At 37.5% G+C, this 144,179-nt stretch overlaps 7 protein-coding genes across 12 annotated transcripts in view; 2 read left to right on the forward strand and 5 right to left on the reverse strand.

The window, feature by feature from the left end:
* Window positions 1–1,266: 1,266 nt before the first annotated feature.
* Window positions 1,267–21,181, reverse strand: kcnk3a (potassium channel, subfamily K, member 3a). Its single transcript, XM_077511447.1, has 2 exons — window positions 20,815–21,181; window positions 1,267–3,880 (listed from the first exon to the last, which is right to left on the reverse strand). Exons 1-2 carry the CDS (start codon window positions 21,095–21,097, stop codon window positions 2,961–2,963), a joined length of 1,203 nt encoding a protein of 400 aa, XP_077367573.1. The 5' UTR covers window positions 21,098–21,181; the 3' UTR covers window positions 1,267–2,960.
* Window positions 21,182–28,755: 7,574 nt separating this feature from the next.
* Window positions 28,756–42,493, forward strand: LOC144010925 (ectonucleotide pyrophosphatase/phosphodiesterase family member 1-like). Its single transcript, XM_077511448.1, has 14 exons — window positions 28,756–29,393; window positions 33,194–33,260; window positions 35,806–35,872; window positions 36,788–36,885; window positions 36,965–37,044; window positions 38,603–38,722; window positions 39,114–39,223; window positions 39,471–39,536; window positions 39,645–39,717; window positions 40,658–40,766; window positions 41,842–41,973; window positions 42,057–42,088; window positions 42,220–42,342; window positions 42,424–42,493. Exons 1-13 carry the CDS (start codon window positions 29,274–29,276, stop codon window positions 42,250–42,252), a joined length of 1,107 nt encoding a protein of 368 aa, XP_077367574.1. The 5' UTR covers window positions 28,756–29,273; the 3' UTR covers window positions 42,253–42,342; window positions 42,424–42,493.
* Window positions 42,494–56,181: 13,688 nt separating this feature from the next.
* rars2 (arginyl-tRNA synthetase 2, mitochondrial) lies at window positions 56,182–74,338 on the reverse strand. Of its 4 annotated transcripts, XM_077511443.1 has the most exons (22): window positions 74,167–74,338; window positions 73,970–74,043; window positions 73,778–73,880; window positions 73,463–73,546; window positions 73,228–73,384; window positions 73,067–73,150; window positions 72,835–72,911; window positions 71,599–71,757; window positions 71,420–71,526; window positions 71,235–71,327; window positions 71,098–71,158; window positions 70,938–71,014; window positions 67,775–67,899; window positions 67,605–67,672; window positions 67,420–67,529; window positions 67,265–67,360; window positions 67,106–67,180; window positions 66,957–67,020; window positions 61,696–61,731; window positions 61,068–61,094; window positions 58,862–59,106; window positions 56,182–56,739 (listed from the first exon to the last, which is right to left on the reverse strand). In XM_077511443.1, exons 1-22 carry the CDS (start codon window positions 74,269–74,271, stop codon window positions 56,688–56,690), a joined length of 2,079 nt encoding a protein of 692 aa, XP_077367569.1. In that variant the 5' UTR covers window positions 74,272–74,338; the 3' UTR covers window positions 56,182–56,687. The 4 variants fall into 4 exon arrangements, with proteins under 4 accessions (XP_077367569.1, XP_077367570.1, XP_077367571.1 ...); XM_077511444.1 differs by lacking the exon at window positions 74,167–74,338 and having other exon boundaries at window positions 73,970–74,160; XM_077511445.1 differs by lacking the exons at window positions 56,182–56,739; window positions 58,862–59,106 and adding an exon at window positions 59,972–60,525 and having other exon boundaries at window positions 74,167–74,336.
* slc35a1 (solute carrier family 35 member A1) lies at window positions 63,102–66,578 on the forward strand. Its single transcript, XM_077511449.1, has 8 exons — window positions 63,102–63,473; window positions 63,690–63,873; window positions 63,956–64,115; window positions 64,351–64,503; window positions 64,694–64,760; window positions 64,832–65,008; window positions 65,083–65,217; window positions 65,558–66,578. Exons 1-8 carry the CDS (start codon window positions 63,464–63,466, stop codon window positions 65,689–65,691), a joined length of 1,020 nt encoding a protein of 339 aa, XP_077367575.1. The 5' UTR covers window positions 63,102–63,463; the 3' UTR covers window positions 65,692–66,578.
* A 1,068-nt stretch (window positions 74,339–75,406) lies between the features above and the next one.
* Window positions 75,407–77,492, reverse strand: akirin2 (akirin 2). Its single transcript, XM_077511203.1, has 5 exons — window positions 76,946–77,492; window positions 76,567–76,698; window positions 76,264–76,413; window positions 76,089–76,160; window positions 75,407–76,010 (listed from the first exon to the last, which is right to left on the reverse strand). The coding sequence occupies exons 1-5, from the start codon at window positions 77,115–77,117 to the stop codon at window positions 76,000–76,002; spliced, it is 537 nt and encodes a 178-aa protein (XP_077367329.1). The 5' UTR covers window positions 77,118–77,492; the 3' UTR covers window positions 75,407–75,999.
* Window positions 77,493–78,207: 715 nt separating this feature from the next.
* On the reverse strand, window positions 78,208–84,053 carry LOC144010681 (cannabinoid receptor type 1A). 2 transcript variants are annotated; one of them, XM_077511107.1, is made up of 2 exons: window positions 83,545–84,053; window positions 78,208–82,175 (listed from the first exon to the last, which is right to left on the reverse strand). In XM_077511107.1, the coding sequence occupies exon 2, from the start codon at window positions 82,133–82,135 to the stop codon at window positions 80,732–80,734; it is 1,404 nt and encodes a 467-aa protein (XP_077367233.1). In that variant the 5' UTR covers window positions 82,136–82,175; window positions 83,545–84,053; the 3' UTR covers window positions 78,208–80,731. The 2 variants fall into 2 exon arrangements, with proteins under 2 accessions (XP_077367233.1, XP_077367232.1); XM_077511106.1 differs by having other exon boundaries at window positions 83,540–84,048.
* A 31,652-nt stretch (window positions 84,054–115,705) lies between these two features.
* The window catches only part of rngtt (RNA guanylyltransferase and 5'-phosphatase), a 97,126-nt gene continuing 68,652 nt past the window's right edge, over window positions 115,706–144,179 (reverse strand). For both annotated transcript variants that reach the window (XM_077510147.1, XM_077510146.1), the window contains 4 exons: window positions 136,660–136,760; window positions 129,431–129,497; window positions 117,869–117,992; window positions 115,706–116,084 (listed from right to left, as the gene is read on the reverse strand). In XM_077510147.1, coding sequence (XP_077366273.1) covers window positions 115,918–116,084; window positions 117,869–117,992; window positions 129,431–129,497; window positions 136,660–136,760 — 459 coding nt within the window. In that variant the 3' untranslated portion in view covers window positions 115,706–115,917. The remainder of the gene's footprint in view (window positions 116,085–117,868; window positions 117,993–129,430; window positions 129,498–136,659; window positions 136,761–144,179) is intronic.

Consider the following 144,179-nt stretch of genomic DNA (forward strand, 5'->3'; position numbering starts at 1 on the left):
GAAAATGTTATTCCGACGTCTCTTTCAACACACGAGGTGACATTTCCTCTCCATGTGATTAAGAGAGTGTGGCGGGCCTTAATGGCATTCACTGCATGAGAAGATAACGACAGCCAGGCTTTTTCTTAGGTTTCCTGTGAAAAATGAGTTGGCCTAAGCCAACCGAATGGAACACTAGCCACTTTGTATGCAAAAGTAACGGTGCTGAAAGAAAACGGAGGAAGGTCTTCACACACCAAATCCTCATTGGCTCATTTACCGCTCTAAAAGTACTCAACCAAATGCAGTTTAGCGAATGATGACAATTGATTGTGAGTGGTGTTGCACCTTCGTGAGGGTGACACTTTAAATATAATCTTGAGACGTGAGCTCTGATTAGCCCCCTCAATACCTTCAACTGGTTTTGTGTTGATTAACAAGTGTTTACCACTAGAAAACACCACGTTTAATTTATGGCAGCAATACGTCATTCACACAAAACTAATCGAAAGAAGTACTTAACGAATCATGTGGGGAGAATCTGATCCCGTCATTTGTGTACTTTAAACCTTCAGTGGTGATTACCAGTGTGACATCACTGACTGTAACTTTAGCACCAGTCATTAAAAAAATAAGTCATAAATGTGACAGTATAGTACACTAGTTCTGACATTTCATGTCAACTTGCATCATGTAATCTGTTGCACACGGACAGTTCTAGTATCAGCGGTTTAAGGGGTGCTGAGTTCTCAGGCAAGCAAGATCAATTTAACCATTTTGTATATTTTAATGTAATTTCAATCACACTTGTCAGTCACACCTCATCAACTAACTCCTGCCTCACAACATAATTGCTGTCAGTTTGTGAAAATGTTACGTTTCAACAAAGTACTATATGTTAACATAATTCTCTAGCTTAAAGGACAATCATTAAAAAAAAAATACATCAAATAATGTTTTAAATTTTAGGGGGGCTGCAATTCAATTTAGGGGTGATTGAGAACCCACAAAAAAGGCCTAGAAACACCCATGCTTTAACATCAATCATCAATTGAACATCAATTGTTAAAAAAAGCCACTAGCAATTATTCACTGTATGCATTATTGGAGACTTCTGAAAGCATCTTTATAAGCTTAACATGCAATATAATAAAAAAATGTTACAACTATTTTGTATTTTCCCTAATTCAGTTCTCAGACAACTTCAAGCAGTAATGAAGTCAGAAGGACACAATACAGACCACTTGAACGCATTAAGTACTGTTTTAAACCAAAATATGTTTTATTAGGAATAAACTAAACCCATCCTGTTAATGTTTCACCACAGACATTGTTGACTGCAAGTCAGGTACAACTATCTGCAAGTAGAAAAATAGATGTCAGAAATAAATGTCCACATGTTTCGTGGTAACATTGTAAAGCCAAATATTGCGATTAATTAAAAAAAAATCAAAAAAAAATCACAGGGCTGAAGGGTAAAAGGACACTGCATTGAACGCCTGAAATAGTCTGATGTGCATGAGGTTCAAACTCTGAGGCCATATATGAGGCATAATGCCAATAATCTCAGTCATCGACACTAAAACATTTGTGTTTTAAATTAAAAACAAACACACGTAATATGGTTTCTATACAACAAGAAACAAATGTGCACGGACTTCCAGTGTCCTAATTAAAGCATACAACAATCATCTAAGGTGCAGCAGTGAATTAGATATGATTTTCTAGAATGTACAAAGTGAGTTTTAACATGCAAGAATTGTGATAGAAGAAAACATATTGACAGGTCAACACAAGTCAGATGAAGAAGAAGAAACACAAAAGATGGAATCATTTCATTTGTATAAAACTTTGAGGTCTGATTGGAGGGCGTCACTAGTGTCCCATACCTCCGCGTTTGATTGTGAACAATCATTCTTAACTTTAACATAAAGTATCTCAGAGAAACAAATGACAAAGCCTATTGAAACATTTGGCTTGAATATGACAAATGAAAAGACACTGACACTGTTTAGTACGTTTACCGCGGGGGTGGGGTGGGTGGTGGGGGGAATCCCTCAATAATGTCAGTTTTCAAATATATACAATTTTTTTTTCTTTCAAATTTGTAGAACATATACAGTCTTTTAATTTAAGAAAGGTGATATTTACACGTAATATCTCCTGTTCCCTTTGTCCCTTTTTGACTAATCCTGCATTGCATTACCAGAAAATCACAATGTCCAACTGAAAGCACAGGTGTGCAACAAACTAACTTTTATTATCGTGAACATTGTTTCATTTTCAGTTGTCAGAATTGTGTTAACAAAAAAGGGGGTATTTTGAAATCAAAAGATGGGTAAGGTTTACACTTTAGTTAGCTTAGCAATTAGCATGGCTTCTCTGTCTTCTATCGTCATCGATACGATACTTGTCAGAATTGCTAATCACCACCATTAGGAGACGATGATTACGGACTCTGCGACGTGTTTTGTTTAGCCACACTATCTAACCATCTGAAGTTTGTTGCTAGCTAGTTGGTGCGGCATAAGTAGCACTGAGCTTGCCTTAGCCGCGACTGAGTTCATTGCTCCTTGTTCATACGCACGCGTACATCCTAGCGAAGCTTTTGTCGGAAAAACTTTAAAATCTGTAATTCTCAGTTTGGATGAGGCACAAAATGCGAATCTCGAGCTTTGGATGCATGTTTTTTGACGTTGGACGGCAGAACATGCAAACTCTACATCGGATGGCTAAAACCAGGATTCAAACCGCCAACCTCAGAACTGTGAGGCAGACGGGATAAGCTACTGTCCATTTGCACAGAGGTATGCACTGTTATTGTCAATGACTTGTGCTTAACAGCTAAACTGAACAACAGACGCAAACACCGGTCGTCTCTTCAGGACTGAAGTTGTCAACCCTTGATGTCCAGAGCTACCATGTTTGCTTTACCACATGGCAAATTCAAGTGGGCTTAAGCTTGTGCCTTCCTCAGCTGGTTAGATGGAGCTCCTTCGTTTATTGAGTCTCCTGTACGCGCTGATGCTGTGCAGACCAGTGGACACTGAGCTGATGCCTGAGTGGGGCTGAAGACTGCACATGCATCCGTTGGAGTGAAGGGGGTTGGAGAAGGCTTCTCCCTGCTCCATGTAGCTGTCCGAGTTGGAGAGGTCACGTGGGATGATCATCGGGATGGAGTATTGCAGCTTCTCTCTGCTCTTGTACCAAAGGCAAGAGCACATGGACTGGAAGTGCAGCACCTCGGCATAAACGTTACGCAGTCCCCGGCTCGCCGCTCCTCCCCCGCCGCCTCCGATCGCGCTTCCTCCAGCGCACCCCGACGCCGTGGAGGAAGGGGACGCTTGGTCTGTCGAGCACAGCCCGTGTCTGCCGACCTGGCCGTTATGGGCGAGTAGGGCCCTCTGCTCGGCGTCCCTTTTCTCATCCTCGGCGTTCATGGTCATGAAGCGGAGGACGACCAAGTTGAGGAAGGCTCCGATCACAGCAAGGCCGGTCAAGATGTAGATGAAGCTGAAGGCCACGTAGTCCAGCTTGGACTGCAGGTCGCCGTCGTTTTGCAGCGCCACGTAGTCGCCGAAGCCGATGGTGGTGAGGGTGATGAAGCAGTAGTAGAAGGCGTGCAAGAAGCTCCAGCCCTCAAAGTGGGTGAACGCAAACGCCCCCACACACAGGGTGCTCATGCACGATATAAAACCCACCGTCACCATGTTGAACATGGAGACCTCGGTCCGCCTCATGCCGAGGCACTTCTTCAGGCGATGAAGAAGAAACCGAACAAAGGTGTTGATGCGTTCGCCAACGCTCTGGAACATGACCAAGGTAAGAGGGATGCCTAGGAGGGCATAGATCATGCAGAACACCTTCCCTCCATCTGTGCTGGGGGCGGCGTGGCCATATCCTGCGGGACGGGGACAAAGAGAGACGGTTACTGGGGCAGAACTAATGAAATCTACTGTCCGCGACAACGAGGCTGTGAGGGAGGCAAGCAGGCGGGAAGAGAGTCAAACCTGGTGGAAGCTGATTTGTACTCTTTAGGCACGTCTTCTGATAAATTCAAAAATGTACAGCAGAATGAAATTGCAGATGAGAATGCGCAGCAGTGTAGCGGGAATTGTCGACTGTATCGGTGTACAGAAGGGAGGGCTTAAATAATTCATTGACAGTCTCTGCAGAGTGGCCTCACCTAATCAGTGTTTTGCATCTAATTAGCCCTTTGCATCTTTTTGCGGCTCAAATGAAAAGGACACCATAGGGTGTATTGCTAGGATTTTGTTTTGAAGAGCGAGAGCGCAATTTGGACTATGATAACTGTGTTATTTATTAGAATCAGCCATCCTTGTTTCCATTCACCTCGAACGCTTAAGAGGTCAGAATGGGACAATCCAGGCGGTATAAATCCAACTTCCCACTTTCCTTGAATTTAGCATTTGGCTAGCTAGTCCAACGCTAGCTGCAATAAACTACAGTGTGAGCATAATCAAGATAAGCGCTGTAATAAATAAATAAATAAATAAATAACGAAACTAATGGTCATTGTTAATTCAGACAATCAATTGTCAACCAATTGTTTTTTTAATATACATGTATAATATATCTGATACTAATCTAAAATTGACATGTACGAGACTGCAAATACAATATTTTCTTTAAAACAAAAAGCCACCCAAGTGAATGACTTTTCTTTCAATAAAGATCGAAGAGCACAGCCCGTTCAAGTGTGGCTCAGCTGTCAGGAGATATCGGCAGTGCTGCGTCACCTGATTGACAGCGATACTCTTCAACAGCAGGAGCTGGAGGCGACAAGCCCCAGCAGTCCCACTGCTGTGTGTAAAATTTGAAGAGGTCCGGATCTTGCCTTCTCACCCCCTCCTGTAGCCTGTGCCACTCTGCCAGCAGTGAGAAAGTTCTCAAGAGACGGAACGTCTCAAAGGCATCTAGATTAAAGCCACCGGAGCTGCTCCATGTTGGAGGATCCAAGTGTGTGTAGTTGGAAAGTGTGAAGTGATTTGTGAAGTGATAATAGGGTTTGATTCAATAAATGTCCTTTGGCCTTTTGGAAAGACGTACATTAATGTTGAGGCAGCACTAGTGGTTAGCATATCTATATTGCCACTTTGAGGTTCATGGTTCGGATTTGTTTAATAATATTTGAATGTCACAATATTGTTTATTTATTTATTTATAAATAGCAAGTATCAATACCTCTAGTTGAATATTTAGGCACACGCAGGAGTAGCTAGCTGGCTAGCATGAAAGCTAGCAGCTGCATGACAGAAGATACCAATCGAGCTTTGTTTCATTTACCAGAAACAAAAACGGAACAATTATTTGCCCAAGTTTCATGGAAAACAAAGATTTTATAGACTTGAAAAAATAATTTCTTCATTAAAAATTATGAATTTTCTCGATTAAAAACAGTCCATCACTCTGCCTCAACCTGAGGCTGAAGCTTAATTGTCTCTTAACCTATATTCTGTAATCATCATGTGAATGGCCACATGGAAAACCGCATTTGTGATAAGAGCCTTAAAAAAATTTATTATGCAAAACTAACAAGCAGGAGAGGCTTATAAATGTCAGTGGAGCACAGGTGCACCCGAGTCACCACTCTGCTGCTTCTCATTAGTACTTGTGGTCATTGAAGAGGACCTTTTAAGCTAAAGCCTCGAGATAGACTTCATTAAAGACCCTTATAGTGCCTCATTTTCAGAGAAAGGGTAAAAAAATATTTATATTTAAATTTGAAGATTTTTTTTTTACCCTCTAGTTTTTAATCCTCCCACATTTATTTTAACAGATGTACCGCTTTGGTTAGCACGTGCCACATTAACACTCAGACTAATTGATAATGTAATCATGAGCGCTGGGTTCATCTTTCTGGTCTTGTCAGTGCTTGTTTGTCACATAGATAAACGCTACCCAGGGTACTTGAAGACAAAACTCAACCCACTGCACCCCCGCGTCTTTATTACACTCATTAATTAGGCGCCTCCAAGTGTGTGCTTTCAAACGACATCAAAAGAATGGCACGACATCAATTGTCCTGTTGGTTCAAGCGCACGTGTCATTCTATTGTATTCCCGTTGAGCACTTGAGGCCTGGTTTGTTGTTGACATCAAAACACAGTCCAGAATTAATTTGTCATGTAGAACATTTCTCAGGACCATCACTGTACCAAATTTTATCTTTTAAAAAATATGTGCCTTTGTTGAATGAAGGTTAGATACACAAAATTCATGCACAAGAACACCAAAGTAGTATCTCATAATGTCTTCAGAAGTGGAAGTTGACCAAGCATTGCACTGCCATGTTGTTTAATGCAACCACAAGTGTGCATACCGCATTGATCCACTTGAGACAGGGAGGCAAAGGTGGAAACCGGAGCCCTCTGGATATTGTTGTCTTTGTATAATTGCAGCAGCGTAATTAAAGGATAGAGCGTCTCATGTGACTGATTGAGTTAAACGCTGTGTGCTCTAGTGAAGGAGGAGTTAGGGAGCTTAAACAGCACAGAAACTTTTGAATTATAATGCTATATATATATATATATATATTTTTTTTTTTTTTGAGCTACATATATCAGCCTGTGACAAATGGGAAGCTTAAGTCTTTTTCTTTTGAATTTGTTTCAATGCAATGAACTAATCATGACACAAATTGTTGATTTCCTCTTTTTTTCTTTTCCATTATAATTACTGTGTATTTTTTTTTACAAAGTACAATATTTTACAGTTCTATTTTCCTTACTTAAAGCACAATTCAAACATTTTTGTTGTTTCTTAGGGGTTGCTGGAACGGATTAATGGCATTTCCATTCATTTCAATAGGGTAAGATGATTTGAGAGTGAGGTAACAGAAGAAAATCAATTTATCTCAAGGGACTACTGTATTAATATAGGTGATTCTTTAAAAAGTCTTAAAAAATAAAAATCAATTCAGTTCTTTACAAAATAGGGATATGAGTGTCAACCTTTCATGCTAGGTATTACTGTAGTCCCGAAGCCAGGGGTCTCCAAGTTCGGTCCTCGAGAGCCCCTATCCAGCCTGTTTTCCATGTCTCCGTCCTTCAGCACAGCTGAATCTAATGATCAGCTAATCGGCAAGCTTTGCAGAAGCCTGATAACGATCCCAATCATGAATCAGGTGTGTTAGTGGAGAGAAACATGGAAAACAGGCTGGATAGGGGCTCTCGAGGACCGAACTTGGAGACCCCTGCCCTAAGCCCTGTCGATAGCATGTGTTTATGCATAATACGTATAAACAAGGTAGTGCATGTAAATAGTCCCTGGTTTGTGATTACACCTGCGAATGAGTTGATCATATAGCGTTCATTTTATTTATTGTATGTAAAGTCGTTGTTCCTGTTCATCCATAAATATAAAAACATAACAATGGCAATGTTATTGATGAATTGCAGTCATTTGCAGGACTGCATTCTGAACATACAGGTGGTCTGAACAGTGTGACGTCACCCTTATCTACGTTTACAGCGCACTTTTAAGAGGCCGCACACATCAGGGAATGTTCCGCACGACTGCAAATAAACACGGATTGTGTTCATATCACTTTGGAACAGGCTGTCTTCGAGCAGGGGCCCGCTCGCTTTCCCGGGATGTTTTTTTTTCTTTTTTCCTCTCTCCACGGTTTGCTTTCATCTCCAGCTGTGGCGGGCCAAAGACATCAGCATCCTGACCCTTCAGACTGTAACTGACCACAAAACGACGCCAGTGCAAAAGTTGACCGCGGTAGCAGATTTTCCCACATTTGGACCCACAGACAGACTTCGTCTCTTAATCGCAGACACCTCCAACTCCACGCGACCCCGTCGTGTGTTTACTTTGGCACTTGAACACAGCTTTGGTCCCCTGGATCTCACTCCATTACGTATGTGACTTTTGACCTTCTTGGCAGCTGCTGCGAAAAAGAGCATGTGAGCAAAGCAGTGAGTTCGAGGAATTTCAGGACAAGAATAACGACCGTTGCTTTATTTTTAATAATGCACCAAAAAATAACGAAAACGTTTATTAATCATGGCAGTCTGAGTTGACTTCTCTCTTTAACGCTGCAAAAAAAAGTATCGGTATTTGGACCTGTGCGAGATCTTGTCCTACAAAAACAACACAAATATTCATCGATTCGTCTTTGCGCGTCCGACCATTTAAGCTTCTGTTTTCGCTCTCACCGCAAAAATAAAACAAGGTCCGATTCCGTGCGTACTCCTCAGGTTCCTTTTTAGGGGATATGAAAAGAAAACTTGGCAGACGTGAAGTTTTCCATGAGCTCAGTAAGCAAGCTATTCCAAGTGGAGTGTGAGATCTCTACGAGGGGCTGACTAATTAAATAAATCACGTGATTTATGGAACTGATACACGCTGGATGCAAACTTGTTTTAAAAGTCACAACACAGCTGGACTGAAAGGCGGTTCGCGTCATCGGATGTGGGGGCGGACACGTCGGATGGGGATGGGACTAGTAAAGGTCATTGAGGATGGGAAAGATGAATAAATGAGAGGTTTAGGAAGCATGGAAAAAAAATCCACAAAAGAGTTTTCTGTCATTGTCATGGCAACTCCATATTTTGGTGGTTTATTACGATGGTGGACCAGCCAGGACTCCATTTGTATTGCTCACAATTGTACACGGTGTGATAACTCATCACACGCTATGACGCTAACTTGATCATATATTTCACGTTGTAATAATCAACACTGTTTGAGTGCAGCAATAGCAAAACAAACAAAATGCAATTTTAAGGTCCATTCAGGCCAAAGCAAATATTTGAGTCACGGGCTTTTAAGAGGTCATCTCAAAGAACTGGCGGATGTGTTTCAAGCGCTCCATTTGGGCTTTCAAAGTGCGCCCGTGTGGGCAGACGAGAGAGGAAAAAGTGAAGAGCAAGAACACATGTTGTATAATGAGATACTGGAATTTCAAATAGTTGCTTTTGTAACACTGCCAACACATACAGTACATGCAATGAAAATACAATATACTCAATCACGAGATCGTTTCTGTGGTCCATGTGATCATTCCTGAGAAATGAAATTAAAAAAGGACCCCAAGACTGGACAACACAGAAAACTGATTGTGAAAATTTGCCTAAAAATTAGCGATGTACTTGCACTATATAGACAGAAGTATTCAGACATATTTCTTAATCAATAAATAAATGAATTACAGTTTTAATTGCTGGTTTGTTTTCTAACCGAATCATTAGGTAGCTGCTAATTTGCAGCAGGCATGGCAACCATGTCCTGTTGTCTGATGAGACCAAGATACACTTTTAGGTTCACATGGTGTCAAATGTGTGTGGCCACACAAAATATTGACACTTTTGGTGTTTTCATTTAGGGGTGTACTCACTTTTGTTGCCAAGGGTTTTGCTATTATCGATCTCATGTCGTTATTAACTATATGGAAGAAATAAGTTTATCTTGGTCTCATCAGACCACACAATATTTAGCTATTAATGACTGTATTTTGAGTTGTTCTGGCAACCAATATCTTGGTAGCTTCATCACTATGGGTAGTTTTTCCCGCTCCTTTTTACATTACACTTGACTCCGATTCAGAACAGGTTTGATTTTTACCATATGGCAGTCATGCTTCTAACATAAAAACATGTATAATACACTCATGTCATTAACTCATTCACTGCCATTGACGGAAAAAGACGTCAAATGATGCATTTTTTTTGCTGGCCTGGCATTGAATGTGTTAATAAACAGCAGCACTTGACCTAAAAAAGCAGCAAAACCTCCGAGCCAAGCCTACTGTCATCTAACACTGTAATTTCACGCCTTATGTTTTATGGAAATTTGGTGTGCAAAAATAGCTTCTTCCACTTTTGGCTCATTTCTCCGACGTTTTCTCACTTGACTTATATTCAGACATCTCCCACCTCCGTCACCCTTCCTGTCTGTGTGCTCTCTTGTTTTGTAAGGTGCTCACCTGCTGCTGCCACCTGATTCCAACGACATGTGCCAACGCTTGGGCAGAAAACCGGTACGGTGGCTTTTTAAGGGAGCAGATGCTGTCCTAAATTGACATGCGCTGGCAATGTAGGTGGCCACATGACACGCCGATCACTTTACTTAGTGAAAGCGTTAATGCAATATGGAAAAAGGCTGGATTAAAAAGGGACACCGAGAGTCCCGCTGATAAACATCAAAGCCCGGCGGCACAAATTACATTGTGTGCATTAAGCGGCAAGCATTACGTGTCCATGAGTTGATCTTTTCGTGTACTGTTACAAAAGCACTTACTGTCTTAAGTAAACATTATGGAGTTGTAATTCTAAAGTCCTGAATGGTGCAACCGAAGATATTTTAAAATGTGTAAAACATTTGTCTGTTTTGGCAAACTACTTAAGAAGTACTGTGTTCAATTATTGACTGTCAGCAGTACAATCTAATCAGAATCAGATTTATTGGCCAAGTATGTTAACCAGAAGTCTCCAAACTACGGCCCGGGGGCCATTTGTGGCCTGCCGTCCATTTTTTAGTGGCCCGCGACATATGCTAAAAATGGCATTTGACTCAGTTCAAATAAAATAAAAACAAAAATGTTTGGAGATGGTCAAAGTAAGAATGTTAGGTAAGAGGGTGTCGAAAAACACAGGTGCTATTAAAGGTTTAGGTTTAGTTCACTAAAACTAACGAAATAACTAAAACTAAAATTCAAAAATCAATTTTGTTAACGAAATAAAAACGAAAATGCTTTTTAAAAAACGTCAACTAAAATTACATTTTATGTTTACAAAACTAACTAAAACTATAATTATAGCAAAAATGTTGTTCGTTTTAGTCTTTGGTGTGATTTTTTAGTAATTTATTTTGATATCAACCAGAATAATGACGTTTGAAAGTATGTCACACAGAAGTGACGTCATCCAGCAGCAGCCAATAGAAAAGCACCTTCAGATGACGTCGCTGCAATTGTGTTTTTTAAATATTGCGCACAAGTAATACATTTTTTTTTTTAAACAAAAAAACTAATACTAATACTGAAACTAAAACTAAACTAAAACTAAACATTTATTAAAGGACTAAAACGAATGGAAAAACAGAACCACCCTGAAAAATAATAAAAACTAACTAAAATGAAAAATTCCATAACTATAATAACCCGACTGCCATATTACAAATAAATTGGTTTATACACTGTAGCATTTTTCTAAATATGCAAAAGCACAAATAAATTATTTGTACAATTTTTAGGACTAAAAAAAGTTTGGACACCCCTGATGTAAACTCACACAAGAAATTTGTCTTCAGTCACAACTTGTCTGAGAAACCCCAAAAATTACAATCACCAGCAGATGGAGACAGAGCAGGAAGCCTGGCGGTTCGCTAAGTAGCGCTCTGAGTTTCTTAATAGTTTTAGGAGAAAAAGTCAGATATGTACGAGTGTAGTTTTAACTGAGTGTCAGGTCGTCTTGACACCCATTTGTGGGACGACCACTGCTTTGGGTGAACCAGATGGTGAATGCTGGCAGATGGGGATTGGAGTTACTCCACCTCCGCTCAGTCTGCATTCACCTTACCACACCGGGTCACACAGGCACTGAATATCCATCTGTGGCAAGACTTGATATACATGACAGATGGGACGTCTCTTATACATCATTAATGTTATATTGTGGCTGATGAGAGAGTCATGCAAAGACTATTCTGTTTCAGGATCAGTTCTATATTAGTTATTAACTTTTGGTGTAGTTTTGCAAATTAAAAAAGTAACTCATATTCAAACAATGCTCAAACTGCACTCGTGTAGCTTTAGCATAGCAACACTGGATTATTTATTTGTCTGTTGGCCAGTATACAAAATGCAAGCTTATCTTTACTTTCCAGCCCTAGAGTCTCTCCACATTTTAGAATACATTTACATTTGAAATGGTTTTTCAGCAATTATTGTAAAACCCACTTGTGGTTATTGCCAACCACACTTGTCACAATTTGCCCCGGTAGCCTGCAGACGGGAAGCCGAAGAGCCATCCCTTGTGACGGTTGTGATATTGACATTACTTGAGAAAGAGAAAGGCTCACAGTCTGTTGTTTTAGCCCAAGGTTATTAAATTGTCTGTATTTCAATTTTCCTGCCTACTTAATGTGTACTCATAAAGTTGCAGTACGATGGCGGCCCTCAAGGGTAAACACAACTCACCTGTGACTGTTATTGTTATCATTTGTGTGTGCAGTCATTCAGGTTGGATTGTTGAGATATTAGGCAGATGCTGAAGACATATTGGGAAAACAAATTACCCTCGGAGATGGTCCATAAGCGGGCGAGTTGCTTGCCGCTGTCGGATCAAATCACTCCGCTGCTGTGAGCAACTTGGAGTGGACATGATGTCGTTTTCTAGTTATTATCCATTGGGAGGAAATGTCGTTTATTTACATAGACCTGTAAATTTGACTCATGTACTCTTTATTGACTCACTCACTGGACATGCCCAACACATATATTAGTATCTGTACAGAATGGAATTGCATGGCAAGATCATTTGATTTGATTTGATTTTTTTATTTAGTATTTATAATTTTTATATATTTTATAAACAGATTCCTGAAGAAATATCAGCCACACTGGGCAATATTTCTTTTGTAGTCCTGCTCACTTGAATGTTGACACTGTGCAATATCTCTGCACTATAAAGTACTGCAAAAGTCACAATTACATTTTTTTAAAAGTTTGCTGTTTGAAAAGTGTGCCAGGTTGTCACCAATGGGATGACAATAAACTCCAGAAAAACAAACTGACTGTCTATATACGTCTATGGTACACACTAGAGTGCAGAACACCCCCAAGGCCAATCTGACACATGTTGGTCTGAGTATGAACATTGTATCAATACATATACCAATGCCTAATATCTTCTTATTAATCCTGCTTAAAAATTGTAATATCGCCATATCAAAGTAGACCACCTTGAATAGATTTCATGATATCAGAATCGTCTTAACTGGCCAAGCTAAATCTCTGCTTCTTTAAAGGGAGGCACAGTATGAACCTGGAAAAAACAAAGTTTTTTTTTTTTTTTTTAAGAATTAAAAAAAACATATATACAAAAAATGGCAAATTTGAGGAGTTTCAGCTAAATAGAGGAGATTGGCAAAATAATTAGAAATCTGGAAAGTCCTCATCAAGACATTTCATTTGTGGTATGACTCAATGTAGTCATGACAAGATGCTAAATAATAAAATGTTTTTTTGAGTGGCGAGACAGAAAATCTCCAGTAACCGTAGCTCTCCTATCATTGGAAATGCTTTGGAGACCGCACTCAGCGCTTCGGGCGGCATATCAAAACACAGTTGGCTGATATGAAAGCCCCCTGCAAGAAATGTGTGTGTGTGAGAGCGGCATTTCATGATACTGCGCCTTCCCCCAAGGAGGAATTCTCTCCGTTAGGTCGTGCGACTGCATGTTTGCTTTTTATGTCACACAGAAAGTCGTTTTATTTTGCGTTTTAAGCCTACGGTTGTATAGGAGACATTAATGTGCTCCAGAATGCAATTTTGGAATTAGAGCAATTTATTATGTTTAATGTTTATTTGTATGCAGTTATATTGGTGTATAAAAACGTTTCATTCACAGAAGAATTTTGAAACAGTAATCTATACCTTTGTTACATCCCAGCTGGATTACTGTACTGCATTCGACTTTGGAGTCAGCCAGCCCTTCCTCAAATGTCTTTAAAGTGCAAAATCCTACAACTTGCCTCTAAAAAAAAACAAAAACAAACTTATTTTTATCATTCCTCGGCTTTCACACTTTCAATTTCACACACTTGTGTTGATATTCTGCATGTTCAATTGTTTTATTTTTCTATCAAATTTTATGTGCATGTGTACGAATTATGTAAAGGCAAATGTGACGTTCCCATTCATATTTCCACATTCTAACAATCTAACTCTCATACATGGGTGTCCAAAGTATGGCCCAGGGGGGGCCATATTGGCATATTCTATAAATAGGTCTAATTTTATGAGAAACAATAGAAATGTTGAATGATTAATCATAATAATAACAATAATCATAATAATGCACCTGAAAACTACTGTTTGACACTAAGTTGAGAAGTAGTTTTTTTTTTTATAGGCTTTTTTTTTCTTTTTTTTTCCCCCCTATCTTGACCTACAGCACATTATTACTTCTGTACATAACCCTTGGTGGAAAAGTTTGCAAACCTCTGAACTACTTTACTTATTCATAAAATAAATATTAAGTATGACTGCTTTGACCAGGAATGAGAGGAGGGAGGAGGAATGTGTTATTGCGTGAATGGTGACTTTTGGTTTGAATGTACAGTGTTCCCCCGTTTTCCACTGGGGCTTGGTTCCAAAAAATAAAATACCCGCAATAAATGAAATCCGCGAAGTAGTTAAGTAAGACATTCATTTATTTTGAATGTTTGCTCTAAAACCCCTCCATACACAGTTTATACACTTTTCTCATCGAGACATTCACATTTAAACATTCTCAATGTTCAAACCTTCATACATTTTATAAAATAGATACATTTCTCCAAAAAAAAAAAAAAATGCATGAAAAATTGCATTACACAAATCTGTGAAACAGGGAGACCGCGAAAAGTGAACTGCGTTATAGCGAGGGAAAAATGTACACACATAAACACAGCCTGCTTCAAATGGCCTCATTTGTTAAATTCATTGGCAGGTTTGTTTGTTCTATGGCGCTAACAACTCATTCCATTTCAATCTATGAGCAAATGTCTTTTGTTATTGTTTTACAAGCGCATCCACATTTACATCCTGTGCTTTTAAAGGCTCCTTAACACAAATTCCTCCGCATTTCCTGTCTCTTATCATTTCCAACTTTATGTCTTTCATCTTGGAATATGTATAAAATATTTCCCCTGCAAATTTTCCACAGCGAGTGCGAACAAAATGTTTCTATGAACCCTGATCTTTTCTTGTAAACGTTCTCTTACGGCAAGCAGGAACTGCAGCTTTAATCCAATCATTGTTCTGGGAATCATAACCAAAGTGTCGACACAACTCACGTTCCCAATACCTTTCCTTTTCGGGCCTCGAGAGGAGAAACGGGGAGACGGACAGTCATGTCAACTCAGAGGGAGGCTTCTACGCACATAGCTTCATGTTAAGTCCCTGGAGTGATGAGTTTCTTTTTGGGAGGGATTTGGGATATGGGGAAAAATTAGACAGAATTATGATGAAAGGAAATAACCAGTTTTAATTCTGATATTATGACTACACGACATTTTTGCTGAAGTGGTGTTACTCCTTTAAGTTGGGGACAATACACTCTTATTTCTTTGTTGTGAGATGGGGGATAGCCAATTCTCACAACAACAAAACTTAAAATATTTAGAAGAAGAAATTTTGACAATAACTAGAGCTGCAATAAGCTATAAAGGGCCCTTACAATCCTGGCCACATTGGGGTACTTGCAAAAATGCTAAAATATAAATATTTTTGCTAGGCCTTATGTGTGTGCAAAGTGTCATGAGTTTCACTTAATTTTCATTTGCAAACAGCACGTCGCCACAGCAACAGTGTGAGACAAAATAAAAAGCATACAGTAACTTTTAACTTCTTAATTAAACGACTTTAGATGAAACACCCAATGTATGAAGATGATCGGATACATTTTTTAAGAGGAGTTTGTTAAAATATGACCTCTATAAAAGGGCAAAAATACTTTCAAATTTCAAAATCAAAACAAAATGGTGGACTTCATGTTTGGTTTACGGTATGCTTTGGCATGACCATACCATTGCACTTTTTTTTTTTTTTTGTTGCTATGATGAAATGCCTTTGTAATTAATTTTAAATGCCCACTGGCAGGATTTCAATTAAATTTCATTCAATCTAAAATCTCATGGTTGCATGGAGCTACACAAGTCATATTCCAGGGCATGAGATTCTAAGTATCCTTCTTTTCACATGAACAAAAAAGATGAGAGTTCAGCGAAGCGAGTTAGAGTAAAGCTTATTCTTCATGTCCGTCATGAGGTGTATATTTATAACCCGGAATAAGGTCAGAAGGGAGCTTCAAGTTAAACATACTCAGCTCTCACTACCGTGCACTATTTGGTTTGGTTGAACTCCAATCGCGACAATCCGGCTGGACTGTGCGTGGAGTCTAATAAATACAAATGTTTTGTTTAGCGAGTCAGGCAACTTTCCATTGAGGCTGCGGAGCATAAAGGAGACAAGCGAGAGGCCACTCGTGAGTCACGTGAAGTGAGCAGGAGCAGCAGCAAGGAGAGTCACTCCCATCAACATTATCGGCTTTGATATACAGTACCTATGATTCACAACACAAGAGTAAGAATTTCCATTACGTCAAATTTTCCGTGTGAAGACATTGAAGGTAAAAAGTCCATAGAAGTTGGATGCAAAATGAGTTTTGGATGAACAATGCTTTGAAAAAACACTTGAACAATATCAAAACAAAACAGCAACATACCAACTTAGCTACAAACAAGAATATAAGCATGTGTCAAAATCTTAAATGTTAGAGTGCATTTAAGGTGACTGAATTCCTACAAAATTACCACAAGGACATGTTGAGCTACAACAATGCTCGCAGGTGTTGCCCCAAATCTATTTATCAACAAAGCAGCCCCAGCCTGCCAACCTCGCTCATTGTCTCTCCCTATTGACCACATGAATAAACATCATGATCTGGCCAAACACATGACAATGAGATATGAATCTCATAAACCAAGAGAGATGTGCAGCTTTGTTCTTAAATATTAATATAAAATTCTATCTGAATTAATGGCAGTGATGGGAAGTTTTGGGATAAAAAAAAAATATATAATAATGACAGTAATGATAATGTGTTCAATGAGTTGATTTTTACAATGATTAAAAGGATTTTTGAATGAAATATGATGATATACACCCCACGGAGCTTAGAATCTGTCTGCCAGTAGTTTGATCAAAGTCAACAAAATTGCAGCAAAATAGCGTTTTACCTTGCGCCAAAACTTAGACATGGTCTGACGTAAGATTTGCTGTTTAAGAAATAGAGCTATAGCTGAATTTATTTATTTATTTTTTTATTGTACCAAGTAATCAAAGTGAGTATTATTTAAAAGTGGCAGTAATTATTTCTGTGTATTTAACTACATTTCAGAATCTACGAGTCCAATAGGTACTCAAGTATGTACTTAACTTGATACATATTACTATTAACTCAGACTTACTATAAAAACAACATCATTGGTGTGGCAGAAAAATTACCATTGTCTGAAAATCAGAAGTGGGAACATTTATTATTATTATTATTCTCTAAAGCTGTTAAATGCCGCTAATAATGACCATATATGGCTGATCTGCGGATCTGTATGTGGGGTTTGCTCTTCTTGGACCTGGTTCAGTGGAAATCGGTGAATACTTGACCAGACAAGCTAAGTGCTATTCCATCCACTAAATCTCTCTTAGTTTCCTCTTTCCACTCTGTTTGTGGACACTCTCAACCTTGCACCACTGAAACTTCACCCACTTGACTCATGCTACATTCAAACACCAATGAATGAAAATGACAGCTATTCTATTGGACATTTTAAGCTATCTTTGCTTTTTAAACTGCATTCGAGCTCACGTAAAATGCAGTGTTAGTCATTTAGTGGCACCTCCAAGACATAAGTGACTCAGAAACGCTGAGGCCATTTATTCATTAATGGCACAGTTCAATGTCATCCCATCAAGGTCCATTGTGTGATCTCACGGATAGGGCATCTATTATTTCCAAAACATCCATTTGTTAATGCAATGGCTGCACGTCATATTGCGTCATAGTGAACGCACATCATGAGTAAGACGTCATTAAGTGAAAACTGGCCCTAACTGAGTGATTGCTGAGAGACGAGCATTCACACTAATGCTACAATTGTTTTAATTGTAATAGCAGCACTAATGCTGTGATTGGTTGGCAACCAGTCCAGGGTGTCCCCCGCATACTGCCCAGAGCCAGCTGAAATAGGCGCCAGCACCCCCCGCGACCCTTGTGAGGAATAAGCGGTCAAGAAAATGGATGGATGGATGGATAGCAGCACTAATGGTTATTGGTCCAGTTCAAAATTTCTCAACCCAAACACACAAAGGAGATTTTATTTGACATTTTTCATCCATTATAAAATATTTTCCACTTATATTTGTTTTATTTTTGTTATCCCTTTTGTATATTTTCTGTTTGCTAGCAATGTCTTGTAGTGTATTTCTACATAATATACTGGACTCAATTCTGAATTAAACTGTTGAAACTACATAATTCTGTCATTTATTTTTTAATTTAGCGTTTCATTTCCAAATGTCCAATTCTGAGAACATTTCCCACCAACACCAGATGCCATAGCTTAGCTTCAGTTATCCATTACCTTCTTCATGGAAAAGTTATTGTCTTTCTGCCACCAATGGTGAGTGAATAACCATGATGCTAATGTAAGTAATTAGCATTAAAAATATATAGCTAACACCTCTAAATATGCAATCGCTAGCCATGCGTTTTTTTGTGTGCCTGAATCACTGCGTGTTATAATAGAGGAGGGACAAAGTTAACATATTTTATTCATCCATCATTCGTGTGGGAGAAACATTCAATTACGCGAGCGTGAGAGCGCTTGTTGCCGCACGTGTTTGCTCTGTTTTATTGCGCTTCACATGTACTCTGTTGGATTTAAGGAGAGGTGGAAAAAACACGCTTTGTATTTATGTAGAAGCGTAGATACTTGTGTTAAAAATATTCTTGTAAAAGTAGAAGTGCTGTTTCAAATCATGTTTTAAAGTAAAAGATTACACGTTATATGTTAGCTAGCTAGCTAGCAAGAGTAGGCTCTACTTTGATGCTGTCAAAATGTGTTGCTACACTTTGTTGTTTTTTTTTCCAGGTTTAATGGAGAGTTTTTGAACATGGGATGCTTAGAGAAACATATCCTTCCCTTGGTGGTCTATAAAACAACTAACCACATTAAGCAGCACTTCAAGAATCATTTCAACAAAATCACAAGTACCCATTTTCTCACTGATGGTTTATATGCAGGCATTATGATGCAATTCAGTTAGCACAGCATGCAGTCTAAAACAGCAATAGCAATTTATCTTTCAGTTATGAATGTAGTCAGTGAAGCAATGTTTGTAAATTTTGACTTGCTGTTGAATGTGAGCTGAGAATAAAATGTGTTTATCTTCAAACCATAGACACACAACCTAGATCTATCCCCTCCAAAACTAGCAGTATAACTGACAAAATACATTGAAGTACAAACCTAAAATCTACGGACTATTATGTACTTTACTCCGCCTAAGCTAACTGTATAAACAACAGCTACATATTACATTTTTGATCTGGCGACTTTAGTGTACATCAGATAACAGCCAGAGGATGTGAACCATAAGTCACTTCTCATGTTTGTCCTCCGACCTTCATGTGTGGTCGCACATGGGACACGTGCCCCGCCGGTTTCCTCAAACAGGCGATCCCTCTAAGCCTCCATTTTTACCACATGACCCTGTCCAGCAGACATGGCGCTCGCCCAATCTCCTGTGATCTTAACAGCGTTTCCCTTCTGGACATCTGGACATCGTATGTTGTTCAGTTAGTAGACTTTGACCTTATTTCTATTTTGTAGAATGACTGTATTATACCCGAAATAAATGATATGCCTTCTGGTTTCATTTTTAATAGCCGGACAGTTTTAGCAGCAATATAATTTCTCATTTGGCAGCGTTTGTATTTAAAAAGGCACTGCAGCTGCAGAACATTTTGGACTTTAAGGTGACCCCCAATGTTGTAATTCATCCAAATGCTCCAAGCTCAAAAAGCTCTGATGTGGAACAATGTTGTCTATTTATAAAGGTGTCCTCTCAGCTCGGTTTTGTGAGGCCAGACACAACATGTTTGCATGGCTGTGCTTGATTTGATGTTATTGACAACATGCGTGTATGATGTTTGTATAATTCATCATTCATTTTGACTTTGATCTCTTTACAGATTTGATACTTGATGGGATTGCTGTTCAATGAATACCATGTAATATACCCTATTATTACTTACGTTTTAATATGAAAAAAGGAAAAAGTCGATGGATATATTACTATGAACACAAAATACGTACGATACTGGAAATATTGTCCAGTTTGTGAGCAAAATAAAAGGGTCACAATTCTGAATTATTTCCATTAAATGATCATTCCAAAAATGTGAAGTTAATATGTGATTGATTAATATGTGAACTGTAGGCTATATATGAGAGGGATGGTGGAAGTTAGAGAGAGAGAGAGAGAGGATGATCCTTTAACATATAAAGTTCAGTTCTGCAAAAATAAAGCAGGAACATTCTTTTTTTTTTCCTGCAAATTCTCTAAATGAATGTGATTGTATAAATGTTTGAAATTTGGACGTTGTATTCTCAGTAATTATGTAATAAAAAACTAATTTTATTCAAACATATCAAGAAACATAAGTTTGCAATGATCAATTTTTACCTGTTAAATATAAAGTTTATTTCATGTTTTCTTATTTCATAAATTTGTGCGTCTATATTTTATGTTTTTTTTGGTTTTTTTGTCCAATTGTATTGTATCATGACTTTTATTATTCCTTTTCACAGTATATCTTTATTATAGTTATTCTTTTAAAGACGACTATTTGCCATGCCTTGAATCACTGTAGTGGTCACATGACCAGCTGCTGCAAGTGGACACCTGTGGGTGCGCAGTGTTCATTTGACGAGTTTTCAGCAATGTTTTAACAACATCTCCCAACATGTACTTTTTGTTGTCCCGTGTGCCAAAACTCAACAAGTCCCCCCTCTCAAAACAGGCAGGTTGACTTACCTATGGTGGTGATCACGGTGATGGCGAAATAAAAGGAGCCGGTGATTTTCCACTGCACGCCGGCTTTGTGCGGCTTGAGCTGCAGCACCACCTCCTCCAGCCTCTCAAAGTCCGGCGCGGACAAGTTGAATTTGTGGAGCAACTCGTCGCGGCGCCGGAACACGTCTCGCCTCTGGCTCTTCTCCGTCTGCGACTCCAGCGCGTCGAAAATGGCCGCGCCCACGATCAGGTATGTGAAGGTGCAGATGATGAGGGTCAGGGTCCGCACGTTTTGCCTCTTCATGGTTGCGTGCTGCGTGTCAGGGGGACGGGCCGAAGAGCGAATCTGGACGACGGGGAGCTGGGCTGGTTCATGGTTGTGCTGCGCTTCTGGGGTTGGGGGGGGGGGAGATCCGTGTTGTACTTTATGAGGCGGGAGCTGTCCGTTCAGCACCACTCCCACCCCCGCACCTACCCCACCTTGCATCCCGGCCCTGCCTCCACCGACTCCCCACCCCTTTTAAAGACCAACAAGGGAAGCGACGTCCCGTTTAATCCTCATTTCAAAACACTGCGTGAACTCAGTCAGTTTTATTGTGTAAATGTTGAAACAAAAATTAGCATCACCACCGTTCAAGAATAGTAATTGTACACTTTGTTAATACATTTTCAGGTATCTGTACTTAACTTGAGTACAATATAACTTTACAGTTCACGTGTTTTTGCTTTGAGTTACGAGCAAAAATTGGCGCGTGAGCTTCAGATGCTCTGCCACTAGGTGGCAGCAGTGCTCTTCACATCTGGCCGCCATCAGTTCACGTTACCTTGGTTTCTCACCTTTTCCATGAAAGAAGAAAGAAAATGTAGATGAAATACATTGAATTAAATAATAAAATCATAGGAATGTACATTAGGGAAAACTGTGAAAAATAATAGCATAAAAGAAAAGTAGCACAGTGTTGCGTTAAAAAGAAGCAATTTAAAGAGAACAAAGAAATAATCTGGTTGCAAAAAGTTAATGGACAGCAGCATTATTAACAAGAAACTGGCGACATTTTGTTTTGTTTCTCTACACTACTGTGAGGACGTTCTCTGTAATTGTCAGTTGAAAGGAAACTTTTCCATCTATGTGTGCTCTCAACATGACTCGCCTACTCAAGAAAAAAAGAAACAAAATCCTGTTGCTAGCTTGCCTCTGGAGAGATGCTCTTGGGGACTTTGGCTTTGCTCAGCACGGGCAAGAAGAAGCTATTTTTCCAGTCACAATTAAAAAGAAGTTTATGTTGATGTACAGTAGTGGAGTTCGGGATTTTAAATGACGCAAATGCCTTTTTTTCAAAGCGTTATGTAAATCCAAATAGTTTGCCGTGCAAAATATGAATCTGTTTAAGTTGCTGAACCTTTTGAATTACTGTATGTATTGTCTTATTTTTAATTGAAAATTTTAAATATTGCATTATACAATAAAGCTAGACTCAGTCTTCAATTCCACACATCTGCCATGCCCGAAATAGCTCTGGCTTCAACAACCAGGTCAGTCAAGTCAACTGTGACTGAGCCTGCCTAAATCCTCCAATCACATCCTGGAGTTTTACAAGCACCCGCCAAATCGATACATTGATTAATCCATGACACTTTGATCACAACAAGTGGCTGTGAAAGCAGCCCTGTGGCTACCAAAGGTTCCTGGCTCCATTCCTGGTCGTTATTGCTGCCCACAAACTGCAAATATTTACTATGTGATGCACATACAGTTTTAAAACTTACACATAAACTATTTTTAATTGGCTGGTGAACTTTACTAATTACCTTTTTAATTCACATTATTCCATATCATGGAGACCAGCAGGGCATCAGCTTTAGGCCGGCCAGTCCTCAGTATCTAGAACCATCAGAACACAATTTTCCCGTGGCAGGTTCTGACCCCCGGCGCTTTCCGAAAAGGGGATAAAGCCTGGCCTCTCATTACTGCGATTTTTGGAGAGGCTGCAAAGTCAGCGCTAAACTCGGGAATTGGACGCTCTTTGAACTTGTGGGTGTTCGGCGCGGAGGACCGCCATATATCACACTTTTGAATTGCAGTACCAACAAAAAAGTACAATACAGTCAGTTGGATTGTTATGGTTTCATACATGCAGTCAGAAAGTATTTGGACCTATTTATCTTATCCGCCATTTATCCAATATCTATCTATCTATCTATCTATCTATCTATCTATCTATCTATCTATCTATCTATCTATCTATCTATCTATCTATCTATCTATCTATCTATCTATCTATCTATATCATCCATCCATCCATCATCCACAGTGTTATCAAGAGAAATGTTGTTTGCTTGATTGTACTCATAATCATACTTATACTATCAATCGTACTTAATTTGCATATTTGGCAAACTTCTTTAGTATACAAAACCAATTTATTAGTAGCAGGTATTAGTTTTAGTATACGGTAAGCTGCTGGCTGCTTAAAAATGGTTGGCGGGCCACAAATGGCCCCCAGGCCATAGTTTGGAAACTTTAGCATCTGTGTTATTGCTGATATAACATCAGAGCCAAAAATAAGACATTTTGGAAGTGCCTGAAGGCTTCACAGACTGGATTGGAGCAAAATTATGAATATTTTCTGAATGAAATGACAAATCTGAGACAAGGAGGAGCCTTTCCGGGAAGCAGACATCTGACCAAAGTGAGCAATCAGGTGCGAAGATCACTGATTAAGAAATTGGAGAGATCCAAAAGGACAGTGTAACGTTCTCCACGTTAGTGGCGGGCACATCAACCATATTGACTTGTTCATACAGTACACATCACGTCACTTTTTTTTTTTTTTTTGCAGTCGTCATCATTGCTTGAAGTTTCTAAGCCTGACTCAAATGCAGCCGGAGAGCACATTATGTAATGACATAATACAGTATGAGGACATCCTAAAGGCAAAGCCGCCGAGACAGGAGCCATCAAAGTCCCTCGCTCCATCCGTCCATGAGTCTTAACTCTCAAGTAGCAAAGCATCCTGGGAAGGCTGCCCTTCAGCTTCACTGTAGCCCGCAGCTTCCCGCTGACATTCAATGAACGATTCGCCTTTGCAATGCCTTCATGACTGCGTCACCTCTCCTGCTGTTAGTTGATAATTAATTATTACTAAAATCCGTCCAATTTCGGCTAGTTATATTCGATTATTGGCACCACGTTGGATCAGGTACACCTGCAGTCGAACATCAATGCGAAGCGGTTCTCTGAAACTGCAGTTAAACAACGAAATATTAGTTATGATTTTTTTTTTTTTTTTTATTCATGAACCGTCTGGTATTACGTAATACTTGTCTCTCCACATGAGCAACATTTAACCACCCTGTCACCGACCTTTCTCCCAATTGATCGCTGATAAACATTGACAGCATGATCCTCATTAATCCTCAGTCTTAAAAAAGGTCACATATTATCGATTTTTTTTTGTTTTTTTAATGATAATGAGGAAAATAATTAGGCAGAGAACACCGGGAGATGATGAGAGTGTATCTGATTGATAGCTTCCCTTAGTTTGTTTTCCCACTCCACATTTAATATCATCATGATGAGATACATTACAAGCCACAGCAATGATAAGATTATCAGTGACATTCTTCTGATGCTTCCTCTTGTGCTAATGAGGCACTTTATAAATACTGAAATATCCATCAGGATCACCCATTGACTGGTTGTCAGGCATCTGTCTGTCACTCAAGTGGCATATATGTATTCCCTTTTTGAATGAAAAAAAGTATAACTATACCAAGACTGTATGTGGCAGCCACAACCTACGCCGTAGATTGGCCAATGACAGGACCCGTTGTTGTTGTTGTTGTTGTTTTGGTTAAATTTCATTCATTTCATCCATCCATGTCATGTTTGTTGTGCTAGCTAGCTAGCGCTAAGCTAACCTGGTGTGTCTTTGTCCCTCCGGTCCAGCAAACAGATACATGCTCTCTTTTGTACAGTCTCCACTGCTCACCTCAGTTGTCATTGTTACTACATTTTCGCTTTAAATGCCACTTTCATGTCATTCCAGCTGGTACACAAACCGATTTTTAACACCCGTGACTTTAACAACCAATTGTTAAAATGTGAGACACCAAACATGACGAATAGAATGTTTGGTATATTCGAGATACCACACAAGTGTTATTTCCACAGACAATTACAAGTCTAAAATAGTACAAGAAGAAATGGAAGAAGCTAGGCTAACTGTTAGCATATCTGGTAACTCTTTTGCGGTTTCAAAATCATCAACTTGTCATTCTTATTGGGGTGAATGACTTGGGAGATGCGTTATCTTATATGTACACTCAACACAACCAGCTGCTTCAGGTTGTTTCCTAATCAGCTATTGTTCCGTCGGATCGTAAATATCGAATTTACGATTGTCAGCCCGACAATTATTACTATCACTATGTGTTTACCCAATTTTAGAAGCTGTCTCAATCCTCATTTGCAAGTTTCATTTGTTGCAGTAAATACTGTTTACAATACTTTATCGAAAATGAGTGTATCAACTGCCTCACTGCATGAGCTTGTTTCAAAACAGAATAGAGAGCAGACTGTTTAAAAAATCAAATAAAATGTGGATGACTGTGAGCATGGCTGGCAGGTCTCAAGAGACAACACATACCTCGGCTGACTGTGTTTGCGGCCACAGACGCAGCCCATAACTCCTGCACAGATACATTTACAATTTCACACAGCGTGTATACATTTGTGAGGAGATGTTGGAAGCCTCCAGGCTGCACGTGCATGTGTGTCCCACTTGGTCGCGTGGACGTTCTGCTCGCGCTCTCTTTCCTTTTCACAAATGTTTACACTTCCAGCAAGCATGGCAGAGTTACTGATTGTACTCCTTTTTTTATGAAGGTAAAAACTGAGATGTTAAGTACGAGAGCAAAAACACCTGAAAAATCGACATACTGTATGAACCGTAACGACTTCCTCCGAGAATATTGAAATTATTACTTTTAATGACGATCAGGTGCTCGACACCAGATTGTCAGTAAAAACAATGTTTACTATATTAGAAAGTCATATATTTTTATTGCACCTCCTTATATCTGGAGGCCGTTACACTGTCTGTATTCAATTGCAAGTTTTATAAAGTTTATGTTGCTGCAGGCAAATTTATATCCAGTTTATTTATTAAATTAACATGTCTGTCTCTCCCTCTTGCTCTCTGAGCTGCAGTACATTGCAAAAGTAAATTAATAATTTATATATTTTATTAATGTTAACAATAATAATAATAATACTTTATTATTTTAATATATTATTAATATAATGTAATATAATATAATATAATATAATATAATATAATATAATATAATATAATATAATATAATATAATATAATATAATATAATATAATATATTATAGAGTTCTGCTTGCAGTTGTGTAAAAGTTGACATGGAAATCTTACGATTATTTGAAAACAACAACAGAAGCGCTGTGACATCCAGCTCGTCTATAAATCCAAAGCCGACAGCAGCTTTCAATACAGCCTGCTGAGGATTGTGACATGTGGACTGAATAATTCATAGCAGATTTACAAGTGGCTACGCTGAGTCTCATGGGGAGGATGTGACTATAACTGTCAGCTGATGAATTCTTTAAGCACACCTTGCTCGTGCAGGTGCATTATTTAAAAGTCAGTCAGGGTCCACTTCTTTCTAGAAAGGGACTAATCAACTTTAATACCCTTATAATTTGTTCCTCTCACATTATATTAAAGGGTATTAAAGAGTTAATCAAATAGGGCAGCGGCCAAACATCATCAGGTCAAGGGCTAAATTAAAAATGTTGGCTAAGAGTGACGAGATCATAGCAACTGCATGGCAACTTACAACATCATTATCATAAGGGCCATAGCAACTGCATAGCAACTACAAATATCATCACATGGGACATAGCAACTGACAACATTATAATCATAAGGAACATATTAACGTATTGTAAAGCGTTTTTCAGTGTCCGGAAAAGTACTATATAAATCTGATTTATTATAATAACTGAATAGCAAGTACAAAGTAGGAGTAACTAGACAATCTAAGAATGGCTAATGCACCATCATCGTGAAGGACATAGTAACTGTATAGCAACTACAAATATCATCACGAGTGACATAAACTGCATAGCAACTGACATTATCATCATAAAGAACATATTAACGGCATAGCAACTATAAAATAAGAGTGACTAGACAACCTAAGAGTGGCTAATACATCATTAGCGCAAGGGAGATGGAAACCTATGGAGGACCAAACTGCCAAAATTCAAAATAAATAAATGACTAAAATTGAAAAAAAAAAAAAAACATCTAAAACATATATGGCAAAAATTAAATACAAATGTATTTATTTATTTTTTTATATATATATTTTTGCTCTATTTATTTGCATTTAGATTTATTTTTTTGGAAATTATTTTCAAATTACATTTTTTATATCCATTTTTATTTTTACTTTTAGTCATTTATGTATTTATTTATGCATTTATTTAGTCATTTATTTATTTATTTATTTAGTCATTTATTTATTTTGAATTTTGGCAGATTTGGTCCTCCATAAGAAACAGCATAGCAATTGACATCATCAACATTATGACACAATGACCCCATGACCCAATTAACCCAAAATAAATCACAAATGACCCATTGACCCAACCAAAAACACAATCATAACATTGGGAAAGATGGATCTAATCCAAATGCTTTAAAATTCTGCCAAAGCACAATCTTTGTTTTTGCCATTTAAATGACGTGAGAAGAACCTAACATGAAAACAGTAAGTGTTACATGTGTACCATCCACACGAGAGGTCAAATTTTGCTTGTTTGAGCAGCCGACAGCTGTGAGAGGGACACTCTGCTTATGTACATGCCAAAACAGTGGTAGGTCCCCCACACACATTGTGACAACCACACACAGTGGAAATGCATGCTTGGATATCCTCACATAACCTTACATGGTTATCAGTGCATATTTGGTTGCACAATATGGCTGCTTCACACGCGCACATACAGAAAAACACATTCACTGAGTGAAAGCAGATGACCAGGGATATTTGTGTCAACTGAAGGCAAGGCCGAGGTCAAAGATCAGGAGTTCCCGCACATTATCACGTTAGCATGTGACTCTGCTCTGGCTGTGAAGGAAACTTAACTTGAAATGTACCTGCTTGTGACGTATTTCATGTGTTCTCCCCACCGAGCTTCGTTTATGACTGTGAAAACACTTGAATGAGTGGAAGGTTAAGTTATATCATGCTTATCAATAAGGCGACACTGCCATCTCGTGGATACTTTTATATACACCACATTTTAAATGGTATCCATCCATCCATTTTCTTGACCACTTATTCCTCACAAGGGTCGCGGGGGGTGCTGGAGCCTATCTCAGCTGGCTCTGGGCAGTAGGCGGGGTACACCCTGGACTGGTTGGCAGCCAATCACAGATTTTAAATGGTATCTACTCAAATCCACAGGTAAGATGAAGAAATGTCAGAATTCCGTGCGGATGCTAAATATTTAATTCTGCCTAATATTATTGTTATTTGTGTTCATTTGTGGTTTAATGAGTGGGTCATTTGCATGCATGTTTTCTTTATGAATTTACCATCATACAATTTGTGTTCAAGTGGATAGTCTCATCAATTTTTCCATTATTAAGAGAGGTAGGCTGTTAGGCAGATTGATTAGATTGTTTTTTTAATTGTTATATTTATGTTTATATTTATTTATTTATTATATTATGTTATTTTATTTCATCCATAGAAATGTATACACTTTCAAAATAAATGAAACAAGAATTTTTTTTTTTTTTTTTTTTTTTTTATTTTTTTTTATATTTTTTTATATTTTTTTTAACCATGTCTCTTAAATTGAAAGACGTGGTTGATTCGCCACGCTTCCGTATGGAACTGCCAAAGTGGAATAAACTGTTTAGACCACTTTACAGTAGGCTTATACATTCGAACGTAATAAGTGATAAAGTAATTATCTCGCCTCGAACCAATGGTCATAACCACAAACGTTAAGAAGTGTGATTTAAATGTTTAACCTTGCAAATAGCTTACTAAAAATAATTTCATCTGGATCCAAGCGATCGCAGTACTCCAGTCTAACCGCAAGAGGGCGCGCAAATTCCAAGTTCATGTTGCTTGACTGAGCAAAAAGAAATCAATGGATTGTTAAAACTCCAAATGAAGGCATCTTTCACTCGCGCCTACGCGGTTTTTTATTCCTCGCCAACATCGAAATAGTGGAACTTCCCACTTTGCGTGTCTCCCCTCAGCTTTTGCAATTCGTCAGTAAAAGAAACGAGGCGGCGCTACGCTGGCACGCAGGGCCACATCCGCACTCACTACTTTTTAAACACTCCTTTAACACAGACACACGTCCTCGCCGTTTGTCTGCCACTCCGTCTACAGCGTGTGCGTGCGTGGAGCAGCCGAGCGCCATGGAAGGAGCGTACAAGCAGGGAGAGGAGCAACCAGCGTCCCCGTTTATCACGTCGGAGCCGGAGAGTCAGAGGCAGACAACGCAGAAGAAGAGCAGGCGTTGTAAAATCATCTGGGGGGTATGTTTTGCAACGTACACACGAAAAGAGCATCCACCGAAATATTATTCAATGTAATCTCAATATTATTTATTTATAACTTCTCATGTCAAACTTCAGTAGTACTAGTGCAGGGGTGTTTGAAACTCGGTCCACGAGGGCTGGAGTCATGCAGGTTTTGGAGGTTTCACTCTTCCAACACAAGCTGATTCCAATCAACAGGATCGTTATCAGGCTTTTTATGCAGAGCTTGCTGATGATCTGATCATGTGCCAGCTGTGTTAACGAAACTGTTGTACTATAGTGGGAAGTAGCAAACTAAGTATATTTCCACTTACTGTGTCCTAAATGGACATTAGTAACAGTAAATTCAGAGAAGCAAGATATTCTGCATCTTTTATGTAAGTAATTTGTTTGGTTGGCGGCTATAGTAGGGCTGATTCCTGGCACAGTTCTCACCTTTCCCGTGGTGTTGCCCATGATGGAAACAATTAACACTCCTGGTGTGTGTGTGTGAACACGGAAACAAAATGTTTTCACTCTAATGCCAAGAGACGGAGCCCAGGAGACAGGAGTGTCTTTCCCCCCCCCCACCCCGTTCGAGTGGGTCAAAGGGGCTAGTGTGGCTGAGTGGTGAGGGTCTTTTTTTTTTTTTTTTTTTTTTTTTTTTTTTCCCCCCCCAGCCTTTGGTGAAATGCAGGTCAGGATTCTGAAGAGTAAAGTTTCAAGTGAAAAGAGGCCTTTTTTTAAATGGCTTTGTGGATCTGCAGTGCAGTCATTCCAGCAACACAAGAAAAAAAACGAGTACAAGATTAGATACATTAAAAAAAAAAAAAAAAATATATATATATATATATATATATATATATATATAAATGCAACATCAGCGTTAGATTAAATCGGAGACTGTCTGAGTGGATTCTTGTAAACATCTTGTTAGATTTGGACATTTAAGTCTAGATTGTCCAAAATAGCAACATTTATTGTTTACACTTGGTGGAATGAAAATGAACCCAAAATATTCACGGGCAGGCTAAATCTGGGATACAAGCAAAGATTTGGATGAACCGTGTGTATTGTTTATGTTTTTAAGACCAAGTTTCATTTAAAATAGAAAGTTAAACACGCCGTGTCCAACATTTTCTTCACCTTTGCGATGGCTTCCAAGCTAAATGCAACAAAATGGCACCGGGCGGTTTTAATTGGAGACATATGTGGGCAAACTTCAGACTTCAATCTGCTACTTCCTGAAGTACAAAACAGCCACCATGCATATGTTAGTAATTCTAAGACTGGTCCTTGTTAAACTGCAGTGTTGTAGAAGCATATTTATATTTATTTTCACTTTACTGTTACTTGAAGGAGAATATAGTAATGGCGAGTATTTGTTTGTGATTTCTAATATGGGTTAACTAGCTAGAAAATGTCGTGTTAGTTGTCGAGCCCATTCTACACATGCTAAATTAGAGTTTACTGTACCTTGTACATGCTATACATTCAGTGCTATTTAAATACATGCATGTCGACTATTTGTTTTTTTTTTGTAAGTACAGGGAGCTCAGGATTACTGTTTATTCAAGGTTAATGTTTTTTTAACTATCCTCAAATGTTTCACTCATCCTTTTATAGCATTGCAACAACTCTTGAAGCTAAAACAAGCTAATATTGTTACTTAAGAGATCACATCAGTGTTTGTCTCGCTATACTGCCCACTTTGACCGTTTAATCCCGCCAAACGTCCAGAAGACCTGAAAAATATGGTCGATAGTGTATCAAGTACGTTTTCCACCAGACAGACTGTTTACTTTCACAGACCACAAAGAGGGCTAAAGGGCATTCCCGAGGAGCCAGCTCACTCTCGTCATTATCCGCCCGCGTAGCCGTAAAACTCGGAATACTCCGACAGGCACCGTGACCACAGCATATTTTCATACCTGTCACGGAATTCCAGACACTTCCAAAGACTATGAACTCAAGAGATTATTTATGTAAGAGCATCTGAACAAATTAAGGCACTCAATTTAAAACTTATAATAGGCCCATATTTTTTGTTGTAGTTCTGTGTGACTTCTGAAAATTTGAAGAACAGCAGTCAGGATATTCTCAAGAAAAGTCTGGAAGACATCTGTGTGGCTATTACACATTCAACTGTATGTTTTTATTAGACGTGTGTGCTTACTCTACCTTGTAAACAGTGAGTCACCCTTGTAAATACCAAAAAATCTGTTAACTTTGGAATTTGAGAAGAAACTCACAAAGGAAACAATGTAATAATTGTTATAAATCTGATTGTCGGATTGGAGATGAAGCTAATTGACAAATATAATGTACTCAATAAATTGAAAATAAACCAAACTGAGTATTTTGTGATCAAAATAGATGTGGCATTGACTGTTTATGCTTCTATTTGTTCTTTACGATGAGCTTTCTTCCACAATAACCTCTGCAGGTCTGATGTGGTGCGTAGCACAGCGGTGACAAACCTTCAGGACTCTCCCTGACTCTATAAACTGATCTGTGAAAATCCCCTCTAATTATAAAGCCCCACCCCCGGCGAGGCGTAGCTTTCCAATAAATTACAGGAGGCCAAAAGGAACATTTGAAAAGCGTTTGTGGGAAAAGAGGGGACTGATTAGAAACTCTGAGTTGGGTTTGAAAATAAATGATACCTCCTTTTTTTTGTTGTTTACTTGTTTTTTTCTTACTTTTGCTCCATCTTAATGTTTACTCACTCAACAAAGGAGGTTGTCCAACTCGTTTTCTTTCAGCATCCCGATAAATAAGTGGCTGAAGCTAGAGTGTACTGTATATGAATAAAATTCGCCAAGATGTTTTCACTTGTAGAACAAACTCAAAGTCCCTCATAAGTTAAAATAAATACAATATGTATTATTTAAAATTGACACATAACGGAGAAGGGTGCTAACAACTCAAAACTTTTTTGAAAATAGTTTATTTTAAAAAATCGCCAGCTTTATAAAATGAGGGTTCAAAATCGTGAAAAATCAACCCTCATATGTGAGCTATGTAAATGTATGCTTAAACCTCCGGAGGCTGCAATGTATCACTTTTTTTTGTGCTTTCCATGCTGTGGCGAGGGGTGCTAACTACCAGCTAGCTTGTGAGCTAACATAAGCTAACATAACTTTCTTGGCTCCCGTAGGCCAGCAGACGGGCAGCTGGCTTGTCTGTGGCGTCAGCTCGTCTCTTGGGAATGCAAATAACGACATCGAGCTGTTTTATAAATTCTGACATCTGGGGAAAATGCCAAAGCTAGCTAGGTGTAGCCAAAGCTAGCTTACAAACTAACTGTAAGCTAGTAAATGATAGTGTGAGTGGGACGGCTCATGTCAACATCAAATCACCTGTAAGTTATTTATTTTTAACGGTAATGATATTTAAACCACTTTGGGTTTGGGATCATCGTTTGTGGTATATTTTTGGTTGTAAATACAAATAGAGGCCATTGTAAAACGTTTTGGGGCCTGTAGCATGGGGATTCTAAATAGAATGACTTATGTTTACATTTTGTCTTCAGGTACCGTACAAAGTTGTTACTTTAAAACCACAAATCAATGCCAAGTGTTCCCCAACAAAAACAAATTAGAACATTGGATACATCTGTGTTTTTGTTGGTAAAACAAACAAACAAGAAAAAACATTTTTACTTAAACCACTGCGAGAGAATAACACAATGCTGATTAAAGTTATCGGCCCCTCTAACGTCTTTTTTATTTTTCAGTATTTCATCTTTTATATCCTATGTTTATAAATGACATTACTACATTTTGTGACTAAATCTTTTTTTCTTTCTTTTGCAGGTTGTCCTTCTCTGTTTACTCATCATCCTCCTTGTACTGATATTGACCTTTCAACGTTCCAAAGCCGGTAGGTTTGACTGCGCATTGGTCGAAACTGAACACAAGCTATTTTCCACTTTTGTGACCTCTTTTTGTGGGTGTTTTCAAAAAATGACCTCCTTTATTGCATGGGTTGAAACAAATGTCAGGAATCTGAAGCATGTGTTGGATTGTGCAAATGAAAAATGGAACAGAACTTTTTTTTTTTTTTTTTTGTCTTTTTGGTTTCCTTGAAAGTCCCCCTAGTCAACAAAAAAACCCACTGTGACTAATTCAAGCGCCACAAAAGGGAGGGTCACATTACCATAGCAGACAGTTTAGAGACAGTGTGTTGACACTGACACCTAACATTTGTCAGATTGTGAGTGTGAATACATTTCCAAAATGAGATGGTGGCAGCTTTGCCAAGTTTACAATAGAAGTTGGTTGGAGAAGGACGGTTGTCCAAAAGGCTCCGGTCCAAATCTCCTGCTGCGTATTGGCGGAAGCCTGACTGTGCTCAGCTGTGTGCAGCAGCTGTCCCCGTCCTGGGTGGGGTGTCGTCTTCTCTTGTGGCACCACCCTTACGTATTTCCCATTTAGCGTTGTATGGGGAGCATATGGAAAAAAAATTAGACCTCACCGCAACCTCATTTTGGCATGAGACAGTTGAGTGCATCTTTCTTGGTTGTTACGCAAAGCTGCCGTCAAATGATTTTATACGATAGTTTGAGCCTGAAGCATCTAGTTTACATTAATTCCTGTGTGGAAACCTCCCTCACTATTTAATTTAAGAGCCATTGCACATGTCAACATGCCAAGGTAGAGGAAGAACTTAAATATAAATAGCCCAAAGTCAATATCATGTGCCTTCTATTTGCTGTTTCTACTTTGTGATTCAACATCATTATGCTGATCCCTGCTAAATAATAGTTTATGCAACAATGACTTGGTTGATTTCACAAACCCTGGGGGAGGTTGTTCATTTACAGGATACATTTTCGTTAGCTTTAGCTTCATTAACGTTACCTTCCAATATAGGCAAGGCAAGGCAAGTTTATTTGTATAGCACATTTCATACACAAGGCAACTCAATGTGCTTTACACAAGGAAAGACAACACATAAGCATCAAGAAACAGTAGTTAACATTCAGAGGAAGAAAAATAAATGAAAATAGGTTACAAAATTTACTAAAAAGAACATACAATAACAATCTTAAAACATTATTCAACAAACTTTAAAACATTTAACATCAGGAAGTTTAAAATAATAATAATAATAATAATAATTTCAAAAAACAAACAACCTAATTAAAGCTGTTTAAAAGTCCCTAATCAAAGGTATAAGAAAAAAAGCAAAGTTTTTAACCTGGATTTAAAAGCATTTACACTCGGGGCTGACTTCACTTCTGTTGGCAGCCTATTCCATCTGTGTGCAGCATAATAGCTAAATGCAACTTCACCATGTTTGCTTCGAACTCTGGGTTCCACTAGTTGGCCCAAGTCTGTAGATCTCAGAGCCCTGCTGGGTTTGTACTTAATCAGCATTTCTTGGATATATTCAGGACCCAAACCATTTAGTGATTTATAGACGAGTAGCAGAACTTTAAAATCGATTCTACAGCTGACTGGGAGCCAGTGTAAATCCTTAAGTACTAGAGTAATATGTTCTGATCTCTTTGTTTTGCTGCAGCGTTCTGAATGAGCTGCAATTATCTCATGTTCTTTTGAGAGAGTCCAGTCAGAAGACCGTTACAGTAATCTAGTCTGCTGGAGATAAAAGCATGGATAAGCTTCTCTTGGTCTGCTTGAAGCATGCAGTCCTTCAGTCTGGATATGTTTGTCCGCTGGTAAAAGGCTGTTTTAGTGATAAATTTAATATGATTGCTGAAGGTCAGGTCGGAGTCTATTAGTACCCCAAGATATACACTTGTGATAATCGGTGAACAGTACTTATTATTGTAATGGAGTTTTGTACTTAATTTGACCTTTAAGTCTGATGCAGCTACAGGAAAAGTGCCAGTAAATGCATTATCGAATAATGAGCTAAAAAAAAAATCCACTTAAAAAATGTGAGCAAAGGAAGTAGAGATGTCAGCCAAAGCTGAAAAGATTTGAAAAGATACAAGTTTTATCAAATCAGCCCACGAGTGGTTGCGTAATATTTTAACACTTTTTTTTTTTGGCAGTAATGCAAGGTTATTTACAAGACACTGTACTCCTAATGAGGACTTTTGACCCCCCCAAAAATCTATAAGATAAGGTCTCCTTTGGAAATGCTTCACTCACTTAATATCTTTTAAAATGCCTTTTTTTCATACATTTTCAGTTACTAGTGAGTTATTTATTGTCATAAGAGGATCTTGCATCAACTTACCATATTTCCTCACAAAGAAGTCTCTCAGTTACAGTTCGTAACTAAATTTACCTCACCTCAAAAGTTAACATTTGAACTCTGTTGCTAACCAAAACAGCAGCAATACATAAAATGAAAACTTACTGCACGTCAGCAAATTAATGTGAACTTTCCCCAATGTTGTTTGTGCATTTCAGTAAATCAAGTCTACTTTATGCTCTCCTTTTCCCCCCCGCAGATGATGATGTGCACTGGCTGCAGCAGGATGCCTCTGTGGGAAGTGAACAGCCACAGTGTCCACCAAGGTAGTGCTTTTACTCCTTTATCATTTCGCATATTTCAGCTGTACCATAGAGACTACCATATATAGGACGATACCAGTATCAGCTGCCCTCTTGCGGCCATTTTTCAATCAGGAACTAGAAATTAGAAGGTACAGAAAATTGCCATTCATTTTATATAGGGAAAACTGTTATATTGAGATGTATATAGTTTTGTCTTAAAAAAAAGTTGTATTGAACATCTCTATTAAATTATTATTTTCCTTATTAAAAACATACTTTGTGGAGACTGAAATAGATTAATGGCATTCCCATTCATTTCAATGGTGAAAGATGATTAGTGCTACAAATGTTTTGAGTTAAGTGTGTTTTCACAGAACAAATGAAACTCATATCTCATATTTCGTGTTCCATTCTGGGCTTGTTGCTTATTCTAAGTAATTTATCATGATGTGTTTCTGTAAATAACGCCATTGACTGAATGGTGACACCCACAAGTATGGTGAGTGAGTGGCCGCCATTGTTTCCCAGCAGTCTCTTCTCAGCTTGTTGGGTCCAGAAAACAAACAAGAATTGTTTGCGGCTGCCTGGATGTTCCGTCTTCTTGCTTCTTAAAAAAAAAAGTGACCTTCTGTGGTGGAAGTTGTTTTTTTTGTTTTTTTGTCAGTGTGGAAAAATCACTCTCTGTGGAAACCTAATGACTCAGGCATGTGTTTGTGTGTAGGTGTGTGTTATCCCAGACAGGCTCATTACGACACGGAAAAAAGGAACCGCTAACACGAAATGATTATTTTTGGTTGTTGCACCTTCTTGCTAATATGTTGTTTCTTATAAAACCTCTTGTTTTATAAAAGCTTCCTTTTGCAAGGTTATGTCAGGCAAATGTCTTTTTTTTTTTTTTTTTTTGTATTGAATGAAACGTTGCCTCTTGCTGTTCAGTTTCACCAAGTCACCCCTCATCCTGGTGTCCTTGGATGGTTTTCGGGCCAAGTATCTGAAAGATCACAGCAGCCACACACCCGTCATTAACAAGTTACGTAAGTGGCCTAAAGTTGCGTTTCTGTTGCATCTTGTGGTTAAGCAAACATCCTGATGTGGTCAAACGGTGTGTTGCAGGAGCCTTGGGTACGACCACGTCACATATGAGGCCAGTGTATCCTACAAAGACATTCCCAAACCACTACTCCATTGTCACTGTGAGTTTTTGCTGCACCTTTAAAAAAAAAAAAAAAAGTGTATCTGCCTCATGCTCTAAGCTGCATAACTTAGTTCGTAAACAAACAGTGCAACGCAGCCTCCTGCTAGCACTGTATGTATACGGTGTACAAACATAGCTTACAGTGGAAATTTAACATATTTTGTCGTGTTCTGCATGTATACTAGGGGATCAGCAACCTTTTCTGTCAAAAGAGCCATTTTAGGCCAAATAAATAACAACAAAAAATGTCTGGGGTCCACAAAACATTTGAAGATTGTGATAAAGGAAACGGTGTGTTCATTGGTGCTAATTAGAGCTGCACCATAACACAAAAAGATATGCAGCATCCAATACTTTGACATTCGTTTTCTTCTACCTTTCGTCTTTTGTTTTGATTTTTTTTTTTTTAATAATGATTTCTCATTCTTTGTTTTTTCATACATTTTTAGACTTTTCGGCCGTTCTGGCAAATTTCTGACATTTTTGGCAATTTTATGGACATATGGTCATTTTGTGCCTCTCTTCTTCCTTTTTTGGACATTTTATGGCTTATTTATTTATTTATTTTACATTTTTTCTACCTTTTTAGTTAGCAATTTTTTAAATTTCTGGCAATTTTGTGGACACTGGTATTTTTTTGTACAGTATTTCTTTTGTTTTTGGACATTTTATAGTTGATTTTCATACATTTTCTTTTCTGCCTTTTATTGTTATTATTTTTTTTAATACATTTTCTGACTTTTTTGGCAGCTCTAAAAATATTTTATGGTCATTTTTTGCTTTATTTTTGGACATTTTATGTTAAATTTTGAACATTTCATATTTTATTTTCTGCCTTTTTTATTAAATTCTCTGACATTTTTGGCAATTTCCTGGACATTATGGTAAATATCTGCTTTCCTCTTCCTTTTTAGGAGATTTTATGGTCACTTTTTGAACATTTTTATGTAATTTTTAAAAAGTTTAAAAATTTAGACTGATGTTTTTGGAATATTTAATTCTTTTTTTAATCTAAATTATTTATTCATTTGAAGGATATTTTATCTAAAAAAGAGAAACAAATATGTAAATAATTATTCATTTCTACTCATTTTTGTAGAGATCCACAGGGAGCCAGAGTAGAGGGACTAAAAGAGCCACATGTGGCTTCAGAGCCGCAGGTTACTGACCCCTGATATATACAATATTGTAGCTAAATCAATAACTGCCATTGTTTTGTTTTTTTATTATAGCATAATAATTCATTTTATTCATACTTTTGCAATTGTACATTTGTTTGCCTTCACTGTTATTACCTGATGGCAACTGCAACTATGATGTAGCCGAGTATAAAAACAAATATAATAAGCCCATTGCAGTCACAAGAAGGAGTCATGCCATGTTGCCTATGACAAAAAACTTTTCAATTATGCATTTGCTTACATCTGGAGCCATTTGATTTTGGTGTACTGTGACAAATTGAGCAGTTTTTTGGGTATACAGTCCCAAGATTAAACGCAATGTTACAAAGGGTGGGCAGAAGGGAATAACAGAGATCTATGATTCCATTGGTACAGGGCCTTTATCCAGAGTCCCATGGGATAGTTGACAACAAGATGTACGACGTAACCCACAATGCATTCTTCAGCTTGAAAACTGAGGAGAAATTCAACCCGAAATGGTACCAAGGAGAGCCGGTAAGTAAATGCTTTGTACATTTTTTGGAGTGTGTTCAGGAGTATAATTATTCTATGTTGTATCATGAGAATGTTGACAGTTTGTGTGGGCTGCACTTTGTAGTCTCATTAAATAATGCGGCGGTGGGAATCCATTTTCTTTATTTTGGCCTTGGCCACAAGTGGAACAGACGACTTTCCAAGATAGGAGTGACTTATTGTGCAGGAATGCGTTGCTCCACAATGGCATTGTCAACATCTGTTGAGAAAATGATATATATTAATGCAGATGTTAGATCAGATGCCGGCTGATTGCACGTTTTATTCTCTGGAAACTAAAGACTTAATAGCGATGCATAATTTCTTTTTATTTATTCCTCTTTGTCTCATCTGGCTTCTCACTTCTCTCCAGGTCTGGATCACTGCCATGCGTCACAAATTAATAACGGGAACCGTCTTCTGGCCCGGTTCGGATGTCGAGATCAATGGCAGCTTCCCAAATTTCTTTAAAATCTATAACAGGTAAGAGCAGCACTGCTTAGCAACATTCAAAAACATGATTGTACTGAGTGCAAAGTGGCTAATGTGAGGAAAAAGTTGTGACGTGATGACTTGCTTTAATAATCCAAGTCATGACTCGACTCGACTTTTGCCACAGTAAATTGCTTAAAACCTGAAGGACTTCAGACTTATTTATGTTGCACACATACTAGTTTAAGGTCGTATCACAAGTTGTCATATTGCTCGGTGTGGATTTCTCTGTCTCCAGAAGCACAACCTTCGAGTCCAGAGTGTGGATGCTGTTTGATTGGCTGGATTTAGCACAAGGAGAACGGTATTTTTATTTATTTATTTTTTTATAAAGTCCTACAATCCCACCGGGCTGCCACGTTCTCCTCAGAGAGACAGATTTTATTTATTGATTTTTTTATTTTTATTTTAGACCTGACTTTTTCACTTTGTACCTGGAGGAGCCCGACTCATCGGGGCATCACTTCGGACCGGAAAGCAGCCAAGTAAGGTTTTCGTCTCAACAGGTCACCAAGGTTGGAAGAGGTATGTGAGGTTGGGATTGATGGGAGACAACTTGACAGGAGCCCTGACCTCAAGCCTATCAAACAGCTTTGGAATGAGCATCTAGTATATGTCTTGCTCACAACCTGTAGAAAATCTTCCCAGAAAGTGTGGAAGCTGTAAATGGCTAAAAATTGAACCAAATCAACCGCAATGTCTTCCCTTTTCACTATATGTAATGACAACATGGTCCAATTCATACGATTTATCTGTATGGAGGGCCAAAACCGCCAAAATTTGAAATAAATAAATCACTAAATAAATAAATGATTAAAAATGAAAATAAAAAATATAATACAAAAAATGTAAAAGTAACATAAATGCAATAAAAACAACATATATATATATATATATATATATATATATATATATATATATATATATATATATATATATATATATATAAGTAAATAATTAAAAGTAATAATAAATGCAAAAATTAAAAACAAGCGACAGTGGAGCCCTAAGACACACGTAGGACCGCCCCCTCACTTGAATAACATTTCGACTTAACAGTGTCTGCAGCATGAAATAAATAAATGTGAGAACAGAGCATTTTTATGTAAGTACTGATATTCTATTTATATATTTATTTTTTTATTTATTTTGACATTTTATAATTCTTTTTATTTGTTCTATCTTTTTTTAATTTTTGTATTAATTTGTACTTTTGTTTTATTTATGAATATATATATTTTGTTGTTTTTATTTCCATTTACATTTATTTTTTGTATTTAATTTTTGAATTTTTTTTTTAATCCATTTTCACTTTTAGTCATTTATTTATTTATTTAGTCATTTATTTATTTTTTATTTTGGCAGTTTTGTTCTTACATATATGTGATAACTTCCGAATGGCGACGACGCTCATTTGTTCTCTAGGTCGTCGAGGCCCTAAAGAACGTGGACCGGATTATGGGGATGTTAATGGACGGTTTGATGGAGAGGAACTTGCTCCACTGTGTCAACCTAATCATCGTCTCTGATCACGGTGAGTTGAAAACACATTTTTTTCCCCCGGCAGTCTTGGCAAGCCAAGGAACAGGTTCGCTCGGATTTCACTCGCTGAAAATGAATGAGTGACTATGAAATAACACAAATGTGACCAAAGCCTAACCGAAAGTTGGATGTTGCAAAACCAATGCGGTGCCAGGCTAGCTTGTCTGAAGTCTCTGCGGTTTCTCAATTGAAAAACTTCCAGATGTATCTGAGGCTTCCAGTCGCCTTCCAAATGTTTGACTTGGTTGAGTCATTGCACTTGTCACAGGAAAACATGCCAAAGGGAGATCAAAAAATGGGTGTGTGAACTGAGGAAAAAGGGCTTCCAGCTGCACGCTTAGTCAGATGAAAAAAATATCAAGCCAACATTGGTTGGTTGTTGTGAAATTACCTACCATGGTTATCGAAAAGGATTTTTTTGGGGTATTTTTATTTTACTTATTTTTATTTATTAATTTATTTGTTTATTTATTTATTTGTTTGTTTGTTTATTTATTTATTTATTTATCTTTATTTTATTTTTGTATGCAGCAGTGCTTTTTTTTTAAAGTGCTTTATAAATAAATTTGATTTGAGGAAAAAAAGATCACAATCAGTGTTTATTGAACAAGTATGAGAACATAAATAGTTAAAAATGGTCAAAAGTATATACATGGAATAAGACATTACCTGTTAGGGCAGCTAAAACCCACTTCCTGTTTGTGCTCTTATTTTGAAATATACTCACACCACTTCCGGTACACTACTTATCGCACTGACGCTAACTTTGCCACTTTTTGGCCTGCCTCAATGACAATCGTAGCGTCTCATGAAAGTCAGTACTCCGTGAACTTTGGTGGTCCGCACAAATTCGGAGGTCACGCAGGTGTCACAAGTTTGGACAAAAGAATGTGTGTAGATGAAATGATATATTTTTTTTGTTCTTTTGTAGAAGAAATACTGTGACACATTTTTAATGTGAGTGCGCATTTTTACTCTCAGTGGACATTTCATCAAATGATTGTTTTCTTTTTTCCGTTATAGATCGAATTTGATAGTTTGGTCACCTAATATTTACGTTTTTTCAGGCATGGAAGAAGCGACATGTGAAAAGGCACAATTCGTGTCTTCCTACCAGGGCAACACAGACGACTTCACGGTCATCCAAGGCGCGGCCGCCCGTATCAGACCCAGCCGCCTGCCGGACGACTTCTTTTCCTGTGAGTTCCTAACACCCACCTTCCCCCCGTCCTCCCAACACGCTGACCTCACCGCCAACGTCCCTTTTGTTTCTCCCCGCCAGTCGACTACGAGGCCCTTGTGAAGAACCTGTCGGTATGCAGAGAATCCCAAACGTGACTTGTATTGATACAAGCAGATGAAATATTATCTGCTGGCTTGCCGGCGCGTCAAACGAGGCGTCCACGTGTTGATCCTGCCGGCTCTGTGTCTGTTTTGAAGTGCAGGACTCCCGAGCAGCCAATGAGGGCGTACCTTAAAGAGAACCTCCCCAAACGCTTTCATTTTGCCAACAATGTGAGGATAGAAAGAGGACACCTGTATATGAAAGAAGGCTGGCAGGCTGCGCTGTAAGTCATAAGTTGTCATTTAGAGGAAATAATATCACAAGTATTAATTTAATAAAGTTTTCTTCATTTCTTTGTGCGCAGAAACCGCAAGGAAATCAAGTACTGTTCGGGCGGTTTCCATGGCTCCGATAACCTTTTCACCAACATGCAGGTGAGACAAAAGCAGGATGTTCGTCATGGTTACTGTTTAAAAAAATGAAATTTATCAGGTTTAAGTCAAGCTTACCGATGCTGATAAATGAGCAGCCATTAGTCGGATAGGATTTAAGGAAGTAACGTTTAGGCGGGGTTTCACATTCCTCGTGTTGTCTTTCCTGGAACGGCAATCCCCTGGTTATTTTATCTCCATTTTAATATGACCGTACAGACTAAATATAGTTTGTTTTTGTTTATTTCCAGGCAATCTTCATCGGTTATGGTCCAGGATTTAAGAGTGAAATGATTGTGCCTCCTTTTGAGAACATTGAATTGTATAACCTCATGTGTGGTAAGTGGCAGACACATTAATAGGACAATTTATTTTGAGTTTAATAGTAGAAGTGTATACTGTAGGTCTCTAAATGTTGTCCCGCCATTTTAATTGATATTGCAAAACACATGACACTGATATAAAAGATGTGTATAGCTACAAACAACATCCTTCCAACCATCCAACCTCACACAGGAGGACCTGAGGCGGGATTCTAACCCAGAACCACGAGACTGAGACAGATGTGCTAAACACTAACTCATTTACTGCCCTAAAAAACAAAACATTTAACATATCCAAATATGTTATTTATATTCTATTGTATTTTTAAAATACATAATTATAAAGAAAGCAATGACGATATATTCTAATGTCATGTGTTTTTTGTTTTTTGTTTTTATCTTTTTTTGGTTAAAGAAGCAAATCGAAGTTTAAAATTGAACTTTATGAGGCAAACTTAATGTATTAAATATTTTCATTAATCAACATATTCCGTATTTTCCAATCCGGCCCATGAGAACAGACACAAACAAACATTTTTTACAAAAATGAACTTTTGTTGTTCATTTTGACCACCTGACAACCACTTGTTACTCAGGATTTCATGCAAAAAAACAAACAAACAAAAAAAAAACACTAATTAATTTTTTAAAAAGTCAGATTACACTGCAATACGATAATAAATAGGAATGTTTTCAGAATGTACGTGTAATTATTTGCACCAAAAAAATGAAATATTTTTTTACCTGTTATTTATAGCTTATTAGGGTTGAGATCAAATTTGGATTAAAATAAGTTGACACTCGTGCTGAAAATGCTTGGATGACAGCTGTGAAATACAAAGAAATTAGTGTTTGCTTCTAAGTTTTAATGAGCGGCCTAAAATGGAATAAAAAATATTTTTTTCATTGCTTTCGATAATTCTGCATCGTCAAAAATGCACCAAGTTTTGTTGAATCATTTGAAAATGTCTTCTGACGTTATCCACCCTGTCCCTCCAGATCTTCTTGACATCTCTCCCGCTCCGAACAACGGCACACACGGGAGTCTGAACCACCTCCTCAAGCGTCCCGTCTATTTGCCTGTTCACCCCGCTCAGCTCTCCCACGATATCCCCTGCGAGGCCGCTGACTCCCGCCCAGCCGTCGACCTAAACTGCACGTGCAAGTCACTCAGAGAAGGAGAAAGGGTAAAATTCCCCCCCCCATTCCATTCAACTCAGAGATATCTTCAAAGAGCTAACTACGACATCAATTACGTCATGTTGTGCAATCGATTTCAACTGTATTATCCCTTTTAGGGTGAAGACACGGACACAGCGATCTTGACTCCAAACGCCAGTGAGTGTCTTTTTATTTTTCCGTTTCACATTCATTCAAGTTTGACGAGATCATAAAGGATAACTCGTGTGGTTTGCACACAGGGGAGTGTATTCAGAGTTCTGAGTGCCAGCATGAGTTGTATTTTTAGACATTTGATTTTGGTAGTTCAGCTTTGTGGCAACAGTTTGGCCCTTTTCGATTTTCCGCTGGCCAAAGTTCCTTTGTACTCAATGAAGTCAATCTAATCCAAATGAATGGGAGCCAGACCCTGCTGTTATTTTTTCCCTCCATTTTGAGTAAAAGTCTTGTTATTGCATCTTGTAATCCACAGCCCAAGTACAGTTGGCAATCTTATATCAAACATTTGGTGCATTAGGTAACTATGATGTTATTGTGCTTACTGTGATTCCTCAAATTAGTGGCCGCAGTTCATCAAGGCAGAAACATTTGGGCTATAGTCTACAGGAAAATATGATTCAGGTGTTGCAGTTGCAACACTTGTGAAACTTGAATTTTTATCAAAAGGGTTGTTACAGTAAACCCCTCGACATTACGGCAGCTACGTTCCAGACCACCCTCACTATAAATGAAATCAGTTTTATAGCATTTGCAGCGCATTTTTAAGGTCTTGAAACACTTTTTTAAAGTAATACAATCGCATGAGTATATTGAGATTGTTTAACAATCTCTCTGTTTATAGTAAACAAATCCAATTTTATTCCCAAGCTAACGTAACATAGTTCATAATCAATAATTATGTACAACATAAAATGAACTAGCTGTGTAAAAAAATGATTAAATAGGATGTAATATTAAATAATCTTCAGCAAAAACTGGCTAAACTTGAAATACAGTACTTCGTTTGCTCTTCTTTCAAATTTAGTGTCAACATACAATAGTGTGCCCCCATCTAGTGGCTAACAGTGGAAACACCCAAAATAAATGTGAGGCGGAACAAAATATTTATTTAAACTGGACTAAACAAAAATCATTATTTGCATACATGGTTATAAAAAAAGCCATCGGTCATTAAAAAAAAAAAAGCCTTACGGTTGTTGTTGTTTTTTTTAAATGCCTTACTATATTATACATGACCGTTTTAAAAAAGCCTTACTGTACATGGTGGTTTTATTCTTAAATGCCTTACTATACATGTTTGTTTTTTGTTTTTGTTTTTTTAAATGTCTTACTATACATGGTCGTTTAAAAAATGTTTTAGAAGGTCGTTTTTTTTGTGTTTTTTTTAATGTCTTACTATATACATGGACATTTAAAAAAATGCCTTACGATACATGGTCGTTTTTTTTTTTTTTTTTTTTTTTAAATGCCTTACTATATATGATCGTTTAGAAAAAAATGTCTTACTATACATGGTTGTTTATTTTATTTTTTATTTTTTTAATGCCTTACTATACATGGTCGTTTTTTTTTTTTTTTTTTAATGCCTTAATGGTGTTTTCTTTTTTTCAATGCATTACTATACGTGGTCGTTTAAAAAAAAAAAAAAGCCTTATACATGGTCGTTAAAAAAAAAAAAAAAAAAAAAAAAAAAAGGCCATGTATAGTTAGGCATATTTAAATTTTTTTTAAAATGTCTTGTTTTTTAAAAATGCCTTAAAAAGCCTGACAATACATAGCCGTTTTTTTTTTTTTTTTTTTCAAATGCCTTACTATACATGGTCATTTAGAAAAAAAAAACCTTACTTTACATGGTCGTTTCAAAAAAATGTCTTACTATACATGGTCGTTTCAAAAAAAAAAAAAAAAATGCCTTAGTATACATGGCCTTTTTTTATGCCTTAGTATTCATGGTCGTTTAAAAAAAAATGCCTTACTATACATGGTCATTTTATTTATTTTTTTCTCTTAAATGCCTTATTATACATGGTCGTTTAGAAAAAAAATGTCTTACTATACATGGTTGTGTTTTTTTTATTTTTTATTTAATTTTTTTTATAATGCCTTACTATATACATGGCCGTTTTTTATTTTTTTAATGTCTGAATGGTGTTTTTTCTTTTTTTTTCAATGCATTACTATACGTGGTCGTTTAAAAAAAAAAAAGCCTTATACATGGTCGTTTAAAAAAAAATGCCTTACTATACATGTTTTTTTTTTTTTTTTTTTAAATGCCTGATACATGGTCGTTTTAAAAAAATGTCTTACTATACATGGCCTTTTTTTATGCCTTTGTATTCATGGTCATTTAAAAAAAAATGCCTCACTATACATGGTCATTTAAAAAAAAAAATGTCTTACTATACATGGTCTTTTTTTATTTATTTATTTTTTTAGTTTTTATTTTTTTTTAAATGCCTTACTATACATGGTCGTTAAAAAAATGCCTTACTATACATGGTCTTTTTTATTTTTTTTTACGTCTTGTTTTTTTTTTAAATGCCTTAAAAAGCCTTTTTAGCCGTTTTTTTTGTTGTTTTGTTTTTCTTTTTAATGGTGGTTTAGAAAAAAAAATGCCTCACTATACATGGTCATTTTAAAAAAAAAATGTGTTACTATACATGGTCTTTTTTTTTTTTTAAATGCTCCTACTATACATGGCCGTTTAAAAATATGCCTTAGTATACGTGGACTTTTTTTTTATGCCTTAGTATTCATGGTCATTTAAAAAAAATAAAAAATGCCTTACTATACATGGTGTTTTTTTTTTTTTTTTTTTTTTTTTTAAATGCCTTACTATACATGGTCGTTTAAAAATATGCCTTAGTATACATGGCCTTTTTTTTATGCCTTAGTATTCATGGTCGTTTAAAAAAAAAAAGCCTTACTATACATGGTCGTTTAAAAAAAAAAAAGTCTTACTATATATGCCTACTATTTCTGCCTTAGTATTCATGGTCGTTTAAAAAAAAAAAAAGCCTTACTATACATGGTCGTTTTTTTTTTTTTTTTTTTTTTTTTTTTAATGCTTTACTATACATGGCCGTTTAAAAATATGCCTTAGTATACGTGGACTTTTTTTTTTATGCCTTAGTATTCATGGTCATTTAAAAAAAAAAAAAAAAAAAGCCTTACTATACATAGTCTTTTTTTTTTTTTTTTTTTTTTTTTTTTTTTTTAAATGCCTTACCATACATGGTCGTTTAAAAATATGCCTTAGTATACATGGCCTTTTTTTTTATGCCTTAGTATTCATGGTCGTTTAAAAAAAAAAGCCTTACTATACATGGTCGTTTAAAAAAAAAAAAAAGTCTTACCCCGGGTTTTCACCGGTTGCGGTTGCGGTGCGGTTGCGGTGCGGTGCGGCGCCGCAAGCAATTAGATTCCATTCATTCGAATGGTGCAGTCTACACCGCTTGCGGGTGCGTTGCGTGTTGACTGCGGAAGGCCTGCGGCGTGCCGCAAGCCTTCCGCAAGGATAGCCTATTTTCTATTTTTGCCGGACGCCGCATGCGGTAGGCCTCCGGCAAATGGCAAGCTAGCACAAAACACATCGAGCGGGACAGGAAGACCGACGCAGTTTCAAAGTAAATTTCCGGTTACCTTTCAGAATAAAACACTCGCCAGCTCGTATTTCGCAAGCTTATCAGCAGAACGTTTTTTTTTTTGTTTTTGTTTTTTTAAATGCCTTACGTTTAAAAATATGCCTTAGTATACGTGGCCTTTTTTTTATGCCTTAGTATTCATGGTCATTTAAAAAAAAAAAATGCCTTACTATACATGGTCGTTTTTTTTTGTTTAGTTTTTTTAAATGCCTTACTATACATGGTCGTTTAAAAATATGCCTTAGTATACATGGCCTTTTTTTTATGCCTTAGTATTCATGGTCGTTTTAAAAAAAAAAAAAAAATGCCTTACTATACATGGTCGTTTATGGAAGAAAAAAAAAAGCCTTACTATACATGGTCGTTAAAAAAAATGCCTGACTATACATAGTCGTTTTAAAAAAATGCCTTACGATACATGGTCGTTTTTTTTTTTTTAAATGCCGTACTATACATGGTCGTTAAAAAAAATGTCTTACTATACATGGTCTTTTTTTTTTTTTTATGTCTTGTTTTTTAAAAATGCCTTAAAAAGCCTTACTATACATAGCCGTTTTTTTTTTCCGTTTTGTTTTTTAAATGGTGGTTTACAAAAAAAGATGCCTCACTTATACATGGTCATTTAAAAAAAAAAAAAAAAGCCTGACTATACATGGTCGTTTAAAAAAAAATGTCTCACTATACATGGTCTTTTTTTTTTTTTTATGTCTTGCTTTTTAAAAATGCCTTAAAAAGCCTTACTATACATAGACGTTTTTTTTTGTTTGTTTTTTTCTTTTTAAATGGTGGTTTACAAAAAAAGATGCCTCACTTATACATGGTCATTTAAAAAAAAAAAATGCCTTCCTATACATGGTCTTTTTATTTTTTTATTTTTTTTATTTTATTTTTTTTAATGCTTTACTATACATGGTCGTTTAGGGAAAAAAAAGCCTTACTATACATGATTGTTAAAAAAAAAAAAAGCCTTACTATACATGGTTTTCTTTTTTTTTTTTCTTTTTTTTTATGCCTTACTATGGTCGGTTTTTTTTTTTTTTTTTTTTTTTTTTTTTAAATGCTTTACTATACATGGCCGTTTAAAAATATGCCTTAGTATACGTGGACTTTTTTTTATGCCTTACTATACATGGTCGTTAAAAAAAAAAAAAAAAAATGTCTTACTATACATGGTCTTTTTTTTTTTTTTTTTTAAATGCCTTTCTATACATGGTCGTTTTTTATTTTGTTTTTTTTTTGTTTTGTTTTTTTAAATGCCTTACTATACATGGTCGTTTAAAAATATGCCTTAGTATACATGGCCTTTTTTTTATGCCTTAGTATTCATGGTCATTTAAAAAAAAAAAAAATGCCTTACTATACATGGTCGTTTTTTTTGTTTGTTTTTTTTTTGTTTGTTTTTTTAAATGCCTTACTATACATGGTCGTTTAAAAATATGCCTTAGTATACATGGCCTTTTTTGTATGCCTTAGTATTCATGGTCATTTAAAAAAAAAATGCCTTACTATACATGGTCGTTTTTTTTTGTTTTTTGTTTTGTTTGTTTTTTTAAATGCCTTACTATACATGGTCGTTTAAAAATATGCCTTAGTATACATGGCCTTTTTTTTATGCCTTGTATTCATGGTCGTTTAAAAAAAAAACATGCCTTACTATACATGGTCTTTTTTTTTTTTTTTTTTAAATGCCTTACTATACATGGTCGTTTTTTTTTTTTTTTTTTTTTTTTTTTTTTTTTTAAATGCCTTACTACACATGGTCGTTTAAAAATATGCCTTAGTATACATGGCCTTTTTTTTATGCCTTAGTATTCATGGTCATTTAAAAAAAAAAATGCCTTACTATACATGGTCGTTTATGGAAGAAAAAAAAAAGCCTTACTATACATGGTCGTTAAAAAAATAAATAAAAATGTCTTACTATACATGGTCTTTTTTTTTTTTTTAAATGCCTTACTATACATGGTCGTTTTTTGTTGTTGTTTTTTTTGTTTGTTTTTTTAAATGCCTTACTATACATGGTCGTTTAAAAATATGCCTTAGTATACATGGCCTTTTTTTTTATGCCTTAGTATTCATGGTCGTTTAAAAAAAAACATGCCTTACTATACATGGTCGTTTATGGAAAAAAAAAAAAAAAGCCTTACTATACATGGTCGTTTAAAAAAAAAAAAAAAAAATGTCTTACTATACATGGTCTTTTTTTTTTTTTTTTAAATGCCTTACTATACATGGTCGTTTTTTTTTTTTTTTTTTTTTTTTTTTAAATGCCTTACTACACATGGTCGTTTAAAAATATGCCTTAGTATACATGGCCTTTTTTTTATGCCTTAGTATTCATGGTCATTTAAAAAAAAAAATGCCTTACTATACATGGTCGTTTATGGAAGAAAAAAAAAAGCCTTACTATACATGGTCGTTAAAAAAATAAATAAAAATGTCTTACTATACATGGTCTTTTTTTTTTTTTTAAATGCCTTACTATACATGGTCGTTTTTTGTTGTTGTTTTTTTGTTTGTTTTTTTAAATGCCTTACTATACATGGTCGTTTAAAAATATGCCTTAGTATACATGGCCTTTTTTTTTATGCCTTAGTATTCATGGTCGTTTAAAAAAAAACATGCCTTACTATACATGGTCGTTTATGGAAAAAAAAAAAAAAGCCTTACTATACATGGTCGTTTTAAAAAAAAAAAAAAAAAAAAAATGTCTTACTATACATGGTCTTTTTTTTTTTTTTTTAAATGCCTTACTATACATGGTCGTTTTTTTTTTTTTTTTTTTTTTTTTTTTTTTTAAATGCCTTACTACACATGGTCGTTTAAAAATATGCCTTAGTATACATGGCCTTTTTTTTATGCCTTAGTATTCATGGTCATTTAAAAAAAAAAAAAGCCTTACTATACATGGTCGTTTATGGAAGAAAAAAAAAAGCCTTACTATACATGGTCGTTAAAAAAATAAATAAAAATGTCTTACTATACATGGTCTTTTTTTTTTTTTTTTAAATGCCTTACTATACATGGTCGTTTTTTTTGTTTGTTTTTTTTTTGTTTTTTTAAATGCCTTACTATACATGGTCGTTTAAAAATATGCGTTAGTATACATGGCCTTTTTTGTATGCCTTAGTATTCATGGTCATTTAAAAAAAAAAATGCCTTACTATACATGGTCGTTTTTTTTTGTTTTGTTTTTTGTTTGTTTTTTTAAATGCCTTACTATACATGGTCGTTTAAAAATATGCCTTAGTATACATGGCCTTTTTTTTTATGCCTTACTATACATGGTCGTTTATGGAAAAAAAAAAAAAAGCCTTACTATACATGGTCGTTACAAAAAAAATGCCTTACTATACATGGTCTTTTTTTTTTTTTTTTTTTTTTTTTTTTTTTTTTTTTTAAATGCCTTACTATACATGGTCGTTTAAAAATATGCCTTAGTATACATGGCCTTTTTTTATGCCTTAGTATTCATGATCGTTTAAAAAAAAAATGTCTTACTATACATGGTAGTTTTATTTATTTTTTTAATGTCTTAATGGTGTTTTTTAATTTTTTTTTTTTATGCCTTCCTATACATGGTCATTTAGGAAAAAAAATGTCTTACTATACATGGTCTTTTTTTTTTTTCTTTTATGTCTTGTTTTTTAAAAATGCCTTAAAAAGCCTTACTATACATAGCCGTTTTTGTTGTTTTTCTTTTTAATGGTGGTTTAGAAAAAAAAAGCCTCACTATACATGGTCATTTTAAAAAAATGTCTTACTTTTTTTTTTTTTACACGTCTTGTTTTTTTTTTGTTTTTTTTTAAATGCCTTAAAAAGCCTTACTATACATAGCCGTTTTTTTGTGTTTTTTTTTTTTTTTTTTTTTTTTTTTTAGAAAAAAATGTCTTACTATACATGCTTTTTTTTGTTTTTTTTGTTTTTTTTGTTTTTTTTTAAATGCCTTACTATATACATGGTCGTTTAAAAATATGCCTTAGTATACATGGCCTTTTTTTTATGCCTTAGTATTCATGGTCGTTTAAAAAAAAAATGCCATACTATACATGGTCATTAAAAAAGATAAAAAATGCCTTACTATACATGGTCGTTTAAAAATATGCCTTAGTATACATGGCCTTTTTTTTATGCCTTAGTATTCATGATCGTTTTAAAAAAAATGTTTTACTATACATGGTCTTTTTTTTTTTTTTTTTATGTCTTGTTTTTTTAAAATACTTTAAAAAGCCTTACTATACATAGCCGTTTTTGTTGTTTTTCTTTTTAGTGGTGGTTTAGAAAAAAAAAAAGCCTCACTATACATGGTCATTTTAAAAAAAATGTCTTACTTTTTTTTTTTTTTTTTTACACGTCTTGTTTTTTTTGGTTTTTTTTTTAAATGCCTTAAAAAGCCTTACTATACATAGCTGTTTTTTTTTTGTTTTTTTTTAAATGCCTTACTATATACATGGTCGTTTAAAAATATGCCTTAGTATACATGGCCTTTTTTTATGCCTTCGTATTCATGGTCGTTTAAAAAAAAAAATGCCTTACTATACATGGTCTTTTTATTTTTTTTATTTTTTTATTTTTTTTATTTTATTTTTTTTAATGCTTTACTATACATGGTCGTTTAGGGGAAAAAAAAGCCTTACTATACATGGTTGTTAAAAAAAATGCCTTACTATACATGGTTTTCTTTTTTTTTTTTTTTTAAATGCCTTACTATACATGGTCGTTTTTTTTTTTTTTTTTTTTTTTTTTTTTTTAAATGCCTTACTACACATGGTCGTTTAAAAATATGCCTTAGTATACATGGCCTTTTTTTTATGCCTTAGTATTCATGGTCGTTTAAAAAAAAAATGCCTTACTATACATGGTCGTTTTTTTTTTTTTTTTTTTTTTTTTTAATGCTTTACTATACATGGCCGTTTAAAAATATGCCTTAGTATACGTGGACTTTTTTTTATGCCTTAATATTCATGGTCGTTAAAAAAAAAAAAAAAAAAATGTCTTACTATACATGGTCTTTTTTTTTTTTTTTTTAAATGCCTTACTATACATGGTCGTTGTTGTTTTTTTTTTTTGTTTTTTGTTTTTTGTTTTTTTTAATGCCTTACTATACATGGTCGTTTAAAAATATGCCTTAGCATACATGGCCTTTTTTTTATGCCTTAGTATTCATGGTCATTTAAAAAAAAAAAAAAATGCCTTACTATACATGGTCGTTTAAAAATATGCCTTAGTATACATGGCCTTTTTTGTATGCCTTAGTATTCATGGTCATTTAAAAAAAAAAAAAGCCTTACTATACATGGTCGTTTTTTTTTGTTTTTGTTTTTTTAAATGCCTTTCGTTTAAAAATATGCCTTAGTATACGTGGCCTTTTTTTTATGCCTTAGTATTCATGGTCATTTAAAAAAAAAAAATGCCTTACTATACATGGTCGTTTTTTTGTTTTTTTGTTTTTTTAAATGCCTTACTACACATGGTCGTTTAAAAATATGCCTTAGTATACATGGCCTTTTTTTTATGCCTTAGTATTCATGGTCATTTAAAAAAAAAAATGCCTTACTATACATGGTCGTTTTTTTTTTGTTTTTTTTGTTTTTTTTTGTTTTTTTAAATGCCTTACTATACATGGTCGTTTAAAAATATGCCTTAGTATACATGGCCTTTTTTTATGCCTTCGTATTCATGGTCGTTTAAAAAAAACAAAAAATGCCTTACCTGGTCGTTTATGGAAGAAAAAAAAAGCCTTACTATACATGGTCGTTAAAAAAAAAAAAAAAAAAAAAAAAAAAGTCTTACTATACATGGTCTTTTTTTTTTTTTTTATGTCTTGTTTTTTAAAAATGCCTTAAAAAGCCTTACTATACATAGCCGTTTTTTTTCCGTTTTGTTTTTTAAATGGTTTACAAAAAAAGATGCCTCACTTATACATGGTCATTTAAAAAAAAAAAAAAAAGCCTGACTATACATGGTCGTTTAAAAAAAAATGTCTTACTATACATGGTCTTTTTTTTTTTTTTATGTCTTGCTTTTTAAAAATGCCTTAAAAAGCCTTACTATACATAGACGTTTTTTTTTGTTTGTTTTTTTCTTTTTAAATGGTGGTTTACAAAAAAAGATGCCTCACTTATACATGGTCATTTAAAAAAAAAAATGCCTTCCTATACATGGTCTTTTTATTTTTTTTTTATTTTTTATTTTTTTTATTTTTTATTTTTTTAATGCTTTACTATACATGGTCGTTTAGGGGAAAAAAAGCCTTACTATACATGGTTTTCTTTTTTTTTTTTTTTTTTATGCCTTAGTATTCATGGTCGTTTAAAAAAAAAAAGCCTTACTATACATGGTTTTCTTTTTTTTTTTTTTTTATGCCTTAGTATTCATGGTCGTTTAAAAAAAAAAAAAAGCCTTACTATACATGGTCGTTTTTTTTTTTTTGTTTTTGTTTTTTTAAATGCTTTACTATACATGGCCGTTTAAAAATATGCCTTAGTATACGTGGACTTTTTTGTATGCCTTAGTATTCATGGTCATTTAAAAAAAAAAAGCCTTACTATACATGGTCGTTTTTTTTTGTTTTTTTTTTTGTTTGTTTTTTTAAATGCCTTACTATACATGGTCGTTTAAAAATATGCCTTAGTATACATGGCCTTTTTTTTTATGCCTTAGTATTCATGGTCGTTTAAAAAAAAACATGCCTTACTATACATGGTCGTTTATGGGGAAAAAAAAAAGCCTTACTATACATGGTCTTTTTTTTTTTTTTTTTTTTTTTTTTAAATGCCTTACTATACATGGTCGTTTAAAAATATGCCTTAGTATACATGGCCTTTTTTTATGCCTTATATTCATGATCGTTTAAAAAAAAATGTCTTACTATACATGGTAGTTTTATTTATTTTTTTAATGTCTTAATGGTGTTTTAAAAAAAAAAAATTTTATGCCTTCCTATACATGGTCATTTAGGAAAATAAAAGCCTTACTATACATGGTCGTTTAAAAAAAAAATGTCTTACTATACATGGTCTTTTTTTTCTTTTCTTTTATGTCTTGTTTTTTAAAAATGCCTTAAAAAGCCTTACTATACATAGCCGTTTTTGTTGTTTTTCTTTTTAGTGGTGGTTTAGAAAAAAAAAAAGCCTCACTATACATGGTCATTTAAAAAAAAAAATGTCTTACTTTTTTTTTTTTTTTTTTACTCGTCTTGTTTTTTTTGTTTTTTTTAAATGCCTTAAAAAGCCTTACTATACATAGCTGTTTTTTTTTTTTTTTAAATGCCTTACTATATACATGGTCGTTTAAAAATATGCCTTAGTATACATGGCCTTTTTTTATGCCTTCGTATTCATGGTCGTTTAAAAAAAACAGATGCCTCACTTATACATGGTCATTTAAAAAAAAATGCCTTACTATACATGGTCTTTTTTTTTTTTTTTTTTAAATGCCTTAAAAAGCCTTACTATACATAGCCGTTTTTTTGTTTTTCTTTTTAATGGTGGTTTAGAAAAAAATGCCTCACTATACATGGTCATTTTAAAAAAAGGTCTTACTATACATGGTCTTTTTTTTTTTTTTAAATGCCTTACATGGTCGTTTAAAAATATGCCTTAGTATACATGGCCTTTTTTTATGCCTTAGTATTCATGGTCGTTTAAAAAAAAAAAAAAAAAAAAAAAAAAAAAAAATGTCTTACTATACATGGTAGTTTTATTTATTTTTTTAATGTCTTAATGGTGTTTTTTGGGGGGGGGGGGTTTATGCCTTACTATACATGATCATTTAGAAAATAAAATGCCTTACTATGCATGGTCGTTTAGAAAAAAAAAAAGCCTTACATGGTCTTTCTTTTTCTTTTTTTTTTACGTCTTGTTTTTTTTAAAAAATGCCTTAAAAAGCCTTACTATATTTATAAAAAAAAATGCCTCACTATACATGGTCATTTTAAAAAAATGCCTTACTATACATGGTTGTTGTTGTTGTTTTTTTTTTTTTAATGCCTTACTATACATGGTCGTTTAGAAAAAAAAAAAAAAAAAAGCCTTACTTTGCATGGTCGTTTTTTTATTATTTTTTAAATGCCTTACTATACATGGTCGTTTAAAAAAAATGTCTTACTCTACATGGCCTTTTTTTTTATGTCTTGTTTTTTAAAAATGCCTTAAAAAGCCTTACTATACATAGCCGTATTTTTTTTTCTTTTTGTATGCCTTAGTATTCATGGTCGTTTAAAAAAAATGCCTTACTATACAGGGTCGTTAACAAAAAAAAAAATGTCTTACTATACATAGCCGTTTTTTTTTTTTTTTTCTTTTTAATGGTGGTTTAGAAAAAAAAATGCCTCACTGTACATGGTCATTTTAAAAAAATGTCTTACTATACATGGTCTTTTTTAAATTTTTTTAAATGCCTTACTATCCATGGTCGTTTAAAAAAAAATGCCTTGCTATACATGGTTGTTTTATTTATTATTTTTATTTATTGTATTTATTGATTTATTTTTTAATGCTGACAGGATCAGGGTGTTGCAGAAAGCAGTCTGGGGAGACAGATGTGCTCACTAAATGTTTAATAAGCGAAACAAGCAACAAACAGGCACAATTACTAGGACAAGCGGTGACGGCAAACAAAATGATCCAACAAGAACTGAACAGAAACTAGGAACTAAATACAAGTAAAGCAATGAGACAATTGGCAACACCAGGACACAAGTGGCTGAGGGAGCTGATTGGTAGACACAGGGCCTGACAAACGGGTGGACAGAAAAACATAATAGCTGTTTTTTCACCAACAAGCCCAGGATCTTTGAGTTCTGGGTAAAGGGAGTTATTGGTTGTAAAAGTTCAGCAGGAATTTAGAATTGCGTTTCCACAGCGTCTTCGAGTTCTCGGTAATTAATTCAAATGAGTTTGATTGAGTCCAGCCGATGTAAAATCACAGCCATGGTCATTGCAGCCCGCCCCCTCAAAGTTCCTGCCTGGTTCAGCAAGACCCTGCTGCTGAGATAGCACTTGGATGCCCTGGGAATTGTTGTTGGTGGAAAAACACCCAAACTGAATTTTACCAAGATAAACTGAAAAGTTCTCCAAAAGTTCCAGCGGTAGAAAAACGCCTAATGAGAAAGACATGAACCACAAGAAAACAAGACATAACATGAAGCAAAGCTAAATACAACAAACATGGATCATGACAAATGCCTTACTATACTTTTTTTTTTTTTTTTTATAAACATTCGTGGGAGTAAAAAAAAAGAAGAAAAAAGCAGCTTATTATTCATAGTTGTTTAAAAAAATGTTTTACGATACATGGTTGTTTTTTTTATGTCGTTTTTTAAAAATGCCTTAAAAAGCCTTACTATACATGGCCTTTTTTATGCCTTACTATACATAGTCGTTTAAAAAAAGAAAGCTTACTATTTATGGTCGTTTAAAAAAATGCCTTAGTCGTTTAAAAAAAAAAGAAAAAAAAAAGGCTTACTATTCATGGTCGTTTTAAAAAAAAAATGTCTTAATACAAATGGCCTTTTTTTTTTTTTTTAAATGCCATACTATTCATGGTCGTTTAAAAAAAAAAAAAAATCTTACTATACATGGCTGTTGTTTTTTTAATTCCTATCATGAATTTGACTTGTCTATCATAGCTGTCAGATGGAGCTTACGTCGCCTCCACCATCCTTTCGGCGTGCCCAGCGTGGTCCAGCCGGACGCAACCTTTTGTCTCCTTCACCAATCCAACTACATCACGGGCTACAGCCAAGACCGTCACATGGCTCTCTGGGTGTCGTATACCGTCCCCAATCTGGTGAGTCTTTCATCCCTAAACATAGCCTCAGCTCGCGGTGATGTGGGTTTGGAAGGGGACTGAATGAGGGTTTGACTTTACGGTTCAAATTCCTCAGTCATCTCCACCAAGTTTTTCCTCACTGTTCTTATTGTGTGTTTAGTGTAAACACTAGTGACCTTAAGTGCAGCCCAGTAGTTAAGAATGATGATTTTCCATTCATTCACTACAGAATACAAGAGAATCTCAATTAATTAGAATATCATGAAAAACTCAATTTCTATCAATAGTTTCAAAAGTTTTCAAAATTTACCGTTACCTTTCCGTTGCAACTTTTTTGCTGGGCTTGTCACTCCCAAGATTACTTGTATAGTATGTGGTTGTCTTTGTCACCCCATTGAACAGGCCCCAGGGAGCGTCAACATTTTCCACATAGCCCCCACGTAGTAATGACACAGTGATGAGCACCGGCCTTCTTGTGTATCCCCAGCTACTGAATGTTGGGGTTGTTGTCACTCATTCCAAGTGATATTTTGAGCCTCTTGTTTACTTCCGCAGTCAATTGAAATGCAACTCGCAGTTGTTTCTATTCTGACAAGTGACAATTTAAATGGCTGTAATGTTATCTGCTGTCGAGGGAGTGATTAGTTGCATTCTGACACCTTCAAATCCAAACGTGTTGTCATTTGATCCTAAAATAATCACTGAAATCATTTTGATGGGATACTTGCTAGCAACAGGGAACGTAAATTCCGTCGTCATGGTGACTTGCATACTTTTAACGGTTCATCAGGGGTTCAAAAGGGAGGTTGTGGGGGCTTCTCATACTCTCCACCCCCAATGTACTCTAAATGTTATATTTTGTTTGTCTTTATTGTTCTTGCTAAACTGTTGTGCATTAAAAAAAAATATTGAATGCATTTTGTTCAACACATTTATACAACATTTTGGGGGGAATATAACAAAACATGTTAAATTAATAAAATAAAATACAAATAAATTACCAGAATATTCCAACATATTTTTTTTATCAAGTCACTGGGTAACATTTAACCAGAAAGAGGAAGAGAGAGAGAGAAAAAAAAAACTATTTAAAAAATAATAATTGCTTCATGTCAATTTACTATTATATTTTACAAAATATAGATTGTGTAATTTTTTAATTTGGCTCAACTTTTTTTTATTTTTTTTATACGAAACCAAATTGGCCCAAGTTGAATAGTAGTAGAGAGCAAGCGCAGCCTTGTCTGCCAAAAATCTACAAAAAATAACGCTGATGAAGCTCCAATATACATTTTCCATGAAAAAAATGGGATGTTGTTCCACCCACCCAAAAAAAAAAAAAAAAGTGATCTACAGTACTTATAAACAACCCCTATTCTTTTTTTCTTGTAATTAATCAAGGGGCTCCTCAAGGTGTTGTGGAACCTACTGTGGGTTGACAGTATACATACCTTACGCAACACCTGCGATGCTGTGGACTTGTCTTAAAACTGCACCCTGACCCCAAACTGATCCGCTCTTTCAGGCCACAGTGAAACCCCTGGACCCGTCTCTGGAGGCGTGCATTCGCCCCGACGTCCGCATACCACCGTCCACCAGCCAGATGTGCGGCAATGACAACGCCCACGGCCTGCTGTATCCCCCCAGTGAGTGTGTATGTGTGTGCGTGCGCGTCCTGGTCACAGCTCCTCATCACCTGAAATGAAGCCGACAAGTGTAAAAAAGAAACAGTACAGTAATTGTGGCAATTGTCCAGTGCGATTATACGTTCAGTCCTCTTGCTTCTTTCCTTCCAAAGACCTGAATGTCAAAGAAGGTGCGACAGACTCACTCATCACAAGCAACATGGTGCCAATGTTCCCCGCATTTAAAGGTGAGGTATCCATTCGTAAATGTCTTTTTAAATGTAACCGTTTATCATTCGATGAGTATAACAGGAAGGCAAATGTTTTCAGTGGGACCACCCACTACAATGGAAAAAGTAGTGACTCACTCCAATTGGCTAGCTTGGGGTCTCACGGTTGAATGAGCTGACAGATACTGCCCTCATGTGGCTAATTTGGGGTATTACAAGCCAGAAAATGAATGCCTAATCGATGTAAATCGAATAAAATAAAAAACAGCTACTGTAAATTGTCATGAAGTTGCATATTGCTGGCGTGGGGCCAAAACCGTGTATCTCCAAAATTGTCACTTTTCAGACCATAAAAATGACCAAAAAACATTGCATAAACATGTGATGCTAATGAGCATACTTAATACTGAAAATGATTTTCCACTTCCATCAGCTGTTTGGAGCTATGTCCATGGTGTCCTGCTTCCAAAGTATTCCGAGCAGCTGAATGGAGTCAACATTATAAGTGGTCCAATATTTGATGAAGATTATAATGGAAAAGTTGACGCCTTCAAAACCCTTGCGCCGTAAGCTGATCAGTCATTGAAATTATTATAATTATATCAACCTAAGATGTAGTTTCAGTTATTGTTTTTGTAAATATTTTTTTGTATTTTATTTCATTATCCCCCCCCCCCCCAAATTTTGTTTATCCTTTTGTTAGTTTTGTGTGAATTTTTTTATATATATTTTTTCCCTTTGGTTAGTTTTTGTAAACTAAAATAACCTTGGTGTTTGTACTGAGCAGAAAACTACTGATCGCCAAGATTTTACTTTGATTAAATTGCAAGTGTTCAACAAAATGATCCAATAATATACTGAGCCCATATACAAACACCAAAATTTGTATTAGAATTTTTTATTTTTTTTAAATGACTGCGATCTCCCATTTCCTCAGAAATGAGGCCCCCATGCCGACGCATTTTTTCATCATCCTGACCAGTTGTAAGAACTCCACTTTCAGTCGTGGGAACTGCGAGGGTCCCCTCACAGTCAAGTCCTTCATCCTGCCACACAGAGCGGACTACACCGAGAACTGTCCCGTGAGTAACGCCAATACGCCACTTGGATGCCTCATTGGGTCTCTCGTTTAAAATCTCCCATTCGTCTTGTAGAGCGGCTCAGATTTAAAGTGGACGCAAGACTGGATGCAGCTTCACGCGGCCCGCGTCCGCGACGTGGAACTGCTGACTGGACTGAGCTTCTACCACGACAGGTTGTCTGTGGAAGAGACACTACAGCTCAAGACCTTTTTACATCGCGTTTGAAAAAAAAAAAAATAGCCACAATGCATTTGGTGCCTCATTATTTCAATCAGGTAAAATAATCCTAATGTCCAGGTTTAGCTTTTTCCTTTTTTTTTTTTTTTTTTTACACTGTTGTAAAATGATTGTTGTACATAATGAACGCCATACATTGGTTGTAGATTTTGTGAATCCTGTCATGCGATGACTTATTTGCTTCCAAAGATGAACACCCTTTTATTCATGTTGCTCAATATGATGGACTCCTCCCACAAACCTGCCTACCCAAGCTTTCCATCAAACAACCAACAAAAAGCTGCATCTTGCAAACACTTGACTGCAATCACACCTTTCTATGTCACAGAGCTCCATATTCTGCCCCCTCCTGGTCACAATTCAGATGACCCCTTAGCAATAAACGTCAAGTCATCTGTTGTCACACTTGGTTCATAAATGGATGGAGAAAGCATACAAATTCGTCAGGTTTATGCCAACTTAATTTTTATTTGTATACATTACCCTCGTGCGGTTCATCCATCGCTGCCTCTGCAACACAAGAACAGCAAACCACAGAAAAAATAAATAAATTTGTATTTAAAAAACACTCAGGTAAATCTTGTCCAATATTAATACTCAATGTGGCCTCTGCTGATGGCAACGTCTCAAGGTAGACAGTCTGACACTGCACCACTGCTGGGTTTCGCGGTCATAGACCCGAAAAAGTACATATTTGGTCTTTGCAAATGGACATCTGGACAAAGTTGAACATTTCTGGTATTATATTTTATAATCAGATGAAACAAATTACATGTTTAGCCACAATGATGTATCCTTTATTTGACAATTTTTTTTTTTTTTTTTACTGATCTGTACTATGATCCCAAAGGACGATACTGTTGGTATTTATGTGCACAAAACTATAATCAAGTTAATTTGTCTTTTTTTTTTTTTTTTTTTTTAAATATATATCTTTGTCTCTAAATGGTTTTAGAGATTCGTGTGTGGGGGGGGGGGGGATCCCAGATTTATTTATTTATTTAATTTACCCAGACAGCAAACATTTCAAGGCCCTATAGAATGGCAAAAACAAAATGACAAATGCATAGAAAGAAGAGAAAGAAAAAGACCGATGTAGGCTACCACTAACCTTTCCCTGAACGCTGTTCCTCTGGTGGTAAATCGCCTACAACAAGCACAAAAACACTGTGAATAAAAATTACATACAAACATCTTCAAATCTTCATGTAGTACACCTGTCGAACGCAACTTACATTGGGCACACCTGTCTTCAATTATCTCGTTGCCCGAAACCGAGACGTTCGCAAGTGAAATGAAGATGAAGCCAAACAGCACATTTATTCACAAGTTGTGCACATTAAGCCTCAAATTAAGCCAGTACTCGACAGTCACACTCACACTCACGTTTGACGTGACGCGGGCGTAGCAAACTCTCACCTGCATTCTGTGTCGTCGTCGGACATAATTAGACCAAACCGAAGCCATCCCCCATTCCAACATAAATGGTGCTTTTTGCCGCGCTTCGTGTGTCACGTAACTATGGAATATACCACTAAAGCAGCTTGGCCTGTTATTTCATGCATTTGTTCTTTTTGGGTGAATAAGTTAATAATTGTGAATGGATTATTTTTGTTATGGTTAATATATGTTGCATATATTATTTATTTACATGCTTTGGTTTTTGTTACTTTTTATACTCAACCTGTTTTTGCGTTAAATGGTTTGCCCGGACCTAGGTGGCCGAAATTCAAACTAATTTGAACTACTTTGCTTTTTATTTTTATTTTTTTATTTTTTGCTGTCTTGCAGCAGTGTTGGTTTGCCAGGGGTCATAAACTAAGAAATATTAAGAAATATTACAAGCACCAAAATGAAAACAAGTTCTAAGTACGGTCACAAATGTTCTCCAATTTCGATACTGTAAATGTATAGCATAGTGTGCCGAGAAACGTTTCTTGGGAGTAGTAATATGGCGGCCTCGCGGCTTCAAACGTCTTGGCCTATCAGCTACCCAGTACAGATCAGTGACGTTCAGCCCTTCTCGATCAACGAAGCCCCGAGTGCCTGGGCTACAGGTGGAGGAGTAGAACAGTCACTCGTCTTCGGTTCCGGTTGGCGTGGGTTCACTTCTCCGCTTAGGATACCATGCCTGTGTCCAAATTCACAAGACTGGGAACCTTCGGCTGCATGACGTCACTTCCGGCACGACTCGTCAACACACACAGACTTACACATGAATGGAGTGTCAGTAAATACACTACCGACAAGCAAATTGTTAAATAAGGAGAAAAAAAACACATTGACAATCCATTCATATGTAAGTCCGTGCGTGCTGTCGAGTCGTGTCGGAAGTGACGTCATGCAGCCGACAAATTCGCCCTTCGGAGGACCCAGCCTTGTGAATTTGGACACAAGCCATGTGTTGCTTACATGATGTCAGCTTGTGTGAGTGTGATTTAAAAAAAAAAAAAAAAAAAAAAAAAAAAAAAAAAAAAAAAAAAAAAGTAGAAGAAGCCCCGAGTGCCTGTGAGCAGCGAGCACTATTAAACACTAGAACGACTATATTTGATTGTTGCGAATCAGTGGGCTTGTTATTTTTGTTATGACGGGTGTGCGATAGTTTCCATTAAAATACGATCATTTTGAGTCTATGGTAGGACAATCCTACATTTCCCACCTGGCAACGCCGCATCGGCCCATGTAGGCGGACTCGAGCAGTCCCATTGCGATGATTGCGGCATTGGGCTCTATGTAGACTGTAGGTGGAGAAGTGAGGTGCAGACGCCCTCACGGAGTGGTGACTGAGCGCGTGTTCTCCCACAGGCGTGTTGCGTTTTCACGGCAAAAAAAAGGATGATTTAACCTAATAACACGGACGGACACGCAACACAGCAACAATGGGTGGCGGTGAGTGTTTTCCACTCTCTCGTATCTATTCAGCTAACGGCTAATGCTAACGCCACAAGAACGGAAATGAAAACAATAATAAAGACGCTAGTTGTTGTATCAAACTGGTAGCCCTTTTCATGAATCAGTATCCAAGAAGTAGCTGTAACGTGCTATTTTAAGTGGGCGTCTTAACGAGCTGTTAACAGCGTTCGACGCTTCCCATTTACCTTTCAGAGAACGTGAGCCTGGTGTTCAAGCTGTACTGCTTGACAGTGATGACACTGGTAGCGGCCACATATACGGTGGTTCTACGCTACACGAGGACTGCCTCGTCCGTGGAGGACCTGTACTTCTCCACGACCGCCGTGTGCATCACAGAGGTCATCAAGCTTATACTGAGCACTGGGATGCTGGCAAGGTAAGCCCGGTGGTGCGTCCAACTCCCACTCAAACCACAGCATTTGAATTCCATCAATGTTTTTCCTGCTATGTGTTCTCAGAGAATCCGGAAGCCCAAAGAGACTGCTGGACACCATAAAGGAGCACATATTGTGCAACCCCAGCGGGCTGCTGAAGCTGAGCATACCATCAGTGGTGTACGCGGTCCAGAACAACATGGCCTTCCTGGCCTTGAGCAACCTTGATGCTGCAGTTTATCAAGTAAGATCAGCCTTTTCCATGTCAAGTCAAAACCCTAATTTTTAAAAAAAATCTGCTGCTGCATTATGATGTCAAATAATCAATTTTTACCCTGAAAAGTTTTGTGCTAAGGCAGCAGGGACGAACTTGGAAAAAAATACCATAATTTTTGTGTCAGGGGAAAAAAAAAAAAAAAAAAAAAAAACATCTAAAATGGTAGCTTCTCCCGACGTTGCGTTTCTGTGTGACGTACCAGGTGACGTACCAGCTGAAGATCCCGTGCACGGCCCTCTGCATGGTCTTCATGCTAGGCCGGACCCTCAGCAAGAGGCAGTGGTTCTCCGTCTGTATGTTGGGCCTGGGGGTCGCCCTCGTGCAGTTGAAGACTGCAAACGCCGCCAAAGTGCAAGTAGGCCTCAGACCGCCCTATTTGAATTCTGTCACTCATTCCCTGCTATTCTTTGTAGTGGGCCAAATATCAAAAATATTTACTTTTGAGGGGATCCTAAACTCGCTACATTACACTAAAAAATGGCGCACAACACTACAGAGTCATTCTGAACGCGGCCTGTGTCATCTTCTCTTCTTCTTCTGTCCAGGTTGAGCAAAAGCCTCTTCTCGGGCTCATGGCCGTCATCATTGCTGTACTCTGCTCCGGGTTCGCAGGTTTGAAGCTGACCACTCAATTGTCTTCATCACTGACATTTGTTGTGAATTTACGCTGAACTGTGCTTCAGGCGTTTACTTTGAGAAGGTCCTGAAGAGCTCCGATACGTCGCTGTGGGTGAGGAACATCCAGATGTACATTTCAGGAATCGCCATCACCTTCATCGGTGTGTTGGCCAACGACGGCGAGAAGGTCATGGAAAAAGGCTTCTTCTTCGGTTACACACCGGGGGTGTGCTTCGTTGTCTGTGAGTACAAAAACCCGCAGGAGGTTTTTGTTTGCGTTCTCGGCCGCGCTTTGACGCCGTCTCCTCGCCGTCAGTCCTGGCGAGCGTGGGAGGCCTGTACACGTCCGTCGTGGTCAAGTACACCGACAACATCATGAAAGGATTCTCGGCCGCCGCCGCCATCGTCCTCTCCACCGTGGCGTCCGTTGTCTTGTTTGGATTGCACATAAGTAAGAAAAAATCTCCTTGGGCCGATGTTTGCGTTGGGAGCGGTTTGTGCGGTCAAACAGGCTGTTCTGTATTGCCACAACCTTTTGTTATGAAGTTGTGTAGCGTTAGAGATTAGCTCTTGTTTTGTTTTTTTTGGTTGTGGGGGTTAGAGTTCAAGTAGAATGGCATAGAAAAGTTTATTTCAGTGACTGAATTCTGAAAAGTAAATAAGAGATCCTACTTCCATTCAGTTTGTGTAAAGATTAGAGTGGGTTCAGAAATTTCCCTGGCAAGCCAAATATACAGAATGTTTAAGATCAGCGAACAGAACTTCCTGATGTGTTCGCTTCTCCCCCGCAGCGGCCACATTTGTATCCGGAGCCAGCCTGGTGTGCCTGTCCATCTATCTGTACGGCCTTCCAAAGCAGGACACGTCCACAATCAGCCGGGAAGCCGCAGACAAAGGGTCCAAACAGAATCTGATTGCAGTGTAGGTCCACAGACTCAAAGAGAGTGTTTGGGGATCGGGTTCCTCCACCGCTTAGACGGAGCAAGAGGAAGCCTGCCATTGTTTTCCCCGCAATGAACTTTGATTATTTTTTTTTTTTTTTTAAATCATTCTCTAAGAATCCAATTTATGTGGATTTTGTCTGCACAGAGTGTAAATGAAGCACTTGCAACGCCGCTTGTTTGTGGGAGGCAAAGTGATTTTTTTATTTTTTTTCCTAGCTTTAAAAAGACTGAACAAAACTTGTGAAGAAGAGTGTACTGAAGTTAAGTGAGACACTGTTAGAAAAACGTAAGGACCAACAACTGCACTTGTCATTGATTACTTTTCTAACAGGTCAAATATGATTTTTTTTTTTTCTCATTTGTTGGGGATTTTTTGGACCCCAAGAATCAGTGTAATTTATAGATTATGAATGTACAGAAGTTTTCCCATACTTCAAATGTCTTGTTTTCTATATTTTGTGGTGGCTGACGACTAAAACGAATGAAATGTATACATTACAACAACAAAAGATAAGCTGCCATGAAGATAAGACCTCATTCAGGGGAGTGTTTTCTTTGTAAACCGCATTTTTGTTTCTGCCAAGCAAGTCAAACCGGTCCAAAGGGTTGATAGTTTACTGTCGCATTACAAATCAGGCAATAATCACTGATCGACTGTGTTCTTTATTCAATCATGATGAAATGAAATATTTACATTTTGTCGACTGGCATGATGCCAAGAATTTTCATCCCGTTGGCCAGAACCGAGCAGGCCCCACTGAAAAGTCTCTTCCTCGCCTGCGAGCATTCAGAAAATCCAGATGTGATTTCTACTACTCTGTAAAAATTACTTATTGAATGATAAAATAAATATTTTTGATTAAATATACTAATTGTTTCGTCACCACTCAATAGATGATTTTAAATGATATAGTGAAGGGGCCACTATTTATGTGGAGGGCTAACAGTTTGATAAACACTTCAGAAATAACATTTAGTTAAGTACCCTTTTGAATAAATTATATCTTATCTGAAGACAGTGATCATATTGTTTGCTCACAATTTGAAATGCAAAAATGAAGCTTCATTAACCACTTGAAATATTTTTAAACTCCTCTAGATGGTGCTCTTGGTTTTAACGTTACATTACTACTGCATCTTTAAAGCAAGAGCACCATCTAGAGGAGTCAAAAAATATTGCAAGTGGTTCAATTTTTCATCAAAAATTGTGAGAAAACATTAACATGATCTCTTTTTATTTTTTTACCTGAGCGACTTGTTGCGGGCTCCCTTTGACCGGCAGCTCTCTGTGCGCCGATGCAGTCAGATGGCTACGAGAGATTGAGAATCGGTCAAACAGCTGCAAAGTTTCCCGCACTCACTCAGTCACACCCTAACATCCTTGTTGCTCCTTACCACAGCTTCAACAGGAAGATGAGCAGGTGCTTGGGTTGCAGATCCTGGGCCGACTGGTACAACACCTCGTCGTAGCTGCGGCGGGTGGGAGACAAAAAAAAGTTGATGTTTTGATTGGCAAGCGCTGAATAAACTCGACGAGGGCGTTGTTGTGGTTACCGGAGGAGGTGCTGAAGGATGGAGACGCCCGACTGCTCGCTTAGAAGGGACGGGTCGAACGCGGCAGTGTCGACGTCGTCGTTCATTCGAATTAAACTGCACAAAGAGGTTATGAAATCATCCATTTTCCACTCCCACATCCCATAATAACACACCTGCAGAGACGTGCGTGCGTGTACTGGAGGAAAACACCCGTGTCTCCCTGAGCCTGCAACATCTTGTCCCAGTCAAACTTGTAGTCCCCTTGCAGTGGACCTTTGAAATCCTAAAACATTTATTTTATTTTTTTTAAGTTATATCTTCTGTCCTTTTCAAAAGAAAAGTCACCAGAGTCGTTCACCTGGACTATTAACGCACTGATTCCCACTTTCTGCGCCGTGTCCTCCGGATCGTCCATTTCCTTTGTCACTGCAAGACAGGACAGAGGACATGATCAAAAATCTTTTTTTGAAATTTCAACCCGTACGAGTAAAGTGCACGTGGATGAGTAAAGGGCGAGGCGGCTCATACTTTTTGATTGGCTCATGTTGTGCAACATTCTTGCGCGAGCCTCGTCCAGAAGGTCCTCCAAGAAGACCACCTCTCCGGAGCGGGTCTTCATGCCCTTCACCAGGCCGAAGGGCACGTGATGACACCTGCACAAATATTTATTTTTTTGCCACAAATGTTTTCTTTAAGGGATTATATATAGTATAGCTATTTAATGATATCCAAATGTCATAGTATGTTATAATCATCATGATGTAGTTATAGTGGGGAGGTTGGTGATATATTAATTAAAAAAACAAACAAAACAAAAAACCTCACAATACTGTATTTAAAAGAAAAAAAAAACCTCATTGGGTGTTGGTGGGGGTGGTGAAAGCACAATATTGTGTTTTTGTACATAGCATGGCTTGGCCATTCATTTATTTTAAATGTCACAGCTATACAATACTAATTATCCAAGGTCATAATTATACATGTAAGTCACATTGTATACACAATGCATATTATAAAATAATTAGAGCTGTCAAAATTAGTAATTGCTTATCAAATTGACAGCTATGTTAATAATCAAGTAATCATTTGGAAACACTTCTTTTATTTTTTTTATTTTTTTTATTTAAAATTGTCCAAATCCTCTAATTTCAGCATATCAACTAGGGGTGTTAAGAAAAATCGATTTGGCAATATGTCGCGATATTATAGCGCACAATTCTTGTATTGATTCAATGTGCGACTGAATCGATATTTAAACATCAATTTTTGATGGAAATATTCAACAACAAAAAAAGTCTCACTTAGTGTTAGGGTTTGCACTTTAAGCATGGAAGAATGTTATTGGAACATTAAGCCTTAATATTTTATTTTAATGCTGTTCAAACATGAAAAGACTGCAACCTATTAAATACAGTGTTGAAGTTTCAGTTCAATACATTATCATACAAATCTTACAGTGTACATGTACAAGTTTACTGATTAGTATTTTCTAAATTTGAGTTATTTAAAAAAAAAAAAAAAAACCTCAATAATCGACTTAAAGATTTGTATCGGGATTAATCGGTATCAAGTCGAATTGTGACCTATGAATCGTGATACAGATCGAATTGCCAGATACTCGGCAATTCACACCCCTAAAATCAACAGTAAGTGTTCACTGATTTCTGTTGTCCTTCATTAATGAAGAATGATTATCTTTGTGTTTAATCAAAATAAGACATTTTCAAACATCTGTTTTAATTTAAGAAAACAATGGCCGAACCAGTCAATCAACCCCCCCCCATTTTTTTTTTTTTTTTTGTAATCGCGATACAAATATGAAGCACAAAACATCAATCACTGTTCAATAAACAACAATCGGGAAAATTACTTTTGCAATCAATTTTAATGCAAAATTAAAATGATATTTTATAAATTTGTGACTCAGTTGTAAACTGAGGACCCTTTTGTGGGTTTTCCAACTCACATATTTGTTTCTCAAAACCATGTCAACTTATTTTGGTTTCAAACATGTCGAAGTGCACCAAAAGCATAAAACATATACAATGTAATAAACAATATTGACAATGACCAACCTGAGATGAATTTCAGTTCTCAAAACAATGTACACAACAATCACATACAACCTATTTTAAACAGCTTGAATTAAGTTTTTTTTTTATTATTATTATTATTTTTATTCTTATTTTAAACTTCCTTACGCTAAATGTTTTAAAGTTTGCTGAATAATGTTTTAATATTGTCATTGTATGTTCTTCATAGTAAATTTTGTACCCTATTTTCATTTATTTTTCTTCCTCTCAATGTTAACTACTGTTTCTTGATGCTTATGTGTTGCCTTTCCTTGCGTAAAGCACATTGAGTTGCCTTGTGTATGAAATGTGCTATACAAATAAACTTGCCTTGCCTTGCTTAGACAACCATATTCGCGCCCAAAGTCCCCAACTTTATATCTTTTTTGCAAACTTTGCAACGAGCCGAGTGCCTATCTCATCCAACCAGCTGGAAAAGTCGGGAATTTCGAGTTAGTTATTGTTGAACTGGCATTTACCCATTTTCTTACAAACTGACTGTGTCCACACTTTCCGTTCTGACTCTTGCCTGGTTAAATAAAGGAAATGACAAAAACAAATGTTTCGATTACTTTACTCGCTAGCGTTACATTGCCAGAGCTGTGCAGTGTGTTCACACCTCTGGACGCGGCCGCTTCATTAATATTCGCACACACCGGAGATAGGGGCTTTGCTTTGCTTCACTTACTTACATTATGGCAAAAGTCCTCTCAGAAAAAAACCAAAACGTTTCAGCATCTGAATTAACTGGCCACCACTGTGCGAATGATGCTTTGGCTAATACCAATAGTGATGTCTTCTGTTGTTTTGGTACACAGTTCAATAAATGTAACAAAAACAAAAAAGTGAATACATACCAACCCAAGTCTGCCAAGTTCGTCGTTCACCACCCTGCCCGTTTGTTTGTTTTTGTCCCCGTAGTGTTAGCTTAACATGTCCGCAGACAGCAACAACGATAATTCCTCCCCCTCCTGTTGTCGTATCTTACGGCAAAACAAGCGGTGGAGCGTCACATCTCACCAACCATCTCATTTGTACCGCCCCACGTACCTTCGCTCCCGCCCGCCTGAACTACAATGCAAACGCACCCCCTCAAATGTCTCCTCCACTTTGAGCACGCAAATAATAGAAACAACGCAACACGCACATTTTTTGTGTGCTTTTTCTTTCTTTCTACAGAGAAGACTTGGGTAAATAAAATTTTAGACCTAGGGTGAAAATATGGCTGTTTTTTTAGGACATTTAAGGCCTAAAATTTAACTATCTGAATTTTAGACTTTTTAAGACTTTTTTTTTTTTTTTTTGAACCCTGCATGTAGCTTCTTGTGTGTGTGTGTGTTCTTGTACATAATACATAGTGAGGACCAAAATACGTCTTTATCCAACAGAATGAGGACATTTTTGTGAAGTGAGGACATTTTGGCCGGTCCTCACTTTGCAAGACCTTGTTTTGAAGGTCAAGACTTGGTTTTAGAGTTTAGGTTTGAATTGGGTTATGGTAAGGCTCAATGTCAATGGATATCCTCACAAAGATATATGTACAAGGATGTGTGTGTGTGTGTGTGTGTGTGTGTGTGTGTGTGTGTGTGTGTGTGTGTTGTGAGCGTAGTTGCCGTTACCTGTCAGCCCAGGAATGCCCCATAGTTCGCAGGATCTGGAACAAATGCTGGAAGTGGTGCGTTTGATTTTTATCTGTCTTGAAAATGAGATATAACAACAGTTTGTTAGAGGAAGTTATTATTCACCTGTTGAATGGCATTTGAGCTTAAATGTTCTTACCACGTAAATCATCTCATCAAAATTGTACTTTTCTTTACGGTCGATAGCTGCTGCAATGTCTCTGAAACAACCAAAAACAACAATTTACAGTATGTGGGAAATTACAGATTTCCACCAAGAGCTGTTTTGTCGGCAACCTGGTGATGTAGAGACTTGTGCCGTCGCTGCGGAGGACAGTACAGATGTTGCTCAGGTCTCCGGTTGAGAGATCCACGACACCAGTCCCCTTCCTAGAAAACGCACATTTTTGCTCAGATTGTAATGTCATAAACGTTGCGTTAAAAATAAATAAAGTTTTGGCTGAGCCGATGCCAGCACATACTCGGTGATCTTCAACAGGCCTCGGTTCTGCAGCTGCCGCACCACCTCCTGGACTCCCTCCTGGTGAAAGGACTCCCCCGAATAGACGTCAAAGTGGACCCCTAACCGCTGACAGTCGAAAGGCATCAATGTTGAAGTTGACGACGGGCTTCAACAGCGCGGCGCAGCAACGGGTTGCACCTTGTAAACGTGCCGATACTCGCTCACGGTGATGTCCCTGAACTGTTGCCATAGCGACACAGCTTGACTCTCGTTCTGCTCCAGCTGACGAAAGAAGTCCCTGGCCGCGAGTGTGATGTCCTCGTCGTGCTCCGCTTCCTTGTTCACCTTCACATATATCTGCAATACATGCATACATGCCAATTATTTATAGAACAGTTTGATAGATTCCAGGAGAAATTCAAAAATTAAAGTATTAGGTAACAATGGGACTTGTTTCCAAGTCCATACTGTGCTTCCCTGAAAAGGAGCACATATACATAGCATTTATTATTATTATTATTATTATTTTGAACCCTAATCATTCAAATGTCGCATGGTTGTTAACTCTCTTCTCTGTGGTGTGTCAAATTTAGAATATTTCTTCTTTTTTTTTTTTTTCTCATTAAAAGGTAAATACAATAGTTATATAATAGTTTGATAGATTCCAGGAAAAATTCAAGAAATAGTCAGAAAAGAAAAAGTAAGAAAAGTATTTGGAAGCAGCAGGACATTTTTTCCGGGTCCATACTGTGCTCCCCTTAAAAGGAGCACATTTATATTATTATTATGAAGCCTGATTTACTTGCCTTTTTTTTTTTTTTTTTTTTTTTTTTAATCGTTCAAATGTGAAAGGGTTGTTATAAGGGCTGGGAATCTTTGACTGTCTCACGATTCGATTAAGATTTTTGGGACTACGATTCTATTCAGAATCGATTTTCGATTCAAACGATTTTCGATTCAAAATTATTTGATTGACAAATGATTTCTGCTTCAATTTACAGATATGTAAAACATTGTCATGATCTACTCCAGTCTGCTTTGCAAGACAAAATGACAAATAGAGACATTAGTGTGTTTTTTTTAAACATTTATTAATTTTGTATTATAAGTGCTGTTTTCCACAAAAACAGCATGTGGGCTACAACTGCTTTCCCCCTTCTTCTTCATTTCTAATTTAAATAAAATCGATTTTTGGATATTAATATCGATTCAATTCAATTCAATTAATAAATGAGAATCTTGATTCCTTTATGAATCGATTTTTTGGCACACACCGAGTTATCACTTTCCTCTGTAGTGTGTCAAATTTAGAAAAAATATGTATGTGTTTGTCTTTAAAAGGTAAATTCAATACTTTTTAACACCATTTGGAAATTAAATTTAAGATCAAACATTAGAATTTTCCAAGACAAGTCACTGGATATGCAGTCGCACCTCAAATAAATGCTGTAAAGGATTTTCTTTCAATTTCTCCTGGCTGCCAAATTGACTGAAACCAGCTCCCAGCAAACCTGAAGACAAAAAGTTGAAGGGAGGATGGAAAAAAAATAAAAAATAAAAGGACAAAATTTAAGAACATTTCCACAACAGTGAAGGCTTTTAGGGAACCAGGAAGTAAATGTGTGTTTAAGACTTCAAATTATACCCCAAAAATAAAATCGCTCACCAAACTGCAGTCCCCAGTCTCCAAGGTAGTTCATTCTAATAACTTTGTTCCCAAGATATTCCTTCAAGTTGGCAATAAAGTTACCTGAAGAAAGAGTCTGTTATCGTCTGACAGTATTATTATTATTAGTGTGTTTATTAATATTACTCGCAAAAACTCACCTATAATTGTAGATCGTAAATGTCCCGCATGGAACCTTTTGGCAATGTTTGGGGAGCTGTACTCAACTAATGTCGTTCCTTTCTTTAGAGAATGGAAAAGTTCACTATGAAGGCCGATTTTGCCATCGTGCCCCGTTCCAAATGGTTCCAGTATTTTCTAGATTAGAAAAAAACCGAGGCAACAGGTCAGGGACAGAAGACCAAGTCAATAATTTTGGTAAATAATATTACAAACCTGGGCAAGAAGTTTGCGATTGATTTTGAAGTTGATGACACCATTTCCTGCTACTATATCCTGCACCACGCTGTCCTGCTTTAGCTGAAAAATATAAATATTTATTTGGGCTGTACAGTCAAATGAATTGGCTCTAGAAAGAAAACAAAAACACACACACACACACAACATGGGAAGGATGTCACAAGAAATCAAACTTCGAACCTAAGAACTGTGAGGCATACATTTACTTAAATACTTTAATTGCTCGATTGTTACTATAGTGAAAATTAATACTGGCTAGTCTATGAATTTTCGTTATCTAATCATTCCTACCTGATTGGCCAAGTGTTCTGCTTGCGCCTGGATGTCGCCATTAGCTGGTAGAACCCCTTTAGTTCTTAAAATGTTAATAGACAGCCTCAAGTCAGCGGTCTGCCTGAGGAGAAACGTTACACAAAGGTTAGGAAAATGTGGTAAAACGTCAAGCTTTCCGTGTGAGAGAAGGGAAAAAGCAAGACGCTTAACTGTTTCTTAAAGACTGGGACAGTTGAAAGAGCCGGCATGAAGAGGTCATCAGATTGCTGCAGCGTCCTGCCCAGCTGTATACAATTACAAACAAGATTATTTTGTTTGAAGAGAGCAGTGAGACCCACGTATGATTTGCCCCTGAAGGGACGCTCATGCTCCAAGTTAGCATAGCAGTGTCACCTCCTCTTCGTTACCTTCGCTGCTATTGTTCGCCTGAAAAAAGTAGCCATATTCCTGAAGTATGAAATATGCAGAGTTAAAAAATATAAATAAAAATATAAATATATATTACTAGACATATATACAGGATGTCTTCACATGATTAGTAAACGAATGAGACTGTACTTCCTGTTTAGCTTAACATTTGCCGGAAATTCCGGTATTTCGTCTAATCACAGGACGCGTTTCTGTGACGTCACAAAGTACCAGCGTGTCATTTACCACAGGGGAAAAAAAAAAAAAAAAAAGTCAAAACTCGCGATTTTTAGACGTACGATTGCTAGACGTACATCTACTTTCTATATATGGTATTACAAACAAGAAATCTCTCAGAGCTTTAAAATTATGCTCATATTTTCCATTTTTAATAACCCTGGCATTTTTAACTCGTTTTTCCTGTTTTTACGTTTTATATATATATATATATATATATATATATATATATAAAAATATATATATATATATAAATATATAAATATATATAAATATATATACATAAATATATATGTATATATTAGGGGTGCTAAAAAAAAATCGATTCGGCGATATATCGCGATACAACATCGCGCGATTCTCGAATTGATTAAAAAAAAAATTGATTTTTTTTTTAAGAGCTCAGAATTGTTCATTCTGTAGTCTTACCGATTCAACGTCTTATCATCATTGCTTTTTGTGTGTGTGTGTGTGTGTGTGTGTGAATTGATTTTTAAACTTCCATTTTTAATGGGAAAATATTCAACAAAACGTCTGACTTCGGGTTAGGATTCACACCTTGAGCATGGAAGAATGTCATATGAACGGAACATTAAGCCTTAATATTTTATTTTAATGCTGTTCAAACATGAAACAGATTACAACCTCTATAAGACTGAAATTTCAGATAAATAAATAACACATTTTCATATAAATCTTACACTCTACAAGCTTACTGATTTGTATTTTCTAAATTTGAATGAAAAAAAATCGCAACAATCGACTTATAAATTCGTATCGGGATTAATCGGTATCGAATCGAATCGTCAGGTACTAGGCAATTCACACCCCTAATATATATATATATATATATAAAATTTATTTTTTATGTTTTTACTTTCCTAAAAAGGTGCAGTACAAGGCCAAGGTGGCATCTTATCAATAAGTGCTGTTGCTGTAAATAACTGCTTGCTGTTTGCAGTGTGGACTTAAAAAAAACAAAAAAAACAACAACAACAACAATGAAGTCAAACAAATTCATTAGCTTTCAAAATATGCATTAACCAACCAGGTTATCACAAAGACATGCCTGTGGAAATGGTACATTGGTTTTCTCGATTTTAAGCCCCACCTTTCTACAAGCAAAATATTTTGACGTTATGAATAAAAGGCAAAGGGGGAAAAAAACTACAGTGTATAACAATGTAGATGCAATAAATGCCTGCCTACGGTGTAAAACAAAAAATCAGTTTCTGATCCATTACGTTTAGTAGGAAGGCTCCCTTTGACAGCATTTACACCCTTTCCAAACTGTACAAACAAAATTTACATTAGTAAAATAGTAAGTGAGAGCAGAATTGAACTCAAAAGGCCAGAGAGCTTTTATGCTGGCAGTTGGCCTCAAATGCGTGAAGGCATTCAGAGAAGAAAGCCAAATAAATGTTGCAAGGGCACTGGTGGAAGTCACGGAGGGTCCTAGGACACATCAACAGGAGTCCTCCTGAGCTGCACCAGCAACAGCAAAAACGTGAAAGCCGCAGACTAGTCCATCTAGTCAACATATGGCACAGCTGGGAGAAAGTCCAAAGTAGACCACTAAGGTTGTAGCTGAATTCTCAAGAAACATCTAGAGGAGAGACAACACCACACGACGTTAATGTAAAACACAACTTCCAAACATTTAAAGGAAAAAAAAAATACTCACAGCTAGCAGGCTGTTCTCCAAACCTCCGCATGAGTTGATCATGCGTGAACTTGACAAAGGCGTCATACTGCTCTGTTGGATGGGAAGAATAAATAATAAAAATAATAATAATAATAATAATTTAAAAAAGTGACTCATTGTGGCGATACAAAATATAACTTTTTTTAAATCATACCTGCTAATTTCATGGTCAGAATCTCATCATAGTCCTCCCGGATTTTATCCTCACGCTCCTTTAGTAGTCTTTCACAGATCATCCCGACTTGTCGGAGGGAAAATAAGGGCTGCTCCTTCCTGGTGGGAGAGGATGCACCTGAGCTTGAACCTGTCCGGATAAGAAATCTCAATTAATACAAAAACAATCTATCCTAAGAATTGGGGCACTTGGGCCAGTAGTCTCAAGCTAGCTTTAAAAAAAGAAAAAAGAAAAAAAACAACAACAACAACAACAACAACAACAAAAAAGTGTTCAGACTACCTGATAGGGAGGATCCACTGGGAATATTGTGAAGATCCAGAGTAGAGAGGGCGTCTACTTGCTGAAAATGAGTGTCCAGGTTTCGCCGTTTGAGCCGCTTATACTCCTGTTTGATGTTGTGCAAGATTTGCTCTGTGACGGGAACACAAACACGCATCACTCTCGAATCAACACGTAACGAAAACGGTCTTAATAATAAGCTAAAAATAAATATACAATAACTAGGATAGTCACTGACATTGAAGATTTGGATCAATCAATTCAATCAAACCACAGAAACAAGTGAATGCTCGCCTTCGCCTCACTTATCCCTATTTTCATGAGTTAGCGTCCAACATATGTCAAATAAAATTATATAGAAATATAAATCCCCGACAACCTGTGGTGAATCTGGACGACACTTGTCCGAACGGCGAAGGCTCCAGACGGAGGTACTTCTGCGGCGAGGAGACGGGAGACCGGATCGGGGCGTACCTCCTCCTCTTCGGGGAAGCCTGGTTCATTAAGGGGTCAAAATCCAGAGTCCTCTTCAGAGTAGCTCCACACGCCATCGCTCTAGCTCCAAAACTCTCAGCAAGACACAAGAGGCGAGAGTATTTCCGTTATGTGGCGATCCGAGTGTGAGGACGCTACTGCTAGCTATCGTTCTCCGGCTACTGTAGTGCAGTAGCAATTCCGGGGTATGAGAAAATGCCGCTTTCTCGCCTCTCGTTTCTTTCTGTTGATCGATGGCACGCAATTTAAGTCAACAAATGTTTTTTGAACAAAAGCGGAGATAACGATACGTCTTAGCTACGGTGTATCGTCAGATGAAAGCAGATATTTCGACGCTGTACAAGGTAAAGACAACGGTTAAACGGTGGGCCGGCTATGATTCGAGTAGCTTTTCATTTGTTATGCGCATGCGCGAGAAATCGGCCAAATGCCGGTCGTTGTAGTTTTTAATCACCCATGATCGTTGACGTTTTACTTACTTGAATACTACGTTTCCCGACAACCCCGGCAACTTTTTTTTTTTTTTTTTTTAAACCCTGTAGTTGTTTGGCAACAAACCCCACCAGGCAGAAAAGTTACTAAATGCTTATCTCCGAATCACTTATCCTTTTTACTGTTTTACTTATCTTCACTTCTTGACTGTTTTCTTTAAAGTACTGTATAAATAAAGTTGCGTATATATAATTTTATTTGTTTATTAAGTCACCCATGAAATAACAAAAAAAAAAGTCTAATTTACAGGTTGGAATATTTAGTAGAACAAACAAACAAAATCCTGTTGCCATTTGTGCAAACAGATGTTGTCGTGTGATACTAACCGTTCAATTGGTCCCTGTGGGGATTATTAGAAAGACAACACACATACACGAAAAAAAAAGAAATTAATAATAATAATAATAATAACAATAAAAACGTGTGGCGAGTTTTGGATTATTGGCTTGGAGTAAATATACAAAAATATCCACCAGAGGGCGCTAACTGTATATTGAACGATTAGCTTGATGTGGTGGAGCTGACGATTTCTCCATCCATCTTTTTTTTTTTCTCTGTATTGACCTCATAAGAGCAAACTGAAAGCTCAGGAAAAGGCGCGGTGGGAAAATGTTCATCATCCTGAAATGATCAATCAAATTGCACAGACAAACGTGACAATCAGCTGCAACTTTATTGAAACAGTAATATTAAAAACACATGAGCGATTGTGACCTTTTTTTTTTGTCATTTTGAGGATTTGCTCATCTTCCCACTACTGTACAGTCACTTGACATTTTTTTTTTTTTTTTTAATCTTTACTATTCAAGAATACAAGAGGCAGCAGAAGCATTTACCGGTACACAGCTGTTATGAATTGCGTTACACCAATAGAAAAACCTACAGAAGAACAATTGTGCTGTCAAGTTCCTAGTTTAAAAAGCACTCCATTGCTTCTTTGGGGGTTGGAGGAATTACTTTTTTTTTTTTTCTTTTGTAAGTGCGAACACTCCCCTCATCCACTTCTTTATTTGTACACGTAAAACGAACAGCAGACAATATTTCCATAACACTTACAAGTACTTCACTACAGGCCAGTGCATGGGTGGCTTTTAAGCAAAACAAAACAAAAACGACCCGACGCCCTGTAGCACTGGATACAACTCACTGTAATGATTCATTAAAGGCTTTGGGTTCGAAGTTAAACTATATCACCAAGCCACGAGGTATTACATACAATCTAGTCAAAGCAGACACGAGATGAATGCAGCTCACACAGTTGTGACCAGCACACTGTGTCCTAGCTCATTTTTAAGTTCAAAATTTTTGCCCCTCAAGCCAGACTGAATAGCTGAGCATTTGGATTTGAACTAAGGATAGGCATTATTTAAACATCTGATTGATCGTTGATTGTGCGGAAGGGATTTTTGATTAATGGCAACCAAGCAACCAGCAGAGGCGCTGTTGGTTCCGTCTCAAATAGTTTGTAGTAGAAGAAGAATAGGTAACCTACTGGAACTACAGAACATCCACCATCAATAGGAGTTTAGAACATTCAATGATTCTCAGATCCCATCAAAAATATATATTTTAAACGATCAATTAAGCCTCTTGTAAAAAAAAAAATGCCCATCCCTAATTGCAACACTTCGTTTGCATTATAACACTGTACACTTGATGATTGGGATACTCTACACTGGCTAACGACTAGCAAGTAAACAAATAGATACAATTATACAACGGTGATCATCACCATTTGTTTAAAAAAAAAGTTGTTTATGTTTTACCACATATTCAAAAAAACTGCGTTATTTAATTTCTCAAGTTAGAAGCGCTGTCATTTTTCACATTGCACAACTCACCACTCGTTTCGCTTCACACGCTCCTTGCACACTCGCCACTCACTGAGTGTTGTCAGAAGAAGTATAAAAAGTGACCTGTTCTAATAATAAGAGAAAATGTCTGTACATGAAAGCCTGTGAGAAAGTTAGAGCGAGAGCGAGAGACAGAAAGAGAGAGAAGGTTTCTGGTATTCATGGTGCAAATGGCACACAGTAAGACGTGTGAAATTCAAAATGTCAGTAGCCCCTTGTTCCCAATGTGAAGATAAGATACATTATTTTCAAAACCTGAAGTCACAGTACAAAAATATAAAATGCATTCACTAATTGGACTATCATGAAAGTCAACTGAAGAATTCCTTGCAGTCCATATACGACCTTGTAATACCATTTGGCACTTGGGCACACACTAACAATGGAGCAGCTCAATGTGCTTTTTTTTGTGTGGCCAGAATCATTCAGTTGATATGAAAGTATGAATATACTCTGTAAGTCACTATCTAAAGGGGAAGTAAAAAAAAATAAAAAAAAATAAAAAAATCTATACAATATGAATTAAAGCAGCAAAATCCACTTGTTTTGTTCTAACGCAGGGGGCGGCCATTTTGCCTTGCACTGCCACTTCGACTGAAAATGACATCATAGTGCCTAAAAGCTCAGGTAAAACTAATAACTCTGCATGACAAAAAAAAAAAAAAAAAAAAAAAATCAGAAAATGTGAGCCGTGATTGTTCATTACCTGAGCAACTGTGTTGTCACTTTCTGTTGGCAGCGAGCTACAAAATGGCCGCCCCTGAGATGAATCATTTTGCAGCTAAATTCCTATTCTACAAACACAATATTAATCAGAATGGCATGTTAAGCGTAGTGGGGGTGCAAACGTGATTTTATGTCCCCTTTGAGGAAATAAAAGTGCTAACCCTCAAAAATCAAAGGTAAAGTATTTGCCTTGGTTCAAGAAAGGTTAGAAAGAAACTGGTCTGATAACCTCCATCTCGCACCGGTGTCTTGAAATAGTCATAAGAAAATCAAGTTACATATTCAATATATTTTGCATATCATGCAGTTATTTGGTGGGGGAAAAAAAGGCCAGAACTACTCTTCCAATTAAAGTCAGTAATAATAAATAAAACAGGTGGCTAGCAATTATTATTATTTTTTTAAGTCTACCACAATGAGTATTTCTGCCAAATTTCATGCTAGTGCCATCAAAGGAAGGATCGTTTGGCTTCTCTACTCCACTCTGAAGTAAGCTGACTAAATTGTCTTTTTTTTTTTTTTTTCCAAATCAGGTTTATTAACGTTGAATGACAAGAAACATGACATGTACCCCACTCTCCTCCAATCTCGACAGCCAATTACACGGCTTCCGCCGAAGTCTCCGTGGACACCGACATTGTTACTTTGGCGATTTTCACAGTGGTCTTGACGCAGCTCTCGGCGGCCCTGTTGGCCGAGATGTTGGCGTTGCGGTTCTGGCAGTCCGACTCGAGGCTGTTGTCCAGCTGCTGGCCGCTGCCGCGGCAGGCGTGGCAGGAGCTGAGGAAGGCGTGCCTCAGGTCCTTGCTCCTCAGGGCGTAGATGATGGGGTTGACGGTGGAGTTGAGCAGGCAGAGCATGCTGCAGAAGGCGAACACCGTCTTGATGTCGTCGTCCATCCTCCAGAAGAGGTCGTAGACCATGATGGCCAGCACGGGACCCCAGCAGATGACCAGCACCGCCAGGATGAGCACCAGAGTCTTGGCCAGGCGGATGTCCATGCGGGCCTGTTCGGGGCGCGTGGTCTGGACCTTGGTGCCGTCCGCCGAGTACACCACCAGGCTCTTCTGGGAGGTGCGGCTGAGCATGCGCACGGCGTGGTGGTGCGCCTTCCACAGGATGTAGATGTAAGCGTAGATGATGAAAAGAACCAGCACGCTGGTCACTCCGATCCAGAAGAGCAGGTAGTTCTCGTCGATGAGCGGGAATATGTCGGAGCACACCGACTTGAGTCGCTTGCAGTTCCAGCCCAGCAGAGGTAGCACGGCGATGACGATGGAGATGGTCCACATCATGCAGAAGGCGATGACCGCCTTGGTCCGGGTCACGATGCGCCTGTAGGCCAGAGGTCGGTGGATGGAGATGTAGCGGTCGATGGCGGTGAGGAAGAGGCTGCCGACGGAGGCGGTGAACGAGGCCGTCACGCCGCCCAGCTTGAAGAGAAATACGTTGGGGCTGTCCTTGCGGTGGAACACGTGGAAGTCCAAGAAGCTGTAGACGAAGATGACGCTGCCCAGCAGGTCGGCCACGGCCAGGCTGCCGATGAAGTGGTAGGAGGGCCTGCAGCGCAGGGTGCGCGACTGCAGGATCACGCACAGAACCACCAGGTTCTCCAGGACGGTGAAGGTCCCCAGGGTGAGCGACATGACGGCCACCGCCAGCTGCTGACTGGGCGTAAGGATCATGAAGCACTCCATGTCCATGAAGTTCTCCCCGCATTGGATGTTAGCGCCCTCATCCCGGAAGCCGGTCCGGTTGGAGAGGATCTCCGTGGCGTTGGTGGGGTAGAAGCCCCTCAGGATCAGCTCCTCGTCGGGGGGGACCTTGTCGGGGAAGGCGTGACTGCGGAAGGACGACAGGGGCTTCTGCAGGGAGAAGACGCCCTTGAAGTCCACTTCGCTGACCGGCTCATCGTAGTTGGCGTCGTTGGAGCCCAGGTATTGTAAACCAGAAGTGATAGTCCGGAAGGTGGTGTCGGCCACAGCATCCAGCACAGACTGCATGTTGCTGGCAGGGATGAGAGGACTGCGAGCTTACATCGACCTGCAAACGGGCGACACGTCAATTCTGATCTGGAGTTGATACCAGATGACTACCAAACCATAAATCTTTAAATGGATGTTTGACGTCTGTCGCCGTCAATGGCAGTGAATGAGTTAGTTTCCTTAGTGGGAGGTTAAGAAATCACATCAAGTAAATGTTTCTGTTCTACTGACAGATTGAATATATTTATGCTGTTTCTTCCCGTTTTTCAAGGCCAGCTTTTGAGGGCGAAGCAGACGAGTCCATCGTCCCGCCTCTGCAATTTCAAAGATGATGTTCAGTTTTGACTGACACTACAAGAGATGTATTCATTTAAGAACTCACAGTCAAAATATTCGACGCACTTCTTACACGCACAAAAACCAAATTATATTTATACGTTTCGGACGTGTTTCATTTGTGCAGGTGTACCTAATGTTTTGGCCTGTAGTTGTAGTTCCAATAGGGGCTGTAGTGGTGCTTCTTAAGAAACATTTACATTAATAATGCCTGTAGTTGATGTTTTTTCATTTTAATATTTAAAAATATACCCAATGCTTATTTTAGTGAACATCACTTAACTACACTACAGAGTCAAAATATTGGATGCAGTGGAAGAAATCTGAATCCATTTCAATTTTAAATGAAGTCAATTATTTCAGTTTATTCAAATCTGTCCTCTAAAATGAATTACACTAAGCTTGTCGTTTTGTTTATACGAACTGGAATTTTGTGCAGGTGTACTTAATGCACTGGCCAGTAAGTGTCTTTACAATGGGGGGTTGGGGCTGCAGGAGTGTTTCTGAGACCCATTAAATTCACATTATTGTGTCACTACAAATCTAAATTAATCAAATTAGTCCACGTTTTTGATAGTTAAAAAAGCAATTTGATTCAATGTCATCTTTTTTTTTTTTGGTTGTCCCCCCACCGCCCCTCCCGGAGGATGCTGCTTTCCAAATAACATTTCTCTCTGTGCGTCCATCTGATATTGGGCGACGTAAACAGATTTTTGTGCAAGTACAGAATACGTAATGTTTTTGCCAGCAAGTGTATTTACAGTAGGGGCCTTTTGAGTAACAACACATTTAAATACATTCACACTTTTATGCAAGTTTTTGTTTAATTCTATTTGAATAAATATAACAAGTAAAATATATAGGCTAAACATTTCAGTCAGATTTAAAATCTTGCTTAAATTGCATGCATTATCCACACCCGTGCAATAGCCTACAAAAAATAAAATCATGATGGCACTTAATGATGTCATTTATCAAATTAGTTCAGAAATGTTGGTAACATGATACTTTAATACAGAAAACCTCACTAATGAATTAGAATTAAGATGAGTAAAAATCCTCAAAAGATGAAAATGATTGTTTTACCTTACATAATTCCCTCCAGTGCGCAGATCCGCCCTTTATCTTTGCGCGTTAATCCAAGCCAGAAGCGCAACATCCAGCCTCCTCACAGCTCTCGTAAAAACAGCAAAAAAAAAAAAACAACCAAAGTGTGATTTAATACAAATGAAGCTTGGTTGCCATTCCCCCCACTCAAATTCTACAGACAAATGCTAGATTGTGCGTGCGCGCGTTTCTGCTGTTGGGAGGATGCGAGCGCGGCTCCTCCAGACGCTCTGTGCTCTCCACAGTCCTCACACTTTTTATAAGGCGTCGCTCCCTCAAAGCCACGTCACGTGCCGGCATCACTTTTCCAGCTGGCCGGCCCCACGATGCACAAGGCAGTCAGTGCGCTCGCACAGAAATCTTATTTGAATTCCCAGTGCTCCTTCGAGCTCAGACAAAAGAAGCTTCAAATACAACAACAACGGAATCAGATTAAGTGGCCACTCCGACTTGGTGTGGAGATTTGGTATAGAAACAAAAGGTGACATAGATCTTTTCCTTTTAGAGCAACTGATACCAAACAATAGAAACAATGGCCATTGAAGGCATACTGTAATGATTGTTTGAGCTCCAGTGCTGCTTGCTATGAAATACAGTGACTATATCGTCACATCGTAGGTGCCAATATTTTTGAAAAGCAAATCATATATTTAATTAAAGAGGAAGTCAGGTCAAAAATTTTCTTTACAATATGTTCGATGCGGGCCCACTAGTCCAAATACAACATTCGGATTAATATTGCATATGTGGAATATGAATTAAATAGGAAAATCTACGCAATTTGATCCATCTCTGGGGTGGCGGCCATTTTGCCACTTGCTGTTGAAAATGACATCATAGTTGCTCAGGGCTCAGGTAATGACCAATCACGGCTCAGCTTGCTATTGTCACGTGACCAAACTGGGAAAACAGGTGAGCCGTGATTATTATATTGCTGTTTAATTGATTTTTTGTTTTTTTTTACTTTGACTTCCTCCTTAAAAAAAATTAAGGAAAAACAGATAATAAAATATTAAATTTTATAAATTTGTCCAGATCAACCGTAACAATTTGTGTTTCATGTGATATTTTATTTTTCATATCACAAAATTGTAGGGTTTGGCAATGCTCAAGCACCGAAAAAGGCTGAATAAATCATTTACAATTAACCAATTTGCTCCCAAAGACGTATTTATATGTTATGTTTTTTTATGCTAGAGCATACAGAAGGCTTTGATGCAGCCTCTGAACTGAAGAGAATGCTTTAAGCAATGGTAGTTATTACACAAATGGCCAGCAGGTGGCAGCAGAGTATAAGAGATCAACCAGGGCCATGTTGCAACAAAACTATTTAATGATGAAACTTAGCTATATTCTAATGCTAATTGCTGCAAAACGGAAACAGATAGAAATATATTTTTTTCCCCCGACTCTAATCTTTCTTTTGGTAGGCTCCATGTTTTTATAGCAATAGAACACAATAGTCTATGGGCATTGCAAAATCAGTCAAAATCCAGTAACAGCCGGGAGCGAAGGGGGTTACTTCACATAAAATGGCTGGGAGCGAATGAGTTAAATAAGAAAAATTCTATTTGAAAACTAATTTAAAAGCACCAGGTTAAGTAACAAAATTGCAAATTAATTCTAATGTTAGCCGTTTCGTTCTACAATACATTCTAGCTGCGTTAGCTACTATGCTAACTGGTCAAGAAAAATGTAGCTATGCAATTAAAAAAAGACGGAGTGTAATCACACTTTTAAAAACACGTCTGACAAGAAGGAAGACATCCAACAAAATAAAAAACCCCCCAAAATCTAATTAAAAATGGATTTTACGTGTTATATTTGATATGTGAGCTGTTGGCATGATTTCAAGATGGCGGCCTCCAGCAAGATGGCCTGTGTTTAAATATTATAGGATATATTGGTTGATATGTGACCAGATTATACCTGCTTATAAAATGTAACATCTAATTACTGAATAATATCAACAGTAACGTCATTTTGCCATTGTCTTCATGAAAGTGGATGAGGTAATGTCTGGCTGTACAGTACGTCAACCAATGTATGCTCCTTGATAACTTTGTTGGGGGCCGCCATCTGGAAATCATGTAATGCATTTTAATTAGTTATCCTGAATTTCTACCATCAGTGCTTAGCGTAAGTAGCATACATACAGTCGGAAGTGAAAATTGCAGTCTTGTATGTTAATATTTGATCATTTCAGTTTGCAACCAACCTTATACGAACGTCGCCGAAAACATGCTAGCACACCATCAGAAGCGTCATGAACAAAACAAGATTATAAAGTCGACTGTGAGTTCAATTTGGGGTTTTGCTAAATTCTTCTCACCTTTGAAGCGTTTGCTTAACAATTGAAAGCCATGTAAAGCCGTTCAGAGGTTGCACACCTACTTGACAGTCAGCGTGTGTTTCTGTTGTTGCTTGAATAATTTACTAAATCCCCACCAACAAACACTCACCAACTCACATGCTGTTAAGCTGGAACCAATCAAATGGATGTCTTGTTTTTAATGATGGCATTTGGTGAGTTTCAATAATTAACAGAGAAGTTGCAGTAATTTCATGATGAGCTACAATGAAATGTGTAGCGAAAGTTGGGTGTGTGTAAAGTGACCAATTAACCTTTGTCAAGTGGCCTTGCGAATCTAATTTCCATGTATTTATTTGGCAAACATCACAAAGACATGTTTAACTTTTTTTTTTTCTTTTTTTTTTGACACATCGGCTGAATTAGCATTTTGCTAATCAGGCAAACATTGCCTTTGTTGTTCTTGGGCAAACTTTGGCATTCAGGTGAGCACAAATGCAGACAGAACAAAACTTAACTAGGTTGTTCTGAAACTTTGTGACAGTTTCAATGGTGTACTTGCTTGTAAGAATTTTGCGTACTATTTTCCATATAATGTTATTTTGTGTATATTTAGAAGGTAGCAACAAATGTTGACATTAAAACTAAAATTCAGTGGAGCTATCTTTTAAAAAATGCCAGTCGTGGTATTTTAGATGACTGAAAACGAGTTTTCTCCGTTATGACTCAGTAGTGCCACTCAAGCAGAGCAAAAAGGCCCATCGCATCTTTCGATGTTGAAATCGTGGCTGTTTCTGACTCACAATCTTCTCCCCCACGTCTAATCTGTAAGTTCAGCGCGCCACATTAACATTCACATCCATTTGATAGACAGCCACAGTCCCAGTGAGAACAATTTCTTCTCCACCTTAGTTACGGGTGATGTTTGTTGTCATTCATACGCAGCCGAGCACATATACAAGCGTCACAGACTAATTAATTTGATTGTCATTTATGTGTTGGAGGATCATGTGTTGGCTGCTAATACACAAAAGAACTACTGTACATGTTCAATGACCTGCTCCAAGGTTGAACTATTAACAATAACAACAAAATAGCGATTGGGAAACTCACAAAATACCAAATGGCCGCCACGTCATTGTATTAACTCCAAGTAGACATTCATGTCCATGCAAAGAACAAGATACTGTATTTGAATTTGATGACAGGGTGGACTTTTGTGTTTAATAATATGGTAGTACTTTATGACCACTGACCAGATGGTCGAACTTCACCTAGCAACACGATTTAGTCAGACATTTAGAATCTCTGAAATGTTTATGTCAATATCTCACAATAACAGAGTGGACATGTTCAGCTTGAGAGCCTCTACCTAAACACAATATGAAGAAGATTACAAAAAACAAAGGTCGAACCATTAACAACAACAACAACAACAAAGTAGTTGGGAAACTCACAAAATACCAAATGGCCACATCACCAAATTCACTGCAAGCAAACAATAATGCCAATACCAACAGCAAGATACTGTATGTAAAATTGTTGACAGGGTGGACATTTGTGTCTGATAGTATTATATGAGCACATGGTCGACCTTCACTTACCAACACGATTCAGTTAGCAAGCTGTGTTAACAGATACATTTAGAATCTCTGAAATGATTGTGTCAATATTGTATCTCACCATGACAGAGTGGACATGTTAACAGCTTCTACCTACGCGCACAATATGATGAAGATAACGAAAAACAAAATACTGTTTGTAATGTCACAAAAAAAAAAATGTGGGTTTGTTAAAGGGACAGATACGTCATAATGACAGGGTGGACAACAATTTCAAGGGATATACACAAATCGCAGAGTCCCGGAATGGATTGCATCTGCTCAGATACGAAACAAAACCACCTGCTACCGCACACTGTCGGCACAAAGTTACATGAAATATCATTTGCATCTATTTGGCCACGCGGTGCAGTTTGCGTCCCCCTCAATTGTTGTGACAGTTTCTACTGATTCGTTTGGCATGCTAACCTGTTAGTGAGCAATGAGCGGTGGCTCAGGCAAAAGCTTCGGGCCATCTGGCTTTCAGCTGTGCTACATAACATTTTGTCCTCCACTGACTCACTCTGGAGCCATCTACCAGTGGAGAGAGTGAGGAAAAGCACAAACAATACAGTCAACTCCACTGAAGAATACACAAAACCTGCCTGGGTTGGATGTAATGTTTTCCAGCATTGTTTGGTCTGCGCGACAGAGGAAGTTTAGGCCACTAATGAACGGACGGAATGGAATCAAGAGATGCAACAGGTTGATACGTGACGTGTTAAGTGCTTCCTTCCTTGCCTCCGGCCTCACATTAACACTGAATGAGGCCTGAGATCGTACATTTTTGCATCTTTCCTTCGGGTTTTTTAAAGCACACCGTGACTCCCAGGGAGAAATAGGATCAGCACATGTTGTCTTAGATCGCATTAATCTTTACTCCTATTGGTATTTGGCTGATCTGAAGATTAGCATATGCTTTTCGAAACAGGCTAAACTCGTGATTAAGGATTTCACGTGCCAAATGTGGCTGAAAATAGGTCACATGTACTTGATGAAAAATCTCATTTTCCGCATTACTTTCTGATAATTCTGTGATTATTGCTGATGAGCACGATGTTAAGCTTTAATGCGAAAAGCGTCCATATTGGAACAGCTGCAGGTTCATACTTCGATTGATGAACTTCTATTAACGTCCGTGATGGAGAGATTTAATTAGAGCCTAACAGCCAATAAAGGCCGTCTGTGCGCGAGCAGCAAATGTTTGTTGCAAGGTGCCAGACCCTTCCACTTGGGTATGTTCACACAAAGCTTGAGTATCATTCGATTATGTATGTCTGTCATTCATACAATTTGTGATCATCATTATTTCAGTATTCATACTTTTTGTGACATTTGAGGCAGACATGCTAATCATTAGTCCACTGTGCTGCCCATTCCCCCACTTTTTCCCTCCATAAAAGAAGGGTGGCAGCTACCAGCCACACCTTCCATTTAAAAGTTTTTTTGTTTGTTTATCAGCCCATTTGAATTATGCTGCTGACCAATACAGCAGCACCTACTGAATTGCATAAATACTCTCAAATGAATAAAAGAGTGGAGACTTACAAAGATGATCTTACCATGTATGGAGCAAGGTTATCATAGTTAACAAAAACAAAATAACTATAAAGTTAAAATTGAAATAAAATGTGTGTTATTAATGAAATATAATAAAAATGAAAATGTTTTTGAACAGCTAAAAATTAAATTGGTAAAACATTTCCACCATTGAAATGATTTTTTAATCTAAAACTAGAATTGAAAAAAAATCATGAACAAAATAAATTAAAAACAAAAATGTTTTTAAAATGCTAAAACTAGAATTGAAAAAAATATTTTCATTAACGAAAATAAAAAAAATAAAAAATAAAAACATGTTCATTAAAACAAAAAGAAAAGCTAAAACTAAAATTGAAACATTTTCGTTAATGAAATAAAACAAAAACTAAAGTGTTTTTAAAAATCTAAAACTAAAATTGAAAAGACATTTTTGTTTTTTTGTTTTAAAGCTAAGTTTAACTGAAACTTCATCTTACATTCATAAAACTAGTTAATTATGGTGAAAATGTCCTTAATTTTTCAATTAATATCATACATAAGCATTCTGTGTTCATTTTAAAAATATTTTGGTACTGCTGTACATCCATATCTTGCACCTAACAAATACTGCAGATTAAACTCAAACTGATAAAAACTACACTAAAATGAAGCCCTTCAAAAAAAAAATTAATAATAGTAATAGTAATAATAATAATAATAATAATAATAATAATAATAATAATAATAATAATAATAATAATAATTGTAATGAGATGATGATGAGACAAAGTGTGTTTGTAAGGAACCCACTTTAAAAAAGCTTTATCATTAACAACCACAATAGTTAGTCAGATGAAGGTCTTCACATTCATTTGAAGAGTGAATGATTTAATTTTTATGTTATTTGTGTTTTCCTGTCATCCATCTTATCCAACAACGGGCTTTGTTCAAGGGTTACAAATAGCACAGCCCGCAAAACATTACTCCATCTATCTAACTACACCAAGTGGCAGCAGTCGGCAATCAATTGCATTGATCTCTTGGTGGCCAATCGGATAAAACTAGACTGGATTGACTTTCCCGTGGAGGCTGCATGAATCACTTCATCAGCTCAAGTGGTGGTCACACTCCAATGTCCTCTTTTGGTGACTAACTCACAGAATGCGGATAAAACGTCAGCCAATCTCGAGCAATGAGGCTCTCATCATCAAGTTACTTAAGTTGCTATAAAGTGAACATACATGTTTGTCCTAATGCAACCTTGCCAATTTAGTACAGAAAATATGGCTACAAAAATCTCAAGCCATTGTTTCCGCTCTAAATACCGTGGGATATGTGAAACCATGCTCCACTCAGCTACCTGTCAATCAAGTCAACCTCCTCTAGCAACATTCTTATGCCCCACATTTAAGACTAAAACATATACTACACTTAAAATCTCCAATGAATATACTCCACTGGGTCGTTGTGGGGCTTTTCATGCTGTGACAACAGGCACTAGCCACCAGCTAGCCTGTGCTAATGCTGCATTCGAGGATGGTCGAAAGTCGGAAACATACGAGTACGGGAACGCCCCCTTGAACTCGGAAATTCCACTCGCGAAGTCGGAAAAAACCAAGGACCCCGACTTCACCGGCGAACTACAATGTGACGTCTCTCTGAATGGCAAAACACAATTTACTCAAGTATAAAACTAGATAGCTTTCTTTATTCATAAATATTCACCATAACTTCATGTAATGACAGTATTGCCACTATATCCCTGCATGAAATTATACGGTAAACTACTTAACTGTATGGAATATTTATGAAATAAGATTAAAACAATAAATGAAACAAAATTGCAAAAAGGTAAGTTTCCTGGAGGTCAAATTGAGTTTTGAGGACCAAAATAAAAAACAATTTATCACTATCTGCCATTTTGGTTGTTTACTTTCACCTCGAACGCTTTGAGGTCGGAACTGGGAAGTTTCAACTCGGATATTTCCGACTTCCGGCCATCCTCGAATGTAGCATCAATAACGACGTAGAGCTATAATTGTGTCATCCAGGGAAGATGCATTTTTCAGGATTTAGGCACAGGCACAACTAGCTAGCTAACTGTGTGCAGTTAATGGCATACAGCTAGCTCACGGCATACAGGTTGCTAGCTCAGAAGCATGGTTAGCAAGCACACGACATACAGTTTGCTAGCAAACGGCATACAGTTGGTGGGCTAACAGCAAACAGCCGGACAGTTTAACGCCATATCTTCACAATTCAATTTCCAGGAATCGACACAAACAATCCTTTAACTTCGCTAATTTTGAGATAAGGTCTTGTTATAAACACACAAAAATGGTCAGAGTAAATGTGACCTGTATAGCGTGGGGTAAGATAACCGCTAATCTCAGTTGTTTCCCTGGACCATAGCCAACCAAATATACCAAACAATTTTCTTAGATAAATAAATAGTCCTAAGGTCTCTCTTTTCTCCTCCTCACAGACTCCTGACTGTATAATCATTTCATCCTGAACCAGGAAGTGGTTACCATATTTATTTTTTTACTTTTACTGTAATAACCTTGGCAGAAGTCCACATTGGTCTTTAGAGTTGCCAAGTGAGAAGCCATCCTGTATTTGAAACTCTTCCAGAGCACAATGCTGCAGCTTCTTTAGTTCTCAGTAAATGCATTCTGGCAACCAATTTAAATGCTGCCCATCAAAGGTCCTTCTGGGTCAACGCGAGTCTACTTGAACCCAGAGAAAAACAACAGTCTGCCCCGCGTTCCTCCAAAAGGAACGTCGTCTGCCATCTCTGAGTGCAAGTAATCTCTCCGCTTCCTCATCCGTGCTTGTTTTCCTCCGTCTGCTTTCCCCGAGAAGTCGACGATGTCCATTTCCATATCCTACACGCGCCTGCTCCTTTTGAGAGCGCCTCATCGCTTCAGTCCACGGCAACATTGTGACTGAGCTGAATATCTTTAGCATTGTGCTTCAAAGGTTCTGTCTTGCATTGAAGCACGCACGGCCATTCATGTGAAAGTTTGCATTAATGGCGGCGAGTCAGTCGTCCACCTTGCAGGACTGATTAACCTTATCGCTGACTGTTGTGACATTTTTTAACATACATAACATATTAACATATTTGTGACATTTTGGGAATCTAGTGACACAACTTGCTCGGAGAAAACGTATTTATGATGCATTCTCCACTTGAACCTAAACAACAGTCTGCCAAGATTAAAGTAAATTTAAGATTTGTTTTTTCATTGTAGATTATTGTTCATACCACTGTCTCATGATATTACATGTTCTTGTCCCATTCAAGCGTGAGTAACAAAAAAACAACAACACAGGAAGGCCACAGGAGATACACTAACCACTAACGCACCGTACTGATGAAAAGTACATTTGTTCTTTCCTAAACTTTGTCTATAAACTTCTTGGAAGTGAGGTGAGCGATGCCAATTTCAATGAAGGATAATTCTAGGGCTGATAAAGTGTGAAAAGGTTAAGTGACTTTAGAGCTTCATTTCACACACACAAAATTTTTGACTCTTAATAGACAAAAAATAAGGTCTCACTGAGACCAAAAAAAAAAAAAAAAAAAAGGTCTCACACAGTTATTTTTTGAGTAAAAGCATATTTGGTGATAAGAACTTTTCTGTATGTGAGTGTGAGGGGTTTTTTTTTTGTTAGACGGAATAAGCGTTTTTTTATTGAGTTTTTTTTTGGTGAGTGTGAAGGTTTTTGTGTATTTTTTATTTATTTTTTATTAAAGGGATCGTTCGGCTTTTTTAACATGAATCTCAATTTGATCATCACCTCCCGTGTGTGCGATCACCACTGACTTACCCCCGACAGCGTTCTGTGACACGCGTTCTGGTTCGGCGTTGGACGAGAGGAAAATAGTCCAGCAAGCTGGCTGGGGTCTCGGAAATAAAGCGTTTTTCTTCTAAAAACTATTTGTTTTCAAAAGCGTGATACATTTCCATCACAATACTCTTTTTCTGAATAAAATCAGACGCCATTACCGCCAGCCACTACTTTTCTGTTCGTTCGTATCACAGCGAATTGACGCACTGCTGCCAGCTGATCCTTCCGCCTGAAGTTGTTTGCCTTTTCGGCGGAAGTATCAGCTAGCTGGCTGCGGTGCGTCGGTTAGCGTTCTACAGGGCGCCGCGCAGTGATACGAACAAACAGAAAAGTAGTGGCTGGCGGTAATGGCGTCTGACTTTATTCAGAAAAGAGTATTGTGATGGAAATGTATCACGCTTTTGAAAACAAATAGTTTTTAGAAGAAAAACGCTTTATTTCCGAGACCCCAGCCAGCTTGCTGGACTATTTTCCTCTCGTCCAACGCCGAACCAGAACGCGTGTCACAGAACGCTGTCGGGGGTAAGTCAGTGCTGATCGCACACACGGGAGGTGATGATCAAATTGAGATTCATGTTAAAAAAGCCGAACGATCCCTTTAAACTGTATTTTTTTTGTCTGAGTGAGTTTTTATGTTGTGAGAGGTTTTTTTTTTTTTTTGGGGGGGGGGGGGGCGTAAATGTAAGGATTGGTTTTGTGTATGAAGTTTTTTTTTTTGGTGAATGTGCGAGGGTTATGCATTAGTGTGGGAGATTTGTTTTGTGGGTGAAAGTTTTTTTTTGGTAAGTACGGGGTTCTTTTTGTTATGTGAGTTTTTTGCCGGTGAATGTGGGAGGCATTTTATTTTTGTTGCTGTGTGTGAGAAGCTTTTGTTATGAAAATGTTTTTGATATTTTTGGAGTGAGAGCTATTTTGCTAAGTGTGGAGGTTGATTTTGTTGTGTGTGCAATTTTTTTGGGCTAAGTGTTGTTTATGATTGAGTGTTTTTTTTTTTATATAATGTGGTTCTTGGTGAACGTGAGACGTACTTTTAGGTGAGTGAGGTTATTGGTCTGTGTGAGATTTCTTGATGTGTGAGTATTGACAAAGAGAGTTTTTTGTGAGGCTGAGAGTTGGGTTTTTTTGGTGAGTGTGAGGTTTCTTTTTGTTGTGTGAAATGCTTTTTGTTTTGTTAATAAGTTTGAGGGTTCATTTTGTTTATTTTTTTGTCTTCAATACATGAGCATTTTTTGGTATGTGTGAGAGTTTTCTCTTGGCCATGAAAGTTTTTTTTTTTTTTTTTTTTTGTTAACTATGAGGCTTGGTTTTATTGTGTGTCTGTGTGTTTTTTTTTTTTTTTTTTTACATGAATATGAAATATTTAAAATGTGAGATTTCATATAAGCAGGAATGATTTTCTGGTATCCTATTTTTTTTTGTGTGAGAGAGGTAAATGTTATTTTTGACAATAAAAGCTGTTCATGATTTTATGTTTGGCTTATACATTTCACTACCACTGATGGGGGGGAACCCCCTGCTGGGAGGGGGGCAGATGTCACGGATGTCCCGGGTCTGAGGTGCGACACCAGGATGGCCGACCTTGCAGTGAGGCGCGTGAGTGCAAAATGACGGACGGGTGTTCCATCTGGGCTGGAATTCATTAAGTCACATCTCTCACAATAGCAGCGAGGGAGACACAATGTTATTGTCGACCGTTATAAGATGCTATAAAATTGTATCATCAGCTGCCTTTTTATTTGAGAAACAAGCCCTTGGGTTTAAGGGACATACCAGGAAAAGTATCATACTTTTTCCGACTCAAGTGTCTGATGTGCTTTTTATATGCTCTTTCTTGTAGTTTATCTCCAGACGACCAGGTTGTAAATTGCATTTTAAACACAAATGTTACTTGATTGATTGTTTTTAACTAGGTGCTGCGGCAATGTACAGTGCTCAGCATAAATGAGCACACCCCATCAGGTTTGTAAGAACACGTTTAGTTTCCTGTCAGAATTAAGATTTTCTTTGGGATACTATACGACAAAATATTCCATATTTGTGAATTATTTCCCACAGAAAATAGTTTTTTAAATTAAATTTATTAGAGTAGATTTTGTACAAATACGTAGACACCGAGAAAAAAAAGATCACAACTTGGCCTAGCAGACAATTTGCTATCCATAACAGTCATGGAGGTCATAGAAAATACGAAATGTGGTTGTTTTTGTCGTGGGATGTATTAATTCTTTTGCATTAGTTCATTTGATTAAACTGAAGATTTGTTCATCTATGCATTCTATTACAAACTGACTTTCATGTTGTGAGTTAAGCGCATATTCTACAGAAAACATTTTGTCAAATTTTTGGAAATTGTTCTTATGTTCATTGATATATTAAATAAAATCTTTTTTTTTTCGAAGGGGGTGTACTCATATATGCTAAGCACTGTAAATCACCAGAAATGCTTGGTTATTTTTCCTAACATATATGCTTGGTCTTTTGTTGGGGCACAGTCTTGGTGTAAAAAAGTCATTATGACTTATTGAAAATTACGACAACTCTTACTAGGGATGTAATGATAAGGGCAATATCGTGATATTAAAACTGCCACAATATCGTCATTGTCATGTTCACAATATTTAAAAGGAACATATTTGTTAAAAAAAAGGTCAGGTTGATTTCCATTTTTGCAGTTCCAGCACCCTCTTGTGGCTAGTTTATTAGTAAAATTAAATTTTCATTAGGGATGTTTTGGCCTTCTATGTTTAAGATCTATGATAATTGTTAGATGAAGGGGAACCAAATTTGCTTGTGAAGCGATCAATGTGTGTTTGCATTAGCAAGTAAGTGCCTCAATATTGTTATTAGAGATTGTAGGTGGTTTATATGCATTTCTGTTATGCACAAAAGCACAATATTGTGCTTTTTTTTTTAGTATGAACTCTTTGTTTTTTACAATATTGTGATCTTTTTTAAATATCACCAACTCCCCAATAATATGGTGATAATTATTGCATCGTGACCTTCATATCGTGATATCGTATCGTGATGTTTGGATATCGTTACAAGTTACAACCCTACCTCTTACGTGAATGAAAGCTAAAATTCACCTTTTTCGGCTATTTACTTTACAAACTTAGAACTAAAATCCTAAAATCTCACTTTAACAACATAAATTTGTCTATAATATAGCCAAGTATTTTTTTTTGTACATATTAATTTTTCACAAGCCACCTCCAGAACTAAACGATTATAATGACAAACTACGGGCTGACACATCACCTCAAAAACTGCTGACACATTGCGAGGCAAATTATTTTCAAAGCCTAAAATTCTTACTGCTCAGTATTAATTATAAAATGCATCTATCTATCTATCTATCTATCTATCTATCTATCTATCTATCTATCTATCTATCTATCTAGCTAGCTAGCTAGCTAGCTATAAAACACAGATATTAATCTGCCTGAGGAACTGTTACGTAATAGTGGGGCTAATTTGCATACCAACCGCTCCCACATTGAGCTTCTCCGCCCATCGTCAAGGAATGCCAGAATATGGCGGAAGGACTGTCATGTAAAAGACAATAGGTTATAAAAAAAAAAAAAATTGTACTTTGTCAGCCCAGTGGTGAAATGCTGGTGGCATACAATCAAATGTTTATGGGCGCTCGCTTTACGGGGTGGTGGGGGATATGGTAAATTAGCCAGTGGTGGCTTTGCGCCGTTAATTTGCAGCCTGGGACGTGGAGGGGCGAACATCTGTTCTGGAGGGAGTCTCCTAGACTAATAACACCGCAAAAGAAGTTACTAGATATGCTGTGCTTTGCTTAAATCAAAGTCACAAGAAGGGTTGGGAAATTTCAACTCATTAGCAGCCCTAAATTGTTTCATCCCACTGGCACAAATGGGTCGGCATTGTTTGTCGTTTCGCTCTCGATGTCAATACATAATTTGAGCGGCGTTGCGACATCTCTTCCCAATCTGTCGTCACAAATTCCTGCCAAATGACAACGCGTGGACCGACCGGCTGCGCGTACCTGCCCGTCCGTCTGTCAAGTGCAACCGTCCCAACCTTCCGCTGAATTGGCACGACGGCCTTCGATATGCCATTGGCATGGCAACCGCCGAGAGATCTAAATGAACAAGGTTGAGTGCAAACAAAAGTAGAAGAACATCATTTCTTCCACAGGGAAGGACTTGACAACAGAGATGCGCACCAAAGAAAGAAGAAGAGCAATAATAACAAGATGTTCCGAGCCAATTATCCCAGGGAGAGCACAACACGTGAAAATTCCACAACGGGCAAACACTGATGACAAGGCGGTGCAGGCATGACGACGACCAAGGTGAGGACATGGCGTTCAAAAAGAAAAAAATAAAAGGTGTGGAACGCAGTTAACATCTGCTCCACCGAGCACTTTATGAAGCTCTGGCGTCATGGCAACAACATCCACTTCCAACGAGGGGTGCGCGACTGTGGCTGCGGTATCCTGCCTAATAGCCGGTCACGGGGATCTGAACGCCTCCCCAAGGCTTCACGGTCAGGAGATCCTCATAAACAAACCCACCACTTATTAAATCCGAATTGACAGTCTGTGTGTGTCTCCAGCAGCAACTGTTAGGTGACAGCGGAAAAATGATCACTTTTTTTTTGTTGCTTTTTCTATACATACATATACATAACACAGCTTAATTGCGCTATAAATTTTGACCACAGATTATCCTTTAGCTTGACAGCGGATGGTTCCGTTAAAGATAGCACAGGTTGTGTTTGAACAATAAACATAGTTACAGGCAATAAAGTAAAGCATTTAATAAATGTTTGTGTATGACATTATATTTGTTCATGTCAAAGTACTTGGGTCATTTTATTTTCATTTTAAATTATCCAAGTAATTAACTGATTAGAAAAAGAGGCGGATGAGCGTGTGCAGTGGCTAAATTTTTTTTGAAGACATTCTGATAACATTAACATTTGCTCCCAAAAACGTAGAAATATGTTCTATTTTGAATGTTTAAGTGTCCCAAAGACGTATTTATACTTTTTGGTTTGTTTGTTTGTTTTTTCATGCAAGAGCATACAGAAGGCTTTGTTGCAGCCTCTGGACTGCATAGAACGGTTGACACAATGATAGTTATTACAAAAACGGCCAGCTGGTGGCAGCAGAGTATAAGAGATCAACCAGGGCCATGTTGCAAACGAGCTGATTTCCCCACAGTTCTAAACAGATTTGTGAATGATGAAAGCTAAGCTATATTCTAATGCTAATTGCTGCAAAACAGAAACAGATAGAAAAATACTTTTCCTGATGAAAGAAGAAACTAATCTTTTCTTTTGGTAGGTTCCATGTTTTTATAGCAATATAACACAATATTCTGTGGTCCTTGCAAAATCTGTCAAAATCCAGTCAAACAGCAGGGAGTAAATTTGGCGGGCAAAAAATGTTGATTAATAATAATAATATATATATATATATATACATGCATACATACACCCACGTATATATACAGAGAGAGAGAGAGGATTTCCCGCAGCGACACAGAAAATGATAGACAGACGCAGATTTGTGCATTTTGTCCAATGTGTCACATACTAGAACATTCACACGCTGTTCTTGTACATTCACACATTCGGATGGCTCTAAATAAAGACAGACAGGCCCATTATCACACTCTGTAGTCAGTCCATTTTATGTGCTGTCTAGATTTCTTATATTGCTTCACTCTCAACTTTTTCTTTCTGAATAACTTCCCCAACTATATTATTCATGTAGAAATTTTTCTGCATCAGCTTGGTGTTAAAAACCTGCATTAGTTTAAGCCCAAAATGTAATTTCTCTATTCTCATTAATTTTTTTTTAATCATTTGACTACGACTGTTGTTGCTGCGGCGCCCCAGATCCCCGCTGAACAGTAATTAAAGTCTCTTCCTCCTCTGCATCTCATCAAAGAAAAAAAAAAAAGTTGAATGTGGATGTTGTAGAAAGGATGTGCGCCTTTTGTCAATTACATCGGGTCGCTAGGATGCAAAGTGCATACTAATGTCCGTTTGGAGAGTTTCACCTCTGTTCTGTCTGCAGAGCAACTCCAGGTGAACACAGCAGCTTAACTTTAAAGCTCTGATGCAACTAATCGTGATTGATGTCACGAACATCAAGTGCTTAACATTCTCTCTAAAGTTGATAACTATGTGCTTCCTTAAACTTTGCTGTTATATGATGTGCCGCTTCCTTCACTATTTCACTTTTATAACATCAGATGGCTCATGAGTGGAAAAACCCACAAGGTGACATTTTGGAGTCACAGATGAAGCCAAAAAGCTTGGTAGCTTACAAGCTGTCAGTTTGGCAAATGTGTTTTCCGAATTAACATTCAAATGTAGATAACCCCAATAAACGCAGTTGGAACGGTGATGTTGTGATCAGGTTTAGTCAAAGCTATTATTCAGACCAATAGTAGTTAACAAAGCTGACATTCCTCTTTTAATTTGTGCGCTTAAAAGTCCATAAATGTTTGTAATTACGGCAGCTCCCACTGCACCTACAAAGGGCAAGTGCATGCAAATGCTTCATTACGACTTGATGAATAACAAACAACCCGGCTCAAGTTTCTAATTTGCTTACTAGCTTTAGTGAATAAATGGAAAACTTGGCAATGAGTCAATGTTGAGGATTTGGAGCAATCTAGATAGAAAGGTAGGTAGCGTAATTTTCAGTCTTCATTTTCATACATTTACATTTTTAGATTTTTTTTGCCTTTCTGTCCAATTTCTGACATTTTTGGCAATTTTATGGACATATGGTCATTTTCTGGCTCTCTTCTTCCTTTTTTTGGACATTTTATGGCTATTTTATTTTATTTTTTACATTTTTTTTCTGCCTTTTTTGCTCTCAATTTCCTAACATTTTTTTTTTTACTCAGTTCTCATTTTTGGCAATTTCATGGACATTTCATGGTCATTTTTAACTGTTTTTTTTTTAACCTTTCGTCTCTTTCTGACAATGTAGAAAATGTGGACATTTTTTATATTATTATTATTATCATCATTATTATTATTATATCTAAATAAATTCATTTAAATAATATTTTATCTAAATAAATAAATATGCAAAAAAACAAACAAAAAAAACTCCGCACAATTGCAGAGGTTGCAGACCCCTGAGCTAGGAAAAAGGCTTGCATTTATCCATCCATCCATCCATCCATTTTCTTGACCGCTTATTCCTCACAAGGGTCGCAGGGGCTGCTGGCGCCTATCTCAGCTGGCTCTGGGCAGTAGGCGGGGGACACCCTGGACTGGTTGCCAACCAATCGCAGGGCACACAGAGACGAACAACCATCCACACTCACACGCACACCTAGGGACAATTCGGAGCCTGGACTCGAACCGGAGACGGCTTGCATTTAATAAAATCAAAATATTTAAAATAGCTTGGAAGGTTGGCTATTTGCTTAGTCAGGAAACTAGTTGGGGGAGAAGGTAGGTTGGATTAAAGGTAAGGGGCCTTCCTATCAAGATTGTGTTGAGTGGTTAGTACTACTGTTTCACAGTAAGAAGGTGCCCGGGTGGATTTGAGTCTCTTTTGTGTCGAGTTAGCATGTATTCGCCATGTACATCTTGCCCTGGTGCTCCAGTTTCCTCCCTCAGCTAAAAATATGCATGATTAATTTCCAGTTAGCTTCTTTGGCTACGCTACTTAGACAAGATCAGAATTTGGTCCCAGTTGCTTCCCACTGCTCACTGTACAATGGACATGTGACTGAATAAAGTATCTTTACCTTTAGGAAGAAAAGTAGGACAGAAGGTGGGTCAGTTAGAAAGAAAGTAAGTAAGGAAAGAAAGTATCTTGGTACTGTATGCAGCCATGTTGGTAGGTATGGAAAATAGGTGTGTAGGAAGTAGCACAAAAGAAGGAAGATAAGTGGCGAGATACTTTTTGGGTAATGTTGAGGTGGTTGTTGATTTTGGTGGCATGTAGGTGATGGAAAAGCTGGAAAAAGGCGGAAAGGCTGTCATCTCCCCCTCCTTGCCTTTTAATGTATGCATGGAAACTTTTGCTAACTTTTGATGGCTGAGGAGGAGGAGGAGGTGTGACAGAACTGACAAGGCGACATGCTGAAAGGTGCTTATTTGTGCACAGTAAATGGAAAACAAAGAGTGGGTTGGGGGGGGGTAGTTGGGGATTCCGGCATCAGGAAAGATAAGGTCTGACTGCTTCAGGGCAGCGTCATTACATCTGAAAGAAAAAAAAAATGTACTTTTGTTTGGACAATTCCAAGAGAGAATGATTCATATTAACCTTAAACCTTAAGAGTTTGGAGGGACATGAATGGAAGGAACACTACCTCTGTTAGTTGCACACCATTAACAGTCAATAACAGCCAATTCCATATAATTGATACAATCAATGAATAGGCCAATCCGTAATTCAACCAGTAACCTATAATATGTTCATCGAAAAGTTTAAATTCCCATTTCAAGGCTGAGCAGGCATGAGACATAAAGTAGTATGGATTTCAGCCAAGCACCAACTTTTGGCATATGCCTGACCTTTATTACAACGAGCCATGCATTATTCATTGAGAAATTAAGCAAAATGTTAAGCTATTCTGTTGCTTTATGCAGTATTTTGCCCATAATCTTTTTATGATCTCTTTCTTTTTATCTTCTGAATCCAGGATGCAAACAACAGTGACAATGAAAATATCCTTGAACAATAATTGTATTGGGTGCCAAAATATATCAAGTCGGTAAGAACATGGTGGAGGGAAAAATTAATTAAAAAGAACATGAAGCTCAAATTATTTGCTCTCCTTGCCTCAAAAAAGCGTGTTATTTGCTTTTCCCTAGTCCTATTACAGCAATTACACACTCCCTCTCACATCAACTTGATTTTCTGCTTTTGGATTTTCAGAAAAAAAAAAAATAGTTGTAAACACCAGCTGTGGTGCAATGTTCTCGATTTATTTGCATTTCAGACGATTAGAGCTCAGGCCATCGAGCCAGAATTGTCCAAAAGTATCACCTGAGGCCAGACAATATTTTAGAAAGAGAGATTTTTGGGAAGCGCTATTTGGTAACACATTAAGTGTGCTGTGAGTGATTCACAATAGACAAGACAGAACAGCGGAGGTGATTTAGGTTAACGACCATCTGTCTTGAAAAATGACCTTCTGGACGACAATCAAAGTCTCAGTCCACTCAAAACATGTTGCTCGCTCTGAGTTTCTTCACATAAAGTTAAATGCACTCATCTCACTTCTGACCACGTCTCATGGAGGGCATCTCTGTCGAGAGCCTCAAGGTCAAGGTTATTATAGTTTACAAGAACTAATATCACAGGGGAAGCCAGCCCATTTTTTTTGACAATATGTTCTATTCAGCCCCACACGTCTAAATATGCTATTTTGGTTAATATTGTGTTAGTGGAATATGAATTCAGCAGCAAAATCCAGCAGTTTTTCATCTATCTCAAGTGGCGGCCATTTTGCCACCTGCTTAATGCAAGAAGATGACATCAATGTTGCTCAGGTGTCAGGTAACAACCAATCACAGCGCAGCTTCAGAAAACAGTTGAGCTGTAATTGGTCGTCGCCCTGAACAACTGTGATGTCATCTTCAGTCGACAACAAGTGGCAAAATGGCCGCCCCCTGAGATGGATAAAAAAGGCTGGATTTTTCTTCATAACTCTTATTTCGCAAATGTAATATTAATCAGAATGATATGTCCAGACTAGTGAGGTCAAATATAAATATTATTGTCAAGAAATATTTAAAGTTGACTTCCACTTTAAAAATAAAATTGAATGAAGAATGAAGTAATTTAGTTTGTTTTCTCACACAATACTTAGGCTTTTTAATCTTGCACTCGAGAAATACGCCATATCTTAAAAAAATAAAACTAATAACTAAGCATTTTTGGAAAAGAAAAACAAACTTGCTCTAAAAACTAATTAAATATGACAAACAAAATCTCAAACTCTTATAACACTGTAAAATGTTGGTCTATGCAAAACCATTCATTTCTATCATTTTATATCCTACCAGTGCACTGAATTGTCCATATGCTAGTATGCACTCTTTGACCTCACTAATAAGAATTTAGTGCATTAGTAGCATGTTACTAGTGATGCAAACTTGTGGACGAGTTGACATTTGCGCTCTGCTAGTACTACAAGTCAGTGCTAGATGTTAATTAGCCAATCAGAAAGCCATGCAGATCGAAGGGTGACAAAACACTGAATTGCTTCAAAATAATATTATCCGCTTCGAAGAAATACTTGTTTGTTTTTTGGTGTGGACTATATAATTTCCCTTAATCTGCATAATCTTCACTTGCTCATCATTCGTTTTCTGTTTTTGTCTTTTTCCAGACTGCTGCAATCAATAAAAACAGGTCTCTTTACCAAAAAAAAAAAAAAAAAAAACTCACAGCAGCATCCAAAAGAGTCAAAACGCTGACGGCGAAATGAAGCTTCCCAGCTCACCGCCGTGTATCAAAGCGCCCGCCAATGACTCCAGGCCGTGTCATTAGTGTGTCTGGAAGCCGCGGAAAGGCCGGCCTGACAGAAATCAAACGCGTCCCTGTGGAGGAGAACAGCGTGAACCTGTTTTAAAAAAAAAAAGAACAAAAAAATGAAAAAAAAAAAATCTGCGATGACATTAGTGGCGCTTTGAGCCAAGTGGACTGGCGAGTGACATTAGAAAATAAGTCACACGGCAACAACGATCACTCGGTTTGCCATTTTGCCTACTTGAAATTCAACATTCTCTTTTTAATAGCACTCAGGCAAAATAAATCTTTTGGCTTAAGTACTTTACATTTTATTAGACACATGTAACTTAATTAAATACAGTATAAAATTAACTTCTTAATGAAAGAAAACCCGAACAGTGGTCATAGAAATAAACTGAATCTGACAAAAGTATTAATAAATCTCTCACTTGACACCCTAATTAGGCCAACCGACTGATTACAAGTTTGAAGATGATGATGAAAATGATAATTAGAGGACACACCTTGGTGGAAATGTCCCTATTCATTCAAAATATTTCCCAACATTTCTAGGGGTTTCATCATTTTTGTCTCAGTCTGTTTCATGAGTTAAATAATAATAACTTTGTGAAACCACAATCCAAAATTAATTTCTGATTTTATAGTTAAGTTTTCATATTTTTAAATATTTTATAGCAATAGCAATGTGCACAACCTTAGCAGGGCTACTGTCCTCTGCAGTTCAAATAAATAAATAATGTAAATTTAAAAAAGATTAAAAAAAAAAAATCCACATTCTCCCGCTGGCCAAATATTGAGCTGAGAATATTGAGGACCACATTAGCACGACTTTGGGGATCTCACATTATTACGGCATGGATTTAAATGGAGCGCTTTTGTCACATATTCAATATTCATTCCGAGTAGGAAGTCGCCTGCAGCTTAGTATCACACAACAGGTTTTTATGATTTCGTAATGACGTTTAAAACCTTTAAAAGGGCCAGCTCAGGTCATTTTTTTGGTTAGTGAGGGTAGAAAAAAAAAACAAAAAACGCAGCCATCCTCAATTCTGCTTTGATATGAGAATCATTAAAATGCAGACGAGGAGTCATTTTACTAAACAGGATGTCGGCGCCATTGTTCTCTCGGCCCATTTTTAGCCATTCTATTATCTGTAATGGCTCTAATGACAAACAGGGAAAATTGCTGCCCTGAATGAGAACCACTTTCACCGAAAGGGAAGGATGCTTTTTATATTCTGACCGAGCCGTATAACCTGACCTTGAGCGCATATGGCAGCCATCTTATGGAGAAGCTCTCATATATGATGTTGACATCGCTGCACAATGTGAGAGAACAAAACGTGAACCTTGTCCCAATGCCTTATCGAATAAAGTCATAATTTGACACCCGTTGCAAATTGCAATGTTTATGTCCCGATGTGTGATTTGTTTTGCAATTTCACGACGTATTTTATTGCCTCAGCATTTGTTCTGGCTGCGGGCGTGTCTGATGACTTGAACGTGTAGATTCCAAACATCGTTAATGAAAAGGCACTTGTTTGGAATAAATTGTGTAAAGCATTAAAAAAACAACTTAATGGCAGAAATAGATTTTTTTTTTTTTGGTCACAACTCATTTGCTTGGCTTTTTTCCGCACACACAAGAAACAACAAAAATATAAACACGATAAAATGTTGTCAAGTGCAGTTTTCGTCTCTTTTGAGTGCTTCGGTGATGATATTGATCGAAAAGCAAGTGCAGTCTTGTTAAAAGAAATAACAAAAAAGAGGTATGGCTTATTTTTTGTGTCTTTGTTATTGACTGCAGTTGAAAATTGCATTTTTACGATTTGTATTCTGGTGGATGCGTCGTGTCTTCCTTTTGTACATCTTTTCTCCCCGCTAACTAACTCGGCGTTACCCGCCAAAGTTTTATCACGGTCTATTAGAATGTGCGTTGACAGAGCTGCTTTACACATAAAAACAAAGTCAAAAAATGGTCTTCAAATATTCTTTTGGAATATTTACTCAAAGAGAAGCCTAAAAAAAACAAAGCAAAAAAACCCAGGCAGCGTTTACCTTTTGATAGTTTGAACTAAGCTCTCATGGATATGCGAACAGTATAAAACTTTTTTTGTGCAACTTTGAAGTCATCATTTTTCCAAGAAAATATGAATAGAAAATGATCCAGTGGTCATTTGAGAGTTGTTAAAGGGAAGCAACAAAACATTTCAATTTTCTGGTTGAGTGCAAAATGTTCCTTTCCTAATCGAACATCAGAGAAGAAACAAAGTGGCCAAGCATGCGTGACTGGCATCCATAAATCTCCTATTCCCCTCATGCACATGGACAAGAGGACGGACAAAATGTATTTTTCATGGTGTGTCCTCAACAGCTTGACTTGCATGTTTGAACATCTCATCGCTACAATTCTCACAGGTTTTTGTTTTTGTTTTGTTCCAAAGTCTGCAAACAGTCAAGGACCACCATCCTATGAGTAAATACAGACATTTTTCTACCTCAAGTTGTCCAACCTTCACATGATGGCAAATGGAATAATTACACGAAGCAGCTGGCTACGATAATTACTGCGGCTGGCTGTGTTGAGATGGAATAATAGTCATCCCAGATGAAAAAACAAGATATAGTCAGTCATCATTACAGTAAAGAGATATTTGTTTTAGATTTCAGGAGAGTGTAGATGTTCAAATTCGCCAGTGGTGGCTTCAAGAATACGCTGTCTGGATCAGGGTTATTATAATTTTGGAATTTTCATTATAGCTAGTTTTTAGGTTTTTTTTTCTTTTTAATTTTGTTAGTTTTAATTTTTTTTAAACATGCAAAGTTTCAGATTATTATTTTTTTTAGTTTTTGTATCAGCTTTAGATTTTATTTTTTTTTACATTTTGTGTATTATTATTGTGTCCGTACACAAATAAAATACAGGTAAAAACCATAGCACTCTAATTCTAATGTAAAATGTGGTTTCTTGTTTTCTTTGTAAGCATTTTTTTTTATTTTGCACCACAAAAAATAATTTAAAAAGAAGATCTACTCTGCATTTGCAACAGACAGAACTGCCCACAAAAACAGACCAACTTTAAGCATGCTGTAATTTGTCATTCTTTGTGTACGTCTACAAAATGTTCCAAATTATGTGTGGACCATTGCATGTAGTTATTAAAAGATTCTGTGATGGTGACTGTTTCTGTTGTTTCCTTGGAGAAAAATGTTTTTGGAAACGAGAGGTCGGCGGTGTTGCAGAATGGATTGTTTTTGACCTTTAAGGTTTCAGTGTATTTCATTTTGACACTACAGCAATGGTGTCAAACTTGTTTTCATTGTGAGCCACGCATCGCAGTTATTGTTGCCCTCGGGGAACCGGACATAATGATGAAACTGAGTAGAGTAAATGTCATTTACAATGGAACATCAACAGCTTAAATCTTTTCTTTTTAGGAAATAGTTTTTCTTCTTTTTAGGAAATGAAGAACAGTAAAAGCTTGTAGAGTCTGAATTATAACGCAAAAATTTAAAAAAGGAAAATTAAAAAGGAGCCTTTGGCTCCATTTAAAGAGCCCACCAACTTTTTACATACAACAAGCAATGACTAGCCAGAAGCTGAGTTGCACTTGCTGTTTTTGAAAAATTGCGGCAAAGCAATTTCTCAAAGAGGGCAACATTAGCCTCCTGTCAACCTTTCTCGCGACTGTAGTGTGCTTCACAAAACATTTGCCATTCACCCATTACCTGTTCTCGTTGGACCGACACAGCAAACCGCTGCTCACTGGTGTGCCGTTTTCCCAAGTGCGACGAGGTATGGCTGCACGTCTGGCGTTTTTATGTGACACTTTCTCAAGAAAAACAAACGGTAATGCTCTCCGAGGAACATCCACTTCATTTTCTTGGAGCTTTACGCCATTAAAAAAAAAATTAATGTCTCTTTTCATCACTGTCACCAAAATCGATTGAAGTGAAATCATCCCCTCTTCTCTTGAGTGTCTTCAGATCTGCATCTTAAAAAGCAAAAAGGAATAATTGTATTTTCCTTTGCTTTAAAGACTCCCCACACAGTCATAAAGTAATTTTAGGATACTGCAGGAAATAAAAATTAAACGCTGTAAACACGGACCTATAGTCAGAAGTCAACAAATTCACCTACTAAACAGTACAAATTATGTCTTGAAACAAACAAGCTAGTAGCGCTAAAGCTAGCACAACATTTTCATATAACAGAGTGCAAAGATAGATGGGATAACCCTGCTAATAACTGAAGTCTTCTTATATAAAGTCTACTAACACAAATGTAAAGCTGTTATGTAATGGTTCCTCAACGCCAAGTCTCGCTGATATGATTATTTTAGCGGCTAACTGAATAGCCCAATTTAGCTAGGATAACCGCTATTCTCATCCATAGCCATCGTATTTTTACACTCTATGACCTGCACAGATGTGTAAAGGTTGTGTTACCTCGAGTATTGTCATTGCTCAAAGAAGTGTTATAGTCAAGTGATGGCAGAAGACTGTCCAGTTGAAGGTGCTCAGTAAATTAGCTGATTAGACAATGAGGTGCTAAAAATACGTGAGCAATGGCTAGCTGACTAGCTTTAAACACTTGATGCAGAGTAGTGAAGTCAAGCGGACTCTTTTGTGTGTTCATCTAGAATATAATGTGTAGTGTTCCTAATACACTGAATTCAAAGTAGAATTTTGAGGTTTATTAGTGTTTTCAAATTAACAGCTTATTATTATAATTTTATTATATATTTTTCATTCTTCCCAGTTGTTCTCATTGCATCATTTTCTAAATATATGTTACTTACAGTGGTCACACATCGAAGGTTGCTGGGAAGTAAATGGCTCCATTTCTGTGGAAAAGGTCAGCATATTTGTTATTCAATTTCCATGTGTTTTGATTTGTTTTATTTTACTTTACTGTCAAGGGCGAATAACTCCGCGCTCCACACGGGCACCTTATATAATCAACTTGGAATCACGTTAGAGATAAGCTTGCTGCACGTCCACCTTCAAGTTTGGTGCGAGGCAATTTGTTTGTATCCTGCGGGAGAGCGGAGAGTAAAAACCGTGAAAACAACGAAATGCTATTCAAGCTTTTTCTTTACTCCATTAACTTGGGTGCGAGTAAGAATGATCGTTCCATACGACACATATTATTTGGGGAGAAAGGTGTCATAAATTACTTTCCACTTTTGTTCTCCAAATAATATATGGCATTTAACTTGTGAATTGTTTACAATCAATTTAGTCCTGTGACAGCTGATTGTGGCCTACCTAGACCGTTTCTTCAATTAGTTTTACAGAAATGAAGTCACAATTAATAGAAGCCCACAGCTAAAAGAATGAGGCAAATCAAAAATGAAAGCTACTGTGAAATGAAACTTTTGAAGATGTCTTTCTGACGTTAATAGATTTATCTTGTTTCAGAACATTTATTCAAATATTTTCCTTAACCAGTTAATTTTCTTGTGTCCGGAGGCGTATAAACAAATTAAATATATAAAATGTACATGCTAAACTGATTGACAATTGCTGTTAAAAAGTAAGTCCTCATAACACAAGACTGCACTTTGTGATGATGGTTGGCTTCCAATTCTAATTTCAACCATTTTTTTTTCACAGAGAGAATAATGTCAATTAATTAAATTCCAGTTAATTTCTTCCGAGCATCATAAAGCCATTTAGTGTACAGCAGACGTGCAACAATTTTTCGAGTAATCGACAAGTAATCGAGCAGCCTTGGAACATTACGTTTTGCGTCGCATTATTTGGCAAACGTGCATTTAAGTCCAAACAGAACATTAACCTATCTATGGAAACAATGATGCCGACAAACCACAAAGTGCCACCTCCTAATTGCCCACCACCTCCTCCCTTTCTACGGAGACGTCAGTGGCATTATCACAGTTGCCCTCAAATGGTGCTGTGAGGAGCAATATGTGATAATAGATTAGCGGCGTCATGGCTCCCTGACTAAAGCCTGGAAAAATGTGCGCAATTAAATTTCCAATTTGATCGGTTCAGACGCTCTTATCGCAGCGCAACGTGTTATTACAAGCCACCTGATAAAGGACGCAAAGTGCGTTCTTACTGACCGCTTGGCCGTCTTTGCCTCCCTGACACATGAATACCTCATTGAACATGTAGATAACAACGCAGCACAGCACGAAAAGGCCTGCGATGATTTAATATGAGCTTCCCGGGTTGCGGCGCTTTGAGCCTCATAATGTCGACGGCACCACCTGCGCTCAGGCGCTGTGTTTACGTGTTCACATCACAAGCGCTCGCCTCCTGCACTCTGAGGGACTCGCACTCGGAGAGAACACGATGCGTTATTAATGCGACTGATTCTGCTTCTGCCTTATTTGTTTGCTTTGTAGCCTTGGAAGGAAACTCGCGCTTAAGCATGAATATTTTTAGAACGTGGGGATTATTTTGCTATTGATGAGGAATAAGACATGCAGGTCTTGGTTGGCATCAAGTTAAAGAAGAATAAAAATGTTTTAAATTAAATAAATGAAGAAAAGATACTGGAAAGGGAATTTAGATATTTGTTGCAACATACATTATACATGTTTAAAAACACATTGGTATCTCAATTTAAGGAATTAATTTGCTCCGTGACCCCGTTTGCAACTTGAAATGTTCTTAAATCAAGTTCACTTTTCCAATTGAAATGAATGGAAATTCAATTAATCCGTTCCAGCCCTCAATTATGTTGTATTTACCTGATATCTTCTAATTTTAATTGGTGTGTGGTTGAAAATAGTATTAGGCTGCTTGATTATGAAGAAATTAATATTAAAGGGGAATAATGCAACTTAAGACTCAAATTGGAGTGTTAAAATAACCATATTTTTCACCCGCACATGTTTGAAGAATTGTATAATGGACAGGCACTACTGTGGCACAATGACTGTTGCCCCTATTTTCCTGTAAAGTGAAATAATGTTGGCGCGGTCGGGCCGGAAACTTTTAACTTTTGCTCTGAGCGTGACGTCATGCTCTTGATCCTGGCCGTGCGCGTCGCTGGCGTCAATTCCGCGTTTGACCAGAGGGGTCGCAAATGTGCAAAAACTCTGAATTCTGCGTCATGGGCCTTTAATCCTGATTATATTGGGAATAATTGAAATCACGCTTTAAGAAGATCATTTATTTTTTTGGTACAAAACAAGAAATTGTTTAAATGTATAAATATTAAGACAAAATTCTTTAAAACATTATAATTATCTAAGTTCCTTTTGGATGAAACTAAATGTATGAAGTTTATTGTTTTAAAACAAAATAAAATGGTGCAAATGTGTAAATTTAAACAACTCAAAATTAGCATTAATCTTTTTTTGTTCTCGATTATGCTGATTCTGTAATTGAAGTGTGTAATAATTGAAACTTGTAAATGAATTTCGGCTAATTGCACAGCCCTATAGAGTATAACATAAAAATAAGTGAAAATATACTTTGTTATAAATAACACACTGAACAAACAAGTTCTTATTATTCTTCAACTTGAAGGAGAGGAAGGCAGATAGACAACAGCTCCCTCATTGAAAGAGTATCCTTACAAAATAATCTTATTCACATTTCATAATAATAACTTTTCAAATTGTTTGATTTGTTTGATTACACACACACACACACACACACACACACACACAAATATCCATGCAAACTTGTATTTGTTGCTATGTAATGACATTAGGGCAGCTGCTGATGGAGCATTTTTTTTTTTTTGTGCCAGTTTCTTTTACTTTTTCCTATTTAAGAGACACAATCGTTTTAGCCACATTAATCAGGTGGAACCTGCGGCTGTACACATGACAGCTTTGGGGCATTTACAGCTAAGCTATTCTGAGATCTAATTAAGAGTTAAAAATAAATGACTCGCGAGTGTTGATAACACTCAATGACCCAGCCTAATACATTCTCACCACCAAGTGGATATGTTTTAGTGAAATAAGTTAGCCGTTTCAGGCATATTTTTCCCCCACGTTGACGTTTGATGTTCGCCGAGCACATTCCGAGAACGCGGTGATGCATCATCACTGCAAGAAGGTGAACGAGACTTTGATGAGAGTCAGCCAGCTTCCGAATACAGTCTTGGAAGGGGGCAAAGCACCTTGCGAGTGCATCTCATCCATCTCTGCTATTACAACCACAGTCGCCTCTGGCACCGGCAGGCGGGACCTTAAAACACACTTGATTTGTTCCAGCCTCCTTCCTATATGCTACACTCCACTGACTTACATTCACTCGATCCTCCACACTGCGTGACTAAACCCAACAGCGTCACACTCGTCTCAAAATAAACACACATTCTGCTCCCTAAAAGCCAGAAAATAACATCTGTGCGGGAGACGCATAGATTTCAGACCTATTTCTGCATCAATCCTTCTCAGATAAACACTTTTCTGCACACTGAAATAGAAATCTTTTCTCGGAATTGTATCGACTACATCGGGTAGCCTCCTACCTCACGTCTTGTTAAGACAGAGCTGAACTGCAGCGTGAGAGCTGACGAGTAAATCAGCTCTTGGTGACAGTGCACACACTCCAACGATCAACAGAAATAAGTCTGTTCCTCGAGACTCACGAGCCACTTTGAGGATCTGGATGAGGAAGGAAGGCAGGAATTAGGAGTGTTCAACAGATGCTAAATTCAGCCGAGGATATTATCAGTTGAAGAAATTCAACTTAACATTTATAACTAGTGTATAATATGGTCCAAAAGTCTTAAGTCAGTTTATCTCCCTTAGACCATAAGTCCCCATATTTGCTGTTTCATTTGATTGTTTTTCATAAAAGTTATTGTCAAGTCAAGTCATAGAACCCAATAGGTATAGGCCGATTAGTGGATTGACGGTTTACCGTAGTTTGAAAAAGCCAAGGTTGCAATTAGTGTTGTTCCGATACCGGTACTGGTATCGGCAGAGGTGCCGATACTGCATAAAAACAGTGGTATCAGTATCGGTGACTACTCACAAGTAAAATGCCGATACCATTAATTCCAACGCTGATATAGGATTTTGGATGCAGCATCTTGTGTCTTGCTGGTGCACGACATTCACTGGTATGTGACATGTTCACTGCATGCCGATCTAAGATATCCTATTGGCCCTTGAATGCTCTGAACCAATAGCAGGACAGCTTTTTCATGTTGAGGAAAAAAAATAAATTAAGTATCGGTATGGTATCGGTATCGGCCGATACTGCAAAACTGGGTATCGGTATCGGGAGCCAAAAAACGGTATCGGAACAACACTAGTTGCAATAACCGCTAATGGCCTCCAATTATTATTTTTTTCTCCTTCAGACACTACAAACTCGGATGCCTTTTTGCTCTGTAGATTAATGTGTATTATACTAAAAAAAGATGGTGCAAGCAGGTACTAGTTAGCCCCAAGGACAACATGAGTAGCCCACGGATCTGTTCTAAAATTAGCTCACTCGGGATGGGACCCTGTGACTTACTGATAATTTAAACAGAAAAAGAATGCTAACATTTATTTATTGGAACTTAACATGGGCATTTCTTGTGTAGCAAATATTCTATATTTTGTTTCAAAATAAAATAGAACTATGTTAAATAGGGGGTAAAAAAATTCTCTTTTTATTTAGCTGTAATTTTTAGGGCTGGGTTTAAAAAAAAATTGAAAAATCAATACTGAATAGGTTTTTCCTTTTCAAGCCTGATACTGCTTCATAAAACCATCGAAATCGATTATTTTAATATCTCTTTTTCCTATAAAATAAGAACATTTTCTTTGTATCTTACTGTTTTTTTTTTTTAAATGTACTGTGAATTAACTCAGACCTGACATATTGCACTTTTAAGAACATCCCGAATGTTTTTAATTCATATTTACAATTATTGAATTACAATTATAAAATATTTCCATATCACCCTTGCTGAAATGATTTTGTGTTACTTTCAATAATAAACTAAATCCTTTAACCAGTTACTGGCACTGCAAAATTTAATTTTGAATGTAAAGTTTGTGGAGTTTTTATAATGTGATTGGTATTTAAGGAGAATTTAATAAACGGTTAAGAAAATGGATGGATGGATGATGTTTCATAAATATCAGATTGAATTGAATCGAATCACACACACACACACACAAAAATCGAACTAGAATCGATCTGAACTCTTGTGAATCGAAATCGAATCTATTGAGGAAATTAGAATCAATACCCAGCCCTAGCAATTTTAATACCATGATGCCTCAATATTTTCGCTCATGGTTATCATACCGTCAGAATTTAATATCGGCCCATGCCTACTTTTGATGACGTACTGCTGTGCTGCTTTATTCCAGGAAATTGGGAATAAAAAAATAAATAAATAAACAAATCCGACTGGATTTGAAAAAGTGCAATGGAATGCAATTGGAAGATAGTTCTAGGGCAAAAATTAGTCTTAACATGAAATCACGATACTTCTGAAGTGAACCAAAGTATGTAAAAACTTTCTGATTAATTACATCTCGAAGCATCTGAGGAAAAATGGAGCGCACTACTTAACTGCAGGCAGAAGAAGTGTTGTTCATTGAGTCTCAAGAAAGCAACATGACGTCAGCTATGGAAAGTTGCGCTAAATCAGTTTTATGGCACAACTCACCCGGGGGTTAGACTCATTCTGCTAACTACAACACTTAGCATTCTTTGTGACAACATCGAGTGACATCATCTTCAGTTCACAAGTCTTCAGGGCGGCGCTTCGTGTAAACATTCGCCCACGATGTCCATCTTAATAGAAAGCTACAACGATAAAACACAATTCAAACTGAGACAAAAGCCTTTTGCATCGCAACAGCAGCGATTTACTTCCTGTTCACAAAGCATCATGGGAGGTGTCTTACAAACACTGAAGACTTAATTTCCATCACACTTAAAACAAAGATTTCAAGTATTTGCATTCAAAGTCATCGTGACTTACCGCTCGGAAAATATAGTCTCATTCCAATGTCGTGTGCTATGCATCTCCACAATAGAACTTAAAAAGGTACAAGATACAGAAAAAAATGAGACACTTTACATTTTACAACGCAGCGAACAAAAAAGGGTAACCCCGGGTTTTCACTGGATGCGGTTGCGGTGCGGTTGCGGTGCGGTGCGTCTTGACTGCGTGCTCCGGACGTGTCAATTTTTTTGTCAATCCACACCGGCTCCGCACAGCTGCGGTCCGGCAGCTCCGTCGCCGCCCACTTCCCAACGTGTCTCGCGGGACCGCGCGCGCGCGATCATGTGGCATTTCACAACGACAAACATACAGAAAGTCTGCTCAACAGAGAAGCAGAAAGATATGAGATTCCATGCAGCATCCTTTTTTTGGTTGTCCTTGTAAAGTATATTAATAACGAGAGTCGGGTCAGTGCGGGTCCACTCTTTATTTCTGTCTTCCGGGTCCGGCTGCCGCTCAGTACGGCAAGCGAGACGGGCACAACAAGCAATCGCGAACATCAAACTCACAATACATTACAGTCCTTATAAAAAGGATGTGCCGTGTCATATATTATTTTGTGGTTTTCCACCTCCAATATAAACCTCTCCTCGTCCATGTTCGCTGGTGTCTAAACCGTGAATGAGCACATGGCCCGGCGACGCCCACGTCACGTTTTGCTGAAAAACTTGCGAAATAGGAGCTGGCGAGTGTTTTATTCTGAAAGGTAACCGGAAATTTATTTTGAAACTGCCTCGGTCTTCCTGTCCCGCTCGATGTGTTTTGTGCTAGCTTGCCATTTGCCGGAGGCCTACCGCTGCGGCGTCCGGCAAAAATAGAAAATAGGCTATCCTTGCGGAAGGCTTGCGGCACGCCGCAGGCCTTCCGCAGTCGACACGCAACGCACCCGCAAGCGGTGTAAACTGCACCATTCGAATGAATGGAATCTAATTGCTTGCGTCGCCGGACCGCACCGCAACCGCACCGCAACCGCATCCAGTGAAAACCCGGGGTAAGTCGATGTCAAATAAGGAAACGCCATTTGAGATAAAAAAAAAAAAAAAAGAAAAGACCAAAATAAAAGAGTATTCGGTTGTTGATTTTTTTGGAACAGATTGATTGTCCACTTGTCTTTTCTGTTTGTGAAGTGTGTGTCATCACTGTGTTACATCCCCGCCCATCTGTGTAGCCTTTAAATCTACAGATGGGCTTCATTTGGACAACTTGGCAGTGTTCCACATCTACGCCAGATCTCTTTCTTTTCATCTGAAAACTAAATCCTTGCAGATACAAAACAAAAGTGACATCTTCAAGGTGTGTGTGTTTTTTTTTTTAACTTGTGTAAATTTAAATGCAACTTATTAGGATATGAAGAATTGCTGATGAAGATGTTTACGGTTCAGACTCAGAATCCACATGACGTTTTTTGTTTGTTTATTTTAATACGAACACCAGCATTTAAAGCTACAAACAATGTAACACAGTAAATCAAATGACGTGGAAAGGTTGGTGGGTGGATACGGACGACTTCAAATACGACTTTCCATCAGGCCGAGGTGGCAGGCTGGTGATAAGGATGGACAGCGGCTGTCGAAAAGTCCAGAGCGGCCCAGCCCGGTTCGCTCGAGTCTATTGGATGGAGCGGTTAGGCCTCTTCGGAGGGGGAGGGGGCATTAGCTCAGAGTCCGGGTCTGTTTGGTGTTTGCGGGTCTGGGCTTGGACTGCTTGAGGACAGCGGTCCACGTACTCCAGCAAGATTTTCTTGGTGACGGGTTCCTGGATGCTTTTGCAAACCGCTGGGAAAAGACAAGGGATGGGAGGGATAACGATGAAGGAGCGGCTAACAGGAAATTCTTGCTGCGTGGGACGTATTATGGACTCATTCTCCCGCGTCGATGTTTATTGTCTCAGAACACAATTCACTAGTCTTAAAAGATAAGTCAAAATGTTTGAAAATAGCTGGCAGTGAATGAGTTAAACTGGAGTGGCGACTACCAATGGGAGCAGGGATTACAATGACTGACAGATGAGTATTTGGCCCTCATCTAAAGCTCTTTTCTGGGATCGCATCCAGTTTTCTTGCCGTGTAACAAGAGGTTGACTTCTGGAAAATTGACTTATTTCACTCACGACAACAAAAACACACAAACATAACATAACATTTGCAGTGAAGTGGAACATAACCATTTGAAGGACATTCCTGCCATTCAGACTGCTTAAAATTAATGGTCCAATTACTGCTATATGGACAAAGGGCAACTTTGCGGAAGTGTTGTTTGTATTTGTTAATTTATAAAAGAATTAAATTAGGCAAACATTGTTACTTAAAAAAAAAAAGAAAAACAGCGTAGTTATTTGGTCTAATGTAAGTGTAAATAATGATTGATTCAAAATCAATAGTCAATTTTGTTTTCATTACAATAGACATGACTTAGTAGTTTCATTCATGACATCAGTGACCCCAATAAATTTATTTATTTATTTATTTATTTTATTTTTTCTTGTAGTAGCTAGCATAAGGTAGGATAATCATCTTGAGCTAACTAGTCTTCACCAACATTTTTGGTTATTTAGGAAGCAATTAATAACAATGTATGTTTTACAATGCGTAATATTCATAATTGATTTGCATCATAAAATTACTTTGATTATAAAAAAATAGTGTAACAGGCTAATTCTGAAAGTCAGATTTCTAATTGAGTTAAATATAGTCTTCTTCAAAAAGGGAATAGTGTTAGAGAATAAAATTTAAATTCATCATTAGTTCCGATTTACGACTATACAACTATATATAATTTATTTTTATTTTATTAATTTTTTCCTTTGTGGGCCTGTATTGTTGGGGTGGTTGATTGGGGATTTGTTTTGAAATCATGTAAAGCACGTAGAGGTTGTTTTTTTTTTGTTTTTTTTTTAATAAAAAGTGCTATATAAATAAAGCCTGATTGTTTGAATGATATAAGTTAAGGATGCAAATAAATTTAGGAGGATTAAACATGCCTGAAAGAGTCCAAAAACATCTTTAAAATGCATGAAAAAGAATTTCACTCTTAACAGCGGAACAGCTAACAAAGATGTCAAAAGTAGACACAGCTAAACAAACGCTCCACTATAATTGTCTGCCCAAGACAACATGAAGTGGGCAGAATTGCAGCCCTATCGGTCTCGTCTTGAGATAAAAGCTGCTTTTGCCTACGGGTCCTCACGTCAGCTCGCCAGGCAGGCAGCTTGAAGACATAAAGCTCAATAAGTCCTGCTTTCTTATCCTCTTCAATCAAGTCATTCTTTCTATTGCTCCAGCTTATTGTGTCAGTGGGTACTGGCATGTGTAAAAGGGTCTAGTCAGCACATGGTTGAACTACAAAAACGTGGGTGAGATAAAACTGTTTGTTTTGATACATATTGAGGACTACATCATGTCAACAGATCTTTAAAAATCCACCATGAATCCCGTAAAGAATGATTCTTATAAATAAACCAAAAGAAAAAAAAGATTCAGACTTACTTTCTTGGTTGGTTGTCGTTTTACTGAACAACTGTTCACTAAACACGCCTTCAAGGGGGAACAAAGACAACTCACCCATGGCTGTGTCGTAGGAGTTTGGGAAGCTCTTGTCTATCCGCTGCCTCATGAACACCCAGCTGTTGTTGGCGAAGGTGCACTCGATGATCTTGTTGTCGTACAGTTTGAGCTCTTTCGTGGCCTGAGCATACGACAGACGACACAGCTGATTTTTACTTTCACAGGTCAAGGAGGACAACGGCGGAATACTTTTGTTATGATTGCCCATTATACTCATTAGGGCACCATTGCATTGCGCAAGCGTGAGATTCATCTGGCTTTCGAGGACAAGGCCTCATCTGAATATAATAAATGTAATTCACTAACTGCAATGGCCGCAGTGTTAAAAACACATTAAATATCCATTAGCATTCAAGATTATATTTGGCGCAGGCAACCGCTGTTCAGCATTGAGAAACTGAGTGCAGCTCCAATTCCGAAAAGTACAGTACTTAAAAATTTCAGTTTGTAACTTTTAAATTTGCAAACCCAACTTGACTATTACAGCACAGACGACGTTTAATTATTAAGTAAGCATAGTTACAGTTGAGATTTCAAAAAAATATTTTAATTGTCAGCACTAATCAGAACTAAGGGTATCAAAATTAGTGAGTTAATTTTGAGTTAATTTAAAGTTCCTTTAACGCCAATTTATTTATTTATTTTTTAACGCGCAATTAATTGAAAAGTCACCAACGCAGCAGACAAGTCCACGTCAAAAGTTATCAGTAATAAATTTAATAATAATGCATATATTTGTGGAAACGGGTCAAGTTGTATTTTTCATTTTTAAAAATGTGCAGAATTTCACGGCACTTCATGTTAAAGTTTAAATAGCTCTTAATATGAAAAAAAATGTACTGAGCTTTCACCAAAGTCTTACAAATACAATTATGCCATCTAGTGGCAGAAAAATGACCGGCACAAATCAATATCACACTCGTTTTATTTATAGTACATCTGTTTAATTTTAACTACTTTTTATGAATATTATGAAATTATTGTATGAATTAATAAAAGATGCAGCCATATTTCTATTCATGAATTTCTTCCACTTTTATGTTAACAAGATTATGAAAACTTAGGATAAATAATTAGGATTACAAATTTTAATCGCCTGACACTCTAATAAGAAGCACACATTACATCATTTACATTACTGTTATCCATTACATTTTATGCAATCCTTTTCTTAACTGCGTTGCTTAATATCGCAATCTTGGAAGTTGAATAAGGAAACACCACACAAGAGGGATTGTCACATTCTCAACTATAATGACAGAGTTGGCCACCTCCATGAAGGCATCTGCCCACCTCCATGAAGGTCAAACACTCCGACGCATGAAAACAACATCCAGTCAGTTGCCTGGCTACACGAAGCATTTGTGTGAAGGCGAGATGGTATCTGCCTGACCAGCTGAGCAGAACTAAACTCAAAAGCAATGCCAGGGACATCTACCAGTACATTCATGAGACCAGAAAGGATGCAAGACAAAATTTCACATAGCCTTTTTTCCGCGCAACCTCGGGCGATAATCACAATGGCTTCCACGATTCGCTCACTCTGTGATCCATTTCATCCGTTTGAAAGAGACCCTGTCACTGTCAACGCTGCTGTCACGTCTTATCTCCCTTTGACAACATTATCTGTCTCGTGCTTCACCGTCCTGTTATGCTGCAGGTCAAAATGTCCCAATTCAAGTTAAAGAACAAATGTTAGCTTTTCGTTATCAAACTTGGCACCGAACAGACAATTAAAAAAAAGGTTCATTTCAACATATGTGAACACATATATATGAAAACAGTAATAAGAATGTGTCTCTGGATGCTCTTGGAACATTGAGCCTACACTGGGTCAAACTGACCCAACATTCACACCAAAAGAATGTAAGAAATGTTAAATTTCAACATATGCGCATGTGTGAAAACGGTTACAATGTTTATTGTGTTGTTTTTGGAATGTTAAAGATTCCGGGTCAAATTGACCCATTGTAAGAATGAAAAAAATAAATAAATCTCATCAACTTTAATTCTTTAAAATTGTTCACTTTGGCATTTTCAATTAAAAATTTTATCGGAATGCTTTTGAGACATTTAACAGACAATTAAAATGTTTCATTTTTGTTATATTTGCATTTGAAAAATGCTAAACATGAGCAATATTTCATTATCACAGCGCTATTAGAACATTACACATAGCCTGGGTAAAACTGACCCTGAAATATTGAAAGATGTCAGTTTATGATACCTTTTTCAATCTGCTGAAACAATCCAACAACAAATGAAGCTACTGCAATAGAGAGGCTGTCTTCCTTGCCATGTTGAGATTTTGCTCAGTTTTTACAAGACAATCTTTAAGGCTTAATCAAACGAAACAGACTTCTCAGTTGCGGCGCCATTTAATGCAGTGGGATAATACAACAAACAAACAACAGATGAGTTCTCTATGATGTGCCGCTCAGAGTTGTGATCTGGGCGACTGACTTGTTTCGTCATATTTGATATATCGGAAATATTTTTTGATGGCAGACTAACACTAAATGCGTACAATCACCTATTTGAAATACTGTGTAGGTGCACAAAAGGAATTCAACACCAACAAAGACCACGGAACAGCATGTTGTCCAAGTTGACAGTGAACAGTGACATTCAACAAAGGTCAAGCGTGGAACAACAGCCAAGAAAACAATGGCGTTTGGCAAGATCCTAGAATTCTACATGAGGGCTTCATCCTTCCTGGAGTGTGGGGCATCTGGGCTGACAGCGGGGGCGCCACAAATATCACACAGGAAGCACAAATGAGTGCGAGGGAGGAAGATGGAGAACAAGAGCCAAGTTCCATCAAGTGAAGTTCAGACATACAAATTAACAAGCATTAATAGTAGTGAGCTATAGCTTGTGTTATGTTGTCTTGAGTATTTTATGCGAGGACAAAATTATGTTCATGACAGAAAAAGCCACAATAGTCACTGAAATCCAGGAGGCTGGCTACAGTCCTTAAACTTCCGAATATGTGCCACCGTTGTCAGAGGAACATCAAGCTTTTCGGAGATGCTTGTCTATAATTTTCTATCTAATCTCCTGAGACAACGCAATCTTTTGCTTCCTGTCATCTATATTCAGTGTGGTACACACCATGTCCCCACAAAGCACACTGACTCTTTGCTACCCTTTTAAATAGGCAAACTGAGTGTTTATGAGTTTAAAGACACACCTGACTTAAACATGTCTCTGTGGTCATATTATATTCAATCTTTTACAGAGTAAAAAATGTTAATTCACAACAGAAGATATATCGAGGCACTTTACAAAATGAGCAGATCAAAAAACAAACTCCTCATACACTGTATATCTAAACCAATGGTGTCCAAACTACGGCCCGGGGGTGCATTTGCGGCCCGCCGTCCATTTTTCAATGGCCCACGAAATATGCTAAAAATGGCATTTGACTCAGTTCAAATAAAATAAATAAAACAAAAATGTTTGGAGATGGTCAAAGTAAGAAGGGAGGGTATCGAAAAACTGGTGCCATTAAAGGTTATTTTAGTTAACTAAAACTAATGAGAAAACTAAAACTAAAATTAGGCGGCACGGTAGGCGAGTGGTTAGCACGTCCGCTTCCCAGTTCTGAGGTCTCCGGTTCGAGTCCAGGCTCGGACCTTCCTGGGTGGAGTTTGCATGTTCTCCCCGTGCCCGCGTGGGTCTTCTCCGGGTACTCCGGTCTCCTCCCACATTCCAAAGACATGCATGGCAGGTTAATTGGGCGCTCCGAATTGTCCCTAGGTGTGCGTGTGAGTGTGGATGGTTGTTCGTCTCTGTGTGCCCTGCGATTGGTTGGCAACCAGTCCAGGGTGTCCCCCGCCTACTGCCCAGAGCCAGCTGAGATAGGCGCCAGCAGCCCCCGCGACCCTTGTGAGGAATAAGCGGTCAAGAAAATGGATGGATAAAACTAAAATAAAAAAAAACAATCTTGTTACTGAAATAAAATAAAAACGAAAATGCGTTTTAAAAAACAAAAACTAACTGAACCTACATTTTATGTTTACAAAACTAAAACTAACTATAATTATAGCAAACATGTCCTTCATTTTAGTCTTTGGTAATTAATTTAGTTCATGAGCCTTTGGGGGTGATTTTAAGTCGATTTATTTTGATATAAACCGGAATAATGACGTTTGAAAGTATGTCACACAGAATTGACGTCATCTAGCAGCAGCCAATAGAAAAGCACCTTCAGATGACATTGCGCTCATGGTGTTTTTTTTGTTTTTTTTTAAATATTGCGCACATGTAATACACATTAAAAAATAATAATAATAATACTAATACTGAAATTAACTAAATTAAAACTAAGCATTTTTTTAAGAACTAAACAAATAAAAACTAACACAACCACCCTGAAAATGAAAAAAAAACTAACTAAAATGAAAATTTCCAAAACTATAATAACCCTACTGCCATATTACAAATAAAATGGTTTATGTACTGTAGTATTTTTCTAAATATGCAAAAGCACAAATAAATTATTTGTACAATTTTTAGGACTAATCACAATTTCTCTTCAGAACATTATGTGGCCCTTGTGTCCTTCTGATTTTCTGTATGTGGCCCTCAAATGAAAAAGTTTGGACACCCCTGATCTAAACAAACTAAACCCCACATGAGCAAGTACTTGGAAAGTGCGGCAAGGAAAGACAACCCAGAATGAAGCAATCTCAAACAGAAGTCAGGTCCTGTGGGGCGACGACACTTTCCCAGTGCTCTGCACAGCGTTCTGGCAGACAAATGAAGGGCAGTACAGGCAGGCTGAATCTCTTCCCGCTGGTGTAGGTCGGCATGTTGGCTGCCACTTTTTCGACAACACCTGGTGCTTAATCTGTCCAAATCTGTCTGTTATGGCAGCGCATGTGTGCTAATAGCTATCGGAGAGCTTGGCAGGCGAATTGTTTTTGATCTACTGTTGCATTAGTGCAGACTACAAAAGCTTTGTGCTTCACACTGTACATTCAGCGTAGGTGGGGATTGGAGTCAGTGTGACCTGACTTGGGCCTTGACTTGAAACATTGTGACATGAAATACTTTATTTTTGATTATATATGAATATTAGGGGTGTCAGGCGATTCAAATTTTTAAATGTAGTTAATCGCATGACTTCACTAGTTAAAGATCCCCTGAAATGAACTTTACAGCAATTACACCAACCATCCTCTGAACGCCCTAATACTGTATCAAAAGAAATGTTCACGAAATTGTACCTTGTTGTAGAATTGCAGTCTCCATTAGGAAGGTCTACTGTTAGCCTAGCATCAAACGAGTGGATTTTGGTGGGCGTGGCCAAGACTTGCCAGACTTCCGTGTGTTTTTGACTACAAAATGAGTTGGGCGTGGCCAAGTCTTATCTTTTCCGTGTGCTCCTGTTTACAAACGGAGTCTTCACGTCTGCATCTGAAGGAATATTGGCGCATGCTTTAGTTTCAATAGTTGGTACCGATCCCGGGGTAAGTGAAAGATGTTCTGCTAATCCACGTTTGTATTGTCCCAAATTCCTGTCCCAAACTGTCAGGGCTGCTAACCCTCCTCACGATGCACATTTTTCGGGTACATCTACTGGGATTGACACCCCCGTACCGGTCGAACCATAAGTCCTACGGGGAAAATGAACACATCCACTGAACCGGCTCGACCTTGGCTTTCCAACGGCGTCAGTGGCCCTCCACGACCCTCCGGACCAGAGATACAGGGCCACGAAATCGGCCACCACACTCGCAGGAACTAACTAACACGTTTTGGGAGTTGCTTGGCCATATTTAATGCATAAATAAAGTCCAACCACAAGCCTTTCTGTGGCAGAAGAAAAATGTTTTTGTTATCCTCTGTATAATCTGGTTCAGAGCAGTTCCTATGGGGTTGTTTTGCTGCCATACTGCCCTGCTGCTGCTGCTGTTTGTTCGTGGGTTGGAAATCTCCGGCGGGGGCGAGGGGTTGAAAATTGTGAGGGTGGAGTTCGCGCTGAGCTAGTGACATGTAAAACCGAAAAAGGTGGGGCTAGTGACGTGTAAAACCGACCTGCTGAAACAGCCCATTTGAGAGTGCTGTTTGAGCTAATGCGATACAAACGGCCATAGGAAAGGGAAACATGGGTCGTTTATCTCACAGCTTTGGGGACTTAGTCAGGCTATGGTAAGGTATATTTATGATCAAAAACACACCAAAAGTGAACATTTTCATATGAGGGGACCTTTAACTCACGATTAAGCGCAAGTTATATCTGTTCTAAATGCACAATGAGATGTATAATAAAATATTTTATCCAAGACTTTGCAGCACAATCCTCAACATCCAGTCTATACCTATCCAGCATCATAGGTAAAAAAAAAATAAAATAATTCTGAGTAAATAACATGCTTGTTCACCTTCTGTGCAAGACCCTGACAGCCACATGGAATAACACCTGCCAGTCACGTTGCAAGCCTGTCTTGATCTGTCTGCCGCTCAATGTGGATGAACTCATTGGAGTGTCACTCACTCTCAGCGTTAAAAGAGCACAGAGTCCTGCGTGAATTATTAGCCACATATCCTGTCAGCAATGCTGATAAAAGCATAACGGCTTTAGTATGAAGGAACAATGATCTCAAACTCTTAAATGGGGAGATGGGATTAAGTGGTTGAGATGAGTTTATGCACCACTGGCACAGCCACTTATGTCTTACTGTTCACTGTCTTAATTGCAAAAAGAAGCAACAGCAAACGGATTAACAAGGTCTAATTAACGATGTTGGGCTGGCATTATGTTGCGCTACTAGAAAATCAAAAGAGGGATCATATTTCAGAGGGGAGTTTAGCACCAGGATTTATTTTTTACCAACTGTCACTACACATGGAAAATCAAAGCGAGGATTACAACAAGTATTGGCGCAAAACGTGTTTGACTTGTTATTGTTCGCATTCCATTTAATTGTCATGATCAATGTTTATGACAATTATTGACGGAGGAATTATGTGGGTCTATTGCTTCATAATGAGACATGCAGGGTTCATTTAGAACTTTCATTTGGGGAAACAAATATTCATTGCTTGATAAATAACACGACTGGGCTTGATTTACAATACTTTTGGGGTGTCAGGCTCATAGAACCATTTTTGGTGCCTTCTTTGCCCCTTAATTGGGTAGTGGGTGTCCACAGTGCAACGTTAAGTCTCAAGAAGTCTGGGATGAATAATTTATCAACTGTTTACTTCTGACAAGCAAAAATTCATGGTGTATTATTCTGACTGCAGATGTTGTTTTTTTAAATCTGGATTATGCCAAAATTACAAACAATTTGTACAAAAATTGGTCTGTATGTACCTAATTTTTTTTGGGTGATGCTCATTGTAAAGTGCGGATATATCAAATTATTATTTTAACTCAATCTTGACTGAGGTCTGCTCCTACTAAGAGCTATTTTAGTGCAGCTTCATTTCCATTCCTCTATTTCAAAAGATGCCTTTTCAGATAACTCAATCCAAGAAGCGATGCTATAAACGCGTTATCAAGTTTGGATGGACTTGGATGTGCCATAGACGCTAACACGAAGTCTGCAATTGCTTCATGAAATCATCAGATCTACATATTAGGGATGCTAGTCTACATTTGTGGTTACAAAATTAGTGTGCTTCGTGCTGCAAATGTGCAATATTTGCTTATTGAGGTGAACATTTCCGGAGTTTTGAAATATGCTGTTCACTTGGATACATTCACTCCATGCCTGCCTCTAAAATTAGTGTATTTGGGTGTTTTTGCCCAAAACTGACATATGAAATCTGTTCTCATTATAAATGTACTTATTACACATTTACTCAATTGCTTAATAATGAGGAAGTCGGCCTAAACGAGGCATTAATAAATTAGAATAATTGGTATTTTCGGCAGCCACATTGTCAGACTCGTTGCTTCACCAGAAGGAACCAGTTCAACAATGAGATGCTCTTATCCTCATTTGTGGTGACAAGGTCTGTCAGCCAACTCTCAAGTTATCAATGATTAATGAGCTACACGCATCGGTCACATATCAATGAAATTCAGCGAAAATGGGCAGTCAATGGGCTGTAGAAAATGACTCCATTTCATCTCAAGACTTGTAGTGGCTGTGTATGAGGAAATGGTGCAGAAGTGAAGTAGCGGAAAGGAGTATAAATAATTAGCAAGACTAATTATTTACACACACTTCCAGAGGCTTATTAGCATAAGGACAGCGGCAATATGTGTCAAAAGTAAGACTGAAATGGCAGTAAGTCAGTTCTAAAAGGATCATCATACACTATATTTGCTCCTTTTGTGGTCGGGGGCGTTTACTGAAATGTAGACCGGTCCAGGTGTCTCTGTGAGATAAAGCATTTATTACATTATTTAATGTGATTATGAATACTGGAATAGATGTTTCATATACATTAACTCGAGACTTATCTGTGGTCTGTTTAAAATGTAATTTTCTGTTAAGGGACCATAATCAGTATAATAAATGAGAACAAAAAATCAATACAATAGGATATTTTCAGCAGCAGCAGCCTGGGTGGGAAGAAACTGAGGGCACATTGCTTTATGAATATGGATGGACGTCACTAACACTGGGGTGTGAGCACAGAAGGCGACTGGGAAGCTAATCACTGTCTACATAATGTAAGATCCTCTTTATACTGTTTGAATGTCCATGTGTGAAAAGTCGTGCTTATAAACTGAGGCCTGAAAAAATGAGCCTATTTTAGAAAATAAGATAGTCAAAAGGAATCAGATGCTTCAATGTCCTTTGCTGGCATGCTACTTTATTGCCATAATTCATGCGACAATTTACTTGAAAACATCCTCGAACAACAAAAGCACGAAAATCAACAAAAAACTAAGGTGGCTTTTTCCCCCCCCCCTTTTCTGGGTAACACAGACTGCCAAGGGCTGATTTGTGGAAATCAGGCATATAATGACAGGAGCAGAAGAGTGGGGTAATCACTCGATGACAGATACATAGTTACCAAATGGGGTTTTATTCAAGATGACGGAATTTAATTCTAAGACTGGCTGTAATTCCACCCTAACAAGAGGTTAATGCTAGTTCAAATGTGGAAGAAATAAATGTGTGATTCTCGCTGTAGGTCAAAGGACAGATGCCGCAGAATGAACCCAAAATGTACTTGAGACAATGCCAACATTGTATCCAACTGAAAGCACGTCTAATAAATGCGCTTCGTTTGCATGAGTGTTCACATGTGAAGTTTTCCATCAGAAAAAAACCCGTTATATGAAGAGTAAAGTAGGGTAAAAACCGGGAAGGTGACATTTAGGATGATAGCCAATTTACACAATGAATAAGCTAATAAGATGCAATTAAACACATACAGTAGTAATCTAAAATTACATTACATTTCAAATTATATAGCTCAGTCTTCAGAAGATGACATCAAAAAGCAAAATTTAATTAATAGTGTAAAGGTATCCATTTGAATTCAGAGCATGTTATCATGTTAAGATTAAAATTCATCATAAAGAAATGCCACCAATGTCATTTATGACTTTAGGGAAATAAAGTATCCCACCAGGCTTCTGACAGGAATTTGATGACAAGCATATTTCTGAAAAAAAATAATAGCAAATGACTGCTTTAATAAGGAAATCGTACAGGCGGGAATTCATTAGTGGTCATGTTGAGCTAAACAAAATGGGATCCTATTATAATAAAAACAAATGGTGTATTAAAATACAACAAAAACAAACAAGTTAATTGAAAACGAGTACGGCAGGTGTCATATAAAGCGCAATTAAATGTCTGCTTCGTTCTGCTGCTAATGTGAAACAATACCCAAGTTACCGCTTTCACAAGTGATATGAAAGAAATTGGAACTTGCCTCGCAACGCGAGGATTATCAATCAGTTATGATGAAATGGCAACTATGGTAAATTGACTCTGCTTAGGTGTATGAAATCTATGACCTACATATCATAAAATTGTATCTTCCATAAGGGGGAAGTCAACCTAAGTTTTTTTTTTTTTTTTTAATTCCTTTTTTAAATAAATACGGAATTCTGGTTAATATTGCGTTTGTGGAATATGAGTTAAAATCCATCCACGGCCATTTTGCCACTTCGACTGAAGATGCATCATTGTTGCTCAGAACTCAGACAATGACCAATCACAACTCACCTGTTTTCTGAAGCTGAGCTGTGACTGGTTGCTACCAGAGACCTGAGCAAAAATGATGACATCTTCAGTCGACAGCAAGTGGCAAAATGGCCGTTCCCTGAGATGGATAAAAACGGCTGGATTTTGCTTCATAACTCATATTTCAAAAATGTAATACAGAATGTAATGTTTAGACTGGTGAGGTTACATATAACATTCTTGTCAAGAAATTTTCAAGATTGACTTCCACTTTAAAGGGGCTGTCTGCCGGATTCACTCAGGAAAATGCACTTTTTAAATACAGGATGTACACACTTTAACTTTCTCTCAGTCTACACATCTGTGTTTATGTTAATCTTTTGTGGTGATTTCGTCCTAAACCTCCCCAGCCTGTATTTTGCCATTTTGTGTTTGTTTTGTAAACAGCGGGACGTTTCTGTGGAAAGACAGTGTTTACACCCCTCCAGCCAATCGCAGAGCGGGGGGTGGCGTGTCGCAAACGGGGCCGGGCGAACGTGTTGGCTGTGTGACGTCACTCCCGCGGCAATTTGAAAGCACGCACGGATTTTTTTTTTCTTCCATTCACTCACTCACTCACTCACTCACGTGTGTGAATGAGTGAGTGAAGAAAAAATAAATAAATCCAAGCGCGCTTTCAAATTGCCGCGGGAGTGACGTCATGCAGCTGACACGTTCGCCCGGCCCCGTTTGCGACACGCCACCCCCCGCTCTGCGATTGGCTGGAGGGTTGTAAACACTGTCTTTTTCCACTGAAACGTCCCGCTGTTTACAAAACAAACACAAAATGGCAAAATACAGGCTGGGGGGGTGGGGGTTTAGGACGAAATCACCACCAAAGATTAACATAAACACAGATGTGTAGATTGAGAGAAAGTTAAAGTGTGTACATCCTGTATTTAAAAAGTGCATTTTCCTGAGTGAATCCGGCAGACTGCGCCTTTAAAATTGAATAAAATTAATGGCAATTTTATATTCCTCTCATTTCGCATTTTTACTTCCTGATTGTAAAATGGCCACAAGACCTTGAAATAAGCGTGGGTATCAGCCTGATACCTATACCTGGTATTGGTACTCACCCATCCCTATCACATGGTCATCATCAATGAATACTCTAAGTGTAATTCTGTGTAAACAAAATAATGCAAAAATGATAACTGGGAATCAAAATCATGGACACATTGAGGACTAGATTATATGTCATGCAAAGGCATGCCTGAACATGCACAGCCTGATCAACCTCTTTGAGTTGCGGATCCAGTGGTACCTGGACTTGCGAAATTTTCAAGCTACAACAACTGTTGCCTGGCTTTTTTTTTTTTTTTTTGCATGCTGCCTCTATTTTTCAGCAGTTACACATTAAACAGGCTCACAAGTTGTGGAATTCATTAAAAGCAAACCATTCTCTCACCTTCATCTTTGCAAATGGCATGTCGTAGTTGCCGACGTAAAGCAAGCCGACAGTCTGAGGCAGCAGCCTGCAAAGACAAAACGGGCTACAGTTACCACTGCGCGAAGGATGCAGCTCAAGAGTGTCTCGAGTGGTGCGAAGACATCATCACGCTGCTTCCATTTTGCGGCGGGTAACAGAATGGCAGGAATGTGATATTGCACCCCCGTGAGCCCTTCTGTCTCTGTGCGCAGCTTGAGGTGCGGAGAAAACGACATTATGTCCACAATCCAAGGCTGAGGCTGTGATAAATCGGAGGTAAATGTACAGAATAGAAAATAAGATTCCACAAATTATGTACAAAGTGAGACTGTGAGATTTGTTTTGTGTCTGCGCAGTATTTGTGTCTCATCCCCGAGATGAGGCCCAACAGATGTCTTAATCACACACTGCTCCAGTCCTCAGCACCCTCCCATGCTCCCCCCTCATGAGCCTGTTGTTATTTGCAGACACTCATTAGGATCGAAGATTCAAGAGCAGGCTGCGGTTTTATTTTAGTTAACTATCTGCGGAGCGGAAACAAAGGGGGCTATTGTTACTAACTGATAGCTCAAATTACAGCGCGGCGCTAGTGAATCTCATTCAGAGATTGAGAGGAAATAGGAGACTGTCATTCCACCCCCCTTCTGTGTAATAATAGCAAACATGGAGAAGGAGGAAGGACATTAAAAGAGCCAAATAGCCCTGCTGCAGTAATGGACTCGTGTATCTGTCCTTTCTCGTCATTGCAATATGACTGACTAACAAATCTGTCACAAAAAGAAAAAAACAACAACAACAACAAAACAAAGAATGGACATTTTTATTGCACCTCCACTAACACAACAGCATGACTTTGCCACAGAATTAGGGTGACGTAAATAATAATACTTTGCACATTGCAACCTTTAACTCATTCACTGCCTTTGACAAGTATACTTGTCAATTGTATTTTTTAGAGCGGTGCTAAATGGGGGCGAATCTGAGCATGCTCCACTGTAAATATCAAACTTGGAAACAACTTTACTGATGCCCAACCACCGGTAGATGACATCATAGCCCCATTTTATAGGAAATAAACACAGTTTCAGAGTCCATGGGAGAAATGGCTGTATTTTGGCAAACCTACATTTTTCTGCTGTCAATTATAAAAGAACGGGACGGGACAAAAAGTAGGGAGTCTATTCTGTTATTTGGTAGATTCGGTTTATATATAATTATTGAATGGAATATCACGTGAGTATTGGAAATGTAAAAAATTTCTATAATGACTGGCAGTGAAGGAGTTAAAAAACAGATTGGAATCGAATGTAAAGTTGTTGGCTGGTCTAAATGCCAAAAGAAGAACAACTTTATGGGCCTAAAGAAATGATCAGAAAAAGGAAAGGAGAAAAAAAGCAACTTAAAGCTTGAAGAAAAATACATTCTATGACAAATGTGCTCCCCTTATCTCAAGGGAACAGTAATGCTTTTTCTTATGCATTGCTTTGCAGCCCACCAGATTATGCTAATAAAATAACAAAATAAGAGCAATTGCTACAATGTGTATTCTGACCTGTAGTGGAAAAAATAATATGCATGTTAAGTAGGTTTTAAATGATCAGGATTTTTCAGGCGATAACCGATCAACGAGTTTGGAAAAAAACGATCAACAATTTAAAAAACTTCATTTGTGGGGCATAGGCACTGGCCCGGCTCACGAATAGCAAAAACCCACGTATAATTGACGTCAACTGAAATCCAGGGCGTATATAGACAAACAATTCACAATCACATTTCCCCTAGTTGAATGTCTGTACTTACCACTTGTCCATATTTTCTCCGCCAGTTCGGCATATTTTTTTTGGTATATATGTAAAACCTGCATTCTAATTATTCGCAAGGTTAAATGGAAGCTCTGGAAGCTCGTCCAAGGTTTATTTTCAAGCCTTTCTTTCAAAGATCCATTTTACAAACTTGCTCGTATTGCATTGGTTAGCTTCAATATTCAAGGTTCAGACATTCTCTCAGAGGTTAAATTGAAGCAAGAATGTTTTAAGATACATTTTCAAACCTTTCTGAGTACATCGCCCGACTATAAAATGCTTTCAAAATGAAAATTCTATAACATTCAAACCATTTAAATGACTGCAGTAATACAGTCTATTTGATAACATCTCCATCTAACAAGAGAGTTATTTAATCAAACAGATTTGTGTCGAAATGAATCATTTAAAGCACTTTGTTCAAGATAAAAACATCAGATTCATATTCAACCATTATTAGCAATTAAGCAGCTCTCAGAAACCCTGCGGATGAAGATGAGAGAAAAGGCAAGGCCAGCAGCCGTTTATGGAATTTAAAGCTCTTTAAACAGGCCTGGCTCAAGCTCGAGTAAATGATGAAAATACCCAATGAAAACTCAACTTTGATAAAGTTACGGCATATCAAGGGTAATGACAGACTGGTATGTTTTTTTTTCAAAGCAGATACCGATTATTAGTGGTCAAGCGACCGATAACCGATATTTCAAGCAGATATTCATTTGCAGTAAAAGAGAAAATATTAGCGTCAAAATTTTTAAAAATTACTTTTTAATTTTAAACACATAAATAATTGACAGCTTTGTTTGAAAATTCTAACAAATATTACAGGGAGCTTCCAGGGTCAAAAGCATGTGTGAAGCTGAATTAAAAACTAAGCAAGTAAATAGTTCCTTAAAGTTTTATACTGTAAATAAAGTTTTCCAAAATTTCAACATAATTTCTTAATTTATATATATATTTTTGTTTTATTTTTTTTAAATAAAAATTGTAGGGAGTTCCCAGTGTCAGCATATTTTTTTTTCTAAAGTGGAGATTTAAATAAAACCATAAATGAAAAGTTCCCTTTAGCTCACTGAGCACCAAATGCATGTGAATGTAAGCTAATTTTGGGTTTTCGTCAGGGTTGGTAAAAGGTTTCAAAAGACATTTGCAAAACTGTCTGTGAATATCTCACAAATCCTAATGAAAGCCCTAAATTGCACTTACCTTCGCAAGCATTTATCCTCTTTTAAAACACGTCTTAAAACACATCTGTATTCTTTGACTTATGGCGCACCATGAGACTTGTTCCTGGTGTTTTGTGGCGTGTATGAGTTTGATGTTTAGTCTATTTATTTATGCATTTATTTATCTCTTTATTCCCTCGCCTACTTCTTATTTATTCACTGATGTAAAATGTATTTACTTGTTAAAAAAAAACTTGTATTCGCACTTCAAAAATGTTTGCATTGTTCTTGTTTTGTTACCTTATTCTTTACTGCAAAACTGATATTTATGTTTATGTACAGCACTTTGAGTCTGAGTCTGAGTCGAGTCGGAGTCGGAGTCGGAGTCGGAGTCGGAGTCGAGTCGAGTCAAGTCGAGTCGAGCATTCACCGCTCAGTGAGATACCAACTTGATCGGACTTCGGCTTCGTAAAAAGGCAGATGCCGATTTTGGCAAATATCAGCACTGATAATCAGCCCGGCTGATAATCGGTCTATCCTTAAATCAAGGCGTAAGGAATGTTGGATGGACCATTACAGAACTCTGGATCGTGAAGCTGTAATGTCACTCGAGTCCCGCAATCAAGAAAATGGTAACAAGAAACCTCTCATGGGCCAGTCAAATGCAACCATTTTCCATTTCTGGGAACTTGAAAACACTGCACACCTATTGCAGGATGATGTAACCGTTAGTCATGGCCTCCGCAGACACAACGCTGCTGGATGAATTTAAGCATCGTTTAAGCGGTCCATGCAATACTTGGGGACTGGTGAATGCCAGTTTGAATAGCTGCTGCTAGGGGTGTGAATTGCCTAGTACCTGACGATCCGATTCGTATCACGATTCACAGGTCACGATTCGATTCGATACCGATTAATCCCGATACGAATGGTCACGATTCGATACCGATTAATCCCGATACGAATTTATAAGTCGATTGTTGCGATTTTTTTCCATTCAAATTTAGAAAATACTATCAGTAAATTTGTACATGTACACTGTAAGATTTGTATGAATATATTTATCTAAAACTTGAGGCTTATAACCGTGAGCCACTGTACACAAACAGTTTGCAATCTGTTTCACATTTGAACAGCATTAAAATAAAAATATTAAGGCTTAATGTGCCGTTCATATAACATTCTTCCATGCTCAAGGTGTGAATCCTAAAAAAAAAAAAAAAAAAAAAAATCGATCCTGCCGATTATTGAATCGATTCGAGAATCGCGCGATGTAGTATCGCGATATATCGCCGAATCGATTTTTTTTTTAACACCCCTAGCTGCTGCTTTGCATTTTGTTCACTTCCACCTCTCCATTCCTCCTGACGTACAATAATAACAGCCTGCCTTTGTGCCTGCGTACAAACGGTGATAAAACCTCCAAGGCCAAGACGTGCTCAAGGATTGATTGTGTGGGCTGATGAATACGCCACTGTTACCTCCTCGTGTGTCTGCCCATCTCTCTCAGATGGTTCACAGAGAAGAGACGTGAATATCCAAGATGGAGTGCGCGGTCTGATGAGAGCATCTCTCTCAGAACGGCACCAACAATCATGCTCTGTGTTCTGCGGCAACACAGCGCGCAAGATTTGACTTTGATGTCAGGAAGAGCGGCTGTGAAGCTCCCAATCTGTGGGCGATGAATGATGGCGGGGCTCAGAACGGGGACAGTCACCGAGGTCACCTGGCTCTCACAGGAGGAGGCTGCGTGACCATCGAGTCTGTCGCGACGGATCTGTTTGAGTGCACTTGCGCACAGTCCTCACACGCTGTGCCACAGCCAAGCACAGAGCACACTGACCAGCTACACGGGAGAGAAGAAAAATATGTACAGCCCCGCGAGCTATCATTTGTGTGAGTGTGGCTAGTCACAGCTGGACTTTCAGCGCACTATTTAACATAATAAGATGCCAATGTTTGTTAATTACCATGTACAGCCAAAAGTGCAACATGTCCAACATGTAATGGAAAAGTTAAATGACGTTGATGGCCACAAACAAAAAGCAATGGATTTTTTTTAAACTTAAATACTCAGCAATGATGATTAAAATGTGAATAGTCATCAATCATTTACAGTATTTTTGGCTTGAGAAGCCTCTTTGCAGTAACATAATTTTTTTTTCATCCCACACTTTCGGGGAATTATTCCACCGCACACAAAAGGGTCCTAGATTATTTGTAAACAGCGCATTTCCACATTCCCACCATGCAGAAGTCGCTCATGTGGTGGGAGACAGCGTGAAAATATTCACCCAGCTCAGGTTCATTCACTTGTGTTCTTACAAAGGCTGCAAAATTCTGGGAATTTTTTTAAAACCATTTTTTCGTCAGGGTTTGCTCAAGGTTGCAAAAGGTTTCAAAGTAGTTTGCCGGACACACAGATTTCATGGTCATAAACAGTTGTTCTTGTTGGCATATTTTCCCAAACTATATTTAAAGGGATACTTTACTTATTTAGCCATTTTTGGCAGTCAAACATGAATATTTTGCCTATAATAAATTTGATATTTTCTTTATTTTTCATGTACAATTACTACCTTTAAAAACACATTTTGCAACTTGCTGTCGACTGAAAATGACATCACAAGGGCTCAGGTAACTAATCACAGCTCAGCTTGTGAATGTCACATGACCAAACCTAGAAAACAGGTGAGCTGTGATTGGTTACCTGAGCCCTTGTGATGTCATTTTCAGTCGACAGCAAGTTGCAAAATGTGTTTTTAAAGGTGGTATTTGTACGTGAAAAATAATAAAAGTATCAAATTAATTATAGACAAAATATTAACTTTTTATTGCTATAATGGGCTAAATAAGTGAAGTATCCCTTTAAAGTTCCCTGTTGAGCGTCAACCTTCCATTTTGTAAATTTCTTCTTTATTCTCATGAAGTTTCCAACTTTGAAAATTCCTGGAATTTTGCAACCCTAGCTCTAACAAGCATGTTCTGTGTTAATTTGCATAATAATCTAGATTTTTGGAAAAACATTATATATATATATATATATATATATAAATATATATATATATATATATATATATATATATATATATATATTAGGGGTGTGAATTGCCTAGTACCTGACGATTCGATTCGTATCACGATTCACAGGTCACGATTCGATTCGATACCGATTAATCCCGATACGAATTTATAAGTCGATTGTTGCGATTTTTTTTCATTCAAATTTAGAAAATACTAATCAGTAAGCTTGTAGAGTGTAAGATTTATATGAAAATGCATTATTTATTTATCTGAAATTTCAGTCTTATAGAGGTTGTAATCTGTTTCATGTTTGAACAGCATTAAAATAAAATATTAAGGCTTAATGTTCCGTTCATATAACATTCTTCTATGCTCAAGGTGTGAATCCTAACCCGAAGTCAGACGTTTTGGTGAATATTTTTCCATTAAAAATGGAAGTTTAAAAATCGATTCACACACACACACAAAAAAAAAAAAAAAAAAAAAAGGCAATGATGATAAGACGTTGAATCGGTAAGACTACCGAATGAACAATTCTGAGCTCTTAAAAAAAAAAAAAAAGATTTTTTTTTTTATTGATTCGAGAATCGCGCGATGTAGTATCGCGATATATCGGCGAATCGATTTTTTTAACACCCCTAATAAATATATATATATAGATATATATATATATATATATATATATATATATATATATATACATATATATATATATATATATGTATATATGTATATTCCAGTGGCATTACACCTTCCATTTCCAATTTACAGCCTTTCTACTAATGCATACAAGAAACATGGAAATCCCCTAATTACCTGCAAGGGAATGATTGCCTTTTACAGCACCGAAAAGTCTTTTTAAGGGTGGGCGGGGGACGCACAGATAAGCACCGGTGCATCTGAATAATTCATGTTGCAGAGGATGATGACCACAAAATGAGAGAAAACGTGAAGGGAAGCCGTGCTCTTTGCACTTAAAGCCTCTAAAAGCAAATATTCTGTGAGAATATGGCAAAAGGAAGGAACGCTGCACACTATCACAGTGTTTCCGTAAGAGGAATTGCTCCCCAAGGCAATGGGAAAGAAAGTGTGAGAAATAGAAAAAAGATTTGTCAGTTCAATTATTTTTTTAATCGATGTAAGAACGTTTTTTTTTTTTTTTTTTGTTTATTGTGAAGCACAAAGTGACAACATCATATATACGCCTTTGACATACCCTTCTCCTCCGACTTTTGTGATCTTGAGGCGAAAGTCCACCGAATTGAGGTTTGGGGGCTTCCATTTCAGGATGTCGTCACACCTCCCGGGCTTGTATCTCTGCCAACACATGACGATATAGAAACACGCTTGGATGAATATATGGTGGATATAAAAGGTCCGCACATCCCTTTGAAATGCCAGAGATAATTCTTTCTGTGACTTTCGATAAACCTTTTCAAGAGAGGAAGTAAAAATAAAAATAAAGTGTGCACAGCCTCTTAAAAGTGGGGTGGCTTTGTTCAGAAATAAGCAATTACTTCTGAACAAAGTATACACAATGTCCAACATATCAAAGTTGTTTATTTTCCAAAGGCTTTCATTTTTTTCTCCAATTGAGATGTTCAGGGTCCATACAAACCACATTAAAGGTGGCAAAAGTTCTCAAAGGATTTATCACGGTCTCTTTCTTTCCATCATTTGCACAGGGGTGTGTGGACTTTTTATATCCACTGCAGAGTCAAACTGTTTTAATGAAACAGGATTACATTATGCCACTGTGTGTCTTTGTCAAGTCCATACGCCTGCGGACTTGCTGAGCAATCTGTGAGCAGAATTTCTAAGTAGAAGAATTGACTTAATGGTCTGTCTGGTCTTTTACACTTGATTTGAAATGGTAAACAAAGCTAGGGATGCACTATAATGCTATTTTCAAACGATACCGATAAAGCAATCAAATTGGTCGATAATTTCCGAGAATTATCGGCGAATTTCTCTATTGTCTGGTTTATCTGTATGAAATCAAATTGGTCGATAACTGCCAATAACTTTCGGCAAATTTCGTTATGATCTGGTTTATCTGTATGACCTCAAATAGGTTGATAATTGCCGATAATTATCGGCGGACTGCTCTATTATCTGGTTTATCTGTATGAAATCAAAATGGTCGATAATTGCCGATAATTATCGGAGGATTGCTCTCTTATCTGATTTATCTGTAGGAAGTCAAATAGGTTGATAATTGCCAATAATTATTGACAACTTTCTCTATTATCTGGTTTATCTGTTTGACACCAAATTGGTCGATACTTGCAGATAATTATCGGTCACCGATATTATCGTGCATCCCTAGTTATGCAAAATTTGTTCCAAGTGCACCACCTAAAAATTGGCTTATTCGAAAATTGCACAGTTGGATCACATCATAATGAAAAAGTTGAACAACCTTTCAGTCATTTTAAGTGTGCTTCCGCACCATCTCGCAGGCCTGCCTCCGCCTCCTTGATTAGCTGTGCGTGCGTGACATTTAGGAGGATATGACGCGCAGTGGAATATGAGAAATGTAAAGGCATTGTGAGTGGAGGCGGGAACAGATGACCAGATTCTGTCACTGTCAGGTTGCCCAGTAACAAAAGTATACGCTGAGGTTAGATGTCTGCAAAACAGACAGGATTCCTCTGGAGATCCTGCGCTTGTTACATCACATGACCAAATACGGCTTCACCTACGTACTGGATGTCATTATTGCATAAATCACAAGAGACAAGATGGCAAATGTGAAAACTGCAGCTAAATCATGCAACTCACCCAACACATACATACTCGCGTGTATCGGCATGTACAGTATGGTGTATACAGTATACTAGGGGTACATTTTTAGTTTTGTTTTAATTTAAAAGATGCGAGTGTACCAAACTGAACTGAATCAAATTGCTCCACTTTGAAATATATCGAGATATGTATCGAATGTCTTTTATTGAAGATATATCGTCATTCAAACGGATGTAAAATGACAACAAAGTCACTGCATCATACCGTCTCAAACTGATCCATACCTTATCGAAACATATTGCAATGCCGCTGCGTCGAACCTCATCGAATCATTCCACTTTCAAATCATACCGTCCTTGTATCGTTCTGAACGCCACGTATCGAAAACACACGTACAGAGGCTACATACATATTTATATGTATTTATTAACTGTACGTAAATACAGTGCAAACATGTTTATAGCATAAACATTTCTACATGAAATATGTGTAAAATGTAGGTCATGTTGACAATTATTTTGAGGTTGATGCACATGTTGACGATTAGGGGTGTGAATTGCCTAGTACCTGACGATTCGATCCGTATCACGATTCATAGGTCACGATTCGATTCGATACCGATTAATCCCGATATGAATTTACAAGTCGATTATTACGATTTCTTTTACTCAATTTAGAAAATACCATTCAGTAAACTTGTACATGTACACTGTAAGATATGTATGAAAATGTATTATTGATTGATCTGAAACTTCAGTGTTATAACTGTGAGCTATTGTATTTAACAAACAGGTTGTAACCTTTTTCATGTTAGAACAGCATTGAAATAAAATATTAAGGCTTAATGTTCCATTAATATAACATTCTTGTGAAAGTTAGACGTTTTGTTGAATATTTTTTCATCAAAAATGGATGTTAAAAAATCGATTCGGTTGCCTATTGAATCGATTCAAGAATTGTGTGCTGTAGTATCGCGATATATTGCCGAATCGATTTTTTAACACCCCTATTGACGATTATCAAAAGATATCAAAGATCACTGAAACACATTGCTTTCCACTCCCACGTTTTGGAGGAAAATAAAAGATGTACTTAACCACGGTTTCTTCAAAAGATATATGCTCCCTAACTGTATCCCAAAATCCTTTGTAGAGTTTGAAGCTGGTTTCAAAGGGACATTAACGCTGCCCCCACAGCAACAGCTCCCTCGTGGACAAAAGTTGGACAGCCCGCACTCATAACACCTTCACTTTACATCAAAAATGTTCGCTGCAGGTTGTTGATTTATGGAATCATAATTTCTCAAATGCCAAATGTATGCCCGCCAGTTACAGATTTTGTGGGAAATGGTTGAGCATATGGTTATTACTTTAAATGAGCTGTATAATCTTGGGGGGAAAAATACATTTTCAACCATTGAGGCAGTTTTATCTGTCTTGAGGAAGAAAAACGACATTCATAAGGCAACCACAAAACTACCACCAAAATATAATGGTACCTGATGCAATTAAGTGATTAAAAATTAAGTATTCAGAGAATAAATTGCTCAAGTAAGGGTAATGCTACCAAAACTTTTGCTCACTTGAATAGTGGGTGGGCTTCAAACAAAAGGTGCTCCGTCCTGAGTTGTTCAACACATCTAAATGTAAATACCATGAAATAAAATCTTTTGTCTCACATTCATCTTTTGATCTGAAACCCAAATGTTTTCAGCATACAACAAATACAAAAGGAACCGACCTTGCCGTTCCAATACTTTCGGAGGGGACTGAATAAATACTGTGTATATGCATAGAAAAGTCACAAAAGTCTTTTTCCTTGAGAACCACTTATGAATGGTTTTGTAACCTTCTACGCTTTACAGCAAAATACAGCCTGTGCTGAATAAACCCGAGCCACAAAAACAACAATCTGCTAAAACCCAATCAGACACCCGCTTAAACACATGACCATGAAATGCTTTTGCAAATGTAAATGTGCACCCAGTACAACTTATATTAGCATTTTCTGTATTGATATTAAGGGACTTTACAAAACAAAAGCTTTTTTATTGAAGTGAAAAAGCAACCTTGGCGGTGTGTGTTGAATTCAGCCGCACTTCCATCAAAATCATTGCCATGTAATAATGGCAGATTGCATGGAAATTGCTTGCCTGCTCTCTGAGAGAAACGCAAAGGCTGCAGCAGTTCGACCGATGATTGTGACGCTGATGCAAAAGGCTTTAGAGTGCCTCCATTTTTCTCTCTCTATCTCATTTAAATGTTTTATACTTCAACCATATACTTCATGTACCCACATATTTTCTAGTTCATCCTAAGTCAGTGGCAGGCACATCAATATTTTTTGAATGTTATACTATTGTCATAATAATGTCCAAACTGTTTACGGTGATAAGTAAACCATTAGATATGTTTAACGACGTCAGTTCATGTAAAACAAGAATTTTCCCTTCACTGAGAAGATTAACGCTATGTTCCGACCAACAGTGGGGGCGCCGTTTCCGGCGGCGTGATTGCATTGTAGTTAATGGACTTCGCGCGCGAGGGGGGGTGCGGTGGAGGCTGTGATGCCGCTTCGCTGATGCTTGATCGTTACTGTTCTGCAGGCACCTGGTCCTGTACGACGGCGATCGACGTGAACCGGGACCGGTCCAAAAAAGGAGATTGCTTGAAGGATGACGCGTGGAGGGTCGGCTTATTTGGTGAGTTTCTTTGTTTAAGTGTGAATCAAGCTAGCAACGCTTCAGTAAAGTACCGAAGCGGAAATCCCTCCTCTTCCTCCATTGTAGCGCAGAGCGAAACAAATTCCATTGAGAACCCCGTAAACCAGGGGAGTCCAAACTTTTTCATTTGAGGGCCACATCCAGAAAATCAGAAGGACGCAAGGGCCACATAACGTTATGAAGAGAAATTGTTTAGTCCTAAAAATTGTACAAATAATTTGGCAGTAGGGTTATTATAGCTTTGGAATTTTTCATTTTAGTTCGTTTTTATTAGTTTTCAGGGTGGTTCTGTTAGTTTTTATTAGTTTTAGTTCTTTAAAAAAGGCTTAGTTTTAGTTTAGTTTGTTAGTTTCAGTATTAGTTTTTTTTAAAGTGTATTACTTGTGGGCAATATTTAAAAAACACCATGGGCGCAACGTCATATGGTGCTTTTCTATTGGCTGCTGCTAGATGACGTCACTTCTGTGTGACATACTTTGAAACGTCATTATTCCGGTTTATATCAAAATACATCTACTAAAAATCACATTTAAAATTATCCCCAAAGGCTCATGCATTAAATTAATTACCAAAGCCTAAAACGAAGGACGTTTGCTCTAAATATAGTTAGTTTTAGTTAGTTTTGTAAACATATAATGTAGTTTCAGTTGGTTGTCATTTTAAAAAAAAGCATTTTTGTTTTTATTTTATTTCGTTAACAATATTGTTTTTTTCATTTTAGTTTTAGTTTTTTCATTAGTTTTAGTTGACTAAAGTAACCTTTAATGGCACCTGTTTTTCGACACCCTCCCTTCTTACTTTGACCATCTCCGAACATTTTTGTTTTTTTTATTTTAATTGAACTGAGTCAAATCCCATTTTTAGCATATGTCGCGGGCCGCTGAAAAATGGACGGCGAGCTGCAAATGGCCCCCGGGTCGTAGTTTGGACACCACTGCCGTAAACAAGACAAGCGCAAGACCAGCATAGCGTTGCGATATTTTCGGTTCGGTCTGAGGTGAAGGGGAAAATCTTGATTATAGTGCTGTCACGAGCAAATCGTTTTTGAATCGATTAATATATTGATTATTCAACTGATTAATCGACCAATCAGATTTTAAATTTGCATTACAGTGTATTAAAAAAACATTTTTTTTTTCCCTGATTACTGATTATTAACCAGTGATTGGTGTTTATTTCGTACTTTGTATTTGCATGTTACCGTTTTCCAAAGTCAAAACAGATGTTTGGAAAGTTCTTATTTTGATTAAACACAGAAGATAATCAGTCTTATTTCATGAAGGACTACAGAAATCAGTGAACAATTACTGTTGATATGCTGAAATAAGCGGATTTGGACAATTTTAAATGAAAAAAATAGCTCCAAACGATTAATAAAAAAGCTGTTAATCGATTAATTTTGACAGCTCTGCTTGATTATGTCACATAGAACACCTGTCCACCTTTGTGACCTTGTTTTTAGGATTTATTTTCATTTTCTAATAATTAATTTGTATTTTACTCCGCAAAACATCTGTCGAAACTTCTACTCGAAAAGTGCTCCATAACTAATGTTTACTTTCTGACTACATCTAGTTAGTCCTTATACTTGGACAGTAACTTTCCTTTATCGGTTTCCTTTCTTCTTATTAGAAAGTTCTGAAATTAAAACTGTGTCAAACTTCACAAATGTTGACTCTAGAAAGACGCAGCGCCATGTTGAGCTGACAAGGCACTTTTTCCAATTCCCTTTAAACACATTCTTGTTTTTGCTGACTGTGCATCAATCTAAGAGCAGGTCATAAAACCACTATCCAAAAATGGCCTACATAAATAGGCATTTTGGTTTTAAAAATAATCCAAGATGGGGAAAAAGCGCATGACAAGTAGACATCTGTGCACAGGTGATACATTGAAATGGGGAAATTAACACAAAGGCTTATTACTCTTCTGTATGGATTTGTAAAGGTGACAAATTACGAATGAGTAATTCTGTTCTGTTCATTTGTTGTTTCTGATTGTTATTCATTTGGAATATTTGAATACATATGCAATTATCTAAATCCAACACTCATTCCAATTACAAGCTCTTATTTACGGTCATGTAACACATCGCTGCACAATATAAAAAATTAAAGGGCAAAACAGAATATTGCACTTGCATGAGGGACAACTGCATCACGAAACTAAATAAATGCAAAGGCAGCATTATGTCGGTGTGGGCATGTGCTATGTGAACAACAAATATTCAATTTTGTGGTTACATGTCGGTGATGGTGAGTAAAATAAATAAATAAATAAAATACAAAAACAACAAAACACTACAGTAAACTGGATTTTGTTGGCCGGACCAAACCATAAGCCTTCCTTGAAAGTCACCAAGGGGAAATAAATAACACGGGGGGAGGGAGACTATATCGTAGAAGCTGGAGTGTGCAGCAAACAGAGAAGGTGACAAGCTATTGAACGGTTGCAGATCAGAGATTTGTTACCCCCTTTTAAGTCCTGAAATAGCTTGCCTCTATTTGATCCTTTACAATCCATATTTGAGCAGGAAGAGACATAGCTCTCTGGTTTCCACTTGCCGAAGGAAAGAGAGAGAAATCAACAAAAAAATTAAAATAGATGTGTTGAATTTGGAACAATGCTGGCTAAATCTTTTCTTTCCTCTTTTTCTTTTCTTTTTCCCTTGCTTCTTTCTTTTTTCCTCTTTACTCTTTCTTTTCTAAACAATGCAGGCTAAATTTTAAAGGATGGATTTGTTTTCACTGATTCCATGTTATGCAACTCATAATTAAATTCAAAGCGAAGGTGAATGAAAATTCACCTCATCTAGGCTTAATCACTGACGGATTTTATGCTAGGCCACCAAAAATACCATGGATAAAAATCTACGCATATTCAAAATAATATTCAATATGAACATATGTTGGTCGCATCCGTATCAAGAAATGTGAAAATATTATGCTATTATATTCAGCGAAAGCAAGCAACATAAATTAATGACTTTTACATACAAAAATTAGAATGGGATTAACTATTTAGACAAACACGGGCACTGAGTATAGAAACTACTTTAGAATTACTTCAACAGACGATTAACGTGCAAACAGTCTACTTATATATGTATTTATGTAGTTATTTATTCACTACTCCTTATTTATTGACTGATGTAAAATGTATTTACTTGTTAAAAAAAAAAAAAAAAAAACTGTATTCGCACTTCAAAATGTTTGCTTTGTTCTTGTTTACTGCAAAACTGATGTTTGTTTATGTACAGCACTTTG

The sequence above is a fragment of the Festucalex cinctus genome, chromosome 21 (assembly GCF_051991245.1).
Source record: "Festucalex cinctus isolate MCC-2025b chromosome 21, RoL_Fcin_1.0, whole genome shotgun sequence".
NCBI lineage: Eukaryota > Metazoa > Chordata > Actinopteri > Syngnathiformes > Syngnathidae > Festucalex > Festucalex cinctus.

What these genes read in the sequence shown, in the direction of transcription:
- kcnk3a (XM_077511447.1), bottom strand. Translation starts at nt 21,097, where the DNA reads ATGAAGAGGCAAAACGTGCGGACCCTGACCCTCATCATCTGCACCTTC. An exon ending in CACCGTGATCACCACCATAG is followed by an intron (nt 3,881 to 20,814) that starts GTAAGTCAACCT and finishes CCCGTCCCGCAG; the next exon opens with GATATGGCCACGCCGCCCCC.
- LOC144010925 (XM_077511448.1), top strand. Translation starts at nt 29,274, where the DNA reads ATGGAAGGAGCGTACAAGCAGGGAGAGGAGCAACCAGCGTCCCCGTTT. An exon ending in CAGCCACAGTGTCCACCAAG is followed by an intron (nt 35,873 to 36,787) that starts GTAGTGCTTTTA and finishes CTTGCTGTTCAG; the next exon opens with TTTCACCAAGTCACCCCTCA. An exon ending in ACCCGTCATTAACAAGTTAC is followed by an intron (nt 36,886 to 36,964) that starts GTAAGTGGCCTA and finishes GGTGTGTTGCAG; the next exon opens with GAGCCTTGGGTACGACCACG.
- slc35a1 (XM_077511449.1), top strand. An exon ending in AGCACTGGGATGCTGGCAAG is followed by an intron (nt 63,874 to 63,955) that starts GTAAGCCCGGTG and finishes ATGTGTTCTCAG; the next exon opens with AGAATCCGGAAGCCCAAAGA. An exon ending in ACTCTGCTCCGGGTTCGCAG is followed by an intron (nt 64,761 to 64,831) that starts GTTTGAAGCTGA and finishes ACTGTGCTTCAG; the next exon opens with GCGTTTACTTTGAGAAGGTC.
- rars2 (XM_077511443.1), bottom strand. Translation starts at nt 74,271, where the DNA reads ATGTCTAGTAATATATATTTATATTTTTATTTATATTTTTTAACTCTG. An exon ending in AGACTGGGGACTGCAGTTTG is followed by an intron (nt 72,912 to 73,066) that starts GTGAGCGATTTT and finishes TTTTGTCTTCAG; the next exon opens with GTTTGCTGGGAGCTGGTTTC. An exon ending in CATCGCAGGTGTTGCGTAAG is followed by an intron (nt 56,740 to 58,861) that starts GTATGTATACTG and finishes CTTTCTCATTAG; the next exon opens with GCGTTTTTCTACCGCTGGAA.
- akirin2 (XM_077511203.1), bottom strand. Translation starts at nt 77,117, where the DNA reads ATGGCGTGTGGAGCTACTCTGAAGAGGACTCTGGATTTTGACCCCTTA. An exon ending in GTCGTCCAGATTCACCACAG is followed by an intron (nt 76,699 to 76,945) that starts GTTGTCGGGGAT and finishes TTCCCGTCACAG; the next exon opens with AGCAAATCTTGCACAACATC. An exon ending in TCTGACCATGAAATTAGCAG is followed by an intron (nt 76,161 to 76,263) that starts GTATGATTTAAA and finishes CCCATCCAACAG; the next exon opens with AGCAGTATGACGCCTTTGTC.
- LOC144010681 (XM_077511107.1), bottom strand. Translation starts at nt 82,135, where the DNA reads ATGCAGTCTGTGCTGGATGCTGTGGCCGACACCACCTTCCGGACTATC.